The following is a 144,179-nucleotide window of genomic DNA, read 5'->3' as shown; positions in this document are numbered from 1 at the left end:
GGGAGCTTGAACAAGATCACAGAGTTTCAGACCATTAAAATGATAGAGTCTACCTGCCAATGGTACATATGGGGAAACTGAGGCCCATGGAAGGGAAAGGACCTGCCCAATGTCAGGGAGCTATTAAGTGGCAGAGTGAGGACTTGAATCCACATCTCCTGAGTCCATCACAGCAGGGAGAAACAAAAGGCACTAGGAGAGGGGGTTGGGGGTGGGGAAAGTATTGTTCAGTAGCTGTGGGACCTTGAGCAAGTCCCCTGTTCTGCAAAAGGGGGATAATAATAATAATAATAATCTCTGCCCTGTAGTGAGGAAGTGGGTTGTAAATTGCAAAGTCCTGGAGAAACAGGAACTAATATTATTATTACAGACTACTGGCCCCAGCTCGGCATCTGTATCCACGATGCTTGTTCACCTCCCTCCACACTCCCTAAGCCTGGATTTCCACCCCATCCCCTCCTCATGCTAGAATTAACTCCTCCCCAAACCCATCTAATTTTAGCTCTCCTGTTCTCCCCCCCCCCCACCTCCCACACACACACTCCGGAAGGGGGGAGTGTAGGAATTCCGGAACCGCTTTGGAAAGCTGGGAGGAATGTCATAAATCAGGGAATGTTAAAGTTGGGAGGGACTTCAGAGGGAGGCAGCCCATCATAGCTAAGGGAGTGCTATAATGGGGCCTGAGAGTCAGGAAGGCAGAGTTCTGGTCCCCACTCTGCCACTGACTGACTCACCATGAGCAAGTGGATTACCCCTGAGTCTCAGTTTCCACACTTGTCAAATGAGGAGGCTGAACTACCTATTCTCTAAGGTCCCTTCCAGGCCCAAAAGTCTGGTTCTATGGAGAAGCCCTGGCTTAGAAAATAAAGTGCTGCTTGTGTCACTTTTACCCTTCCTGGGACTCCGTTTTCCTATCTGTACAATAGGGGCAGGAATGACTCAATAATCTTTAGTCTATGACACTATGACCTATTCCAACCTTAGGCATCTTGCCCAAAAGCACACAGTAAGTTAAATGCAGAGGCAGAATCTCCAGTCTCCTCAGCAGGGTTCTGAAAATGGGAAACAGGGTTTCTCACTCTTCCTCTCCCCCTAATTTTTGCCCCTGATCTCCTTGCCCCAAAACCTCCTTCATTCCCAACTTCTAAGTTCCTTCCTTCCTTCCTTCCTTCCTTCCTTCCTTCCTTCCTTCCTTCCTTCCTTCCTTCCTTCCTTCCTTCCTTCCTTCCTTCCTTCCTTCCTTCCTTTTGGTGAGGCAATGAGGGTTAAGTGACTTGCCCAGAGTCACACAGCTAGTAAGTGTCAAGTGTCTGAGGTCAGATTTGAACTCAGGTCCTCCTGACTCCAGGGCCGGTGCTCTATCCACTGCACCACCTAGCTTCCCTCTAGGTTACTTTCTGAGTGAAGGAGAGAAGATGAGGGCATTAGGGAAGGACAGATGCATCCAACCCTTGAGAAACCCCTCCAAATCCTTAGTCTAAGGCTTAGATCTCAGGGAACTTCCTTGAAAGGCAAACTAACCAATGGAAACAGCCTGGCAACCTGGGCTCAAATGCTGCCTCTTAAACTAGCTTGGTTTTTGATGGAAAGCAAGTTGCTTTCCCTCTCAAGTTCTCACTTTCCTTCCCTATAGAATAAAGATATTAGAATATATAGATATATGGTCTCTAAGGTCCCTCTTCACTTTTGAATTCTATGCCAGATGTTCCAAGGTCCCTTTCAGCTCTAACATTGCCCCCTAAAATTGAGAGGAGCTACCTATCCTGGGCATCTGGAAAGTGGCTGATCTTCTCTGGTCTTCCATTTCTTTCTTTCTTCCTTCCTTCCTTTCTTTCTTTCTTTCTTTCTTTCTTTCTTTCTTTCCTTTCTTTCTTTCTTCCTTCCTTCCTTCCTTCCTTCCTTCCTTCCTTCCTTCCTTCCTTCCTTCCTTCCTTCCTTCCTTCCTTCCTTCCTTCCTTCCTTCCTTTCTTTCTTTCTTTCTTTCTTTCTTTCTTTCTTTCTTTCTTTCTTTCTTTCTTTCTTTCTTTCTTTTTCAGGACAATGAGGATTAAGTGACTTGCCCAGGGTCACACAGCTAGTAAGTCTCAAGTGTCTGAGGCCAGATTTCAACTCAGGTCCCCCTGACTCCAGGGCTGGTGCTTTATCTACTGCAGCACCTAACTGCCCCCTGGACTTCCATTTCTTTACCTAGAAAGTGGGCTTACTTACACTAGCCCTCTCCGTCCAGCAAATTCCTTGGGTCTGTGCCACTCAGGAAGGGCCAATGAGGTCAGGCAGAGTCCAGAAGCAGAGAATCAACTATTAGAGCTGCCTTTAGAGATGTTACTAGCAGGGGATGGATGGCAGAGGAAAAGAGCAATAACTGCCTCCCCTGTCCTTTCTGAGGCAGGCTATATTGGGGTTGGGGTGTAGTACTTTGGAGGGAGGGAGCCCTAGGCAGGCTATAAAGCCCTGGCTGCTCTGGGGAGGTCTCTGCACTATAAATAAGCATCTGCCCTGTTATCCCTGGAGCTCCTCATGGTTTGTCCTGGCGTAGATCCCTGCTCCACCCTGCTCCCATCCTGTCCTGGGGACCAGTCATTCAAATCCCCATCCTTGGGCACTTCCATTTTCTCCAAAGTGGGTCTGGACCCACCAGGGAAACTATGAGCTGGGATCTGCAGAATTCTAGTCCCTGCTTTATTGCCTAATTCACCCCCTGACCTATGGCAACCCATTCATCTTCTCTGGCAATGTAGTGGAGTAGAAAGAACCTTAGGTTTAGAATCAGAGGACTTGGGTTCAAATCCCAACTCTTGCCCTTACTAGCTATTGGCACTAAATCTTTCTGGGCCTGAGTTTCTTCATTTGACATATGAAGGTATCAATTAGAATATCTCTATGGGAACAGCTAGGTGGCGCAGGGGATAAAGCACCAGCCCTGGCATCAGGAGGACCTGAGTTCAAATCTAGCCTCAGACACTTGATGCATACTAGCAGTGTGACCCTGGGCAAGTCACTTAGCCTTCATTGCCCCACCAAAAAAAAAAAAATCTTTATGGTCCCTATCTATCTCTACAATCCCCTCCACCCCTTTCATTCTCATACCTTGCCCCAATTTAAGTTCATAGAGGTAGGCTTGCCAACAAGAGAAAACAAGACCCAGAGAGGATAAGTAACTACTCTGAGGCCACACAGCCCCGCAGCGGCCTACGCACATAGATATTTTATCTCTTGCCTGCTCTGGTCTAAGCAGCCCTCTCATTGTGAGATCTCCATGGCCCCATTCTCCCTACCCCACCTCCTGATGTCAGTAGGTATACCCCAGAAGCAGCCAAGGACAAGAATCTTGCCAACTTTGCTCCCTCCCTCATCCCCCCTCCCCCACTCCATACCCCTCCTCCCCCAAACACAGGACCCAACCTGCCGGCTGGATGGCCTGCCCAGGGCTCTCTGCTCTGTCCGATATTTTGAGCTTAAGAAAACTTTCCAACGGGGCAGGAGCTCTTAAAGGTTATAAATAGCAGCATCCCGGAGGGGGCGAAGGAAACACGTGGCAAAGGACGCTGTGGGGGGCGGGTCGGAGGCTGCCTGGCCCTACTTCCCTCCCACTATTCTTCCCACCTGGGGTACCCATTTGACTCTGGGGGGATTTTAAAATCAGCCAGGAAATCACACCCCTGCCTGAAAGGAGTCTGGGAAACAGGCCCTCTCCTTGTCCAGCCAACATTTGCAGCAAGATGAAGGGAACTGCTTGGGGAGATGAGAGTCTCTGGACCCCTTAGGCTGCACCAAACAGGATGTGCCCCTGGGCATGGAGATCAGCCTCAGACCTGTCTGGCATCGTGGATTTTGTCTCCTACATCCTCTCTCCTCCCGTCTCATGGATAGTCTTCCCTCCTCCCAGTACCTTCATGTATCCAGCCTGGCTGACCACTGATACAGGATCCCAAAATCAAAACATGCATAACATTGGAACCAAAGAACATAAAAGGTCATAATTGACTGGGGTGGGGTAAGGTGGGGTGAGGAGAGAATGGATTTGGGAACATAAAATATAGAATTTAGAGCAGGCAGGGACTTTAGATAGCATCAATTCCATACCCCCCTTACTTTTTATAGATGGGTAAACTGAGGCCCAGAGAGGGGAAGAGTGACTTTGCCCAAGGTCACACAGACAGTCGGTGGCAAAGCTGGGAGCTGAACCTAAGTCTCCTGACTCCCAATACACTTTCAGCTACATGAGGTGGTCTTCCCCACTCCCTTTCTCTCCAGCCAACTTGACTCTTCTTCTCCTTGTCTCTTGGCACTCTCCATCACTATGAACTGTGTCCTTCATACTAAGGGGATAATGGCTAGATAAGTGAAGGATAGTTTGCCATTGAGAAGGTAGCCCAAGGGATTTCCAAAGTGAAGACTATAAGGAAAGGAGAGAAGACAGCCTTCTCTTCTTTTTTGTTTGTTTGTTTGGTTGGTTGGTTTTTTAGTGAAGCAATTGGGGTTAAGTGACTTGCCCAGGGTCACACAGCTAGCAAGTGTTAAGTGTCTGAGGCTGGATTTGAACTCAGGTACTCCTGACTCCAAGGCCAGTGCTCTATCCACTGCACCACCTAGCTGCCCCAGCCTTCTCTTCTTATAGGCAGGACACCGTAAATCCATTTCTTTTCTTTTCTTTTTTTTTGGTAAGGCAATTGGAGTTAAGTGACTTGCCTAATGTCACACACAACTAGTAAGTGTTAAGTGTCTGAGGCCGGATTTGAACTAAGGTCCTCCTGAATCCAGGGCTGGTGGTCTATCCACTGCCCAACCTAGCTGCCTCTGCCACCTAGCTGCCCCTCCCAAATCCATTTCTACAAGGGACAACACTCTCCTGTCACTCACCTAGGTTCAAAACCTTTGGCTTAGGGGCAGCTAGGGAATGCAGGGGATAAAGCACCAGCCCTGGATTCAGGAGAACCTGAGTTCAAATCCAGTCTCAGACACTTGACACTTACTAGCTGTGTGACCCTAAGCAAGTCACTTAACCCTCATTGCCCCACAAAACAAAAACAAAACCTTCAGCTAATCCTTGACTCTTCCTTACCTCCCATGCCAAGTCTTTTTGGTTCTACCTACTCAACATCTCTCAAACACATCCCCTTCTTTTTACTAACAAGACTACTACCCTAGACCAGACCTGGTTACTTCCAGACTAGACTGTGGCTATAACCTCTTAATTGGTCACTCTGCTTCCAATCTGTCCTTTCCAATTAATTCATCCTTTGCATAGCTGTCAAGATTGCCTTCCCAAGGCACTAGTCTGACCATACCACTACCCTGCTCAAACACTTTCAATGGCTCCCTAGTGTCTAAATTATAGGATAAAAATTCTTCAGCCTGATATTTAAGCCTGTCCATGATCTGGTTCCAACTTACCCTTTCTGACTCATTTTACTTTTCTCTATTTCATGGATTCTGCGTTCTGGCCAAATGGGATCCGTTCTCAGACCCAACATTCCATTTTCTATCTCGGTGCCTCTGTACCAGGCTGGAATGCACTCCCGCCTCACCTCTTAGAAAGGACTTTGAATGCCAGGCAGAGGGTCTGGGTTTTGGAAAGATTAATCTGATAACATGTACAAGAACAAGGAAGTCAGTTCAGGACTATTATAAAGCTAAAGTATCTCAGCCTAACCTGGGGGTGGTGTATGTCTAGGAGGCATCAAGGTGGCCTAGCAGATAGAATGAGGAAGACCTCAGTTCCACTCTACCCCAATCCTTATTACCTGCGTGATCCTGAGCAAGTCACTTAAACCTTTGTCTGTCTCAGTTTCCTCATCTTTAGGATGGGATCATAATAGTGCAACACATCTTCGCAGCATCTGTGAGGACCAAATGGGATGATATATGTAAAGTGCCTTGCAAACCTTTAAAGCACTTTATAAATGCTAGCTATTACTGTTATCTTAGGTTACAGAGCCTCTTCCTTCAAGGAGAGGCGCAAGTGTTGCCTCTTACCAGAAGCTTCTCCTAATCCCTGTACGTGTAAGTGTTCTCTCCCCTCACATTCCCTTGTATTTACTTAGGATTGCAGGATCAGAGACAGAAAGTTAGAAGGGAGCTTAGAGATGGCCAAGTCATGGAATGTTTTTAGGATCATAAGCCTAGATCTAGAAAGGACCTCAGAGTCCAACACACTCATCTTAGAGGTGAGGAAACCGGCCCAGAGAGGCTCAGTGATTTGCCCAGGGACTTTTGTTTAGTTGTTCAGTCATTTTTTCAGTTTTGTCCAACTCTTTGTGACTCCATTTGGGATTTTCTTAGCAGAGATACTGTAGTGGTTTGGCATTTTCTTTTTTCTTTCTTTTTTTTTTTTTTGGCAAGGCAGTTGGGGTTAAGTGACTTTCCCAGGGTCATTCAGCTAGTTAAGTGTTAAGTGTCTGAGGCCGGATTTGAACTCAGGTCTTCCTGACTTCAGGGCTGGTGCTCTATCCACTGTGCCACCTAGCTGCCCCGGCATTTTCTTTTACAGCTCATTTTACACATGAGGAAACTGAGGCCAATAGGGTTAAGTGACTCGCCCAGGGTCACACAGCTTGTAAGTGTCTGAAGACAGATTTTAATTCAGAAAAATGTCTTCCTGCCTCCAGGCCCAGAATTCTGGGCACTATGATACCACCTAGCTGCCCTGCCAAAAGACACACAAGGTAGTAAGGATCAGAGGTGGGATTTGAACCCTTTGACTCCAGAGGAGTCTTGGAAAGTCTTAGAGGAAAATGGATTCTGCAAGGGTTAAGTGGCCAAGACTATAGAGGTCAGATTCAAACCCTTGTCCCCTAGCTGGAAATCAAACCCCCTTTTCACAGTGACATGTTACTTATCTTTGCCTATGGTGTCTCCTCCCAGGGGAAACCTAAGTTATTTGAAACAAAGATTATCATCGTTGTCTTTATCCCTTGGGCCTGTAGAGGCAGCATGGCTGAGAGTCAGCTTCAAAGTCAGAAAGACCCGGGTTCCGATCCTGTTTCTGTCACATACTGATCCTGTGACCCTGGGCAAGTCATTTGACCCCTCAGTGTTCTGGGCAACTCTCTGAAACTACATAGAAGTTGAAAGTAAGGTGCTAAGCTGCAAATTCCCTATTCCAATAAAATCACAGTCCAGTCTCTAGCCCAAAGGCTAGCATAGTGCCCTGCACATAGTAGGTGCAAGACACTGCACCATGAATTGAAATTCATCCAATGCCAGGAGGCAGCTAGGTGGCACAGTGGATGGAGCACTAGCCCTGAAGCTGGGAGGACCTGAATTCAAATCTCACCTCAGACACTTACTAGCTGTGTGATCCTGGGTAAGTCACTCAATCCCAATTGCCTTAAACATCTGAGGCCATCTCCAGTCATTCTGATATATATCTTACCACTGGACCCAGATGGCTCAGGAGGAGAGAGAGAGAGGTTGGTGACTTTGCACAGCCATCCCTCATTTAAATCCAATTCAATGCAAGTCACAACATCTGTCATGGTCCTCTTCAGGAACAAGGGCTAAACAACAATAATCCAATGCCCAGTCCAGCTAGGGCCTGTGCCTCTTTCCTCTGAGGCACTATATCCAACAGGATGTTGATTTAGGGTTTCCAACCTTGATCCTGGGGTGAGCCAGCCCCCCTCCTGCCCAGCCCATTGGGAGCAAAGAATAAAGAAAAGTTATTTCCCTGAATCTTGGCAGTCCCAACAATTTCTTGCAACATCTGGGTTGGTTTTGAATGCTGTCCAGAGTGACCACCCGAGATCCAGGATAGAACACTTCATTTGGGCCTCAGAGTTAGATTATAGGCTTTAGAAGGAGAAAGGACATTAGAAATCATCTGGTCTCATTTGTTCTTTTCAAGGCAAAGGAATTTAATGCAATAACATGGTAAGAAAATCAGCAATAAAGCACTTCCTCCATAAATCTGGGGCACACTTTCCGATAAACATACGTGCCATTATAGCAAAAACTGGGTATTCTTAGGGAACATAAGCAGAAAGGCACACACATATAGAATATATGTAGCTATATCATACGAACCTAAAGGCATAATGTAAGGAGCATATGAACAGGGCATATATACGGATAGGCAACTCATGGCTCTGTTACTGAAGGGCTAAGAGTATCTTCTAGTAATGCCACACAGCTGCGCTTGCTGGGCCTGGCCCTCCCTGGTCTCCACTAGTTGTCTCCCCCATTCCTGAAGAGCAGGGAAAGTCCTGCTCTCTCTGTATCCTCAGGGCAAAGCACAGGGTTTGGCATATAGTAGGTGCTTAATAAATGCTTATCAACTGACTGAGTCTACAGCAAGCTGCTTCATTGGGCACTTCCTTCTCTAGATTCACTGTGTCGACTAGATAAAAGTCTCCACAGGACACTGGACATGAGGCTCTGAAGTTTCCTTCTGCTTCTGTCTTCTGGTTTCAGCTGAAGACTTTGGCTGTAGTGTTATCTCTGTCTGAGGAGAAGAGTAGATTCTGCAGTGCTCTTTTAGTTCAAAAGCCAGAGGTCTTCTCATAACTTTTGTAGAAAAGTAGCCACTCCAAACCTTTCCCCCTCATTTTATAAATGAAGACACTCAGACCCAGAAATAGAGGGAAAGGGACTTGCACAGGGGCACACAACTGGTGAATAGCAGAGCTTTTATTCAAATCCAAGCCCTGTTATTCTCAATACAGTGTTTTTATCTCTGAACTGCTCTGCCTAAGGGTGGGCTTCTGACCTTGGGGGAAGAGAGGACAATATCCAGAGAGTCAAATTATTGCCCTTCCCACTTCCACCTTAACTAGTACAGAGCGCTCTCTCTCTCTCTCTCTCTCTCTCTCTCTCTCTCTCTCTCTCTCTCTCTCTCTCTCTCTAGCCCAAAGGCTAGCATAGTGCCCTGCACATAGTAGGTGCAAAACACTGCACCATGAATTGAAATTCATCCAATGCCAGGAGGCAGCTAGGTGGCACAGTGGATGGAGCACTAGCCCTGAAGCTGGGAGGACCTGAATTCAAATCTCACCTCAGACACTTACTAGCTGTGTGATCCTGGGTAAGTCACTCAATCCCAATTGCCTTAAACATCTGAGGCCATCTCCAGTCATTCTGATATATATCTTACCACTGGACCCAGATGGCTCAGGAGGAGAGAGAGAGGTTGGTGACTTTGCACAGCCATCCCTCTTTTAATTCAATTCAATGCAAGTCACAACATCTGTCATGGTCTCTCTCTCTCTCTCTCTCTCTCTCTCTCTCTCTCTCTCTCTCACACACACACACACACACACACACACACACACACACACACACCCTCCTGTTGGCCTTCAGCTAATCTGAGGGGGGACATAGTCTGTCCCCTCAGAGAGTCTCAGGTCTACAGGAGTCTGGAGAATAGAAAACACACCAACATACCTACACTCAGACCTAGGATGCAGGGCTACGTGAATGTCTTCAGGACCCCTCTTGAGCTGTATAGACTTATTGAGCTGATTGGAGTGTCCAGAGCCCTGCTGGGTTGTAATCAGCAAAGTCTTCCTCAAGGATGTGTGACTTCATCAGAGTTTTGAGGGGAGGGAAGGAGGATGGGAAGGACAAATATGGGAAACTGGGAGTCACTTCAGAGCACAGGAACAAAGAGAGAATCAGAACTGGAATGGAATATGGGACTTAGTTCAGGATGTAGTTATGGCCAAGCAGAAAGAGCCCCAGACTTCAAATCAGGAGACCTAGATTTAAATCCTGACTTGGATACTTCCTCATACAGTGAGGATCACATAACCTCTCTAAGCTTGTTTCCTCCTTTTCTAAGTGGAGATGAATCTGTGGTATCTACTTCCCAGCGTTGTGAATAAGAAAGCATTTTTCAAACATTGAAGCATTATAGAATTTTTTTAAGTACCACAGGCTTTTTACAGTGCTACGCCCATCCCCTTTCCTCCAAGCCCATCTCCAGTGGCCTGGGCACCTCCCTGCCTAACTGCCTGTGGACAGTCAATGTTTTGTAGTGGCTAAACTCTGGTTTCTGGAGTCAGGAAGTCCTGGTTTCAAATCCCACCTCTGACACTTATTAGCTGTGTGACCTTGGGTAGTTAAGACACTTAACTTCTCTGAAACTTAGTTTTCCTCCTAGTAAAATGGCAACAATAAAACCAATAGTATCTACTTCAGGGGAGTGTTGTGAGGCTCAAATGAGACAAGAGAGGTAAACTTTAAAGCTTAGAGTGTTGCAAGTGTTAGCCATTACAGTTATCAAATAGTCCCTTCTGACAAGTAAACCTCGCTTGGCTCAGTTTGCTCTAGCTAGGTCTGGTGCAAAGTCTTGAGTTTTCTAAGATCTGTTGCCACCAAGAGTTGCAGAAAATGGAATTGTGGGCTGGAGGATGGGGAAGAGATATGGATCAGGGTGCACAGGAGCTTGTGTTGTTACCTTCAAAGTCTTTGGAAGGTTGCTAGGACATCTTTCTCCTTCCCCATACTCCTCCATGACCAACACCACCATGCCCACCCCATGATAATAATAATAATAGCAACAGACATAGCTAGTACTTTATACACAACAACCTTGGGTTTCCAAGGCTGATAAAATTCATTCCTTGGTGGCCAACCTTCTGGGGACGATTATCTTTACCTTTAGATAAACTGGTCCTCTGACAGGTGGATGAAAAGTCCACAGTGACCCATACTCAAAGCCTTTCCAAACCTGGCAGATTTTACCAATTTTCAATCTGCAAGCAGATCGCAGGGTTATTTTCACACCATGACATACGGGAATCACAAGGAAAGACATGGCCAAGAGCCCACTCATTCCCCAAAGGTAACACTCATTCCCCAAGGGGACTGCTGAACAAACACTCCCCTTTCTCACCTGGCAGGCCCAAGGGAAGCAGGTACTTTGAGTTGCCCTCCCCAATTTTCTAGCTAATAAAGGGATTAAGAGTTCCTTCCCAGGGGCAGCTAGGTGGCAAAGTGGATAAAGTACCAGCCCTGGATTCAGGAGTACCTGAGTTCAAATCTGGCCTAAGACACATCACATTCACTAGCTGTGTGACCCTGGGCAAGTCACTTAACCCTCATTGCCCCACCAAAAAAAAAAGAGTTCCTTCCCATAGAGAAGGGGAGAGGGGAATTAAGAAGTGCAAAAGACCTTTATTATCTGTCCTATCACTATACTATCCAAACCCCTCAACATGACCATCTGACCTCCCTTGGCCTTGCCATCTTGGGACCACTGGGAACGTCCATCCCACTGACCCTTCTATATATGTTGTCTCCTCCACTTCAAACGTGAACTCTCTGGATTATCTTATTTTTCTACCTATATCCCTTATCACCATGCAAGCATCTAATAAACTTATCATCATGCAAGCATCTAATAAATGGTTTTTTTCTGTTTGTTCATTCATTCATTCATAGAGGACCTGTACTACTTCAGCAATTCATGGAAGTAGCTAAGAAGACTTCTTGGCCCCAAGTGATGTGCCTCCTGGCTACAGGGGTCACATTAGTTTTCCTCTTCCTCCTCTCAGAAGCTTCCCATATAGGAAATGCCTCTAGGGGGCTAGTGTCTAATTCTCAAACTCAAGAAAGTAAGCTATGAAATAACACCAATGCCTGGGAAAACCCACTGTAAGGCTCTCCCCTCTAGGGCCAAGTGAAAACGCATGTCCACCACCGCCATGAGCTTCTGCAGGAACTCTAACAATGTCCCAGATTCTGCCCTAACTTGAGCCGTAAATGTCCATTCTCAGTAAGTTTGGTCTGACCCACAGCTCTAAGGGGAAAAAAGAAGCAGGAAGTCAAAAGGAAGCCAGGAATTGGAAGATCCGAGAACTCCCTTCTCAGGCAGCTTGTACTTGGTATGTGCTCCTTCTGACTATCATCATGAACTAGGGAGAAGCAGGAAACAGGGACAAATCACTTTCTCGCTCCGAGGTGGGGACCAGGGAACTGAGGGGGAAATTCCCTTCCGCACCCCCCAGAAGGAAAGTCTACTCTGTTACCCTTAGGGAAATGTGACTGAACCCCTTATCGCGGATAAAGTATTCCCCGATCCACCCCAAATGGTCTCATCCTCCTCAAATGAGCCCGGAACACTTTGCCTCTGTCTTTCCTTTGACCATCATTCCCTACCTTATATAATGTGAAGTTGTGTGTGTGTGTGTGTGCCCTATTCTCCTCCCCATTGGCCCATATGTTCTCTGGAGGAAGAAAGCTTCTATTGGTTTTTCTTTTCCATTTTTGTATTATTTTGGCAGTCCACAAGGGATCTGACACATGGTGAGGACTTCAGAAACATTTGTTGTATTGAATTTAACTGAAAATTACACTGGTTTGGGGGTCAGGAGAACTGGGCTTAAAACTTAGCCATGCCACTGAGTGACCATGTAGACTGGGGGTTACCTGCCCCTTTCCAGGCATCAGTTTCTTTACCTATAAAATGAGGGGGTTGGACTAAATGACCTTGAAAGTCCTTTCAAGCTCTTTTTTTGTGAGGCAATTGGGGTTAAATGACTTGCCCAGGGTCAAACAGCTAGTAAGTGTTAAGTGTCTGAGGCCGGATTTGAACTCAGGTCCTCCTGAATCCAGGGCCGGTGATCTATCCACTGTGCCACCTAGCTGCCTCCTTTCAAGCTCTTAAAATCTAGGGACCATCTTTGAACTTTAAGCTGAACTGAAGCGAATTGGAGTTGGATTGTTAACAAAGCCAGGCCTCATTCCAAGATGCACCATCCACACCCAGACCCTGCCCCCAGGCTCCCCTCACCCTGGAGCCTGTCTCCTGGGGATACCTTCCTCCTCAAACTCCATGGGGGCAAAGAATGGACTTTGGGACAGACCATCCACTCTCCACTCATGACTGCCCCTGCTGTTGGACTGTGATCTTTGCAATTGCTGCCACCATCCCCTTACCAGATGAATTGGCCCCTGAAACAAGTTACTTCCAGCTGTATTTGACCATAGTCATTTCTGAGTGGCTTTTCAGTCACATCCAACCCTTTGTGACCCCATTTGGGATTTTCTTTTTTTTTCTATTTAGAATTTTATTTTCCAAATTACATGTAAAAACAAATTTTGACACCAATTTTTTTTAAACTTTGTCTTTCAACTTCTCTTCCTACCTCCCTTCCCACCCCCCAGCCCCAAGAACTTAAGGAATTCAATATAAGATACCATTTGGGATTTTCTTGGCCAAGATACTGGAGCAGTTTGTCATTTCCTTCTCCAGCTCATTTTACAGATGAGGAACTGAGGCCAACAGATCTCTAAGGTTAAGTGACTTGCCCAGGATCACACAGCTACTAAGTGTTCAAGGACAGATTTGAACTCAGGAAGATGGATCTTCCTGACTCCAGGCCTGGTGCTCCATACACTGAGCCATCTGACTGCCTTGACTATCATACGACTGCTTTTCTCCCGTATAGCAAGCCTAAGCATCTTTTTCACTGGACCAAAGAATCACAGAATTCAGAGCTAAAAGGGATTTTAGAAATCATCTCCTCTAATGTCTTCATTTTATCAACGAGGAAAATGAGAACCATAGAAGGGAAATGGTATACTTAAGCTAACACTCACAGTAAATAGAAGGACTTGAACTCAGGCGACCTGAAACCAAACCCAGTGGCCCCCGTCACAACACTAGACATAAATGATAATTATCTGAAAACACAGTGTGACAAACCATTACTGAGTTACTGAGTCTATACGCCCTATCGGGATCATGACGATGTCATGGACTAGGGACTGAGTTTGGAATGGAGAGGCCTGGGTTCAGGCCTGGCTCTCCCACTTCCTAACTGCGTGTCTCTGGACCACTTGCATTTCTTCTCTGTACCACAGTTTCTTCATCTGAAAAATGGGGATAAAATCCACATACCACAAAGTTCTATAGAAATAGGTCCTTCCAAGATGAGTTTGAGGATAAGGATGGGGATGAAGATGGGGATAAAGTCTATTTTCAAACCTGTTTTCCCTGCAAATCAATTTTTAAAAACACGAAATCAGCTGCGATTTTTTACTTAGAATCCACAAGCTATAAGGTTATAAATCTGACGCTGCCCCTCCACCTCCTTCCTGGGGCCATGCCTCCCCCTTCCTGTTTCAGGACTATCCAGACTGGGGTCTGTACTTGGTCCTTCCTGTCCCCTCCAACCTAAACCAAAGAGATGTGTGGATGCATTGGGGGGGTGGGAATTAGAGAGAAGGAGACGGCTATCCCTGGGCAAACCAGCATTTCAGGAATCTTTCCCGAGCTTGGGGAGGGGTTTATAGGGGCTGCCCAGATGAATAGGATCCTTCAGCTTGGGAGAGGGCTAGAGCAGCTATAAACAGGAGTAAGTCTGAGCCACATTTTCTCTCTCCCACCTCAGTGGGATCGAGGGACCTGACATACAATTTCCTGGCTCCAGCCCATGTTTGCTCATGTCCCTGCCCTGTCCATCTGTCTGCATGTCTATCAGTCTACTCTCTCAACCCCCACCGCCTTGGTTTATCATGGGGACTCAACCCTCCACCCTTTTGGAGTAAGGCAGACGTGCCAGTGAGTGGTCAGATGCTTTAACAGGGTAGAGTCCTGGATTGGGTTTTGGAGTTGTGGTAGAGAGAAGGAAACATTTCATTCAGCTCCACCAAAATTGCTTAAGGATCTAATATATTTGAGGCCCTTTCAGGACACAGATAAATAAAGAGGACATAGGCTTTGCTTCTAAGTTAAAATGAGATGGACTAGAGGTGTAGAATGACTGATATTTTCAGACTTGTCCAATGTGTCTCAGTGGAAAGAGTTGGGCAAGAAGAGTAGATAGTGATAAAGATGCTCCCCAAAAGAAGAAAGATAAAGAAAAGAATACTAATAAAACATTTCAAATACATAGAGGTGAGGGAAAGAAGTGGAGAAGGAAGGGGACACGAACAGAGCACTTTTGTTACTACCATGTTAAATTTCATATATGTGAAGTAATAACAAAATGCCAGCAGTAACAAAATTGCCCTGTATACACGAGTCCACTGTTTTGTCTACAATCCATTTTTTGTTCTCTTTTATAAATTGAAATTTTAGGGGGCAGCTAGGTGGCACGGTGGATAAAGCACCGGCCCTGGATTCAGGAGGACCTGAGTTCAAATCCAGCCTCAGACACTTGACACTTACTAGCTCTGTGACCCTGGGCAAGTCACTTAACCCTCATTGCTCCACAAAAAATAACTAATTAAATGAATCAATCAATGAATCAACAAATGAATGAATCAATCAATCAATCAATTAATTAAAATGTTTATATTTGTTGATAATTATTAGGCTAAGAATAAAAAAGAAAAGACAATGAAAGACATGTACACATATGGCTATAATACAAGGGAGTGCGAAATGTGTACCAATGGGAGGCATGACTAAAGTAAAGAGAATGAGAAATCCTAGGGTAGAATCACATTCAAGATGGAGACAGTGCTGAAGACTGGACCTTGAAAAAAGAAACTACAGCCGACAGAGAGACTCAGTCTTCTCATCTGTAAAATGAGAATGACAAAAGCTCAAGTTCCCCTCTCATCAGGTTGTTGTGAGGTTCTAACAGGACCCTGTTTAAGGAGTGTTGGTCTGGGGAGCTATTCACCTCAGCACTGTCCTGTTGGATGATCTCAAGTTGAGATGATGATGGTCAATTTTCAATTATTGTTATTGTTGTTCATTCATGTCTAACTCTGTTACCCCATTTGGGGTTTTCTTGGCAGAAATACTGGTTTGCCATTTCTCCAGTTCATTTTATAGATGAGGGACTGAGGCAAACAAGGTCAAGTGTTTTGCCCAGGGTCACACAGCTAGTAAGTGGTGTCTGAGGCCAGATTTACATTCAGGAAGGTGAGTCTTCCTGACTTCAGACTCAGCACTTTATCCACTGCACCACCCAGCTGCCCCAATCTTCCATTCCAAGGCCTGATGGGCACCTCCACAGAGGTATACTCCAGGACCTCTCTGAGAGGATGCAGGGAATCCCTCCTGCCTCAATGACTGAGGACTCTGCTTCACAGTCGCTGAGACTCTCAGTGACTGGGACTGCCTCCAAAGGAATTAGATTTATAGCTGGAAGGGGCCTTAAGGTCAGCCAACTGCCTTCACTACTCAGAGTGTTGAGTGTAGGTCTCTCATGTCACAGGGAGATCAGGGGTCCAACCTAGAAAACTCAACAAATGACCCACGTCCTCTGAATCAGTAGAAATGTGGTTGGTCACACAATTAAATGGCTACAGTGCTGGCAAGTGTGCTCTGTCTAAGGAAAAAAATGTATATGATGTAGAAGCGCATTGAAAGGTCATTTTTATATTTGTATAAAGCCTGATGGCAGAGTGCTAGAATTGCACATCGAGAATGCTTTCAAGGGGGCAGCTAGGTGGCACAGTGGATAAAGCACCAGCCCTGGATTCAGGAGGACCTGAGTTCAAATCTGGACTCAAATACTTGACACTTACTAGCTGTGTGACCCTGAGCAAGTCACTTAACCCTCATTGCCCCACAAAATAAAAAAGCTATAGAGGAAGGATGGAGGGGGCCAGGGTCCACAGAAAGCAAATGTCAAGTTTCTCAACTGTTATCTGAAGGGTTTATTTACCTCCATGGTTTCTTATCCCTTCAAGCTCTGATATTCTGAGTTCCACATTCCTTCCAGTTCTGATGTTCTATGTTCTCGGGTAAGTTTTAGCCCTAATACTCTTTGTTCCGTATTCTAAGGCCCCTCCCAGTTCTGGGATTCTATTTTTTATTATGATTCTCCTTGACTCCCTGAGTCATCATTTGCTCTCTGCCATGCCCCTCTTGTTCCTTCTCCCCTCCAGGATGAACTTTCCTAGAACCCCTCATATTCTGTGTCCAGAATCCAGGGAAGCCACAGCCCCAGCCGGTCCCCGTGCCTGCCAAGCTGTCCTAGCCCTGGGCACAACAGGTCTCTCCTAGTGCCTGGCTCCCCACGGCTTCATGTTCTCTTTCCCTAACTGTAATCTGTTAACTGCTATACATTCACCACCCCCATGCCTGTTCTTACCTTTGAGTTATTGTTTACCATGGCCTAAAGCTATCTAGTCTGTTCTGCAGAAGCCGGAAAAGCATCCCTCAATTATCCATTAGTAATTTGTGGATGGTCTCATTTACCAGTCCTCTGGAAGACATCAACACAATTACATGTTGGTATAACTGTTCAACAAATTTATCAGTGACTCGGAGTAAAAGATAAATATACAGGTTTATCCAATTTGTAGATAACGCAAAGTCTCAGAGGACCAATAACGTATTGGAAAATAAAAGTCAGAATCCAAAATGGTCTGGTCCCAGAGTTGAAGGACCTGGCTAAGATGACCTTATAGTTCCAGGTCTATGATCCCGGTAAACTAAGACAATGAAATCTTTTAGAAATAATTGCAGAATCCTCTCATTTGTTTTTTTTTTCTTTTTGGTGAGGCAATTAGGGTTAAGTGACTTGCCCAGGGTCACACAGCTAGTAAGGGTCAAGTGTCTAGGGCTGGATTTGAACTCAGGAACTCCTGAATCCAGGGTCAGTGCTTTATCCACTGCGCCACCTAGGTGCCCCACCTCTCATTTGTTTTAAAAATTAACTCAGGGTGGAAGGTAGGTGGCGCAGTGAATAAAGCACCAGCCCTGGATTCAGGAAGACCTGAGTTCAAATCCAGGATCAGACACTTGACATTTACTAGCTCTGTTGACCCTGGGCAAGTCACTTAACCCTCATTGCCCCACACCCCCCCCCAAAAAAAAACTTAACTCAACAGTTACAAGAAGGGGATAGACAGGCTAGATAACAGTCCACATAAAAAGGACTAAAGGCTCAAAATAAATCAGGATATAATATGGGAACAAAAAAATCTAGGAGAATCTTAGGCTCCATTGAAAAGCATAGAGTCTGGAAGAAGGAGAGTGATAATCTCACTCCACTCAGACTCTGGTCAGATAATATTTAGGGGTGCCACATTTTAGGAAAGATATTGACAGTTGTTGAAACCAGAATCTTAGCAGCCGAGGCTCCTGCCCTGTAAGTTCTCAAGCTTACCTTCCTTCTTCAGATGGGTAAAGAAGGATTCATATGCTTCCTGCATCTCAACATGACAAACATTCAAACGGTGACAGATGAGGCAATATGGCAGCCCATCCAATGGAGAAGAAGAAGCTAACATGACAATTACTCAGGGAAGGGGAGAAGGCAAGGAGCATGATGTGGAGGGGAGAAAATTAGCTTGAGAAAGGGATCTTCTCCAAGTTCAGTTGAGACTGTGGAGTGGTATACCTGGTGGACTCTTTTTCTACAAAGAAAGAGGGAGGGGGCACCAGCTAGGTGGCACAGTGGATAGAGCACCGGCCCTGGAGTCAGGAGGACCTGAGTTCAAATCCAGTCTCAGACACTTGACACTTACTAGCTGTGTGACCCTGGGCAAGTCACTTAACCCTCATTGCCCAGCAAAAAAAAAAAGAGGGAGGCCTCAAGCCTCACGGGAAGTTCTAAGGTACCAACTGTCTGGGTGACCTTGAGCGAGTCAATTATAACTCTTTGAGTGACCGTTTCACCCTCTGAAAAATGAGAACATTGGATTTGGTGGCCACTGAGTTTCTTTCCAGCTCTATGTATGCCCTGAATCTGCTTCCTTACCATGGAGGAATGGGAATAGAATCAGAGGAAAAGGTAGGTTCCAAGGTACTAGCCCTCCTGTTCACCCACTCTCCTGGCTGTCCCACCTATTGAAGGGCTAAGGTCCATGCTACTTCTCCAACTGCCCTGCCTTCAGGCCAAGGGCACTGGTTAGTTCTGGACCATTGGTCTCACATGCCTCCTGTGACTGAATATCTCCAGGAATCATTACCACTTGCCCTCCCCCAGTCTCTAGGCCTACGGGATTTTTCTGCCTATAAAATTCAGCCCCAAACTAGTCTTAGGCAGGAGAGGACAGAGTGCCCTCCTAACTTTCCCCAATGTCTCTATTTTTTTTTCTATTTTGTTTCTACTCTAAGAAAATAGGTTAATCAATCTTTGCATTCATAATGAGGAAAGAATCAGAAATTACACTGGAGAGGTAAGGTCAGGTCAGGGGTATGATGCTAACTGCTTAACAACCATCTCTCTGGAAAAGAAAAAAAAGTACACATAACACATTTTGTTTTGTTTTGTTTTTGTGGTTTTTTGTTGTTGTTTTTGTTTTTGGCAGGCAATGGGGGTTAATTGACTTGCCCAGGGTCACACAGCTAGTAAGAGTCAAGTGTCTGAGGCCGCTCATAACACATTTTTAAGTTTAATTCACATTATCAACATTTTCTCCATCATTTTCTTTAGTCTAGTCATCGACAAAACATAAGTCAGGCTCTGGTTTGTAGCTTTTTACCACTCTCCAAGATGTAAATGCTCACCTAGATAATTTAACAATTGGCCCTTAGGAGACAGTTTGAGCCCTGGGTCAAGGGATAAAGGGTAGCTCTCAGATTAGAAGAAGAAATCACCTGGTTTCATTTCATTTCATCTCACTGGCAAAAATCATAGGCCGTCAGAGGTGGAAGATCTCTTAGAACACAGAAAATAACATTCAGAAGTGGAAAGGACCTTAGAGATGATCTTGCCCAACCTCCCCATTTAACAGGTGAGGTAACCAAGGCTCAACCAGAAGAACTTTACCCAACATCACCTAGCCCAGGGATCCCAACTTTCAACTGGTTCTGGTTTTGTTTGTTTTTTTTCCCCAGAATTAGTAGCCAAACTAATTCAGTTAGAAGTTGAAGAGCAAGATCTACCACAGATGTCATACAATTCATTTCAACAAGTCTAGCCTGAGTACATCCGATGTGCCTGGTCCTGTGCTGGGTTCTGATGCCGTGAAGACAGGAGGAGGAGGAGGAGTCTCAGTCCCTACCCTGCAGGTAGAGATGAAGAGCCAGACTGGAGAATAGCTCTGTTCTCAACTTCAGCAGGAGCCCTTAGCTGCTATTTCGTCCTCGAAGGAGGATTAGAAAGCTCTGTTGTGGTCCTTGTAGGTAAAGCCTAGGCAATTTTTCTATTATAGCTTGATTAGAAAAGCAAAAACCGGGGCAGCTAGGTGGCAGAGTGGATAAAGCACCGGCCCTGGATTCAGGAGTACCTGAGTTCAAATCCGGCCTCGGACACTTGACACTACTGTGTGACCCCGGGGAAGTCACTTAACCCCCATTGCCCTGCAAAAAAAAGAAAAGCAAAAACCATTCATTGAACTAGAGGGGGAAAATCCCTTTTCAGTCTTTCCCCCTCCCCTCAACTAGAGGTCTGTCTGTTTCTCAAAACCTTGCCTAAAAGGGGCTTCTCAATCCAGAGGAGTCTTTACCCCAAGAGACCCAGCTCTCTAGGAAGCAAAGAAAGGCTAGGCCTAGCCAGCTAGTGTCCTCAGGCTTAATTCTACTTTTTAAAGCTGTTTCCTCCTCACCAAGGCTTGAGTTTCTGCCAAAGGTTGTTCTCTAGTTTAGGATTAGAAAATCTCTGTGGCTCCCTGTTTAATTCCCCTTATAGAATCCTGTGCCTGCAACCCATCTAGGAGTGAACTCTGCCAAATAAACAAAGGGTGATCTAATCCCTTATCATCTTTTGGGGCCCAACATGTTACCTCTGCTGTTCAGATAAATCTAAGCAAGTTCAAAAGCTAAACTGGGGAGTAGGGGTGGGGACAAAGGTTATGGTCTCCTACCTAACCACATTCCTGGTCTCTTACATTTAGATGCACCAGCAAATCCTATTCCGCTTTTGAGATTTCCTTATGTGAGAAAAACAGTGAGCAAAATCAGGGAATCTGGAATGATTGGTGTGAGTGCTGAGATATGGCAGAAAATGGGGTCTGGCTGGGGTGGAAAAGAAGGGGATGGTGCCTCCACCAAGAGTTTTTCTGGGCAATTAAATAATTAAGTATGGGAAATGTCAGACCAGGTGTCTCTTGTCTTGGGAACAGGCAATCATGGGATAATAGGCTCGTAGATTTAGAGATGAAAAGGATTTTAGAGGCCTTCTAGCCCAATCCACTCATTTTACAGAAAAGGAAAAATGAAGCTGAGGAATTATAAGGGACTTGCCCAGAGTCACTCAACTGATAAGCAAGAGACATGGCATTTGAAGCTAGGTCTTCCCAACTCCAAGTCCAGCACTCTCCCCCTTGTCATGATGCCTCAATGAGTGGTCTTGTTTCATGAGAGCTTGATGGAAGGATTCTCAGCTGACCTAGGCCAGGGGTAGTCAAGGTAGGCAGCTCTGCCTAAAGCTCCATAAACTGGAAGGTGTAGAATATATACCATCCCAGAGCTCGACCAAACCCCAGAGGTCATTCAGTTAGGAATACAGTCTACAACATTCCCAACAAGGGGTCACCCAGTCTCCTCTTTTTTTTTTTCAGGGCAATGAGGGTTAAGTGACTTGCTCAGGGTCACACAGCTAGTAAATGCCAAGTGTCTGAGGCTGGATTTGAACTCAGGTCCTCCTGAATCCAAGGCCAGTGCTTTATCCACTGCACCACCTAGCTACCTGTGGGGACCAATTTTTAATTGGGGAGTGCTAGCTAAGCGGCTCGCCACAATATTGGGGCAAGGAAGGAGACCAGCAGCCTCCCTCAAAACAGAACAAGATTGGGGCAGCTAGGTGGCGCAGTGGATAGAGCACCGGCCCTGGAGTCAGGAGTGCCTGAGTTCGGATCCGGCCTTAGACACTTAATACTTGCTGGCTGTGTGACCCTGGGCAAGTCACTTGACCCCGGTTGCCTCACTAAAAAAAAAAAAAAAAACAGAACAAGATTTATTTTAACAAGAACGAACTTAAAAAAAACAACACAAACAGGATCAGTAGGATCAAGGAAAAGGAAATAAAATGGGGAAAGGGAAATTATAATACCTGAAAAAATACCACTGCCCAGGAATCAGCAGAAAATACGCAGCAGAACGCCTGTCACTTTCCAGCTTCCACCTAGAATGCCCAATTCTCCTCCCCCAAACCTAGAAACACCCCACACAGTCCCAGCCAATGGGATGGCCGCTCTGACGGTCACATGACTGCCCTCACTAGGCTTCCAATCATTATAATTTTGCCAGGCCCATGTAGGCATCAGCAAGTGGTGATGATGTGAGGTGCCAGAGCCCTGGCTACGGCTACAACCAGTGGGTGGAGCACCGTGCCGTTTGGAGCCCCAGGCCAGTGCGCGCCGAGGAGTAAAAACCTCAAATAATAATTAATTCTTTACATACTCCATACCCATACCCAGTCTCCTCTTGAGACTCTCCATCCGCCTGGCAAAAATAAGAGTTGGAAGGCCCCTTAGAACACAGAAAATATCTAATCCAATCTCCCCATTTTATAGAGGAAATAACTGAAGCCCATGTAGAAAAAGAGCTTTCAGTTCTTCAGACAGTTTTATTGGTTAGCAAGTTTTTCCCTACATACATTGAATAAAAATTTGCCTTTATCTTTGGGTGCCACAGTTCAAGAAGGTTATTGATAAGATGAAGAGGGTGCACAGGAGAGCAGCTAAGATGGTGGATGGCCGGCCACCATCTATTAGGTCCATGTCCTAGTAGGATGGGTTAAAAGAACCAGGAATAACCAAAAAACGAAAGAAAGGAAGGAAGGAAGGAAGGAAGGAAGGAAGGAAGGAAGGAAGGAAGGAAGGAAGGAAGGAAGGAAGGAAGGAAGGAAGGAAGGAAGGAAGGAAGGAAGGAAGGAAGGAAGGAAGGAAGGAAGGAAGGAAGGAAGGAAGGAAGGAAGGAAGGAAGGAAGGAAGAAAGAAAGAAAGAAAGAAACCAGGAATGGTAAAGAGAAGGCCCAGAGGGGAAACAATAGCTGTCTTCAAGTATTTAAGGGGCTGTCAGGCAGAGAAGTAATTAGGTGTGTTTTGCTTGGCACCAGAGGACAGAATGAGAAGCAATGTGTAAAAGTTGCAAAGGAGCAAATTCAGGCTTCATATTAAAAAAAATCAAACTTTCTAACAACTTTCCTCACAACATTATGAATATTATCTTTATTTTTTAGATGAGGAAATTGAGGTGTAAAAGAGGGAATGTCAGTATCACAGAGTGAGTAAGTATCAGATTTAGAATATGAACTCTGGGCTCTTCAATAAATGCTGAATTCTTTGGCGTTGGCAGCCTATGAAACAAAGAAAAACACAAAATGGCCCTCAGTCCTCTGCCCCTTCCTCTTCTGCAGTAGAGGCCAACTAGCAAGAGAGAGAGAGAGAGAGAGAGAGAGAGAGAGAGAGAGAGAGAGAGAGAGAGAGAGAGAGAGCAGATGATGCCATGACTCTCTATAAACCTTAACTTGATTTTGGTCTTCTAAATGTGGGACCCCCATCTAATAACCAATGATTAGTAGACACACTGCTGGAGAAACTAAATCATAGGGGCAGCTAGGTGGTGTAATGGATAAAGCACTGTCCCTGGATTCAGGAGGACCTGAGTTCAAATCTGGTCTCAGATACTTGACACTTACTAGCTGTATGACCCTGGCAAGTCACAACCCTCACTGCCCTGAAGAAAGAAAAAGAAAAAAAAAAAGAAATTAAATCATGTTAACCTTGACACTCTTGCTATAAACAAATGGGGAAAAAAACTGAGTTATTCAACACTTGACTTACTTTCCAGACAGAGAGAAATGGCAGCCAAATCAACACCTTTACAAATCCATTGATAAAAATCTTGTGAAGATGAGTCATGAATGATAATGAACAGTATCATCTTATAAATGAGGGAAATTGTAGCTAAGTGGAGGGAGGCCTCACAAATACTTGTAGGTAGGGCAAAGAAAGGAGTTGACAGGGTTGGTTTTTAATATTCCCAAAGGAAACAAGAAACATTCCACCGGATATATGATCACCTCATATCCTCATACTCATGATTCAAATTTGCAACAAAAACAAATGGAAATAACCGCAGCTTATGTGCTACAACATTCATTGTGAAGTGGGACAAAGTAAAGAAATTCTATAGTGAGCTTGATAGACTCTCCAAATTGAATCAGTGTATACTCTGCTATTCAATAACTTCAACACAAAAGTGAGAAAAGTTGGGGCATCTAGGTGGTGCAGTAGATAGAACACCAGCCCTGGAGTCAGGAGGACCTGAGTTCAAATCCGGCCTCAGCCACTTGACACCTACTAGCTGTGTGACCCTGGGCAAGTCACTTAACCCCAATTGCCTCACCAAAAAAACAAAAACAAAAGTGAGAAAAGTTGAGGATGGTGAGAAATAAATTGGAAAGCAGTTCAGGAAGGAAAAAGAGGAGGAGGAGCAGAGGCAGCAGCAGCTTCTGGGTTTGGTTAGCATCAAATATCACAATTTCCCCCCCCCCCAAAAGAAACTGATTAAATTTTAACAGGTAGGAAAATACTTCTGATGTGAGCATTATCCTAGAATTAGCAATTTGTGTACAGTCAGACCACTGACTTATAAAAGCAAAGAAATAAGAAAAAGAAGAAAAATGGTATAAAATAAAAACAATGAGATGGGTTAAAAGACCTGGAAATGCTTAGCATGGAGAACTATTTAAACAAGTTAACAAATCATGAAAAAATGAGAAATAGGCAACAAAGATTATAACATACATGTAATATACAATTATAACATTTTATACAGAAATTTGACTAATGTCAATTAATTGCCACAGCAGTAATATCAAAAGAATCCAGGAGGGGAAAACTGAGTCAGCAAAGATTTTATTTTCTTTTCTCTTTTTAATTTCCCTTTATTTTGTTGGTGTGTTTTGGTTTTACGTTACAAATATTTTCAGGTTACTCCTACTTCATGAAGGGTCTATTACAACCAAGTAAAACTAATAATATAGTGACCTCAAGCAAAATACAAACAGCATTTCCCATCTGTAGTATCCTCCATCTCTCTATTTTTTTCTTAATTAACAGATACCTATTTTTTCTCCCTCCCATCCCTTCGCACTGAAAAAAAAATAAACTCATTATAATAAACGTACATAGTTAAGCAAAACAAATTCCCTCAATGGCTACATACAAATATATGTATTTATGTATACTTATATACATATGTATATATATGTTCCCTAAATCTATCACCTCTTTGTAATGGAAAGCATGTTTCATCTTTTGTCCTCTGGAATCATGATCGTTATTGTGTTGATCACAGTCCTTCATTTTTCAAAGTTGTTTATTTTTACAGTGTTCTTATTGCATAAATTGTTCTCCTGGTTCTGCTCATTTTCATTCTTCATTAGTTTATAAAAGTCCTCGGAATTGTTTGTATATTTATCTTAGCATAAACTGTTCTTCTAGTCCTGCTTATTTCGTTCTGCATCAATTCGTACACATCTTTCTGTGTCTTTTTAAAATCATCTATTTTCTCATTTCTTACAGTACAATAGTTCATCCCAGTCATATACATAACTTATAGAGCCATTCCTCAATTGATGAACATCCCATTAGTTTCCAGTTTTTTGCCTCCACAAAAAGATCTGCTAAAAATATTTTTGTACACATAGGACCTTTTCCTATTTCTTTGATCTCTTTTGAGTACAAGTCCAAGAGTAGTGCAGCTGGGTCAAAGGGCATACATACATTGTTTAGTAACATTTTATGTATAATTCCAAAATGTTTATCAGAACAGTTTTACCCATTCATAGCTCCACCAACAGTGTAATGGTGTGCCTATTTTCACCCAGCCCCTCCCATATTTATTAGTTTCCTTTTTGTCATCTTTGCCACTCTGATGGTTGTGAGGTGGAATCTCAGAATTACTTTAATTTGCATTTCTCTAGTTAGTACTGAACTGGAGTATTTTTTTTCATATGACTATAGATTGCCTGGTTTTCTTCTTGTGAGAATTGTCTGTTTATATGCTTAGACCATTTATCTTTTGGGAAATGGCTCTTTTCTGATAAATATGAATCAGTTTTTTACATATTTTGTAAATTAGACCTTTATCAGAGAAACTTGAGGCCAAACAGCTGTTTCCCTTTTAATTTTAGCTTTATTAGATTTGTTTGTGCAAAAACTTTTAAATTTTATTTAATTATCCATTTTGTCTCTTATGATCTTCACATTCCTTGTTTGGTCATGAACTTTTCTCCCATGTTTCTGTAATTTGATATGATGTGACTAAATAAAATATTAATTGAAACAATAACATCAAAAAGCTTGCAGAACATGGTATAAATCTATATAAATCATTAGCACTTCCATATAATACCAATAAAATCTAGCAGAAAGAGCTTGAAATTCCATTTAAAATTACTATAAAATACGTAAAATACTCGTGGAAATCTATCTCCCAAAATATATACAAGAACTTTATAAATACAACTATAAATCACTATTTACATAAACAAAGACAGACCTAAATAATTGGGAAAATATTGATTGTTCGTGGATTAGGCAGAGAAAGATGGCAGCCAAATCCAATTAATCAATAAACATTTATTAAGTGCCTACTAAATGCCAAGCACTTTGCTAAGTACTGGAGATACAAAAAGAGGCAAAAGATAGTTCATAGGGGCAGCTAGGTGGCGCAGTGGATAAAGCACCGGCCCTGGATTCAGGCATACCTGAGTTCAAATCCAGCCTCAGACACTTGACACTTGACACTTACTAGCTGTGTGACCTTGGGCAAGTCACTTAAGCCCCATTGCCCCACAAAAAAAAAAAAAAGAGAGAGAGAGAGAGATTGGGAAAGTCTTCCTGTAGAAGATGGGATTTTAATTGGGATTTAATGGAAGCCAGTAGAGACAGATGAGGAGGGAGAATGTCTAAGTATGGAAGACAGCCAGGGAAAATACCTAGAGCCAAAAGATGGAGTGTCTTGTTTGTAGAACAGCACGGGGGCTAGTGTTCCTGGATCAAAGAGTACAAGGTGGGGAATAAGGTGTAAGAAAATTAGAAGAGAGGGGCACCAGGCTATGAAGGGATTTGAAGGCCAAGAAGAACATTTTGTATTTGATTCTGGAGCCAACAGGGAGCCACTGGAGTTTAGCGAGTAGAGTAGGTAATGTGGTCAGTCCTGTATTTTTTTTTTTTAGTGAGGCAATTGGGGTTAAGTGACTTGCCCAGGGTCACACAGATAGTAAGTGTTAAGTGTCTGAGGCTGGATTTGAACTCAGGTACTCCTGACTCCAGGGCCAGTGCTCTATCCACTGTGCCACCTAGCTGCCCCCAGTCCTGTATTTTAGAAGAATCACCTTAGTGGCTTAGTAGAGGATTAATTGGAGCAGGGAGAGACTTGAGGCAGGCAGACCTACCAAAAGGCTACGGCAATGATTCAGGTGTGAGATGACAGCCTGCACTATACTGGTGGCAATGTCAAAGGAGAGAAGGATACTTATTGGAGAGAGATTGCAAACGGGAAATCCAAAGGTCTTGGCAAACGACTGGAATCCAACACCATTAGAAATTCATTTTTAAAAAAAAAAAGAACTGTGGAGTATAGATGCTGATTGAACCATACTATTTCTTTTGTTTTGGGTGCTGTTGTTTTTTTTTTCTATTTTGAGGTTTTGCATTACTGCCCTGATTTTTTCTCTTATAACAGGATTAATGCAGAAATAGGATTAATGTTATTATGGATATATATATGTGTGTGTATAGATATATATGTATATGTATATAGATATATAGATATAACCTATATCAGATTACCTGCTGTCTAGGGGAGGGGGGAGGGAGGGAAGGGAGGGAGAAAAATCTGAAATTGTAAAGCTTGTATAAACAAAAGTTGAGAACTATCTTTACATGTAACGGAAAAAATAAAATACCTTTTATGTAAAAAAAAAAAAGAAATTCATTTTTTTATCTTAGAAGATTAACAAAAGATTATGAACAGTAACATCTCATAAAGCAGATAGAAACAGTAAAGGGTAAAACCAGTTTAAAGAAAGTATAACAAAAGATCCAGCTAAGCAAAGTCATCCCAAAGACATTTCAGAATAAAAATGGAAGGAGGAACACAACTAAACCAAATAGGGAAAAGAGCTATAAAGATTACTAAGACAAACTTTTTTTCACCATGAAGGAACTAGAACTATGATACTTGTATTCTAACATCACAGTCCTAGATGTGCTTGTAGGAGAGACTGAACTGATTCTAAAGAAAACCAAAATGGGTAAAGCAACCATATTAGATCAAGTTTATAAAAAGGATATGGGGGCAGCTAGGTGGCACAGCGGATAAAGCACTAACCCTGGATTCAAGAGGACCTGAGTTCAAATTCGGCCTCAGACACTTGACACTTCCTAGCTGTGTGACCTTGGGCAAGTCACTTAACCCTCATTGCCCTACCAAAAATAAATAAATCAATAATAAAAATTAAAACAAAAGAATATCCATGCTGGAGGTGACCCAGCTGTGAGGGTATGAAAGAGCTGGTATACAAGGTATCTGAAGGATGGGAAGATACCAAAGGCATGGGGAAAATATGGGACCTTATTAATATTATAAAGGCAACTGAGATGACATCAAGAAAAATATATTTTAAAATGCTCTAAATCACTATTGATTAGAGAGATGAAAATTCAAATAATTCTGAGTTGCTACCTCCCACCTATCAGAATGGCTAATATTACAGAAAAGGAAAGTGATAAATGTTGGAGGGGAAGTGGGAAAAATTGGATCACTAACAGACTGTTGATGGACTTGTGATCTAATCCAGCCATTCTGAAGAGCAATTTGGAACTATGCCCAAAGAGCTATAAAACTGTGACCCAGCAATACCACTACTAGGTCTGTATCCCAAAGAGATCAAAGAAAATGGAAAAGGATCTATATGTACACAAATATTTATAGCTGCTCTTTTTATGGTGGCTAAGAATTGGAAATTGAATGGATGCCCATCAATTGGGAAATGGCTAAACACGTTATGGTATATGATTGTGATAGAATACTATTTTGCTATAAGAAATGAAGAGCAGGATGCTTTCAGAATAACCTAGAAAGACTTAATATGGGGGCAGCTAGATGGCGCAGTGGATAGAGCACCGGCCCTGGAGTCAGGAGTACCTGAATTCAAATCTGGCCTCAGACACTTAAAACATTTACTAGCTGTGTGACCCTAGGCAAGTCACTTAATCCCAATTGCCTCACTAAAAAAAAAAAAAAAAAAAAAAAAAGACTTAATATGAACTGATGCAGAGAAGTGAGGAGAACCAAGTGAACTTGTACATAGTAATAGCAGTATTGTACAATGATCAACTATAAATAACTTAGCTATTCTGATCAATACAATGATCCAAGAAAATTCTAAAGGGCTTGTGATGAAAGATCTAATTCACCTCTAGAGAAAGAACTGGAGTTTGAATGCAGATTGAAGAATAATTTTTTCATTTTTTTTTTCATTTTTGTTTTGCAACACGGCTAATATGGAAATGTTTTGTATGATTTCACATGTATAATTGATGTCACATTTTTTTACAATTTGCAATGGGTAGGGGAGGAGTGGGTGGTAGAGAGAGAATTTAAAACTAAAAAAAACTTTCTAAATGAACATTTTAAATAAATAAATTTTTAAAAATCAGGGGAGAGTGGCAAGGCTTGATAAAAAGTTGGGCCTAAAATTGAACAAGAGGAGGCTAGCTTTCTTCTACAGGAAGCTTTCCCCAATCCCTCTTTTTTGTTGTTGTTGTTTTGGGTGAGGCAATTGGGGTTAAGTGACTTGCCCAGGGTCACACAGCTAGCAAGTGTCAAGTGTCTGAGGCCAGATTTGAACTCAGGTCCTTCTGAATCCAGGGCTGGTGCTCTATCCACTGTGCCACCTGGCTGCCCCCGCCCCAATCCCTCTTAATTCTAGTATCTTCTTTCTGCTGCTTATTTCCTTTTCAACTTTCAACAGCTTGTTTGTAAATTATCTCCCTTATTAGATTGTAAGCTTCTCAAGGGCAGAGACTGTCTCCTGTCTTGGGAGTATTTTTTGTTTTCAGATTTTTTTATCCCAGGGCTTAGTACATTGCCTGGCACACAATAGGAGTTTAATAAATATTTATTAACTAACTGGGAAATTGCAAAGATCCCTTAACGACTCCAAGCTTCCCCCAGAAACAAAATTCCCCACTCTTTAATACTAGCATTCTACTGGTACATGGAAGTGACTCATGAAATAAAGATCCTCCAAAAAACATAAAAATTAATATCACATAAAGGACAATGGAGAGGCTCATTGCTGTCATGAACAGGCTATAGCATATCACCAATAAGGAACACTGAAGAAGAATAGGTGTAAAAAGATGTCATGAAGGAACTGCATGATGGGAAGAGACGACAGGACAGTCATATGGCCAGGACGAGAGATCACAAGTGAATTGCCATCATGTTCCTCCAGCATTCTTTCAATGTTGGGAGAAAGCAAGCAAGCCTATTATGTGTTAGGAGGAAGGAAAGGAAAGGAAAGAAGAAAGGAAGGAAGGAAGGAAGGAAGGAAGGAAGGAAGGAAGGAAGGAAGGAAGGAAGGAAGGAAGGAAGGAAGGAAGGAAGGAAGGAAGGAAGGAAGGAAGGAAGGAAGGAAGGAAGGAGGGAGGGAGGGAGGGAGGGAGGGAGGGAGGGAGGGAGGGAAGGAAGGAAGGAAGGAAGGAAGGAAGGAAGGAAGGAAGGAAGGAAGGAAGGAAGGAAGGAAGGAAGGAAGGAAGGAAGGAAGGAAGGAAGGAAGGAAGGAAGGAAGGGAGGGAGGGAGGGAGGGAGGGAAGGAGGGAGAAAAGGATTCCTCTGGATAATTTTAGGTCATGAGATCCATCCTTTCTATGAACCCTTCAAAAACTTGCTCTTCCCAAATCTAAGGCACTTGTCAGACTATGTCTAACTTTCCTTTTCTTTTCTATTATAAATTCTAAGGTGCAATTCTACATTCCAGTCCCCAAGATCCCCATAATTTCTGTCCCTGAAATCAACTTATCTTAGTTGTTGAGACTCAGATCCCTTATTGCCTCATCAACCTTTTGAAGGGTTGAATTATTATTAATTCAAGTCATGAAATGGTAGCTGCTCTGCTTTTCTCAAACAGACAAATATAGAGGGTGAGAAAGACAGAGCCAGACAAAGAAACAGAGAGAAATAGAGAGAACTGGAGAGTCAGGAACAGGCACACACAAAGAGAGACAAAGAGTGCATGTCCATTAAACCTGAAAGGGATAAGTGAGAAGAAGGCAGAGAAACAAAGATGGAAAGAAAGACAGAAACAACAGAATAGAAAAATTCAGGTAAATTAAGTCTCCCATCACTACCATATCACACTAGGATTACACTAGGTCTAGGATTTGTTTCCTGAACTACTTGGGCACTTCTGTTTTCTGTCCAGATGGTCTATAGTACACTCCAATGACAATATTGTGTCTCTACTCTGGTTCCTGGAATTCTTTTCAAGAATATAACTATAGTTAATGCACTATTGGTGGAGTTCTGAACTGATCCAGCCATTCTGGAGGACAATTTGGAACTATGCCCAAAGGACTATAAAACTGTATATACCCTTTGACCCAGCAATACCACTTGTAGATCTGTATCCCAAAGAGATCAAAGAAAAGGGAAAAGGACCATTTGTAGAAAAATATTTAAAGCATCTCCTGTGGTGAAAAAGAATTGGAAATTGAGAGGATACCTGTCAATTGGAATAAATGAACAAATTATAGTATATGACTGTGATGGAATACTATTGTGATAAACAGGATTATTTCAGAAAAACCTGGGAAGACATATATGAACTGATAAAAAGGGAAATGAGCAAAACCAGAAGAACATTGTACACAGTAACAGCAATATTGTAAAAATGATCAACTCTGAAAGGCTTACTTACTCTGATCAATACAAAGATCCAAGACAATTCCAAAGGAACCATGATGGAAAATGCTATCCACCTCCAGAGAGAGAACTGACAAACTCTGAGTACAGATTGAAGCATAATTATTTCTGGTTTTTTGTGTGTGTTCATGGCTTTTGCAACATGGCTAATATGGAAATATGTTTTACTTGACTTCACATATATAATTGAATTGATATCACATTGCTTGCCTTCTCAAGGGGTGACAAGGGGGTAGGAAGGAGGGAGAGAATTTGGAGCTCAATTTTAAGGGAATATTAAGAAAAATTATATCTTAATTGAGAAATATTTAACAAAATAAAATTTTAAAATTTAATGAAGTCAAAAGTCAAGGATAGATATAGATATATTTGTGGCTAAGTGACATCCTACCTTCACACAGCTAGTAAGTGTTTGAGGCAGGATGTGAACTCAGATCTCTCAAACTCTAACTAACTACTCACTGTACCACTGCATTGCCTTAATCTCTTTTTTTAATTTTAAGAGTTTTTTAGTATTTTCTTTTTCTTATATCATTATAGTTATCCCAAATATCATTTACCCAAGTACTCCTTCCCTCTCCCAGAAAGCCCTCTCATATGGCAAATAGTATTTTTAGAGAGGAACAAAAAAAAAATCAGCACAACTGATCAATACATTGATCAATTTATCACTCTCATGGACCTCCCAGTTCTATGTAGGAGTAGATGTCTTCTTATATCTCTTCATTTAAGTCATGCTTGATCTTTATAATTCTGTTACACTTACCTGGGGAAGGGCAGGGAGGGGGTGTTATTCTTTTAATTTACATTGTTGTACTTATTATACATATATATACTGTTTTCATGCTTCTGCTGACTTCACTCTACATCAGTTCATATCAGTCTTTCCATACTTCTCTATATGGATCACACATCATTTCTTACAGCACAGTAATAATATTCCATTATATTCATGTACCACAATTTGTTTAATCATTCTTTACTTGATAGACATCTACTTTGTTTCCAATTCTTAGCTAAGACAAAAAGTGCTACTATAAAGTATATAGGAACTTTTTATTTCTTGGTGGCTTCCTTGGGATATAAACGCACTAATGGGTTCTCTAGTTCAACGGGCATGGATATTTTACTCACTTTGTGTGCATAATTCCAAATTGCTTTCCAAAAGAGTTGTACCATTTCATAGCTCCACCAGCAATGAATCAGTGTGCCTATCCTTCCACAATCCTCCAACATTGACCATTGCTGTTTTTTTCCATTTTTGTCAATTTACAGGGTGTGAGATAAAACCTCAGGGTTGTTTTGATTTTTATTTCTCATAATAATAGTGATTTGGAGCATTCTTTCATGTGAGTGTAAATACCTTGCACTTCTTTTGAGAATATTTGTTCATATCCTTTGACCATTTGTCTATAGGGGAATGGCTATTAGTCTTACACATATTTATTCATTGAATATACAACGAATAAATATGTATAGTACATATATACATGCACACATGCATGCATGCATACATCCATATATGTGTGCATATGTGTGTATCTTGGATACCAAACCCTTACCAGGGAAATTTGATACAAAGATTTTCCCCCCATTCAATCACTTCCCTTCTTATCCTAGATGCTTTCATGTTGTCTTACAGAATGTTTTTCAGTTTCAAGTAATCAAAGTGATTCTATTTTTTTGAAATTGCTTCTATCTTTTGTTTGGTGAAGAATACAACTCCTACCCATAGCTGTGAGAGGTCTATGATCTGTTTCTCTTCTAATATTTTTATAGTATGATCTTTAATATGACCCTAATCTCTTTGATGATACCCTTTATGTCACTTCAAAGCTACCATTCTTTGTTGGTAGTAAGAGGCAAACTATTTTTGCTCACTGTGTCCCACCATTGCCCTTTGGGAGACTCATAACTTTAACTCTTCAGAGACTGTTGTGTTACAAGACTTGTAGCCATGCAACAGCCCTGGAAGAATATTGATGATTTTTTTTTTTAATGATGCGCCTTTATTTCAGAGAGAGACTTGGGAAGATTAAAAAAGCACTCTTCAGTTTCCCTGATACAAACCAGTCTGTTCTATGCGTCCTATTCAATTCTTGGCCCAATCCATTATCCATCTGCAATATCTGTCCAAAATGTAGGTACTGATGACCTACATCATTCAACTCATTTCAACAAGCATTTATTAAGTGCCTACTATATGCTAGACATTAAAGATAAAGAAGTAAAACCAAAATAGTCCCTGTTTTCGAGGACTCCACATGCTACTGGAGAGAAATAGCATGTACAGATAAAAGTTAACACAAAATATATAAAAAAAGGCAAAGCAGGAGGAAGAACAGCACTCTGGGGGAGGGGGAAGGAAAGGGGAGGGGAAGCAGTCATCCAGAGAAAGCCCCATGTAAGTTATAGCCACTGAGCTGAGTCCTGAAAAAGGCTAGAAATTTCAAGAAGCAGCCGTGAGAAGAGCGACTTATTCCAGATCTGGGGAACAGTCTGAACAAAAGTATAGAAGTAAAATATGTCATTCTATGTGCAGGGAACAGCAAATAGGACTATTTGACTGGAATGTAGAGGAAAAGGGGGGATGTGAAATTTGCCTCCGAAGATAAGGTGGAGCCAGACTATGTCAAAGAAAAGAGTCATAGTCTGTCTGAAAAGTGATAGGAAGCCCCTGGAACTCCTGGAGTAAGGAAGTGGCATAGTCATGAGGAATATCCATTTGACAGCTGGGCGGAAGATGGATAAGAGGGAAAGGTCTTAAGTCAGGGAGAGCCATTGGAAGTAAATAGTAAAGATCCAGATGTGAGGAAGTGAGGGCCTGAACGAGGTTGGTGAAGGTGTCGAAAGACAGAAGGTCATCAACATGGGAGATGTTGTGGAGGTATAATTGGCAAGACAATAACTGACTGGATGTGGGGTGTGAGCGAGAATGAAAAAATGATAATGGCTCTCTTTTTTGAAGCAAGGTGACGGGAAGGGCCATGGTGCCCTCATTAGAAATAGAAAAATTGGGAAAAGGGGTGAGTTTTGGATGGAAGATAATGAGTTACCTCTTAGGTTGTGTGTGAGTTGCTTATGAGACATCTTGACATAATGTCAAGAGGTTTAGAAGATTGTCCTTGTCCTGTGCTGTGAATTTATAGGACTTGTACAAAAGTTGAACAGGGTGGGAGGGCATGAATGGATTGCAAATAGCACCATTGAAGCAAGTACTCACATCAGTATCATAGATGCATTGAAATGCTCAAGAGTCAAAGTACTAGGCTATCAGATCAATAGAATGTTGTGAGAACAGCTTACCCAGATTTTTTAAAATTTTGAGCAAAGTTTCTCATGCTATTCTTATGGGGCAAAGTGGAATTATAAACAATCATATAGTAAATAGGCTCAAAACTTGTTAAATGGACAGACCCAAAGAGTCATTTTTGGCAGTTTGATATCAACTTGGAAGTAAGTTTGTAATGGAATGAGTGTCAATGGCTTAGAAAAGGCATAGGTGATGCACTTAATAATTCACACAATTAATTGTGTTTGTTGTTCTTGTCACTGAGTCATTTCAGTCACATCTAACTCTTTATGACCCCATTTGGAGTTTTCTTGGCAAAGAGACTGGAGTGGTTTGCCATTTCCTTCTCCAGCTCATTTTACAGATGAGGAAACTGAGGCAAACAGGGTTAAGTGACTTTCCCAGAGTCACACAACAAGTTAGTGTCCAAAGCCAGATTTGAATTCAGGAAGATGGGTCTTCCTGACTACAGGCCCTGTACTCTCTACACTGTGCCACCTATCTACCCAATTAATTGTATAATTCATGATATAGAAAACCAGGAGAGATAGCTAATACATTTGATGATAGAATCAGGAAACAAAAAATAAACACTGGGCAGAGTGTAAGAAGATGAAACTTAATAAGGATAAATGTAGGGTCTTTCATTCCGTTAAAAAAGTCCAACCACAGGTATAAGATGGGGAAGTCTTAATTAGCTAGGAGTTTATCTTAAAAACATGAACTGCCAGTGTGATAAGACAGATAAAAATGCTAACAGAACCTACATTGATAGGCAGTGTCCAAAATAGGATCTTAGCTTATATTGACATTCATAGTTTCCAGGGCTAGGAAGTAAGATACCCATCGTACTCTGCTCTGGAACATTATGTTCGATGTGAGTCATAGCATTTTCCAAAGAATGTTGATAAGTTTTGGAGCATCTAGAGCCCTCATCAAGAGAAGGGCAACCAAGATGGTGAAGAACTCAAAGATCATTCCAGATGAGGACTGATTAAAAGAACTAAAGATGAAGAAAGAAAGAAAGAAAGAAAGAAAGAAAGAAAGAAAGAAAGAAAGAAAGAAAGAAAGAAAGAAAGGAAGGAAGGAAGGAAGGAAGGAAGGAAGGAAGGAAGGAAGGAAGGAAGGAAGGAAGGAAGGAAGGAAGGAAGGAAGGAAGGAAGGAAGGAAGGAAGGAAGGAAGGAAGGAAGGAAGGAAGGAAGGAAGGAAGGAAGGAAGGAAGGAAGGAAGGAAGGAAGGAAGGAAGGAAGGAAAGAACCAATGATGTTTCACCTGGAAAAAAAGAAGACTTAGAAGGGCTCTTACAGTTTTATTCAACTTTCTAAAGGTAGTCATGCAGAAAATTGATTAGACACGGCCCCAGAAGTAGAATTGAGAAGCTAATGGTGGAAGTTGCAAAGAGGCAGATTTAGGTTTGGTGGAAGAAAAACAATCCTAACAATCAAAGCTAGCCTAGAGTTGACTAGATTATCTCAATGGCAGTGAAAATCCCATCACAGGTCTTCAAACAGAGGCTGGAAAACCAAGTCAGCTGTGTTATAGAGATCTTTGTTCCAATATAGGTTGGCCTCTCACATACCTTCCAGCTCTGACATTTTGGCGTGCCTCTGTGCCTTTCAATCTTTGCTCTTCCATCTCTTAGATGGATGCCTTGGGTCAGAGTACTTACCCTCCTTTGGCCTCATTTTCCTCATCTGAAAAGCAAAGGATTAAATTAGATGTTATCAACTCTAAATCCCTATGATCCCCACCCCCATATTCAACAAGACACCCTCCCCCCCCCCACAATGAGGCAAGTCAAGGCCTGGCTCAGATTCCCCAAACTTTCTCTTTCTAAGTCCAGGGGAAGCCTACCACCCAGTGCATAATATTTAAGGAGCAGAATCAGTGTCTCCTCTTCATTCCCTTTATAAAAATAATGATCTGCAGACAGTCTCATTCTGGCCTATAGAGGATTTACCTATCTCACCAACCACCAGCATTCCCTTATATTCCCCTTCCCTAATTCTTTTCTGTATCCTTTGATGTGAGGCCATGAGACCTTCACTCATGGCCAGCCTCTACCATAAGTAGAGAAAGGCTCTGTTTGTTCCAAAAATAGTCCCATAATCTGAGTTTCCTAAATTATGGTGCTCAGCACAATATTCTAGATAGCTAGATTCAAGGCTAGAAGGGACTGGCAAGGCATCTAGCCTAACTCATACCAGAACAGGAATCTCACCTACAATATTCCCCCAACAAGCGGTGATCCAGTCCCCAATAGAAGACCTCCAGTGGTATGTTGCTCATTACTTCACAAAGGCATCCCATTCCCCTCTTGGACAGTTCTGATTATTAAAAACTATTTCTCATATAAAACCTAAATCTTTCTCTCTGCAACTCCTACCCAGTACTCATATTCCCACCTTTGGGAACAAGCGGAACAAATCTAATCTCTTGTGTACTTGGCAACCCCTACAAAAACAATAATCACTAGTATTTATACATCATTTGATGCTCACAACAACCATGGGAGGTATTATTATCTCCATTTTACAGATAAGGAAACTGAGACAGAAGTTTAGTGACTTGCACAGGGTCGCACAGCTAGGAAGTATCTGAGACCAGATTTGAATTCAGGTGTTCATGATTCCAAGTTCAGCGCTACATCCACCATGATACCTAGCTGCTTTCAAATAGGTGAAGTCTTCAAATATTTCTAAGTCTTCCCATCTTCAAGTTAAACATCCAAAATTCCTTCAACGGCTCTTCACATGTCATACTCTCCAGGCCCCTCTCCATCCTGACCAACCTAAGTTTAATCTAACTTAACAAATGTTTAATAAGAGTTTACTATGTGCTAGGTGCCTAGAATAGGAGAGGGAAAAGCAGATGATGGGAGTTTGTGGCTGGGGTTTGGCAAATCATAAGCCATGGCAGGACAAGAAGGTAAGAGGTTCAAGGGGTGGAAGATAATATATATGGTTGAACCAGTTAAGTATAGGCTCAAGACTGAGAAAGAAGGAAAGTCCAGCCAGAGCAGGAGTGATGGATTAATAATAGAGAAGGAAAAGATAGAATGACTGGAAGTCGTGCCAAGCACAAAGAAGAGGTTTAGGAGCAACTGAGGCAAAAGGCAAGATGGAAGGGTAGAAGTTTGTGAGCAGGGAGAAGGATCTCAGAGTTCCTTCCATAGAAGTAACATCACCATTAGTGATGGTGAGATCGAGGGTTGAGCATCCCTAGCTGGGGCTGAGGTGGAATGAAGGTAGAGATCATAGGACTGGAGGAAGTTAATGAACTTGGGGGCTAGAGTCTTTGAGGAGACATCAGTTTGCACATTGAAGCCCCATCTTATAAGGACAAAGTTGAATGAACCAAGGCCTTGACTCCTTGAGAAAGAAAAGAAAAGAAAGAGAGCCATGGGTGATGGCAACAAGGCTCTCAATGGACTAATAGAGATGAATGGAGTGAACTTCAAAGGAGAGAAGGATTGCTCGGTGATGGGAGCATTAGGAAAGGGAAGAAGTAGCAGTAAAAAGAAAGGAATATGTTGACTCACCTTCCAGGGTCAGTGTGCTAGGGATTATGAAAAAAAAGGCACACCAGTATTGCCAAGGGTAGACAATGAAAGTGTCTTCTGGACCATCAGAATCCCATGAGTGCAAAAGGATGGGATAGGAAATGTCATAGGAAATTTGTTCATGATAAAATGGAGCTCAAGAGGGTGCAATCAATCAACCAATCAATCAACATTTATTAAGTGCCTACTATATACCAAGAACTATGCTAAGCACTGGGGATACAAAAAGTCCCTGCCTTCAAGGAGTTTACAATCTAATAAGGAAGATCACATATAAACAAAGCAAGCTATATACAGGATGAATAGGAAATAATTATTAAAAGGAAAGTCTCTAGGTGACACAGTGGATAAAGCACTGGCCCTGGATTCAGGAGTACCTGAGTTCAAATCTGGCCTCAGACACTTGACACTTACTAGCTGTGTGGCTTTGGGCAAGTCACTTAACCCTCATTGCCCAGAAAAAAAAAGGAAAATCCCAGGGGTGGCTAGGTGGCCCAGTGGATAGAGCACCATCCCTGGAGTCAAGAGGACCTGAGTTCAAATCTGGCCTCAGACACTTGACACTTACTATCTGTGTGACCCTGGGCAAGTCACTTTTTGCCTCACAAAAAAACAAAAGCAAAAAAGGAAAGCCCCAGAATTAAGAAGGGCTGGGGAAGTCTTCTTGTAGACAGTGGAATTTCCATTGATGCTTAAAGGAAGCAGGGAAGGTCAATAGTCAGAGAGGAGTAAAGAGAACATTTCAAGTCTGGGGGGTAGCTAGAAAAATGCCAGGACATGGAGTGTCTTGGTGGTAGAACATGGAGGAGGCCAGTGTCTAAAGACACTGTTGGGGAGTAAGGTGCAGGAAGACTTGAAGAGTAGGAGAATGGGGGAGAAGGTGAGGTTCAGAGGGGGAGTGCCAAGCTCAATAGGGAGTGGAAGGGGAAGGAAGGTTTTATTTAGGCAGCTGGAGACTAGGAATCACAATGATTAGGGGAGGAAAAGGATGGAATTTGCCAGTTATAGGCCTGGAAATACCAGTTCAACAGACTGTCACATTCAAGGAAACACCAGGGGGAGAGGAAAATCAGTAGAGCATCCTAGTAACCAAATACCCACTGATGGACTTTCCAGGGACCTGACTCGCGTTACCCCCAAAGAAGAGTGTATAACTTGGCTCTTTCTCTTCGGTGGTTCTCAGGTCCTGGTGAGTTCCAGGAGAGCTTCTTGGAGGAGATCCCACCAGGACTAAGCTTCCCCAGGGAGCATTGCAGTTTGTCAATGTCCTTCCTAAAATGTGGCATTCAGAACCAAACACAATATTCTAAATAGGATTTGACTGGGGTACTGGACAGTGGGACCATCACCCCCATCATTCTGTATACTATATTTCTTTTTTCTTTCTTTTTTTTTGCAGGGCAATGGGGGTTAAGTGACTTGCCCAGGGTCACACAGCTAGTATGTGTCAAACGTCTGAAGCCGAATTTGAACTCAGGTTCTCCTGAATCCAGGGCCGGTGCTCTATCCACTGTACCACCTAGCTGTCCCTGTATACTATATTTCTATTAACACATGCTAAGATTAAGTTAGCATTTCTGTCTGCAATGATACACTGCTTACTCATACTGAGCATGCTTACAGCAGAAACCCCAGATCTTTTTTTCAGATAAACTTATCTTGGCACTCCTCCCCCATCCTATACTATCCTATACATCCCAAGTATAGGAATTTACATTTATCCCGTTAAATTGTTATCATTGTTCAAACTTTTCATATCTTTTTGGATCCTGGCTGTGTTGTCCAACGGATTCGTTATCATTCCCAAGTACTTGTCATTTGATAAGCCGGACATCTCTATCTTTATCCCAGTCACTGATAACAATAATGAGCAGAACACAAAATGGGAATATAAAGAATAGGATGGTATCAAGACATCGCTTGTCTTCTCAGTGAGGGGAATGGCGATGGAGGCAGAGAATTTAGAACTCCAAATTTTTTTAAATGAATGTTGCAAATTGTTTTTACGTGGAATTGGGGAAAAGAAAATACTAAACAAATAATTTAAAGATAGCCCAGGTAGGGGGAGAGGGACACACAAGGCAAACAGACAATTACAGAGTGTGAGAAAGGCAGAGCCAGATAGAGAAATACACAAAGACAAATCGAATTGGAGAGCCAGGGGGCAGACACACAAAGGAAGAAGCAGAAAGTCCATGGCTGCTAAACTTGAAAGAGTTAAGAGAAGAAAAAGGCAGAGAGACAGACAGACACAAACACAGAGAGACTCACAGAGACCCAGAGACAGAGACAGAGAGGAACAGAAAGACACAGACACAGAGACAGAGACAGAAGGAACAGACAAAGGAAGAGAGAAAAAAGAGGGAGGAGAGAGAGAGAGAGAAAGAGAGAGAGGAAGGGAGGGAGGGAGAGAGAGAGAGAGAAAGAGAGAGAGGAAGGGAGGGAGGGAGAGAGAGAGAGAGAGAAAGAGAGGGAGAGAGGGAGGGAGAGAGAGGGAGAGAGGGAGGGAAAGAAGGAGAGGGAGAGGGAGAAGGAGAGAGAGAGAGAGAAGGAGAGAGAGGGGGGAGAGAGAAGAAGAGAGGGGGGAGGAGAAGAATGCATTGGGCACTGTGCCAGACTGACCCTTGCCCTGGTGCTACACCATTGGTCAGGGGAGCAAAGTTCCCCAGCAGATATGGTGCTTCACAAAAAGTTAATTAAAATTGTTGTGTGTGTGTGTTAGTGTTTTCTAAAAGCTCTGACTCAGACTTTCTTCTCCTCCATTCCCTCCTGTCCCTCCCTCCCCCTTCTTCCTCCTCCCTACCCATCCCCATCCTCCTCCTGCTCTCCTCCTAGGCAGGACCGGGTGCCTTGGAGGCTGCTGCTTATCGTTAACTCCTGTTGCCCCCCAATCTGGGCACAGCCATCCTGGTGGTAGTCCAGGTGCCAGCCCACTGAGCTGGTGCATCAGCCTGTGGGTGAGTCTGGGGAGTTGGGATCCATTTAAGCCTTGAGGATTGTTGAGAAAGTCCTAGGCGCAGGGCCCCTGGCCAGGCTTTCTGGGGCCAGGGCCCAGTGTCCCAAGGGAGATTATTTCTCCTTCCTTCTGGCATGGATAGAATAAGGCAAAAGGGATGGACAGAGGTCATCCTATGGAAGCATCTTGGTTTATCTGTGAGCACGTGGACCTAGCAGGGTAACTCTCTTTCAAAATCAGTGAGAACACTCTGCTTTATTATATGTTGTGTGAAGACTCTAATGTTGTTGTCGGGGAGGTGGTATGAAATTTGGTGCTTTGGATTCTCTACTCCAGGGATGATTACACTCAATATTGAATGATCTGGGGTCCCCTTTCCCCTCTACTGATGCTGATAATAGGGAATTGACTGCCATGGTTCAGGGAGGGTGGGTCTGACCTTGAACTGGCGATGGGGTAGAAATTATGGGAATTTAGAAAATTGGATAGTGGATAGTGGAGCCCTAGGTTCGAGTTTCGACTCTGCCATTGACTCCCCATGTAACTTACAGCCTCTCTAGACCTCAGTTTCCTTCTCTGTAAAAGGAGAGAGTTGACTAGATCATCTCCACGTCCCTTCTGGCTCTAGCTCATCCCTGCCTCTCTATTCCTTCCTCTCTTTCTAAAGGGAGACTCAGAAAATGGCCCGTGTGTATCATAAGGAAGGCTCCCCTCTGTCCCAGCTGCCCGGACAGAGCTACAGAGATCACTCAAGTGAGGAGGGGGCAGGGGTGTGAGCTTCGAGCCCTCTCCCACCCCCGAGTCCCTGCTCACTCCTCACTCAGCAAATACCATCCTTGCCAGGGATCTGAGGCATGTGACTAGGGTTTAGAGCTCATTCTGTAACCAGGGTCAGTGTTTGGCCTTTGTCCAGGATTAAGGCTCAAGCTGTAACCAGGGTTAGGGTTCGGTCTGCAACTAGAATTAGGGACCGGTCTGTGACCAGGGCCAGCTCTCAGTACACAATCGGTCCCTTCCAGAATGAGGGAATCAAACTTTTCCCCCTCCAGGAAGGGGTGGAGGAGTGGAATCCCGGGAGACAAGGGGATGGGCAGGTGAGCAACTTGGGTCGGTGGGCACACGACGGCGGAGTCCAGTGAGCAAAGCCAGTGGTTTTCCTGTTTGCTACTCACGCTGGGTCCTGGCTCGGGGCAGCCCTGTGTACCTTGGCTGGTGCCTTACACACAGGGCCTGAGGATGGTGGAGCCAGCAAGGAGCCAGAGCCAAACTCTCTCCCTCCACTCCATTCTCCCATGCTGGCTCTAAGCCAGTAGCCCCAGCCTCCCTTGGCCTCCAGTCTCTAATCCCCAAAGCCCTGGCTTTGAGCCCTAGAAGGAGGACAGAAGTGGGGTGGGGAGAGGGGAGTGGGCAATTCACTCTCAGAGGTAGACAGAGAAATTCAATCCCATTCTATTAAAAAATCAATTAAGTTAAAAATGCAGTTCGGTTCCATTCTGTTCAACATAGCGCAGGGACACATGGTTATGTTTATAATGGTTCCCCAAGGACAGATTTTCCAGGATCGTTGGACCCCTTAATGCTCGTAGGCCTCTATCTGTTGAGTTATCCATTTTGCCTCAGTGTACCGTTTCTTTCAGGAGCGCCCTGCTAAAAATCTGTCAGGGCACCTGCACTCTAGTCCTGAGTCTAGCAGCTACTAGCTGTGTGACCTTAAGCAAGTCATTGCCCTAAACCTCAGTTTCCCCATCTGTAAGATGGGGATAATTGCGTCCTTTACAGGGTTGTTGTAAGGAAAGTAGGTTCCTTAGAACCTTATGTGAATTGCAATTATTATTATTATTACCCTCCCTTCCCTTCTCAGAAACTGACCTGCCTTGCATTTCATCCCCTCAGGGGTCTGTACTTGCCTAATTTGCTTAACTAATTCCCGCTAATGGGTCAGTGGGTGCTAACAGGTTAATGTATCACTTTCAAGGTAACATAATTGCATCTTTACCAGGACGTAGGGGGTAGGAGAGAAGAGTCTGCCTCAAGCACAAGCAATAAATAGCTAATGATGGAATTTCAGTACGGAAATGAAAGAGGAAAGGTGGAGAGGTGGGTGTTCCCCCCACCCACCCCCACAGTAGTAGACAGATCCTCACAACAAAAATAGAATTTTAGAACCCACACTAGAACTTTTGAACAGAAAAGGACCTTGGATCATCCCCTCAGCCAGCTCCTTGTTTTACAAGGAAAATAACTGAGACCCAGAAGGGGGAATTCAATTTGTCAAACATTTATTAGGCACTTCTAAAGGTCAAGTCGCTCTATCTGGTGGGGATACAAAGCTGAGACAGAAACAGAAAGGTTACAGTCCCCATCTTCAAGGTGCTGACATTCTATTCTGGAATGCAACTCATACACAGAAAAGGCAAGGTATTTTGGAAAAGGAGCGCCTCCTCACCCCTGAACTGAATCTTGAAGCAAGAGGATTCTGAGAATCAGACAGGGAAGGAGGGCATTCTTTGTCTAATGGGGGAATTGTGAGAAAAAAATACTCAAGGGAAAAATTCACTAGGATCATGGATGGAGAGCTGGAAAGATTTAGAAGCCATTTAGTCTAATCTCTCTTGCAAAGGAGGCCAAAAGAGGCTAAGAAATTTACTTGCCCCATGTCACACAAATAGTAATAGTTAGAATTTGAACCCAGGTCCTAGGAGTCCAAATTCGGCCCTCATTCCACTGTGCCCACAAAATGACTTGACTGAGATTTTCAAACAGGACATATGTGGCTAATTGTATACAGAATCATTGATTATCATAATGGTAACCCACATTTCTACAACCCACTTTCCTTACAATATGTCTGAGAGGGAAGAAATCCAGTACGATCATCCCCGTTTAGTAGAAGAGGAAATCGAGGGAGAAGGGGAATGAATTGCTTGAAGTCCCATAACTGGAAAGGATCCTGTCTCTTTCCACTAACTTGTGCTGACTCAAGCCAGTTAGAGACATGCTGAATTCAGACTCCATTCCTCTAGGGACTTCATCAGCCAGTCTCGAACAGAGTCTTCCCCCCTCTGACCTGTTTTGTCTTTCTTTGGGCCCCCGGGGGGCACAGTGTGTGTGTGATTAGCACAGTACCTGGTACATAGTAGGCACTTAATAAATGCTGACTAACTGACTCACTCTAACCAGAGCCTAACTATGCAATGCAAGTCCTCAACTCTAGAGAGTTATTTGGAGCTGGGACAAGCCTTGGCAGGGACCTCCTTCTCTAGGGTCCCGTTGAATGTCTGGATATATTTGCTTAACCCTCAAGTATTTATATATTCGTAGACAGAAGCCTGCCTGTTTTCAAATCCAGCCAAGGCTTCCAGGTTTTAGGGCTAAGAAACAGACTGACTATAGGTCATATTTTGCTCCACTTGCTGACTCCTCCATTCTCCAAGGTTTCGCCTCCTTACAAAAGAAGGACTAAGGAGGCCCTGTATATTGTCCCTGTCCTCCCCCCGCCCCCAACCCCAATGCATTGTCACTGCAAGAGAATCATAAGACAGTATGCACGTGCTGGATGGAACCTTAGAAGTCATCAGTCCAAACCCTTTACTTTGCAGAAGAGGAGAATGAACACCAGAGAGTGGAAGAAATTAACTGCCTTGGTAGGTAATGAGTTCCCCATCACTGGAGTTCTTCAAATAGAGGCTAGATGAGAATTTGCCAGGAGTGTTATAGAGGGGTACAAGTTGAACCAGATGCTCACTGGCGTTCCTTCCAAATCAAAGATCCTAATAAATGGAGCTCTCTCTGGAGTCCACTCACTTTGACCCTTCCCCAACCCGATTCAGTCTCTCTCTCTCTCTCTCTCTCTCTCTCTCTCTCTCTCTCTCTCTCTCTCTCTCTCTCTCTCACACACACACACACACACACACACACACACAAACACCAGAGTATCCCTATCCCAGGGTCCAAGATACTCAAAGCCCCCAAACCACACTCTAAATCATGGCAGCGACTAGCTTCCTCCCAGGTCACAGGTTGGTATGTTGTGGGGATGCAGTCAGGGCACCAGGATAGAAATAGAGAACCAGGGATAAATAATAAAGAAATCCTAAATTAGATTCATAAATTGGCCATGCCTCGACAAGTCAAGTTATCTCAGGAAGAGAAAACTTGCTTCCTTGCTCCAGCTTGAGCCCCAGCCCTAGTCAGCAACTGGCTCCTAATTCTGGTCACAGAGAGAAACTTAACATCAGTCCCAGGCTGAGCCCTAACCCGGGCCATTGACTGACCCTTGGCCCTGCTAACTGACTGACCCCTAAACTTGATCACTGGCTAAACCCTAGCTCTAGTTGGTCACAGACCTACTTTTAAGCCCTCTAGTCTTACTCATTCTCTTGTCAATAAGAATAATCTACTCCCTATCGTCCTTCCATGTACTCATCTGCTCATTCCCATCTATCCGACTCATTCATTCTTCCAGACACAGCTTAAGACCCATTGCCTGATCTGTCCCCTGACATTCTATCCTGCATACCCTGTCATCCGAACTTCCCAAAGCAAAGCCCTCCTCCAAGAAGCCTTCCTTGACCGCTCCAAGCCACATGATTTTTTTTCTCTAATTATTCTGGGATTTCTCATAATTTCCACAGCAATTATTATCAGTAATATGTCTGAGCTTTTAATTCCTCGCTGTTTCACTGTTCTCTAATTGTTTCATAAAATCATAGACTCTCAGAGTTGGAAGGAAGCTCAAGGGATCAGCAAGATTAACACCTGCTAAAACAGAAATGCTTCTATCTCTTTGACCAATAGCCATCCAGGTTCTGCTGGGAGAATTCCAGAGATGTGAAGGCTCACTACTGCTCCATTTCAGGACAGCTATAATTTTTAGGACATTCGGCTGTCTATCACAATGCCTTGAACGAAGTAGGCACTTAATAAATGTTCTTGAAATTGAACTTTTTTGAGCCAAAATCTACTTCTCAGTCACTTCTACTATTACTCCTCATTCTTACCTTTGGGACCAAGCAGACTAAAGCTCTTCATATAACAAGTGTTCAGATATTTTAGATTTGTGGTCTCCCCCTGCCCTCTCAGTCTTTTTTTCCAAGTTAAAAATTCCCAATTCCTTCAACTGCTTCTCATATGGAATTACTTCCAGGCCCTTTGCCATCGCAGTCACCCTCCTGAGGATTCATTTCAGCCTGTCTCACTCCATCCCACTTCTGTCTTTTGGGTTATCTCTCCTAGCTTTATGTCATCTGCACATTGTAATAAGCTTGCCATACAATACTTCTTAATTGTTGTGGGCATCCCCTCCATCGGCACAGATCACCACCCTTCCTTTACCTCCATAAATGGCCGTGCTTGAAAAAAAGAATTCTCTTTTCTTGGGCAACCTTCTGGGAAGGAATCTGTCTGAATTTAGGTCAGCTGGTCCTTGAATGATAGCTACAAAGACGATCTTTGAGCTAAACTTAAAGCCTTCCCAGCTCGGTAGAACATGACAGAGTTGGAACCTTTCTAATATATCCTTCAAGGACTCAGAGTCACCTCTGCACCATTATTAAACATAGAGGAGGACTCAAGTGAACAATTTTCATCTAAGACATTGACTAAAACACTTAACAAAACAAAACTAACGTCAGCCTTGGAATACACCATAACATACCTCTCTCTTGATCCAAAGAATCAACAGCTTGGGGATACAAATGTTCTACCAGCTATGTAGCTATTTAATTGTACTACAACTTATCCAGCGTTTCCTCACCTTATTCACAAGTAAATCAGAAGAGACTTGGTAAAATGCTTTGTTGAAATCAATATGAATTCTCTGTGAAATTCCCCCAATCTACCACTCTAGTAACTTCATGTAGAAAAAAATTAGTCTGGTATAACTGGCTCTTAGTGAACCTATGCTGGCTTCTAGCAACCACCTTTTTCTTCTCTATGTGTTCAAAATAATGTACTTAATAATTCAGTCTAGAATTTTATTGGGGATCATGGTTAAATCACAGGTCTATAATTTCCAGAGTCTATACTTCCTCATTCCCATTCTTCTCCCGTAAGAAAATCAAAATAACATTTACCTACCTATAATTTTCTGATGCCTCTCCATGGTTTCTCAGGTATTATTGACAACAGTTCCAGAATCACATTTATAAGTTTTTCATCACCATCCATGGTATATGTCTTCTGGGCCTGAGCACTTGGACTCACAGAATTACAGAATTTGAGAGTTAGGAACCCTAGGGGCTACCTTACCCAACTGGTTCCTAAACACAAAGCACTTCTACAACATCACCAACAAATGGTAATCCAGCCTCCATTTAAAAACTTCCAGGACTTCCCTAACTCCCAAAGCAGCCATTTTACTTTTAAAAAGTCCTAATTGGCAAACTCCAGTTTTTCAGTGCCCTTCTTAAAATATGGTGCCAATACTCTAGGTATGATCTAGGATAGGAGTCCCCAATCATTTACTTCTTTATATCAAACCAAACCAAATGATATAGGAATTCATAATAAAAGGGAGCTAATAAACAATATAAGGAAGTAAGAAATTAAATGAGCTATTAAACCCTTTGCAAAATTACAAAATGACTGTCTTACCTACCTGCGTCCCAGGAACGCTAGTTGACTCCCAGTTGGTCCCAGTCTCCCAAACACAGGAAAAGAAGGACATATTATTAATTCATTCAAGAAACTCTCCATAGTGGAAGTCTTAGGAATGACAACTATTCTGCATTGCACCTAAAGGACAGTGTAAAGGTCACTGTTGATTTATTTCAATGCAGCAACTACTATCTAGGGTGACATATGCAAAGAACAAGGAAGTGACCGGTCCAATTGGGAGGGATGATGATAATGTTAGATTATAAAATCATAGAATGCCAATCTAAAGAAACTTTAGATTCTATTTAACTCAATGCCCCCACTTTAAAGACAGTAAAATTGAGACTCACAGAGGGGAAGGGACTTGCCCAAGATCACACAGTTAGCAAAGTGACCCAAGACACAAATCCAGGTCTTCTCACTTCCAGTTCAATGCACGAACGTTCCACTGTACACAACACCACTCAACACATATTTTGCTTCTCTTATCTCTATCAAGGAAAATAATCTTCAGGCTAAAAAAGATCAAATAAAAATGATTAAGAGAGATTTGGCGATCACAGACTCTAAAGTGATATGGACTCTTTCCCCCAATACTTTCATTGTTTTCATTTAAATGACCATCTTTTTATTGGTTAGAATTAAGACCAGAATATCGGGTCCCATCAACACCTCTAAGAGATGAAAACCACTTCTAGCACTTTCTTCAAAACTATTAGCATAGATTAGTATGTTATCTCCACAGTTATATAGTAAGGTCTTTTGAGAGCAAGCATTATATTTATATCTATATTCCTTCTTTTCTAATTGGATTGTGATCATGGCAGTTAAAAAATCTATCAGAGGGGGGCAGCTAGGTGGTGCAGTGGATAAAGCACCGGCCTTGGATTCAGGAGTACCTGAGTTCAAATCTGGCCTCAGACACTTGACTTACTAGCTGTGTGACCCTGGGCAAGTCACTTAACCCCCATTGCCCAGCAAAAAAAAAAAAAATCTATCAGAGCTATGAGAAGAAGAGAATAAGGATCTGAAAATAAAATTTAATTTAAAAAAACTATCAGAGCAGACATTTAGGTAATAGTAGTTCCCCTTCACTATTATATCTTGCCTCTGTGCCATCTTTGTGAATTCTCTATTAGGAAAGTATCATCTATATACTCCATCTGGTTCAGTGATCTGTATTATATGGCCTATCACTATGTCACTTCTGTTTCTCTGTATCTTCTATTTCTATCTCTTTTTATCTTCATCCAAATGACGCCCCACTATGCTTTTCAGGTTCATTGAATTCTACATGTATACACACACACACACACACACACACAGAAATGCTCAATCTTTCAAGTCATAGAACTTAGAGATCATCTGATCCAAATCTTGAATTTTACTGATAGGGAAACTGAGGCGTAGAAGAGCAGTGACTTGCCTAAAGTCACAGAGCTAGTTGGTTAACAGAGCTAAAATTCAAATCTATGTGTTTTGACTTCAATTACAGTGCATTTTGCAAATACGAAGCCTCTTCTCAGTTCTCTATACAGTCTTAGTACTACCTACCTCCTAACAATGGTTTTTAATAATCAGAGCTTGCATAAAGTGGAATGGGATGCAGTGAAATGTAATGTGCTCTCCATCCCTGGAGTACTTCAGTCTATATAACCATTTATTGTAAGTAGAGCTGGGCATGGGTATGGTCATGAGAGCAGATCACCTTCCTGATTAGGGTTATTCCTATCCAATTCAATTCAACAAACATTTATTAACCCCCTTTTGTATATAAGTCCTCCACTAGAATTCTCCTCCTTTCTTCACTACACTGTGAAAGAAACAATTAGCAATGTAGTGTGGTCAAAGGAGCTCTGAATTTGGCCCTCTCTGGGCCTTAGTTTCCTTATCTGTATTCTGAGGCAGTTATGTTGGACAAATTGTAAGGTTGCTTCCAGTTTTAAATTCCATGATTTTATGGTTAATGGTAGATCTAGTTGAGTCTACCCAGCAGGAAAATTTCAAGTAGAAGCCCAAGGATTGGCTCAATATACCTCAGAAAACCAGTAGAGCTAAAAGTAGAGAGGTTCAACAGCACAAAGTTACCCACCAAAGGTTAAAGTTTATTAAGCCACAGTAACTCATGCAAATTGTCTGCTTCTTGAAAGGATTCAAATTTTGTGTTGTGGGAAAAGGACTCACCGGAATGAAGTCACAGATCCTTGGAGTACTGATCTCAACAGCTGTCTTGCCCCCAAACCAGACACCATGACCTCTTTAGCTACTGAAGCTGCACCCTGGGGCACCAATGACCTAATTGATTGGGCCTCAAGTAGCCCATCATACCTAGGCAGACTTCAGCCATTCTTCACTTTACTCCCTGGCCATCTTCCACTGAGCTGTCTTGTTTCCTTTTCCAGTTCTGGAACCATAATATCAAACCAAATTAATATCATGTTTGCTAGTGGAAAATATTTATCAATCTACCCTCCTATGGCCCCATTCACTATCCCTGTAACTTTCAAAACACCCTTCCCTGACCACCGCTTCCTAAATAAATTGTCTTCTCCTACAGAAGGTAAGCTCCCTGAGGGAAACAGTTGTCTTGGGCTTTGTATTTTTATCCCCCGACTTCAGCCCAGTGCTTAGACCTTAGCAAGTGCTTAAGCAATGCTCGTTCATTTCTTTGAGGCCCATTGCACCACCTATGTGCAAGGTACTGGTTCACTTTGTAGACTGTATAATGCATATGTAGATACAACTTCATGATGTGGCTACAGACATGTATCAGAAATAGGAGCCCCTGAATTATCACAGCTTGAGGAGTGTTTAATAGCTTAGCCCTGCTATTAGAGATGCCCAAAAGTTTACTATGGAAGGGCATATCCAGCTGTAAGGAGGTGAGACAGGGCTTCCTGTGTAGATTGGATCATAATAGCAAGTGATGTTTATAAAGTATTTTATGGTTCATCAAGTGCTTTAAATACACAATCTTGTTTGACCCATAAGTCAGCTAGGCAAGGAATGTACTAACACTATTAATATTACAGATAATTAACATTACAGATAAAGAAATGGAGATTTGGGAAGGTTAAAGGACCATACATGGTCACACAATAAATATTAAAAACAGGATTTGAACCATGATCTCTTCTGACTCTGTCTGCAGTCACAATACCATGCTCATAATTGTGAGGTACCTCACCTCAAAATTCATCTATTCTAATTTTACAGATGAACAAACTGAGGCTCAGACAGAAAGTGTCTTGACCAAGGTCATACAAGCAACAAGTAGAAAAGCTAAGGGTGAAATGAGGTCTTCTATTTCCAAATCCAATGCCCTTTAAAATGCACTGTGCTATAGATTGCTATGGGAGGTGAGAGAGGAAAATGGAAACTCTATCATCCCTAGGGATCAGTCTTTGTTGTGCTCCTGATCAGCTATGTCATGATAAAAGGCTGATATTTCTCTCTGTCAAACCCCTCTGTGAAATTCATCCCGTCCATTTCCACTTAAGCAATGGTGGAGCACCCCTCCCCCATTCTCATAACTGAGTCAGTCCCCATTTCCTCCAGTAAGTTTTCATCCCTCTCACTGACCATATATCCTTTACACCGACTCCAGATTCATCCCCTAAGCCTCCATATTCCTCAGAGACCATTTCTGATCCTTCATCCTATATGAAATACAAAGAGCCTCAAGCTAAGAATCAGAAAACCTGAGTTCTAGTTCCAGTTATCTCATTAACTACATATATGACCCTGGGCAAGTCATTTCCTCTCTCTAGGTTTCAATTTCCTAATTCTTTTTTTTTTCAGTTTCCTAATTCTTAAATGAATAGGGAGGCAGGGAGGAGTGGCAGGACATTGCACCAATTCACCTTTAAGCCAGCTATGAAGGTCTCAAATTCTCCCCTCTCCTTTCTTTACCAAGGCTAGAACCTTATCATCCCTGTCTTTACCCAAAAATTCCACAGGAGGACTCCCCTCCTCTGGATCTTTCCTCTTTTTCTACCTACCAGAGGTATCTCACTGAAGGTAAGTGAGGAAAGAAGGTTTTCAAATAATACAGCTGAGTTCCCTGCACTCAAAGACTCAGCTCCCCAGTCTCCTGCCTTTTCAGTGGTCTGTGTCTGAGGACCTAGACTGAAAAAGAAGTGAGGGGAGACAGGGGGACTTTCTCAGATCACACAGCCCCTCTACCCACATAAACTACCCCAGCTGGTCTTGTAGACAAAGGAAAAAAGAAGATATAGGGAGAGAAGAAAGGGAGAGACAGGGGAAAAGAGGAGGGTAGGTAGGAAGAAGAGAGTGAATGAGGGAGAGAAGCAATTAAAAGAAAGCAAGGGGAAGAGAGACAAAGAGGGAGAAAAAAATTTCAGAGGGAGAAAGGGATGCAGAGGGAGCGGACGGGAAAAAAGGAGAGGGAGGGAGAGAAGAGACAGATATAAATAGAAAGGCAGAGAAAAGGAGAGAGAGAGAGAGAGAGAGAGAGAGAGAGAGAGAGAGAGAGAGAGAGAGAGAGAGAGAGAGAGAGAGAGAGAGAGAGAGATCGCATCCAGGGAGAGGGAGGTTTCTGGCTTTACCAGGAAACCTTGCTCTGGCCCTGGAAAGAGGGGCCTTTTCATGAAGGAACTGAAGGCACCTATTCAGACGCTGAGGGGCTGTTGCAATTAGAAGGGGAAAAAATTAACCCAATAGCAATTTCATGGGAAAAAATAATAAAGTGGGTCGTCGGGAGCCCCCACCTTTGGGTGGAACTGGCGAAGGACTAAAGGAGAGATTGATGAAGGGACTGATGGACACACTAAGGACCACAGACGTGCAGCCCCATTCTCTGGGGTCACATTCCTTAGAACGGGGGCGAAATCCCTCCGTTCTGCTTAGCCTTCACCTCCCCAGTCATACTCTCCTCCTCAGGGACCCAAAACCTGAAGTGGGGGGAGTGGGATGGGGGAAAGAGAAGGAAAAAATCAGTCCCCTCTCCCCTGGGCCAATTCCTGGGCCACCAGGGGATATGAATGAACCGGTCCGGCGGGGATGATGAGACAAATACCTGGGACCCCACCAGCATCCAGCACACACAAACTTAGGAAATGACTCTCTGTCTGGGTTGGGAGGTTATTGGGGTGGGGGGGTGGGGCTCGTGGAGTCCCCCTCTCTGCCCTATAACCTGGGACTCCAGGGCTCCTCCCCCAATTCATCCCTCCTCCTCCTCCTTCTCCTTCTCCTCCTCCTCCTCCTCTCTCCCCCCTCCCCTCCCTGTAAACACTGTCAGTGTCGTGTTCCGGGCCGGAGTAGCTGGGTAGCGAAGGAGGGAACCAGAGGCAAAGACATCAAGAAAGGGAGAGAAAAAGAGGAAGAGAGCAAAAACAGACGGGGAAACAGAATTAGGGAGAGAGACAGCCTGGAAAGAGAGGAAGGAGGCCGAGGACTCGGGGAGTGGGGAGGACGAGGTGGGGAGGAGCAGGAGGAGGGCGGGGGCAGGGAGGGGGGTAGGAAGGGGCCCCGGCGCCCGATGAAGTCCCCCCGGGATCGCGGACGGGGCGCTGTCCTCGGGGGGCCGTCGGGGGGTCCCCGACATCCATGGCAAAGCGGGGCCCGAGGCTACTGGCTCAGAGTAAGTGTTAGTGTATGTATTTGTGTGGAGTGTGCATGTAATGAGAGGGTGGAGTGGATGTGCTGGGGGCTCGGAGTTAGGACGGATGGGGAGCCGAGCAGGCCGGGGGTCCTGTACCTTTCCCTTCCTATGACGCCGTCTTGGGGCAGCCTGCTAGTGTAGCAGCCCCAGGGCCCGGAGCCCGCCCTTCTCCCGCTCGGCTTCGGGGCTTTTTTGGAAACTTGCAAATATTTTCGGGGGGTGGGGGTGGGGGCGAGACGAAGAGAAGAGGGAGACAGCCATCAGAGCCAGAGACTGAAAGGGAAAGAGATAGAGAGGTGGAGACAGAGACCGAGAGAAGAGACAGATGGAGAGAGACAGCTACAGAAAGAGAAAGGGAGAGGGGAGGTAAGGAGAGACCCGCGCTGAGAGAGACCCAAAGGGAGGGGAGGGGGACGCCTGGAGGAAGGGAGGGAAAGGCGGAGAAAAAAGATCTGGGGAGACCGAGAGGCAAACAGCCTGAAAGGGAGCCCGAGAGACCGGCAGACCGAGACGGAAGCGGAGAGAGGGGGGGGGAGAGACAGACAGAGACCGAGCTGGACAGGCAGGCAGGCAGGCAGAGCCAGGGGGCTGGGGGAAGGAGGGAAAGCAGATCCTGGGCCCAAAGACTGAAAATGAGGGAATGAGAGGAAAGCCGCCGTGCCGGCGGGCCAGGCCTGGGAGGGGAGGGGAGGGAAGGGAGGGAAAGAGAGAAGGGATGGGAGGCGAAGGGGCCGGGGCTGGGGACGGGAGCTGGCTGCCGCCAGCCTCCGACTACTGTAGGTTGGAGTGTTATTGCAAAGTTAAACAAGACTTTCTCCCCCCATGGCCAGGCGCAGTTTAAGTTGCAGAAAAACGCGTCCCCACAACCCCCATCCTTCCCCTCCCTCCACTGTCTCCTTCGGCGCTTTCCTTCCCCCCTTCCCTAGAAACCTGGAAAAGATAAAATTACCAGATCTAAAAATACACCCGGACTTCGGCGACCACCCCTCACCCAGCCCCGACCACTCCCCCTCTGGGCCCGGACCACTCCCCTTCCCCAGCCTACCCCTCCCTTTTCCCCCCAGTCCAAACCCCTCCTCCTCCCCCACCCCCGCCTGACCACTCCCCTACTCCATCCCATCTCATCCCCTACTACCCCTTTCCCAATCCACTCCTTAATCCCATCCCACCCACCCCCATCTCTCTCTCCTCTCCATTCTCATCCCCACCTCCTTACCACTCCCCATCCCACTCGTACCCCAGCCCCTTTTTCACCCCCTCTACACCCCCACGTGCCGGCTCCCACACCCCCTAGCCTCCACCCCTCCACACACCAGGAGACCGGCACACACACACACACACACACACACACACACACACACACACACACACGCACGCACACAAGCACGCACACACACACCCCAGGCTCCGTAGCCCACATCGCCCCAGGCCCCTCTCCCACGTAGCCCCCCAGGATTCCCCCCCCTTACAGCCTCTGCACCCCCCAAGCCACACCCCCGTCTTTGCTACCCCCACCCCACCCCCTTGAGCGTTGGACAAAACCACCGCTCGAACTTCCCATTAAGGGGAGGGGGGAGTTGGGGGCGGGGCCGGGAGGGGGAGAAGAGCGGCTCTGACATATGGATGTGATTTCCCTGCTCCAAGGCAGATACCCAGCGAGCTAACCGAGCGCACTGCGCTCTTCTCGCTCTCTCCTCTCGCTCTCCGACTCGGTCGCGCTCACCCAGCACATGGAGCCAGCGCCGGGCTCTGGGGCTGCCCAGAGCCTCGGAAGGGAACGTCCGGAGCCTCGGGGCGGTAGCCTCTGCCTCCGCCTCTTTCTTGCAGCCTAGGTCTGGGAACGAATCCCCGGAGAGCCAGAGGAAAGAGGGCAAAGGGAGAGAGGGGGGCGAGGGGGTCGAAGACACCTCCTGCGCCCCCTCGGCTAACCCGCAGGCCTTCCCTTCTCTCCTTGCCATCACCACCACCTCTCCCTCACTTCCCGGCCCGCCTGTCCTGGCCCGGCCCACTCTATCCCCAGCCCCGCTGGACTCGGCCCTAGGGAACGGCGGCGATGGGAGCGCCCCGGATCTCGCACAGCCTCGCCTTGCTCCTCTGCTGCTCCGTGCTCAGCTCCGTCTACGCACTGGTAAGTCCCTCTGTAACTCCCTCGGACCTTCTGACCGTTTTCTCCTTCCATGGGCGGGGTGGGGGGCAGGAAGGGAGCACACTCCTATAGGGAAGGGGTGTCCCGTTTCTCCATGGTCCTGAGATTTGCAGACACCTTCATCCTTATCCAGAGGCAGACTTCGTAGCTGGAGAAGGGAGCCTGAGGTGGGGTACGGAATTCTGGGGTGAAGAGGTCATCTCCTAGGAAAAGGAAAGTCGACGGGTTCCTTCAGGGGAACTTCATGTCTTTGCTTTTAAGACCCGTCTCCCCTGGCAGCTAAATATTTATGGTTCCCAAAAGGTATGGGTTCCTCTCAGAAGTCGTTGATCTGGTTTTGGGGGCTTCCCCAGGCAGTCCTCGGTGATTCCTTGTCTAAGGGGTCCCTCCCCTGGGGTTCTTGGTGGCCTTGCTTTCAAACATTCTCCCTAAGTATCCTTAGTATAAGTGTTTAAGGCTGAACCCCAGGAACTCTTGTGGGGTGTCTATTTCTAAAGGTTGCCGGTAGAGCCCTTGGTCATTCTGTATTTAGGGTTCCCATTCCCAGGAATTCTTGCTAGTTCCATGTCTAAGGGGTCTCTTCCTCCCTAAATGTCTTCGATGGAAGACATCCCCAAAGGAGTTTATGCTCTCTGTGTTTAGAAGTCTCCCTTCTAGCATACCTGGGTAACTGTCTAAATCTACCCAGGAGTTCTTGGCAGCTCTGTATTTAGAGGTGGACCACAGTAATCCTTAGCTATTCTGTGTTTAGTAGTTCCCCCAGGAATCTTTGGCTGCTGTTTAGAAACACCCTCCCTTCCAGAAGTCCCTTGGAGTCTCCTGTGTCTAACGGGTCCTCCCCAGGGTTTCTTGGCATCAATGTATTTAGATCTCTCTAAAGACAGCAGGCAGATCGGTGTCAAAGGCTCTCCCTCCCAGGTGTCCTGTGTTGGAGGTTCCCTTTAACTGGTCCCTGGTCACTTTGTATTTAAGCATCGCCCCCCTCCCAGGTCCTTTGATTGTACTGTACTTACCAGCACTTCTGAGGATCCTTGGTAGCCTTGTTATATGGGGGTTCCTTGAAATCTCCAAGAACTTAGCTTTAGGTTCTCCCACCAAGAACATAATCCCAGCCAGCAAGAGTACGGAATGTTGAGGGTGAGTCTCAGGCTGGGGAGATTCCTTCTCTGTGGCACATTTCAACCCTCCTAGTACTCAGAAGGGCTAGCTAGGGGTGGCATCAGCATGGCCATAAATGACTAAGGAGAGGGTCTCCCTCGGAAGGAGCAAGATCCCATCTCCCTTAAGGATCTATCTCCTGGCTCATGAGAGCAGCTTGCTCTGAATTACTTATTCAAGTAAGTGAGGTGACAAATCTCAAGGGGAGGATTAGTACCTAGTCTATGGGCAGAGAAAATAGTGGGAGAGAGAGAGGTTGAAATAGAAGGAGATAGACATAAAAGAAATAAATGGAGATAGAACTAAACAGATAAAGGGACAAAAAGCTTGGCACAGTGAAAAAAAGAGGGACAAGGAGAGAGTTTGATGAAGAAAAGGAAGGAGAGACGGAGGGGATCACTACAGTGAGAGGGAAGGAGAGAGAGATGAGGGAAAGCTAGGGAAAGGCAGAGGGACAGAGGCAGAGGGGAAAAAAAGGAGAGAATAGAAAGGGAGAGAGAACAAGAGGGAGAGCCCCTTTTAAAAAACTAGATCACAGAAGTGCCTCTAAGTCTCCCCAGAAGAAAGGCTGGGGCAAATTTTGTAAAAAGGACTCCCGGTGAAATAGAGTAGGATCTAGATGAAAAGAAGGGGTTAGACTAGCTGATCTCTAGGTCCCATCCATCTTAAAATCCGATAATCCTATGATCTGGGAGATCCCTTTCCAGTTTAGAGATTCTAAAATTCTATGATCCAATGATCCCAATGCTCAGGCCCCAGGGTGAGATGCCACGAGAACTACATGGCTGGTTTTTCATACCATCCACTTCCCGTTTCATGGGATCACAGATATTATAGGAGCCTAGCTGAACCCCATCATTTCATAGATCAGGAAGCTGAGGTCAAGAGAAGGGAAATGACTGGCTGAAGACCACACAGTAAGCTTCGGGGAAGAGATGTCCTCACCCAACATCTCCTTCATCAAGGGTGCCTAGTGATCCATCTTACCCCTTCTTCATGACTCCACTCCACCCAAGTAATTTTCTTCTCTCCCCATATTCCAGGACATACCCCCACCCCAGTTTTCCCTCCATTCTCCCCACCCCACCCCATTGACAATGTTCTCTGACCCAGCTAATTCCTGATTAGTTAAGCCTTTGCTAATAATAATCATAATTGTAATATGTCATAGACTGTTAGAACTTGGGGATTGGAATCATTGGCGGTGAATGGGGCTTCTGAGACAATTTCCAGTAATAGGAAGATCACTAGATTTAGAGATAACAGACCGGGGTCGGGGTGGGAGGGAGTACCTTGGACGTCAACTCTGCCAATAACTAGTCCCACCATAGGAAACTGACCTCCTTTCTATCAGCCTCAGTTTCTTCATCTGAAAAAGGAGAGTGAACGATAAGATAATCCTTCAGGACTCATCAGTTTGGAGGCTCTATCATTCTGTGATTTCAGTGATAATGACTTCCCCCCCCTCTTTTGTTTCAAAGGATACATATGTAATTTCATATTAAATATGCAATTATGTACGTATCAAAATACTTCTAGCTCTGTGATTTATCTGTAATAGTAGCTTACATTTAAATTGCTCTCCCTTACCCTGCTTGTGAGCCAGAAGCACAGCTGGCCCCCAGAGAGCATCTGGACTCCCGGGACTCCAGGACTGGGGCGTGGTTTTCTAGTGCTCCTTGGGCTGGCTAGAGGAGGTGGAAGTCAGATCCTTCATTGGGAAGGAGAGGGCCCCGGCCCAAGCCTGCCTGTCCCCCTGAAAAACAACCCCAGTGCCTGGTTCGGATAAGAGAGCAGTCGAGCCATCTCTGGGTCCCATTTGGCCCTAAAGTGTGAGGTATACCTACTGGTTTTCTCCTCCATCCAAGAGGCTGACATCTAGAGTATGTTGGATTTTACACCCTCGGAGGGAAGCTAGGTTCATTGGGCTACTGGGAAGAAGAACCCTGTTGAGTCTGTCTGAAGTGAGGTTCCTTAGAGTGTTGGTATATTGGTATGATGGTATATAAGCGTGTGTATGTGTATAAGTGTGTGTATGTGTGTGAATATGGGTAGATACTATATGCCTATGTTTGTATGTATATATGTATATATCTGACAATATATGTGTTTCTATGCCTGAGTATGAATAAATATATGAATATATGGGTCTTCAATTGTTTGTTAGAGAATATGGTGTGTCAAAATTCATGTGTGTGATTATGCATATGCGTGTGTCCAAGTGTGGGCATATATGTTCCTGTGTGTATATGAGACAGAGAGATGGGAGTAGGGGGTGAAGAGAGAATGAAAAGAGAGAGAGAAATTTGGAAGGATCAACATTCAGTGTCTGGAAAAAGTTACAGGACCATGTAGTACGGTGTTTAGGAATAAGTGGGGGGAAAGCCAAATCCTGGGGTCAGTGAGTTTTCGTATGAAGGAGAATTTGTATTGGATGAAAATTATTGGAGAGATCAGTTTTAACTATCCCCAGCTACGTAGGTGGGGGGGGGGGTCTAAGAAACATCAAAGCTAGAGGCTTAGAAGAGTGGGGATCCAAGGAAGATGCATGGTAAATGGGAACTGTACCCTGGGTTTGGAGCTATCAGACCTGGGTTCAAATAAAAATTCTCCCACTTAGTACCTGTGTTACTTCATGCAAGTCACTTAACCTATGGGCCTCAGTTTCCTTATTTGTAAAATGAAGGGGTTTGGGCTAGATTTTCTCTAAGGTCCCTTCCAGTCTAAGGAAGAGATTCCAAGTTCCCTCTGGCCGTAGAGTACTGCTTTAAGGTTCATGTTCTTCAAGAGACCAGCAGTGCTCTTCCTAATCACCAATAATAATAACACATTTATACAATACTCTCCATACATTATCTCATTTGAGGTCAGTACTACATTTATCATCACCATTTTATAAATGAGGAAAAGTGATAAGATTCTTAATGTTAGGGGGCTGAGGGCTTTGTGATGAGACAATAGTAGTTCAGTGTGTGGGTTAGAGTTTCAGTGAGAGAAAGGAAGGCTTAATGAGAGGAACAGGGCTGAAGGATTTGGTTTGGAGAGTCTGTGACAAGGGCTTGAATTTCTGTAAGGGATGGGGGCTCAGTGATGGAATACTCAGAAGAATACTCTGTGTAGGGAATAAGAGTTCCACGGAGGGATAAGGAGCTCAGTGAAGGAAGAGGGGCTCCATCAAGGAAGAATTCAGTGTGAGGATTAGGAGATACTGTCACACTGTTGTTGGTTTTCTGTGCCCAAAGAGATCTCCCTTCCTCCTTCTTTCCCCTACTTCACCAGCTATCACCTCATCCATTTCTGGCCATCTACCAGGGGTCTGAGCCCTGAGTGAGAGGCTGGCCAACTTCCAACTCTCCTCTTGCTGAGCTCAGTCTGTACCGTCCTTCCCATGTCAGGGATCAATCAAGATATTTTCTCTACAATGGACCCATCAGCTTTGTTCAAGTCACAACCACTGATGGATTCTTTAGCCCTCCAGCCAAGACTATGGCTGCTTATCAGCTGGGGCAGAGTGGAGACAGAGGAGATACAAAAACTGGCCACTAGACGCCACTCTGGCTCATCTCCCCTTCCCATCAGTGGCACTTGGCTCTAGCAATGAGGATAGGTCACAGAAGCATTCACACTTTCACTCCTGTTGAAACTCATTCACTCCTTGAGTTGGGTTTGGTTTGGTTTTGGTTGGGTTTATTTTTTGAGATAACTGGTAGGGCTGGGGCACAATCTGCGACTGGGAGTAAGGCTTGGTTTGTGCCTGGGTTAGGACTCATTCTAACTAGGTTAGGGAGACAGGGAAAGTTCAAAAAACAGCTTCTTTCTCTCAGAAAGATGTGACTAGGAGAACAAGCCAGACATTTTGGACACAAAAATAAAAATATGTATTTTTTCAATCCAACCTCCCATGCAGTGTAAAGGAGGTGTTTGCCCACCCAGGGCATATCTTTTCTGAGGCAAGGTACAGAGTAGACAGTTTGGTGGATTCCTGGAGGGAGTGTTCTGTGAGATGACTTTGGGCTCTCAAAGGATGGACAGGACATATTAGCGGAAGAGTAGGAACTTGTGGTAAGGTCGGAAGAAAGATTGAAGGGTCTCATTTTCTTTCCTGGATCAGAGAGAAGCAATATGGATCAGAAGAGTTTTTCCTGTCCTATTTCCCAGGGCAGCCACTCGATGCTTCATTAGTTAATATGGGGCATCATAGTGAGAACAGCATGGATCTAGGAGTCAGGAGACTGGGTTCTAGTCTTAACCCTGCTACTAACTTGCAGTATTACCTCAGACCAGTCATTTTCCCCTTTCTGGGTCTAAGTTTCGTCCACTATAAAATGAAAGAGCTGGACAGGATGATCTGTAAGAACTGAATTTTTGTAGTTCGCCTTTTTAAAAAGAAAAAAAAAGTCCCATTTCTATACAGTTTTAAAATTTGCAAAGTCCTTTCTTCCAACAACCCTGGACAGCAGTCCCAGTGTTGTCATACCATTTTACTTATATATCAGGGAAATTTGGTTTAGGATTAGGTGATTTGCCCAGGGTCACACAACATCTGGGACTCAAACCCAGGTATCCTGATGCCAAGTCCAGGGCTTTATCACCCTCACCAGTAGCATTGACTCAGTCCACAATTCTCCCTACTGTGCCAGAACCAAATTAAAATGTGATTGGGAACTATTTAACAACATAACAAAATACAATAAAACATAGATAACATTACATTTGAAAAGGATGTCAATATGCTGACCACAAGGATATAGGGCTTAGTGCCCCTCCCCACTTCTAGTTGAGTTTGATATCCATGCCCTCCACTAATCTGCCCCTCATACTCCTTCCCAAGCAATTCGGTGCACAAAGGGCATATCTTCACAGTCAGCTGAATAATTTATGTTTTTTTAAAAACTCTGTTTAATCAATACATATTTATTCAGAGAATCTTTATTATATACCCAGCCTTGCACTCAGGTTTGTCTGTGTTTGTTGTCATTGTTGGGGGATGGGGTGGAGGAGACAGGGAAAGGAAAAGCCTGCCCTCGGGGAGCTCCCAGTCTCGATGGAGTGACCAGATTCACACAGATGCTGGTATAACTCACATCCCAGGTCCCTGTGTGTCCAATGATCAAATGAGTGGTATAGAGTATGCTTCATCAGGGCTTCAGGAGCTCACAGGAAAAACAGGTGAGCTGAAAATGACTTGAGGGTGGGAAGGGGTCAGGGAAGGCTTCCTGGAGGAGGTGAGACTAAAGCCGGACCTTAAGGATGAGGAGAAATTGGTGAGGAGGAGAGGAAGAGAGGACATTTCCAGCATGAGTTCTGTATAAGGCAGGAATGACCATAGTGGGTGACTTAAGGAATACAAGAGAGAATTTGTGAGGAAGCAGTCCTGGCTAGAGTGGAGAGTTCATGTAAGGTTTACAGAGAGCTCTCTACTCTGTGAGGTGGATAGTGTAAATATTATCCTCATTTTACAGATGAGGAAACTGAGGTTCAAAGAGACTCAGAACTAACTTGGCCAAGGTCATATACCTGACAAATGGCAGCATTGGAACTTGAATCTAACTCTTTCTCTAAGATTATAATTCTTCCCACTATAACAAAGATAACTCTGCCAATATTACTAATAATAATCTTCTTGGGCAGTTCAACTTTTTACTCTCCCTTAAAGGGATAGCAATAGGTTTTGGTGGTGGACGTTGGTAGAAAAGAAGGTCATCCCTTTAAATATCTTCTCCTCTGGATTAGAGGGATTGATAGGGGACAGAGTTGTAGGGGAGAATGTAATTTCATTAGGAATTTTTTAAAGGAAGCTGTGAGTGAACTTTCAGCACTCATTGTATTTTCCTCCCCTTCCCCTATGTTAAGCATTTTCTCAGGATCATTCTTTGTATTTGTACCCTCAGCAGCTAATACCATGCCTAGAGCATAGTAGGTCCTTAATAAATGTTTGTTGATTGGTTTCCTCTTTAAAAGCAAATCCTGGTCCCATCCAAAAGCCCCCGGGAAGGAACGGTTGAGATTACAGGTAGATGTGGTCCTAAGAGTGTTAGAAGATTTTAATCAAGTTTTCTTGTACAAAATGACAACTATGGTAATGTTTTACATAATCATACACATATAACCATACCTGATTGCTTGCCCCCTCAGGGAGGGGACAATAGAGGGAGAGAAAGAAGGATAAAAATTGGAACGCAAAACTATAAATAAAAAGTCTATTATTAAAAAAAATGTTGGGCGATCCTATCCCATTTTGGGAAAATGAGGGTTCAGGGGCCCCAAACTATGCAATGAACTGTCACATCCCAGCCTCCCCTGCAATATAATAGACTACCTGTTAGGAAAGTTCCCATGAGGGAAGAAAACAACTCCATACCTATCAGCTTCAGTGGGTCAGGATAGGACGTGGGAATGGGGCACCTCTGCTTCCTGCCCCATAGCCTCATAAACTGTTAGAGCAAAAAAAGACATTAGAGATCATCCAGTTTACCTGGGTCTTTTTACAGATGGGGAACTTGGAGCCATGAGAGGTTAAGTGATTTGTCAAGGTAATATAGCTTATCAGTTGAAGCCGACTCCTAGCTTAAAGCTCTCCCCACCAGCAGGATCCTTGGGCTGACAGTGTCTCAGTTGACAACTGCATCTTTCCTAAGGCTGAGGAAAAAGGATCAACTGATATAGGGGGAGAAACACAAGTGTAGTGTATGAGGCAGGGTCTCTCAGATCGACTGGGCTCATCCCCCAGGGGACCTGGCTCCTCCTCATGGCTGTCTGTTGTTCAGAATGAACAGGCAGGGGGCAGCTAGATGGCGAAGTGGTTAAAGCACCGGCCCTGAATTCAGGAGTACCTGAGTTCAAATGCGGCCTCAGACACTTGACACTTACTAGCTGTGTGACCCTGGGCAAGTCACTTAACCCCCATTGCCTGCAAAAAAAAACAAAAACAGAATGAACAGGCAGGAAAGGTACAGGCAGAAAAGGGATTCAAAGAAGTAGGGAAGCTTGGGAGATCTTTGCACCAGATTCTCCACCATCCCACTCCATCCTGTGCCTTGGCCAAAGGGCTCAACTTTCATGCTGAGATATACAAAGACACCTCCACGCTGATAATCTGCAATTGTGTATTTTTGCTGTCTGTCTTTTCAATAACTATCGATCTCCTTACACCCTGAATCTGGCCCGGGCTCCTAGCCCAAGCAAGCAATGTCTCTCTTTACCTCAACATCTACAAAGGCAATAATCATGGCATGCAGCTAATGCTACCCTGGACGTGGCCACTGGTGTCTTGCTTGGGAAATGATATAAGGGAAAGTGGAGCCCACTTTTCACAACATACATCACTATCTTCACCTTCTATACCATCATCACCCCCCTCTCTCTATCACCGTCATCGCCCTGTCATTGTCACTACCCTCTCTACCACCATCATTATCATCCCTTTCCCCTTCACCATAACCACCCTATCGCTATCACCCTCACATTTAACACTATCATATCATCTATTACCCTGTCATCATCACTACTTTCTCACTCAATCACTATCATCATTACCCTAACACCATTGACCATCATCCCCATCTTCTCTATTTGCTTTCACCACTATCACCATCATCATCCCTAACTCCATCACCACCCTCTCTATTACTCTCACTCAGTTAAAGGAGTAAGATTATTCCCAGGGATGGCTAGTCTTTTGATCTTGGATAGCTTTCTATGGGAAGTAGGGTCAGGTGATGAGGACCATTTTGAAGGATGGCTTATTGGGCAAGCAATGAAGGGGATCCAGTCTTAAGCTACTGTGTGAGAGAGAGCAGGAATAAATTACCCAAGGCAGGAGGGGAGAGTGAAGGAAAGGAGTTTGAAGTTCAAGAACTTTGGTTGTGTAGGAGGCACGAAGGAAAGCAGATGGCCTCTATGAAGTTTGGGGGCAGCATCTCCATCTGCCTGATCCCATGTTTTTCTTCTTTCTCCTTCAATAATAATAATAATAACTTTCATTTCCATAAAAATGTGAAGCTTACAAGGAACTTCTCCAGTTCTGTAAGTAGGAAGTGTGTTATCTCCATTTTACAGATAAGAAAACTAAGAGACAGAGAAGTGGCTTCCCAACATTACATAGGATGTAAGTCAGAGTCAAGACTCATACCCAGGATGGTCTCCCAATTCCATTTCCAATGCTCTTTCCGTCAAATTCTGCTGCCTTTGAGAAGTCTTTCCATATGGAAAGGATCTAGGCAGAGAGTGGGGAAAAGAAAGGGAAGGTCAGAGAAGCGGAACTTGTCTCTCTTGGCGTCTGTCACAATTCATCTTAGAGAAAAGGGAGGGGGAAAACCCCACTGAACTTAGTGTCACAGGACTTTGGTTCAAGTCATGGAACCATCTCTTAATAGCCATGTGACCCCGAGCAAGCCATTTCCTCAGATCTAGAGCCAAAAGGGAACTTAGAGGCCATCTAAATCCAGCCCTATCTTTTTTTTTTTCCAAAGAGAGTGTGGACCATGGAGGTCCAACAATTTACCCAAGGTCACAAAGATAACGACAGAGGAGAGATTTGAACCCAGCTTGCTGGCTCTCATTCTATTTCGCCTTGCTGTCTCTCTCTCTCCCTGAGCCTCAATTTCTTCCTCTGCAAAAATGAGGGGTTGGACTAAATTGTCTCTAGTGTCCCTTCCAGCTCCCAATCCCTCCATCCTGTGAAATTCCAATCTGTTTAGAAATAGGCTATCCATCTGTCGGTTGTTTACTGAATGTGCACAGCACTCCCCCTAGGGGCAGATTAGAGAGAGAGAAATAACTCAAAAGCCTTCAGCAAGGGGGATTTAGGATAGATTTAAGAAGAACTGCCCAGTGATGAGGAGTGTGAGGAAAGTCATTGAGTCTTCTTCCTCATCCTCCCCCAGTCCTAGAGGAAAGCAAAGATGACTCTTTTCCCCAGAGGCAAGGAGATTAGGCATGATGACCTCAAGAAATGAATTCCCAGGGTCCAGATCCCCAGAGCGAGGGGTCAAGCAGAAAGTGTGAAGAAGCTGAGAAAAAGGGAGCCCTTTCACTACCTCTGAGGTTTTCTCTGGAGGGTGAGAATTCAGCACCTTCCTGAGAGCCGAGACAGGCACAATATGGAATTTGGCAGTGAGGCTCAAAAGAAGTCAGTCTTCCTTCTCCAAGATCTCAAGGCTTTTCCTACACCCCAACTGCCAACGTTCCCCACTGCTACCATCCTTAACCCACCACCCCATCACTCCTTATCATTGAACACCAACACCACCTACCAGGGCAACCCCACCCATCATCACCACCATCACCTGTTTCCTTCCCTCATTATTATCACCTACCACAGCATCACCTGCATTCATCAATACCAGAGATGCCAGAAGTCACCTGGGTTCAAAACTTCCCTCCAATACTTCCCAAATGTAGGGTCATGAGCTAGCTATTTCTCCTGTCCAAGCCTCAGTTTCCTTTACTGCCAAATAGATGACACCACCAGTGGGTCCTAGTTCACAGCTTTCTTAGGAGGTTCAAATGAACACCAAAGCCATCTAGAAATGTCACTTTTATTATCACCACTGTCCCCTCCCAGCATCCCCCCAGATAGCTTCTATTTCTATAGCACTTAAAGGTTTACAAAGCTGCTCCCTTACAACCATTATGGGAAGTTGTAGCTCAAAGTGAATCGATCAACAATTATTGATTAAGCACTTACTATCCTCTTCTCCCATTTTACCAATGGGCAGCCTCATGCTGAGGGGTTAGTTTATCTAGGTCAAAGCTTCTTAAACTTTGGCTCTTGACCCTGTATAGGGTCATGTAACAGAATACAAGGGTCATGTAACAGAATACAAGGGTCATGAAAGATTTGGCAGTAAATTCTTGATTTATTTTATATGCCTATATACTCAGAGTCGCATCAAAATTTCTCAGGTGAAAAGTTGTCGCAAGTGGGAAAAATTTAAGAAGCCCTGATCTGGGGCAAGATTTGAAACTAGACAAGGGATGTGCTGATGTTTAACAACTGGCTCTCCAGGGGGACTAATGTACACATGATACACTCATATGTTTAGGCTGCATGGTTCATATTTTTCTCTATCATTTTCCTGACTCTAGACAATCAACAAAACAATAAATCAAGCTCTGATTTGTCATGTTTACCAATTTCTTGGGTATAAATGCTCACACTAAACATTTAACAATTGGGCTTTTCTGTGAGTCGGCTCCAGCATACCCAGAACCAAGGACTCCAACACTAGTGAAATAAGAACTCCTCCTGCTCCACCCTGGTTCAATATAAGCCATAGTGGGATCTGGAGTCTGGAAGACCTGAGTTCAAATCCTGGCTCAGGCACTTACCAGCCATGTAACCCAGGGTAAATCTCAGCCTCTGTTTCCTCATCTTTAAAATGAAGATATTAATAGCACCTACCTCCCAGGGTTGTTGCGAGGATCAAATGAGGCTAGGTTAGCTGTTATTACCACTTATTTTTAACCCCCAGCCCCCTGTTAGCTTCTCATCAGGACCATTACTATTGTCATCCCACCCTCACCCTCAGCAGAGGTCCAGGACTCAAGCTCTGAGGGAAGAGGCAATTGAGCAAATGTTTTGTTTATTCTTTCCTCTCTCCAGTGGTTCGGGAGGCCTGGTGCTGGTACTGGCCCTGGGCCCCCTGCTGCAGATTTCTATCTCCCTTGGACAGGCCTCTCCTGAGGCTTTAAATAGCTGGTTCCACTTCTCCCCTTCCCTCCCTCCACCCTCTCTCTTTCCCTCTTCCCTCCTCACCCTCACCTCCTTCAACTCAAGCCCACAGGGCCTCGGGCAGGGAGAGAAGAGAAGTCGGGCAAAGCAGATGAGTCTGCAGAGCAAGTAGCGAGGGAGGGTTGTTTGTTTGTCTTGGGTGGCAGGACCTTCCCACTCCTCAGAAGGGAGACAGAGCTGGAAGGCAGAGCTTGGCCTCTGGCAAGGGGGGAGAGTGTGGTGGGCAGCTTAGGGCTTAGATCATATTGCTGGGAAGGAGAGGTCAGAGTCATTTCCCCTCACCGACACCCACCTCCCTTTCTACAGCCATCATCACACGACTACCCACCCCTGGATCCTCCATGGCCAGAGGTTATCCCTGGGTCTGGAGTCAAGATTCATCTGAGCTTGAAACTTACCTCTGAGACTCATTAGCTGGGTGACCTTAAACAAGTCTCGTTTCCTCCATGGACGTCAGTTTCTTCACTTATAAAATGGGGATAATAACATCTGCGCTACCTACCCTCTAGGGCTATTTTATTGTAAGGATGATGCTTTGCAAATGTGTAAAGGGTGATCCCTTTCTCTGGGCCCCTCCTTTTACAGAAGAAGAAATGGAGCCCAGAAAAGAGAAATTAATTCCCCTGAAACACACAGGTAACGATTTAAATAACCCATATTATTTTAAATGCAGGCTTTAAGGTCTACAAAGCACTTTCCTGAAAACATCCCTGTTATGCACAAGTATCATTATTTCCATTTTATAGAGGAGGAAACATAGGATTAGTAAACCGAGGTGACTTGCCCAGGGTCATGGAGTTAGCAAGCATCAAAGCCAACATCTCTCCTGACTCCATGCCCAGCAACCTCCCCATAGCAGTGCTGGGATTCAAGCCCAGGTCCTACAAATGCAGGACTCTGTTCACCAAGAGGCCTCAGACCCCTAGGACTGTCTTTAAGCCTCCCTTCTTCTCTACTAGTGTCAGCTCTGCCCTGGCAGGAAGGAGGTTTGTGAAGGGGAGTGTGGAGCCAGGCCTGTGGGAGAAGAGGTGAGGGAGCAGGGTGGTGAGGGGAGGGTGTCCCTATCTGTCCTTTCTGAATCTGTCAGCATTTTTTCTGCTTCCCTCCCAAGGAGATAAGACTCTTCCTTCTGGGAAGTGTGAAGGGAAAGCCCAGAAAGAGCCCAATAAGCAGGATTGACCACCAGAAGGATGGACAACAAACCCTCGGCCCTGATCCAGTCTGAAGCCAGAAATAAGCTAGGGGGATGGGGAAGGATGGAGAGATGGAAGGAGGGAGCGACTGTGAGATCAAGGAATGTATAACCTCCCTCTAACCCAGGGGATTCTTAACTTGGAGTCCATGAACTTGATTGTTTTTTTGTTTGTTTTGTTTTGTTTTGTTTTTAGTGAGGCAATTGGGGTTAAGTGATTTGCCCAGGGTCACACAGCTAGTAAGTGTTAAGTGTCTGAGGCCAAATTCGAACTCAGGTACTACTGACTCCAGGGCCGGCTCTCTATCCACTGCGCCACCTAGCTGCCCCTTGATTGTTGTTTTTTTTTTAATATACTTTGCAAACTATATTCCAACATAAATGGTTTCCTTTGTAATCCTATGCATTTTATTTTATGCATCATAAAGCATTATTCTGAGAAGGGGTGCCTAGGTTTCAAAAGACTGCTGAAAGGGGTCACTAATACAAAAGAAATTAAGAACTTCTGGCCTAGGATCCTTCCACCACCTGGGATCACCAGCTATTTAGGAACCTTCATCGATTTGAACTCAGGTCCTCCTGACTCCAGGGCCAGTGCTCTATCCACTGTACCACCCAGCTGCCCCCAGACACTTGTTCTTTCTCCCTGCCTAAGACTTCAATGGGGGTTAAGTGACTTGCCCAGGGTCACACAGATAGTAAGTGTTAAGTGTCTAAGACTGGATTTGAACTCAGGTCCTCCTGAATCCAGGGCCGGTGCTCTATCCACTGTGACACCTAGCTGCCCCCCATCCATTAAATTCTTATCAAGCTCTACTGTGTTCAATCTATCTCTAGAAGTTATTAAGGAAAGAAGGGAGTAGAAGTACATTCTCTGCTCTCAGTGGGTCACTAGTTTGATCAAAGGGAATAGACTTAAAAACAGGAATTAGAGACAACACAAAGTGGGCCATACATACTAAGTGTTAGAGAGTCAGGGTTGAGGAAACTCAGAAGAGCAAGAGATCACTGTGGATGTGTGGTCAAGGAAGATTTCTTGGAGGAGACAAGATGGTCTTTGAAGAACTGGGAAGAACCAGAAGTGGCTGTGAGGCTCTCCAGCAGATGTAGAGGCAGGAAAGACACTGGTCACTGAAGGAACTTTGGGGGTTGTATCTGCTTCTGGCCTAACCCTAATTCCTGATTCTCTTACTATAGTTCAACAGTCCCTTTCTCATTCCAACACCAGTGGACAGGGTCCCCATCCTTGGTGAGTTTCAGATGCATCTGTTGACTGAGTACAAGGAACCAAAAGAGCTATGGTGGGAACTGGAGGGCTAAAGAGTTGGGTCAGTTGTCCAGCTCCTAGGTCTTGTGGGGGTTCTCTCAGACTTTGGTCCCTCTGGCATGTCACTGTTCCTTACAAAGAACAGTGCCTGTGCCTCTGGGTCTAGCCTAAAATGACAGCAGTCATTTCCACAGGTTGAGGTAGCAGAGAATGGGGTGGGGGGGGCGCGGTTCATGACCAAGCAGGCCCTTCCTGCAGCAGTAAGGGATTCTCGGACAGTCTCTCCCACCCCCACTCCCTCACTCTGACCTCAAAAATGTGACTCCAAAAGGAAAGGTGGGTGACATGGAATCCTTTGAACAAGGGGGCAGGCTAGGCTGGGAGCCAAGCGAAGGGGGAAGGGACAACAGCTGGTTGGAGACATCTGGAGCCATCAAGGCTGGGGAATCAGGGAAGCAAACGGCCTGACTCAGGGGGAGAAATAAGGCCAGGAAGACACACACAGAGAACCCTACCACACATGCAAATCCATAAAGATGCACCCAGCACAAACACATGATACACAGAGATTTATTTAGACAACACAGATAAATACACACAACAGAGACAAAACACACCAACATACAAATACGATCAAGATACAGGACTCATCTGTGACCAGGGTTAGGGTTCAGTCTGTACATCCTGACCTCTTTAACAGTAAGGACTAGGAGCAGCTAGATGGCACAGTGGATAAAGCGCCAGCCCTGGACTCAAGAGGACCTGAGTTCAAATCTGACCTCAGACGCTTGACACTTATTAGCTGTGTAACCCTGGGCAAGTCACTTTACCCTCACTGCCCTGCAAAAAGGAAAAACAAAAACAAAAAACAAAACAGTAAGGACTGATTACCATATACTCACAAACCTCCTGTATAAATTCACCCCAAACACACAAGAGCACAAATATAACTTGAGAAGAAACTTATGAGGTCATATAGTCCAATCCCCTGATAAAACAGATGAGGAAACTGAGAACTAGTTGAGGTTAAGTGACTTGTCCAAGATCACACAGGTAGATAGTAAGCATTCAGAGACATAGAGGTACATTTAGGTATAGTCAGATGCTCAGGAATGCAGGATTTGCATTCAAAATAGAAAGAGTGCTATGTATATGATCTAACATGCTCCATAAACATGCATCCTTGGAAGGGATCCCAGAAACTATCCAGTCCAACCTGAACAAGAATCCCTACATGTTGGCCAAATAAACAACACAGAACTAGTTTAGATCTTAATCCCAAATTTCACAATAGAATACAACTGTATAAGTAAGCATCATTATCATATGCTCACAGAGCCCATGAAAAAGACAGGGTGCTCTGGGTACAGATAGTTACACTCTGAGCTAGGGTATGTCTCAGCTCAGAATGCTCAGCCTTGGCCCTGGTCCCAGCTCTCTGGCAGGGTGGCAGAGAAGAAGCTGGAAACCCCCAAAGGTTATTGAGCCTGTCATTTGGTCAACCAGCTTTTTGGTTAATTAATTGGCATGGAAGCCATCAAGTCAGCTAGAATATCCAATTATGGGTTTGTCAGTCAATTCCACAAGCAGTGAGTCATTCAATCATTGGTTGGCCTATCAGTCAGTCATTCTATTCATCAATCAACTTATCAGCTTCTCAAGCGGTCATTCGACTAGCCAGTCACATACATACCCACATACCAGAATTTAGAACTCCCTTCTCTGCTCCAGAAGGATACATACCCTAGATTCTGAGTTAGGAGATCTAGGGAAGAGAGAGCCACTCTCTCACATGTGTTACCACAGAAATGACAGGGAGCAGAACCCAATCCCCAACTCTGCTATTACTTTCCCCCAGGAAATTGGGTTCTAGAGGAGACAGGGGCGAGGTCTCTCCAAGCCAATCTTGAGTATTTTGAATACATAGCAAGGTGCAAACACCCCACCTTGGTCATGATGGTGAAAGAGATAAAGATGGTGACAAGGATTATGATGGGGATGAGGGGTGACAGGGATGAAGATGGAGATACTAATGATAGTGGCACTAGTGATGGTGGAGATAGAGGTGGTAATGATGAGGGTAGGGATGAGGATGGAATGATGGGGATGAAGATGAGGGTCATGGCACTGAAGATGGTGGTAGTGATGGTGACCAGGACAGAGATGACAATGGTGAAAATGGCAATGATGGAATGGAAAAGTACTATGTGCCAACATTGTGCTAAGCCCCAGAGGTACAAATAGAAAGTCTCATATCGAACTCCCATTCTAACTGGGGAAAACAACATGTAAAGAATGATTTGTGTTTATGTTCTGTTCATATGGACCAGGAAGGCCAGATAGCACTTAGATTATAGTGATGGTGGTGGTGGTGGTAGTGGTAATGGTAAATGTAAATATAGCAATGGCAATCATGATCATTGTGATTTTAGGAGAAAATACAGTGAAAACAGACACAAAATACAGTGGCAACGACAACATCTCAACAAACAATATGGTACAAATGGAGACCTTCATGGTGTTTGGATGCCAACTAAAGAAACAATCAGGGGGGCAGCCAGGTGGCGCAATGGATAGAGCACCAGCCCTGGATTCAGGAGGACCTGAGTCCAAATCCAACCTCAGACGCTTGACATTTACTAGCTGTGTGACCCTGGGCAAGTCACTTAACCCTCACTGCCTCTCCAAAAAAGAAAAAGAAAGAAAGAAAAGAAAAGAAACAATCAGAATGGGGTTAAGGAGAGACAGCTTCATAGAGAAGACTAGACAAAAGCCACTCTAGAACTAGCCAGTGAGTCCAGAGATCATGTCCTCTTTCCCTCTCCTTTTCCCATAAACATATTTTCAGTAGATTCGCTGGCCAACCATTTCCCCTCCCTGTGGTCCTCAATGCTCGGCCTTCATCACCTCCCCAGTTCCACATCTCCTGCCTTACCAGCTAGCTGCCTTTTTCTGGCCCTGTCTAAACCCATCTCCTCCCTATCTCTCCAGACCCTTAGTCCCTGTTGGTAGCTTGGGAAGGGGGAATTGAAAAGAAATAAGAGTAGACTCAGTCCCTAGGGGGCTGAGGAATGCTGCGGGTAGATGCGTCACGCCGTGTTGGCTGGGCAAGAGCCAAGGCGAGTGGCGGGGCTCAGGGAGCTTGTGGTTGGGCCCTAAGCCCTCGGGAAAGCCGGGAGGAGAAGGCGGGGAACAGGCATTTGGTTCCAATTGAGGGAAGTCTGGAGCCAAGCCTGCTGTGAGGGAGCCCCCCCACCCAGGCCCTCTCTTCCTCCCACAGAATATGAACACACACACACACACACACACACACACACACACACACAGAGTGATAGACACTAAGGCATATATAGAGATGCATATAGGCAGGCACACACAGACATACTTATGCACTCAGAAACAGAGAAAGATATACATTTAGACTGACCTATGCATTTAGACCCAGAACAGAAAGATAAGTACACACACACACAAGCTCCCCTATACCCAGATGTTTAGGCATCACAACGGACACATAGACACCTGGAAGACACATATAAAATTCACAGATCTGATAACCATATCTGCTTTGGCGCCCTGATAGACGAATGCATACACATACATGCATGCACTCATAGACATTTACTCACAAATACATTCACCTGCACAGGCACACATACATACAAAGACATACAAACATGTTTCAATGCACACAGATATGCAGAGATATACATATACACACATCAAGGACTCGAACACACACACCCACTGCTAACTGAAACCAGGAGAAATCAACTCTCTTCAGAGCCAATTGAATCATCATTGGCCCTGGAAGCCTTTACTGCCAGAGAGATGTGGTCAATTAACTTCTCCCTCCTGCCCCCAACTCCCCCTTCTCTTCCTCAGCCCTCCCTCCCAGCTCCTGTCTCTCACTCCTACATCACTTGTCCTCCCTCCCTCTCAAAGGAACCCTCAGCTGGGTAGCCTTTCTTGACACTAAGTCCCCGTCTCCTCTTGCCTCCCATCAGTCTGCAGCCCGGCAGGAAGCCTTAGAAATCTGAACATACCGTTTCTTCCTCAAACCCAGAGGTGAGAACTCACTCCCAGTACCCTTATGTGGCCCATCTCTGTTCAGGGTTCTACAGCTGTCTGAGAAGAGATGCTATCTGTACCCTGTATAATCGAGGGAGAAAGGAAGAGAGGGAAAGAAGGGAAAAGGGTAGTGAGGGAGTCTCTGCTCCCTTGATCACCTTCTTTATCAAGTCCAGGAATTCTCTGATATACCCCCATTCAAACTAAGACCCACTCAGACCACTTTGGGTCAGACTGTTACTATCTGCCTGGACTACTTCAATGGCCTCACCAGATTTCAGAGCATCGGGGGCAGCTAGGTGGCGTAGTGGATAAAGCACTGGCCCTGGATTCAGGAGGACCTGAGTTCAAATCCAGTCTCAGACACTTGACACTTACTAGCTGTGTGACCTTGGGCAAGTCACTTAACCCTCATTGCCCCACAAAAAAGAAAAGAAAGATTTCAGAGTATCAGACCCAGAAGAAGCCATCAAGATCATCTTATTCATTGCCCTCATTTTAGAGAGAGGAAAGAGAAGGCCATGGTATGGAAGCAATTTGCCCAAAGTCACATAATTAGTGAGGCATAACCAATATTCCTATTCAGATCTTCTGACTTTAACATCAATGTTTCTTTGTTTGTTTGTTTTCCAATACCATGAGCTATTTCTTAGGAGGCGTCTTACCCGAATTCTTTCTCTCTTCCAGTCCATCATTCACGTGCTACCAGACATCTTCTTTATCTATATATCTAGCTGAGCATTTCACTCTGCTCAAAAATCTTCAATGGCTCCCAATTGCCTCCTGAGTAAATTTCGGCCTCCTTTGCCTGGCATTCAAAGTCCTACAGAGGATGGTGCCCTTTACTTTTCAATCCTTCTTTGCAAGAAATAGGTGCTTGGTATAATGTTTGAATTGATGTGAATTGGATTGATTTAAATTAAATTTGCATTCCAAGACTATATAGCTATGATTTTCTTAACACTTCCTTGTGAAAAGGAAGAAGATTGATGGACATTCTTAGAGCACATTGCAAACAAGTTAAAAACTTACAGGGAGCAGCGAGGTGGCACAGTGGATAGAGCACCGGCCCTGGAGTCAGGAGTACCTGGGTTCAAATCTGGCCTCAGACACTTAACACTTACTAGCTGTGTGACCCTGGGCAAGTCACTTAACCCCAATCGCCTCATTAAAAAAAAAAAACTTACAGAAATACTTTTGTAAAAAGCAGTTATCAATTCACCAAGCAATAGTAAATGCTAATAACAGGTGCACACCACGAGATTTGCTGAATGTAACCAGAAGTGGTTTACCTCAGAAAGAAGCCTATAAAATGGCTAAGATCCAAGAGTGGAATCAAAAGGATAACATTCACATGAACTCAGTCAACAGCAGGTTGACATGAAGTGTATAACCAATGGCTGATTCCTGCAAATTTGTTTATGGAAATGGGGGTTTTAGGCTGGTAATTCAGGACCAGGTAATGTCCACCAGAAATTATAGAAGGATTGCTCATAAGGAGCCCAGACTTAATGATCATTGAAGATTATGCAAAGAAATAGCAGAATCTGTGCAACCTCATTGGAGACTAAAAATATTAAGGCCTGCTATGTACCTAGCAAGATGACCTGGTGGGGCAGCTAGATGGTGCAGTGGATAAAGCACCGGCCCTGGATTCAGGCATACCTGAGTCCAAATCCGGCCTCAGAGACTTAACACTTACTAGCCGTGTGACCCTGGGCAAGTCACATAACCCCAATTGCCTCACCAAGGGGAAAAGAAAAAAAGATGACCTGGTGACTGGAATTATAGAATCATAGACTGACTGGGATGACTAATCTCCATTCTAAAAATAAGGATCTCAAATTATCCTGGAGAACTCAACCAATAAACTGTATTGAAATCAGACCATTACCACAGACAATACAGTTGCCTGGACCTAACAAACTTTAAAAATATTTTGATAGATGTCTGCATCCCATATATACATAATCTCCACACGGCATGGAACAAAACGTTTTCGAAATATAGGCAAGGGATAAGAAATCAAAATCTTGTGGAAACAGGATGAGGTACATATCATTCTCATCATACTACCTGCTACTAGAGGTACACTAAGGATGCTTTCAGCGAGCGTGGCTTGATATTGAAAGATTTTTATTCAGTTATAAAAGGCAGTTATTTAACTCACCTGGGCAATAGTTGAATAGAAAGCAATAAGGGCAGGATGGCAGCTCACCCCAGGACTACTTCCATCTGAACTCCATCAAAAAAGATAAGAATCGAGCAGCTAGGTGGTGCAGTGGATAAAGTGCCAGCCCTGGATTCAGGAGGACCTGAGTTCAAATCCGGTTTTAGACACTTAACACTTACTAGCTGTGTGACCCTGGGCAAGTCACTTAACCCCAATTGCCTCACCAAAAAAAAAAAAAAAAGATAAGAATTATTTTGTATGAAGAAGAGGAAGAGGAAGAAGACAATGGCAACATCTCGAATACTTCAGGGATATCCCAGTTTGTCAGTTCTGTTGCCCTTTCTGCCCATCCAGATAGAGAGTTCTCTACACCTTAGTAATAATAATGTTGTTGCTGCTGTTGTTGTTGAGTTATTTCAGTCTTGTCTGACTCTTCGTGACCCCATTTGGGGTTTTCTTTGCAAAGATACTGGAGTGGCTTGCCATTTCCTTCTCCAGTTCATTTTACAGATGAGGAAACTGAGGCAAACAGGGTTAACCAGGGTAACACAGCTGTTAAGTGTCTGAGGTTGAATCTGACATGTCCTTCAGTGAGTTCTGCTCCTAATTCGTTAGAAAGTACTTTAAGATCTAAGTAGAGAGAAGTGTTCTAGAAAAGCCCACAGGAATATGCAAAAGAAGGAAGAGAGAGACCCACAAACCCTTGCAATTAGGAATCATACGATCACAGATTTAGAGTTGGAAGGGACCTATTACCGGCTATGTTGTCCAACCCCCTCATTTTAGAGATGACGAACCTGGAATCTAGAGAGGTAAACTGAGGACGACTCATTAATAATGATCTTTAACTAACCGAAGGGCAGTCCAATGAAAGAAGGATCCATTGGCCCCAGAGAGCAGAATTAGGAAGAAAGGGTGGACGTTGAAAATAAGGCAGGCTGGGGGGAGCTAGGTGGCGCAGTGGATAAAACACCGGCCCTGGATTCAGGAGGACCTGAGTTCAAATCCGACCTCAGACACTTGACACTAGCTGTATGACCCTGGGCAAGTCACTTACCCCCCATTGCCCCGCCAAAAAAAAAAAAAAAAAAAAAAAGGCAGGCTAGTCTTGGTGGGGGAAAACATTGCCTGACAATTGGAACCATCTCAGCTGCCTATCAGGGAAAAATGAGTGGGGCAAGACCTCATTTGAGATTTCTGGGCAGAGGCTGGTGAGTTTTGATCAGGTTGGGGTTAAACCAAATGGTCTTTGAAGCTCCTTTTGATTCTGAAATTCTGTGGTTCTGGGAACGTCCTTTGTTAGCTATCAAGTTCTTGGGAATGTAAGTGGTTTATTAATAATACTGTTCATCATTTAATTCATACGTAACTTGTAGCACTTAAACAGTTCTAGAAATGGAAGCTGCTATTAATTTTGTCATTATTACTGAGCACCCTGGAGATTGTGAGAGTCTGGACTTGACCTTCCTGGTCAGCCGTCTTCCCCCACCTTCTAGCCCTCCTTTTCCCATGCCCCCAGGTCATCTGGAGGCCCAGAGAAAGGAGTTTCCCGGTAGGTGTGAGATTTGGCACCTTGGTGTGGGGAAGCCCTGGGATATTGTAACCAGAGTCCAGAGCTCTGGCAGTGGCCGTTAACCCTTTGGCTCCCAGGATTGTGAGTCAGAAATGAATGAAGGGGAGTTTCCAGAGCTGCAACCCTAACCTAAACACAGCCTTCTCCCAGAGGAGAATTCACCAGGCCTTCCTTCCAATTTTTTGTTTGATGTGGTTCTCTGACTCTCATATGGGGTGAAAAAACACTGTCCCTACTTAGGAGTGGGACACTGACATTCCCCTAAGAAGAAGGGAGGGGAAGGAGAAATTATATTGTTTAATTTGCATGATTATCAGCATGTATTTACATTTGAGATTCTAAACCAGAGAAGATGCCTTGAATGTATCACTATGGCTCATTCCCACAGCCAGGTGGCTGCTGCTGCTTCTTCTTGTACTTCTTCTTGTACTTCTTCTTGTACTTGTTCTTGTACTTCTTGTACTTCTTGTACTTGTTCTTGTTCTTGTTCTTGTTCTTGTTCTTGTTCTTGTTCTTGTTCTTGTTCTTGTTCTTGTTCTCATTCTCGTTCTTCTTCTTCTCCTTCTTCTCCTTCTTCTCCTTCTTCTCCTTCTTCTCCTTCTTCTCCTTCTTCTCCTTCTCCTTCTCCTCCTTCTCCTTCTCCTTCTCCTTCTCCTTCTCCTTCTCCTTCTCCTTCTCCTTCTCCTTCTCCTTCTCCTTCTCCTTCTCCTTCTCCTTCTCCTTCTCCTTCTCCTTCTCCTTCTCTTTCTTCTTCTTCTTCTTCTGATGTGGAAAGACACAAGCAGAGAGGGTGGTATAATGTGAAGGCACCAGAAACACTCCTCACACACTCCCTACCCCTAAAGAACTCCATCACTGGTTTGTCTTACTGTCCAAAATACCACCATCAAATAATCATTCTTAGGCTCATAGAATGTGAAAGCCGTAGACTTCTCTTCAGCTTAATAAATGTTTGTTTCCTATCCACCTACCTGACAAGACCCTTAGAACACAGAATGTTAGAGCTTGGAGCACCTTTAGAATACAGAATGTTAGAGCTGGGAGGAGTCTTAGAACATAGATTGTTGGAGCTGATAAGAAACCATTTAGCCTAACTGGTCTTTAAATGTCCAATATTTAAATTAAATTAAATATATTTACATATCTGACCCAACTGGTCTCTAAATATGCAACCTCTGCCATCTCCTCACCTTAAGATGAATGACTATTACAGCAGTTTACAAAGTATTTTCCTTACCATAACTCTCAGAGGTAGTTGGTGCAATTATTATTCTCTTCATTTTACAAATAAGAAAACTGAGGCTCAGAGAGGAGAAAGGGAGGGTTCCAGGATCATATATCTAAAAAGTGTTAGTCTTCTGATGCCAAGACCAATAAATTATTGGGGGTGGAAAGAATGATAAGTAGGACAAGGAAGATCCAAAGATGGATAAAAACAGCCAAACCTCAGACAATCCCCAATCATTTACTCTTCAGGATAGCCCTAAATTCCCCATGACCCTTTACTGACGACTATATGCATATTAAGGTGGTTCAGTAGATGGAACACAAGGCTTAGAGTCAGGAAGACCTGAGTTCAAATCTAGTCCTCAGACATTTACTAGCCATGTGACCCTGGACAAGTCACTTCACCCTGTTTGTTTCACTTTCCTCATCTTTAAAACGAACTGGAGAAGGAAAGGACAAACCACTCCAGTATCTCTGCCAAGAAAACCCCAAACATGCTCATAAAAATCTGGATGGGACTGAAACAACTGAACAATAGCAACATATGAATAGCACTTTTTCCCTGGTCTCCAGGGCTCTTCTGGAACTACAGTGGCCATCCACAGTTTCTCAGGGAGGGGCCAAGGAAATGGAATGTCCCCAGGCTTCATGAATGGAATGTCCCCTGGGGTCAGGGATTGGATCCCCTTGGGCTGAAAGAGTCTTCCCTGCTCATTGGATGCTTGATGGGGCTGAGCTCCTCCAGGGAATGATGGCAGGGAGAATGTGGGAGGAGACCGGAACCTTGAGGCCAAAGGCAAAATCTGGCAGGAACTTGGGGGTCGTAGGATTTAAGGCTTAAAAAAGGATTTAGAGATCTTCTGGTCCCATGCGCTCATTTTATAAGGAAGGAAGCTAGAGGTCTAGAAAAGGGAAGTTACTTACCCAAGGTCACCCTAGCAGTGATGAGCAAAACTAGGATTCAAGCTCAGGTTCCCTGACTCTAAATCAGTATTCTTTAGACACCTTAGAACACGAAGCTTAGAAAGACTTTAAAATACGGTCTTAGAATAGGGAAGACTGGGTTCTAATCCCAACTCTACAGTGTTTGACCTAAGCTAAATCACCTCGTGGTTTGGACCTCAGTTTCCCTGCATGTAAAAGGAAGAATTGAAGCGAGGTGGTCTTGGAGAATCCTTCCAGCTCTAAAATTCCATCTTCTAAGGACTCATCCAACTCAAGCATCTTGTGTTCTTCATTCTAAGGTTGTGTCTAGCTATAACATCTAGTGAGAATTAGTAAACGGGGGATGGCTTCAGGCAAATCAATTACCCTCCCAAATGCCCAGGTTCCTCACTTGTAAAAATGAGTGAGTTGGACTGGATTGTCTTTATGGCCCCCTCCTCATTCAAAACCTATTATGTTTTCTGTGTCTCACTTTCCTCATTTGTTTTGTTTTTTGGTGGGGCAATGAGGGTAAAGTGACTTGCCCAGGGTCACACAGCTAGTGAGTGTCTGAGGTCGGATTTGAACTCAGGTCCTCCTGAATCCAGGGCTGGTGCTTTATCCACTGTGCCACCTAGCTGCCCCTCCTCATTTGTAATAATAGGATAATACTCTACCTAGAATAAAGCAGCTACATGGTGAAATAGATGGAACACTGGGCCTAGAGTCAGGAAGACTCATCTTTCTGAGTTCAGACACTTAGTAGTTGTGTGACCCTGGGCAAATCACTTTACCCTGTTTGCCTCAGTTTCCTCATCTATAAGATGGAGATGATAATAGCAACTATCTTCCAGGGTTGTTGGGAGAATCAAATGAGGTATTTGTAAGGTGCTATTATTATTTAGCATTATGGGACTGTTGCAGGGGTAGATAAAATGATTGATTTTTAAATAATTGAATAAAAGTATTATTAGGATGCAGTACCAGAAGAGCTGAAAGCATCCTTGGGATCACCCCAGCAGAAGACAGGACCATGTACATGGATAGCATCTACCTCATCCCTGTTCCTCATGGGTCTTGATGGCTTTCTCTAGGTCTCTGTATTTTGAGAACTGTTCATTTCGCATAGTTCGGAGGCTACTCTTTTTCAGTATAGCAGCATCTATTAAAAGAAGTGAGCTTGGGGGCAGCTAGATGGCGCAGTGGTTAAAGCACCGGCCTTGGATTCAGGAGTACCTGAGTTCAAATCCGGCCTCAGACACTTAACACTTACTAGCTGTGTGACCCTGGGCAAGTCACTTAACCCCCATTGCCCCGCAAAAAAAAAAAAAAAAAAGAAGCGAGCTCTGAATTTCTGTGGGTCAGTATCATGTTTGGGAGGCACAGGAGAGATCATGTTGTCTGCGATAATGCTTCAGTTTCCATAGCTTTTTGTGGAATTCCAAGACTACTTTGGGCTTGGCATTTGTAGTAGAGTTGTATTAGTTCAGGGACGCTAGGAAGTAGATTCCCCTGGTGAGTTATATAAATTAGGGTTAGGGATCGCTAGGTAGCTGGTAGGCACTGCACTTTTGAAACCAGCCATGTTAGGTTCAACGGCTTCTACTATTTCCTTGAAAACAAGTTTGCATCAATAAATAAGTCAAGGTTCCTTAACAACAAGCTTTCTGGGGCAGCTAGGTGGTGCAGTGGATACAGCACGCACCCTGGAGTCAGGAGGACCTGAGTTCAAATCCGGCCTCAGACACTTAATAGTTAATATCTGTGTGACCTTGGGCAAGTCACTTAACCCCAATTGCCCCACACAAAAAAAAAGAAAGAAAGAGCTTTCTGTAGTTTCTGGTGGCAACGACCTGACCTCATATCGCTCCCATGAACCCTCAGTTTCTATAAACGAATCTGTTAGACTCAGCCACTTATTCTGTTGATGTTATTGTTGTTGTTTAAGGTTTCCTCCTGATCTAAATAATTTAATCCTATGAGGATTAAAAAACAAACTTTATAGATTAGGGCAAAGAAAGGGAACTGGCTTCTGCACCCACAAGCCTTAGAAACAAGAGGGAAATCGCAAAATGCAGAGAGTCGAGGGTCTATAGCTGCTGAATGTCACTTACGATATAAGCCAAGATTGCTTTGTGGGTCAATTTTCCTGAAATGTTTTTCTTTTTTCTTTTCGTTTTTTCCAGGAAGAGTTTAATAGCATAGTGGGGTGGAGGGACAGTGGATATCAGGAAGTGATTGTGGCATTTTTTAAAGGTATCAATTAAGGTTTTTTGTTTTGTTTGTTTAAGGTAGAAAGACCAGTCACTGGAACCTACTGAGGTTCAAGACAGTACAGCCAGGTCCAAGTCCTAATAATAATCACTAACATTTAGATAACACTTTAAGGTTGGCAAAGTACTTTATATATGTTATCTCATTTGATCCTCACGATTACCCAGAGAGATGCGTTATCCCCCCAAAATGGGGAAGCTGGGACTGATGTAGTGACTTGCCCAAGGTCCCACAGCTAGTAAGGGTCTGAGGCGAGATTTCAAACTCAAGCCTTCCTGACTTCAAATCCAACACTATCCATTGTACCACCTTGATGCCTCTTGGGGAATTGGGCAGGAGGAATTTGAAGTATATCCAGAAAAGAGTCCTCCAGGATTTATTGGCAGTAATAGACCAAAGGAACCTTTCCCTCTCTTTCTCCCCCCACCAACTTCCCATTTAAGAGGCAGCAGGAATATCATGAGGTAGTGGGGAAATGCCAGCATTGGAGTCAGAAGACCAAGATGCCAGCTGTGTATGACCTTGAACAAGTCATAGAATCGTTGGACATTAAAAGAATTTAGGGAGCAGCTAGGTGGCACAGTGGATAGAGCACTGGCCTTGGATTCAGAAGGACTTGAGTTCAAATCTGGCCTCAGACACTTGACACGTACTAGCTGTGTGACCCTGGGCAAGTCACTTAACCCTCATTGCCCTGAAGAAAAAAATTAATTTAGACGTTGTCTAGTTCAAATGATCATTTTATGGGCTGGGTCACTTCTTTTTCTAAGCCTCAATTTCCCCGATAAAATGGGGAAACTTTGTGCAAGCCCCCTTACTCAGTTGTAAATCTTACTCTCCTTCTCATTTTACAGACAAGGAAACTCGGGCCCTGAGGGGTAATGGGGATGGCCAAGTTCAAAGAGTGAAGTGTCAAAGCTAGGACCTGAACCCTGGTTAGGACTCCCAGCCCAAGATGAATTCCATTATAACAAGTGTTCCATACCATAGAGGCTGTAAATTCCCAGTGGGAACTGTCTGCTGGAGACAGGGAGGGAGGGAGGGAGGGAGCAGAGCCTAGGAGTCACACCTTGATCTTAAAAAGGGAAGCCATCACTGGAACACCTGTTCCTTCTCCACTCGGAAGTCCCACCTGCAATCTAACCTACCCACCCATCTTCCTCCTTCCTTGCTGTAGGTAGATGCCGATGATGTCATAACCAAGGAGGAGCAGATCATCCTTCTGCGCAATGCCCAGGCCCAGTGCGAGCAGCGCGTGAAGGAGGTCCTCAGGGTCTCTGGTGAGTGAGGAGTTTCCCAGCATGCAGCAGGACAAGGGACTTCATTTGCATATACCTCACTTTGAGGATAGGTTTTGCCTTGTGTTCCTCACTTCTGAGGCTGCCGGACGGGAAGGAGGAGAAAGAAAGCAAAATCTGAGACACTGAGAAGCCCCTTCCCAGATCGGGCTTTCTCTCTTCAGTCCCCATCCAGACATCTGGGATGGGACGGTAGCTGAAATCCTGTTCAGAGCATCTGCCCCTCAGTCCTCTATGGTGTGTGTGTTGTGTGACTGCATGCTTGGCTATAGACGCAGAAGTTGGCATTTGCTTTTGTGTATAGCACGTGTGTATTGTGTCTGGATGTACGTATGTCTGTGTGTGTGCACTCGTGTGCTTATCTGTGAATGGGTTGTGTGTGGATGTGGTTGTTTGGGTGGTTAGATGTGAATATAACCTCCCAGGAGAGAGAGGAATAAGAGGGGAGACCAGGAATTGTGGCCAATGTGGGGAGAGGGGAGAAGGGCCTCTGCGTGTATGTGCCTGCATCATGTTCGGGAGTATATGAGGTGTCCCCAAGTAGGCCATGCCAAGGGCGTGTCCAAGGACTCAAATTCTCGATGCTCACTCCTCCTCACAAAATGTTACTCACTAACAGAGCGTCAATTCCCCCAAGACACCACTGCAATGATTGATGGAGGTGGCGGAGAATATTATTTTTCCCATTGTTACAGATGGGAAAAGTGAGTCACAGGAATGCTAAGTACTTTGTCCATAGTTGCACATCTCATGGGTGTGAGAGTAGGAACCCACAAGTCCAGGGGTCTTTCTACTATACTGTTACTGGGACCCCTTCCTGCAGTCAATTAAGCCCATCCCTGAACCCTGAATCATAGAATCTTAAAAGAGTCTAGAATCAGGGGCAGCTAGGTGGCGCAGTGGATAGAGCACTGGCCCTGGAGTCAGTAGCACCTGAGTTCAAATCCAGCCTCAGACACTTAACACTTACTAGCGGTGTGACCCTGGGCAAGTCGCTTAACCCCAATTGCCTCACTAAAAAAAAAAGAGAGAGAGAGAGAGAGAGAGTCTAGAATCTTGGAATAACAGAATCACAAAATCTCTGAATTGGAAGGAATCTTAAAGATTTAGGCCAAGCCAGTGTAGGAATCACCTTTATAGCTTCCCTGACAGAGGGATCATTCAGCTTTTACTTGGACCCTTCCCCTGACCTGGAACTTACCACCTCCTGAAGCAGCTCCTCGGTACACTCCTGTCACATTGTTAGGCAGCTGGTGTGTGTGCTAGGCCAAGATCGGCCTCCCTGTAATTTCTACCTACTCAGCCCTAGTTTTGTCCTCTAAGAAGCCTAATAAGACTGTCTTACTGTCTTCACACTCAGCAAACTTCAGAGATTTGGAAGACTCCTCCTTCATTAACTTTAGTACAACCATGTCCTGGGAGCATAACTGGGCTCGGTTCAAGCCAGTAACTTCCCGAGGATAGGGTCCTTGAGGGGCAGGGGCCTAATCTTCCCCTTCTGGCCAGAGGCTCTGCTGGAGAAAGGACTTTGTCTCTCCCCTCAGACTGAGGGCCCCTGGAGGGTCTGCTCCCCTCACACCCTCCGGTCCATTTAATTCCTCCTCCCCTCCCTTTCTCTGCTCCCTAAGGGCCCCAGACTACAATTCCAGGAAACAGTGATTGGGGCTAATTAGGGACCATTAAAACCACCAGTTCTTGTCTCTCTAATATTATTAGGGGTGGCCAGGCCACCAAACAGAAAGACAGACACAACTATTTCCTCCCTTCCGTTTCCAGCCCCCCAGGGACTGGTTGAGGTGGGGGTGGGGGTGATAGAAGGTGATGGGAGCAGTGAGGAAATCCGTAGTGCCCAATATGGGGAGAGGGGAGAGAGGCCAATGTCCCTATTACCTGAAGGTGAGGGACTTCCACAGCAAGAGTCCACTTTTCATTATCAGGAGGGCATGTGGGTCACTGAGACTCTAGGGTTTTCTTTTCTGAGTCTGAGATGAAGCTCATGTCTCGGTGCTGGGCTAAGCTCCAGCAGCCATAAGTTGCTCCCCTACCTACCTCTCCTCCCTCCTCTCTCACCCCCCACCTCCACTAAGTATCCTATAGGGATGGGAGGGAAGAGTTGTGAGAGAAGGGGAGGGGGTCTCTAAGAAAGAGGTCCAACTCCCAGAAGGGGAGAGACCCGATGGCTAAGGAGGGCCTGCCAGCTTCTCTCCTGGTTGGAGAAGACTTCTTCACATCAGTACTCTGTTTTTGACAGAGGTCAGCACTCTGCCTGGGGCCGGAGTCAGGCTGCGTCTGTGATCAGGGCAAGGGCTTAGGCTGGGAGAGGGGATGGGGTCTTGACTTGCCCCTCTGCCACTTGTCAGCAGTAGCCCCTCGACTGAACACACAAACCCTCAGCAATGTGTATCCCTACATGCCCAAGCCTACCCCGGGCCATCCCTTCTGGCCCCTTCCTCTCTCTCTGTCCATGTGTGTCTCTCTTTGCGTCTCTATTCCCCACTATTTGTTTTTGTCTCTCTCTAGCTGTTTCTGTCTCTTTCTTACCTCACACGCTCCTCCCCCCATTTTCCTCCTACCCCACCCACTCCAGTTTCCTCGGCTCTTCTACAAATACAGTTTCCATCCAAGGACCCTCCCCCTCTCATTCCTGCCCTAGCCAGCCTGCCCACTGCCAGACTTTTCACCCATCTCCTTCCCTCCCTGAATGTCCTCCGCAACTTGCTTTTGTCCCTCCCCCAACAGAAACTACTCAGGGATTCCCTGAAACACCCTCCCCCCCCTTTAATGTGTTCCCCACCTGGCCCAAGGCAGAAAGGAAGGAGGGACAATAATAGCAGCTTAAAAATACTACAAACCCGTCTAGACAGTCTCCCTGTGTGCCTGCCCCCCCCATTTCCCTCCCTCCCCTGTCTCTTTCCCTCTCTCTCTCTCTTTCCCCCTCCCTCCTCCTCTCTCACTGTGTCCCTCTCAGTTTCTCTCCCCCTCCCTCCCCTTCCCCATCTCTTCCCTTCTTCCTTCTCTCCTCCTCTCCTGCTCTCTCTCTCTCTCTCTCTCTCTCTCTCTCTCTCTCTCTCTCTCTCTCTCGCTCTCTCTCTCCCTCCCTCCCTCCCTCCCCCTCCCCTTTGTGGCCAGGCCCCAGCCAATCCAACAGCATCCCTGCCACCCCAATGGTTTCCAGATATTGGAGGCCCAGCAAGAGGAACCAGACTTGACACTGCAGTGAGAGGGATCTGAGTAAGATGTAAAGAAGTCCTCTCCAACCAGGAGAGAAGCTGGGAATCTTGCCTACGGAGGGGTGGGGAAAGAGAACCTCAGGCACCCCCACATACAGACCCCTCCAGCCACCACACCCTGAGAGCAATTTCTTGATCTGACAACCACCTAAGAGCAATGCTTAGCTGAGACGGGAGCTGGGGTCTGCCCGAGACCTGAACACCTCCACTCTTCAGTGACGTGCCCAGAGCCCGGCCCTGGGGTCCCCTTTGCCCTTCTTTTGGATCTCATGTCTACTCGAACTCCCTCCATCCTAGAGGGCAGGCACAACCTCTCACTTCATTTTCTCCTTAACGTTGCCCTGCCTCCCTTTCCTTTCACTACTTAGCTCTTTCCTTGACACAGGATTTTGGTTGACCTCATCATTGCCTCGGCTTACTTTTGCTTCTCACTCTACCCTACCTCCTTGCAACCAATCAGAAGACTTTCTACAGCCATAATGCTTAGTGACGCCACACACACACACCCCACCCCTGGGAGAGCATCAGTCAGGAAGCAGCCCCACACTCCACGGCGTCTGACACTTCTCCACGGTGCCACGGAGTCATCTTATTCCTACGTCAATCAGATGGGAGTTTGGGAGGAGGGGAGGGGTCCGGTTCAGAGTAATCACCCCCTCTTTTCTCTACCAGAACTTGCAGAATCAGCCAAAGACTGGATGTCAAGGCCGGGAAAGACAAAGAAGGAGAAACCTGCAGAAAAACTTTATTCCCAGGCAGAGGAGACTGGGGAAGTTGCTGACGGGAGCCGGCTCCAGGGTAGGTAGCACCCCAACAGGGCACTGTCTCCCTCAGGCAGGGGGCAGGGAGGCCTCCGGAAGGCTTCACCCTGGGGTGCCCAGGTCCCGATTCTTCCAGTTCTGCCACCTTGCCTCTTTAGTGACCTCTCTGGGCATCTAATTGTAACCTCATCCATGACGGGAGGAAGCAAAGACATAAAACAATTGGAGGCAATCGGGGGTAGTGGAGAGAGAGCGGGACTGAGTCAAAACACCTGGATTTTAGTATTAATTCAGCCACTGTGACTTTGGGAAAGTTACTTCCATCCTTTGTACCTTCATTTCCTGCTTGTTAAAATAAGGGGTCGGGACTGTATATATGGTCTTTTAAGGTCCTTTCACAGATCTAAAATCCCAAGATGGATAACTCAGTATTTTCCTGGGTTTGCTTAAATAGGTAAATAGACATGTGCAAAGTAAAGGAGGCCTAAGGCATTGGTGGAAGCAATCAGCTCCCGTGGGATGAGAAGGGATTGGAATGGGGACTCCCAGAAGTCTGTAGGGAAGACTTCCTGGAGGAGATGATACTTCACCTTGAATACGAAGATTAGAGAGGAGTTGAGGAAGTAGAGAGGGCAAAGGATTTGAAAGCTGCACAGCTCTGGAGATTGTTAGATGAAAGGGACCTTGGAACTCATTGATTCCAACCCCCTCCTTTTATAGGACAGGGAAACTGAGGCCCAAAGATGGAAAATAACTTGTTCAAGGTCACAGAGTGTCAGAGCCAGGATTCAGTCTAAGTAACCTGGCAGGGCAGGGGACACGGATCCAGCCCCCTGACATTTTTGGGGGGAAGGGAAATAGCTTATAGACCAGGTAAACAGATTCATTTGGATAGATAGAAACATAGATATTCAGTGGAAGCATTGATTTTAAATACATTTCAAGGGTCTGGGCATTTGGAAGTAGGGAAGGGAAGAGAGAGCCAGCCTTCAGAAGCTGGAAGAGGCCACTCCCCATGGGATTAATCCTGAAAGTCCCTCCGACAGAGGTAGAGGAGCAGGGTCGGAGCCTACAAGGACAAGCTGGGGAAATGTTATGGGTTAGAAAAGAGAAAAGGCACAGAAGGGGACATACTTCCAGGGGGAGGAGAATGGGAAAGGGCTGAGGAAGCCCTGCTCCCAGCCAAGGCAGCTCCCTCCCTCCTAGCCACAATCCAAAGAAAACAGGCCAGGAGAAGGGGGAGATCATAGCCAGGAACCCTAAAAAAATGCAGATCTGGAATTAAAGAAAGAGTGGAGAAAGCAGGAGATGTAGGAGAAAAAGGCAGCGAGGACAGAGGGAAAGAGGCGGATATAAAGAGGAGGAGAGAGAGAGGGTAAGGAAAAGAGAGGTATAAGAGGGGAAAGAGAAAATGAGAAAAAATAGGTGAGAGAGCAAGAGATGGAGGAGAGAGAGAAAAGGAGGGAAGGAAGGAAGGAAAGGAAGAAGGAAGGAAGAACATGGAAGAGAGAAAGAAGAAAAAAGGAAGGAAGGACGAAAAAGAAAGAAAGAAAGAAAGAAAGAAAGAAAGAAAGAAAGAAAGAAAGAAAGAAAGAAAGAAAGAAAGAAAGAAAGAAATGAAAGAAATGAAAGAAAGAGAAAGAAAGAAAGAAAGAAAGAAAGAAAGAAAGAAAGAAAGAAAGAAAGAAAGAAAGAAAGAAAAAGGAAAGGAGAGTGAAAAGGGGGGAAGGTAAGGAGAAAAGCAAAGAGCAAGACAGACAGGTGAGGGAGAGATGACACAAAGAGAAAGCAGAACTCAAGACCATTTGGTGCCCAATGGCCTATTGGAGCTAGATTCCATCTTCGGCCACATCTGTGGAACAGTGGTTACCTGGGGTGGCTTCCCATCCCCCTGGCCCCCTCCCCAGGCCACAGGATCTCTCACATACACCCCGCAGCAGACCAAGGTTTGGGGGGGGTATCAAGGAGACAAGGGGTTATTGTGGGGTGAGGTATTTGGGAAGCAGCAGTTGGGGGGAGCCTTGGGAAGGGATGTTGCCAAGAGGATGAACCAGGCCTGGGACAGAGTTCCTTTTCATGGGGGCCGGCTGTGAAGGCCTCTTTCCAGGTTAGGGGGAGGGGTGGGGAACAATCCAGTGGTTAGTATCCTGTGGTGTGAAGGCAAGGGGAAAGTTAGGAAAGGCTAGGAGAGGGGTCAGAGGCATTTCCTGGGATGAGAGGACTCCCCCCGCCAAAAAAAAAGAAGCAAAGCAAGCAAGATGATGGGGTCATGAGCCACCCGAGGTCACATAGCAGTTTTGTAACCTGATCAGCCTTGACTATAGGTAGGGAGGCAATTATCTACTCTGGATGGTGGGAAGTTCTCCAGGGAGGCCTCTGGCCGAAAAGAATCTTCCCCCATCAGCCTGGCCTAATGCCTGAGTGTCCACCATTAGCATCCCCCTCTCTAGGGTCCCCTATGAAAAAAAATTAGCAATGTATTATTACAAGTGCTGCATACTTTCCCATCCAACTTCCTTCATTAACAATTGATAGAGGGGGCAGCTAGGTGGTGCAGTGGATAAAGCACCAGCCCTGGATTCAGGAGGACCTGAGTTCAAATCTGGCCTCAGACACTTGACACTTACTAGCTGTGTGACCCTGGGCAAGTCACTTAATCTTCATTGCCTCCCCCAAAAAAACTAATTGATAGAAACTGGGGAAACAGAGTACCAGAGAGGGTAAAGGACTTACCCAAGGCTACACAACAAATAGCAGAGCCTATACTGGAATCTAAGACTTCTGATTCCCAGGCCAGGTCACTGGCTTCCAGATGATCTAGAACAAGGAGACTTTGACTGAAGTTGTGGCTTTGCTACTTACTAGCAGTGGGACCCTGAGCATGTTACTTTCTCAGGGTATCAATTTCATCATTTGTAAAATGGAAATTATAATATTTGCCCTGCCTACCTTAATGAGTAGTCATGAAAGAATCACTTTATAAGTCCTTAACCTGCTATTAGAAATAGGAGTCGAGGGGGCAGCTAGGTGGCGAAGTGGATAAAGCACTGGCCCTGGTTTCAGGAAGACCTGATTTCAAATCTGGTCTCAGATGATTGACACTTACTAGCTGTGTGACCCTGGGCAAATCACTTAACACCCCCCTCCCCGTTGCCCCACAAAAAACCAAACCATCAAACAAGAAATAGGAGTCGTTATTCTAGCTACATCAAGCCTCACTGGCTTGATGCAGTCCTCAGCCATCAACATAAGTGCGAGTTAATTTCTAGGATGGGCTTGTTTTCCACAGTAGCTCACTGAGAGATAGGCTGGCAAGGGATGAAAGAGTTGTCAAGACAAGGTAGGTAGAAGAGGAAGGCTTGGGTTTGAGGGGCTATCACTGGGGACCCCAGACAACTGAAGAAGAATTAAGGTGAGAGAGGAGAGAAGAAAGAACAGGAGAGGAAGCAGGTGAGAGGGAAGAGGACAGAGAAAAATGCCGTGAAAAGAGAGGAGAGAATCAGGTGGACTCAGAAAGAATAAAAGTCTGGGGGCAGCTCGGTGGTGCAGTCGATAAAGCACCAGCCCTGGATTCAGGAGGACCTGAGTTCAAATCTGGGCTCAGACACTTGACACATACCAGCTGTGTGACCTTGGGCAAGTCACTTAACCCTCATTGCCCCGCCAAAAAAAAAAAAGAAAGAAAGAATAAAAGTCAAAGAGAAGAGGCAGAAGAGAGGGAAGAGAAGGGAAGAAAGAGCTTAAGGGGAGGAAAGGGGAGAAGAGGATTTATATTGGGGAAAAGAGCCCTGGGCTACGAGTCACGAGACTTGGATACTAGTCCCAACTCTACAAAAAACTAGCTGTGTGACCTTGCAAGTCACTCCATCCATATCTCTGCGAACCTCTGTAAAATGAGAGGGTTGAAATTCATAACCCCTGAGGCTCCTTTCTATTCTACCATTCTGGTTTCCAAGGTCCCTTTTAGCTCCAGCATTCTGGGTTCTAGGTTTTAATAATATCCCTTACAATCCTATGCTCTTAGGAGACATGGTGAAGAGAGCACTGGACTTGAATTCAGGAAGACCTGAGTTCAAACCCAACTTGTGTGACTCTTGAACAAGCTACTCTCTGTACCTCAGTTTCTTCATCTATAAAATGGAGACAATAAAAGCATCTAACCCCCCAGAGTTGTCGTGAGGACAAGATGAGATCTCTGCAAATCGCTTTGCAAGTCTTAAAGCCCCAGCTCTTCTTGTTCTAAGGTCTTTTCTGGCTCTGACAATCTACACACTGTGTTTTAAGGTCCCTTGCTGTTCTCACACAGTCTAGGTTTGTTCTAAGGTCCCTTTCAGCTGTGGCATTTGATGGTCTGAGATCCATCGCAACTGCAATATTCTATGTCCTTAGGTCCCTCCCAGCTCTGACACTCAGATTCTGAGTCAAGCCATGGCTGGGGGTTGGGAAGGGGGGGAGGGCAGGGATGAAGAACAAACTACCCCATGTGGCTTTGGGCCAAGCATGCAAACAAGCCCTCTTCCCCACCGAAGCTCCCCTGGACATTGGTCACATGGATCTCCAACAATATCTATCCTCCCCCAGATGACTTCTGCCTGCCTGAGTGGGACAACATTCTGTGCTGGCCTGCGGGAGTGCCGGGCAAGGTGGTGGCAGTGCCCTGCCCCGACTACATCTACGACTTCAACCACAAAGGTACCCCCACCTCCCACCTCAGCCCAGCTAGCGGCTTTCACCTCAGCTGGAAGCAGGGTGAAGAGCGCTAGGGGTGAGAGCCAGCCCTGTTTGCAGGTGCAGAGCTACCTTTCCTGGAACCTGCTTTCTTCCCTGCCTTCTCTCTCTTACTTCCCTGTCATTTTTCTTTCTCCCTTCTCTCTGCTCTTCTCTTTCTTCTCTCCTCCTTCCCCTCACTCTGTTCTTTCCCTTTCTCTCCTATCATCTCTGTTCTCTCTTCCCTCCCTCCTTTTTCTCCTCAATGCTCTCTCCTTTGTCCTCTCTTTCTTCTTCCTCCTCACTTCCCCCTTCTTTCCTCATCTCGTCCTTCTTTCCTTTCTTCTCTTTCTTTCTCCCCTTCCTTTCATCTCTCCCTTCTGTCTTCTTTCCTCATAAATAAATCAACCTTCTGGGGCAGCTAAGTGGCGCAGTGGATAGAGCACCGGCCCTGCATTCAGGAGGACCTGAGTTCAAATTCAGCCTCAGACACTTGACAGTTACTAGCTGTGTGACCCTGGGCAAGTCACTTAACCCCAACTGCCCCGCAAAAATAAATAAATAAATAAATAAATAAATAAATAAATAAATAAATAAATAAATAGTCATCCTTCTCTCCTTTCTTCTACTGCTTCTCTCCTCTCCCCTTTCCTTCCCTTTCAACTCTCTCTTCCTTTCTCTTCCCTCACTTCTGCCTCTTCTCTTTGATTTTTATTCTTTCTGAGTCCACCTGATTCTCTCCTCTCTCTCTTCATGGCATTTTCCCCTGTGTCCTCTTCCCTCTTATCAGCTGCCTCTCCTGTTCATTTTCCTCTCTCCTCTCTCACCTTAATTCTCCTTCAATCCTTCCTTGTTGTCCTTCCCACTACTCCCCAGATTACCTGTCCCCATAACTGAGTCATTTTCTGGAATCCCTTGGAGTTACTGGGCTGGACACACTCTGCCCTCTTTCATGCCTCACCAAGGAGGGGAGAGTGGGGAAGTGAGGAGGCAGTGCCAGTATGGGAAGGCTTTCTGGTAGAAGAATATTCCCCAGGAATCGGGAGGAATGGTCCCAGCTTCCTGCTGGCCCAACCCCTCACCCACAGGGCCTCCTGCTCCTTCTCCCTTCCTTGGCCAGGCCGAGCCTATCGGCGTTGTGACAGCAATGGCAGCTGGGAGCTGGTTCCTGGGAACAACCGGACATGGGCGAATTACAGCGAGTGTGTCAAGTTTCTGACCAACGAGACTCGGGAACGGGTACGTGTTTATGTCTTCATGCCCTGCCCTAAACTCTGACCCAAGACTTGGGCACCTTCCCTCCATGCCCAGTGAGGAACTTAGCTCTGAATCTGGAGAATTCCCCAGCCCCTCACTGACCCTTCCCCCTTGTTTTCTCCAGGGTTCTGACAACCGTGTCGTGTTCCTCTGTCCCTCACCAACTATGAATTAAGCTACCCAAAGATCACTTAAGATCCAGAGTCAAGGATGTACAGCTCAGTCCCTGAGGTCTCCCCTCACAGAATAGAAAGAAGTAGCCCCTGACTTCAGGGAGCCTCTGGTCTGAAGGAAAGACTCAGGCCCTTCCCTGACATACTACTGTCCTCAAGGAACTTACAGTCTAGAACTTGTGCATATTAAACACATAAGATAATGTATGAACAACTGGGAGATTTGGTGGTTCTAACTGTAAAAATGACAGGAATTTGGAGGAGAGAGCTCAATGAAGGTCAGAATAATTGGAGAAGGGGCAGCTAGGTGGCGCAGTGGATAGAGCACTGGCCCTGGATTCAGGAGTACCTGAGTTCAAATCTGGCCTCAGACACTTAATACTTACTAGCTGTGTGATCCTGGGCAAGTCACTTAACCCCAATTGCCTCACTAAAAAAAAAAATAATAATAATTGGAGAATGTCAGAGCTGGAGGGGCCCTTGGAACATGTCAGGGTAAGAAGGAACCATATTGAACAGCAGGGCTGGCAGGGACCCTATGGGGCAGGGAGGGGGAGGAGGAGGAGGAAGAGAAGGAGGGATCGAAAGTACACAGTTTGACCTATGTATGAGGCAAGTAGAGAGCAGCAGCTGAGGTGAAGTAAAGGGAAGGAGAGGAAGAGAGAGAAGGTTGGATGGAAGTTTGGGAGCCAGATTGTGGAGTGCCTCAAATGCTAGACTAATGGATGGGGTATTTGTCCTTTAATGGGCATCTGTTGAAGGTTCTTGAGCAAGTCATGAGCTTTAAAAAGTAGGGGACAGTCGGGTGAGATGCTATTTAGAGGCTTGTTGTTCTCCAAGAGGACTGGGACATCGAAGTGATGTCATGGTTTGCAGTGAATTGGATTTAATTGAGAGAGGGCTGTGCAAAGTCACCAGCCTCACTCTCTCCTCCAGAGCCATCTGGGGCCAAGAGGCTTAAGGTATCCTAGACACCTAGTTCTAATGCTGTCCATCTCTCCCCGTCCACCCCCACCAAGGATCCCTCTCAAACCTATTTCCAGCCCTACCTACAAAGGATCAGAGTATGTGGTAAATGGGGACCGCTGGGAACATTGTACATTGCCTAGAAAATCAAGAGGCTGCTCTGTCCCCCTATTTCTTTATCCCAGCAGAGTAAAGAACAGGTTGAAGTGAGATGGCGTAGAGATTGTGGGGAAGGGAAGGGTCAGCTCTATCCCTCTGTGCCACACATCTACTCATGGGGGGCTAGGGGGGGCATCTTCTCCTAAGGCCCCCGGGAGATAGTTCTCAGAGCTCCAATTTCCTGGGCCAATGTTTCTGTCCTGTCTTCTGGGCTCGGCACTGCCCCCTAGGACCCCCAAAAGACCATGAGCTGGTCCTAAGGTCCTGTCTTATTCCTCCCCTTTTCCTTCCCTGAGGTGACGAGTGGATGTCTCAAGTATTTCTCCGTTTTTCATAACTAGCACAGCCGCAAATGGGTTGGGGCAGGGGCGGGGGGGAGGGGGGGGGAGTTGAGGGGACGGTGCTAGGGAAAAGGGCCAGGTCCCTCCTATTCAAACTCTTCCAGAAAGGGTGAATTCACCACCATCCTCATCATTTACCTGCCTGCCTAGCCATATATACACTCTCTAAACATTAAGGCCTAACACTATTCTAGGCACTGAGAAAGACAAAAACTTTAGGGAACATACAATCCAGTAAGGAGATAAGGCACAAACATGGGCACAATACATAGTATTCCCTAATAACCGTCTGGATGTTCTTCCTAGTGTCTAACCTCAATTCCTCCAGCCCCAGCCAGAGTCCTGCTTCCTCTTGGGAAGGGGAAAGATAAGTCCAGGCTCCTTCACATCCAGGGTAGCCCTGAGGCTCAACCCTTTGTCCTTTTCTTTTTCTTCTTCCTTCTCTGTCTCTCTGTCCTGAATAATAACTCGCATTTCCTTTGGCACTTTCAGCTTTCTAAAGTACCTTCCTCAAAGCAATCCTTGTGAGATAAGGAGTAAAGGTGTCTGACTCACAGCTGGGACGGGAACCCAGCATAAGTGCCAGGCGTCGGGAGGAGGACCTGCCCTAGGGGACTTCCAAGGTGCTAACTAGCCAATATAATCCACACCTGTACTCGTGGGACAGGGCTAGGGGCCGGATGCTCCAACCCCTCGCTCTGACACCCCTCCATACCCCAGTCTGCAGAGCCCCATTGCCTGCCAAGGAACACACAGCGGGGATTTTCATGTCCCTTGTGGAGAGGCTAGGGAAAAGTGACTGCAATGAAGTAGGAAGAGAAGAGCGGGATGCGGGGCCTCCCCGGCCTGCTTTGGGGACCAGAACAACAGATTCATTCCTCTCCTCCCAGTCTGTGGCTGGGCTTCAGCCCCCCTCTTCTCCCCCTGACGGGAAGGCCCTGGTGGCCAGGCAAGCAGGCGGGGCTGGGCCTCTTGCCTCTGATTTATTTCCGAGGGCTTGGGGCAGGGCAAGAGGCCAAGAACAACAGCTTGGTTTTCCCTCCGCTCAGCATTCGGGCTGCGTCGTCCTTAATGAGCATCGCACAGCTACCAGCCGCTGGCGGGGCCCTCGCCTGCCCCACCTCCCCAGCTCTTCCCGGCCCCTCCCCTCCCCCTCTCCATCCCTAACTTCCCCCTCTCAAACTCAATGTCTCTTGAGCTCTGTCAGTCTCCCTATCTTGGCCTGATGTCTCTATCTCCCTCTGTGTGTCTCTCCCTTTTACTTGCTTTCTCTATCTCTGTTTCTTTGGGTATATTTCCTTGTCTCTGCCTCTCCTCATCTCTCTTTGACTCTCCATCCATCTTCCGTCTCTGTTGTCCTCTGCCTCCCCTGTCCCAATCTTTACATCTTAGAATCTACCTCAAGCCAATTCAGCAAACACTGATCACATGGCTTTGCTGTGACTGGTGCTGGAGATACAAAAGATGAACTTGACACAGATCCTGCTCCAAGGGGAGTAGGGGGAAAGGATAATTACACGAAAAACCCTGCTAGGAGGGAAGCTGAGATAAGTGAAAATGAAAGGTCCCGGCAAAGCCCCCCGGCCCCGGGGAAATGTGAGGACAGACCACCTCCAGAAAGTTGGGGGGGGGTGCGCGGGATGGACAGGAGGCTTCGGGGGACTTGTGTCAAGGAAGGTTTCATGAAAGAGAAGGCATCTGAGAGGAAAGAAGGGAGGGATTTCAATAGAAGAAGACGGGAGGGGGCGGGGTGGTGCATTACATTCCCAGCATGGGAGCAAATCTCAGCAAAGGCTTGGAGAGGAGAGAGAGCCATCTCTGTCCGTCTGTCTGCCTGCCCCCCCCCTCACCACCACCTACCTCTCCCTCTCCAGATTTCCCCTTCAGAGGGGGTCCAGGTCTTCCCCATGCCCAGATCAAAGGCACTAAGCCAAAAAACTCTACCTATACACAGCCTCTGCTGAGCTGGGTCACCCCGTCTGCCCTTTCTGTCTTCTGGTTTACAAGACTCCATCTTCCCTGATGAAATTTCCCCCAGTGCCCCAGTACTACCTGGCCAGACTCCCATTCCTTCTTTCCCAGCCCCTGATGTTGGCACCGGCCTCGCCGGTGGTGAGATTTCCAGGAAGGCCTGCTTAGCTACCACTGGGCAGGGAGGTGGGGAGAGCCCTGGCTCTCATGTGGTCCAGAACCTGAGATGAAGACGAAGGCTCGGGATCGCTGCCCGGTGACATCAGTCACCTCCTCCTCCTCCTCAGCTTTAGCATCAGGCCGGCCTCTGAGGGAGCAACTGAACACAGCGAGGCTAGGGAATAGGGATAACCCCCCAAGCTCTGGTTCTTGGAGATACTGGGGAAGCGCTGGGGGTCACCAGTCGGAAAGGGCAATCGAGAGGACTGACTTTGAGGAGACCCTTGTCTGAGAGGAACACAAGAAATAAGCATAAAACAAAAGCCCTGCTCAAAATTCTCTTCCTCCATGAAGTCTCCTGATTAATCCCTCCTGCCTCTCATCTCCCCAAACCATTTGGCATGCAGCCTACACCCTTATCTTCTTCCTGCTATCTTCTTCCTCCTTCCTTCTTTATATTTGTGTTTATATATATATATATGGCCATATAAATATATATATATGTCAGAATGTATACATGCATGTATATACACATATTCATATGTATATAAATATATGTTATAAAGATACTCTTACATGCCTGCAATCCCTGTGTCTGTTCCCCTACCTCTTCTCCAAAACAGGAACCTCCCTGAGAACAGGATTTATGCCTCCTCCTCCTTGAAGTTTCCCTGAGGATAAGATCCTTATCTCTTTCCTTCCTTAATGCTGGTCCTGATGTACTAGCACCATTTCCCTATAGCGACCCTAAATATGTCTGGCAGAGGCCCTGGTTATTCTTTTCCTACTGATTCTTTTTCTGTTTGCCCTTCAGGAAGTCTTCGATCGCCTTGGAATGATCTACACTGTGGGCTACTCCATCTCTCTGGGCTCCCTCACCGTGGCTGTGCTGATCCTGGGTTACTTCAGGTAAGGAACTGAAGCCTTAGCTACTGAGATCTAAGAGATCCCCATTTCCCACTCCCTAGATGCCTGGAACCCAACTGGATTGAAGTGAGATAATGTGGAGGTTATGGGGAAGGGAAGGGTCAGTGCTATCCCTTTGCATCAGAGAAAGGAAGTGGGGGAGGCAGGAGCCCAGAGTAGAGAATGTTATGCTGTGTGGCCTGAGAGCATGATAGTGGAAGATGTCTAGAAATATATATGGTGCCCATTAAGAAATTAAGAAATCACAATCCCATACCCATCACTGCTCAGCAAGTTGTAGACAAATCATCATGTGTAGATTCTGGGGGAAGCATTCAGGGGACACTCTCCAGAGCCTCCCTTATCTCCTAAGCGGACTTGCCCTGTAGAATTTTAGGCCCTGGAATTCTAACTGCCCTTTCTCTGATCCCTGAAAACTGCACTCCAAAAATGTAAGGTTCCCATCAAAGTAAGCCTGGTTTTCCCCTCATCTACTAAGACTTTCAGATGAAGATGTCACTGCCTCCTGAGTGTCCCATAATTTCTTTTTTTGGCAACAAGTTTCTCCTTGTTGGTCAGAATCAGACCTGGAATTGCAGTTGGTTCTCTCTACCTTCTTTTTGGAAAAAAAAAAAGTGGGGGAGGGATTTATCAGTAAGGCGATGCTGTGTACATATAGCACACATGCAATTCAATTCAGTCCCTCCTAGCTCTGGCATTTTCTGATCCTAAGATCCCATAAGAAGCTCAATTTGAGGCATTTGGGGATGAAAGGACCAGTGGGACACCACAAGGAGAAGAAAATTCCGAAAAGGGCAAGAATGTAAAACTCAACTGAATTCTGATTCATTCCCATTGTTTTCTCTGCTCAGGGAGGGAATGTGGTTTGTACATTTAGACCCATGAATTTATCTACATGATGGATGTTAAGATGCTTTGTTACTAAAGTGCTTTATAAATTCCAGTTGTTACTATTATTGTCACTGTTATTAATAGAATTACTTCAATACCACAGTATTTCCAAAGATCTGGGGTTTCATCAGGAGAGCCATTTTGGCTGCCAACCCAGTGTGGTGTGGCGAAAAGAAAGCTGGATTGAGAAACCGAGGACCTTGGTTTGAATCTCAGTTCTGTCCTTCCCTGGATGACCTTGAGCAAGTCATTCAAACTTCCTAGACCTCAATTTCTTCATCTATAAAGTGAGGGAGTTTCGTTGGATCATAGAGTTAGTCCTAGAAGTGACCTCAGAGGAAATCTAATCCAGCCTCCTCCTCATCTCATAAATGAAGAAACTGAGTCACAGAGAAATTAACACGCAGCTAGTAATCCAAGGTGGCAGTTGAACCTGGGTCTCCCTGTCTCCAGATGAACTGAGGTCTCTTCCAAAGCTAATAATCCCATGAATCCATAATCTACCTCCCAATCAATCAGTACACATTTATTAAGTTCCTGGTATGTGCCAGGGACTGTGCTAAGTGCCAAAAAGAGGCAAAAGGCAGTCTCTGGGGGCAGCTAGATGGCGCAGTGGATAGAGCACCAGCCCTGGAGTCAGGAGGACCTGAGTTCAAATCCAGTCTCAGACACTTACTTACTAGCTGTGTGACCCTGGGCAAGTCACTTAACCCCAACTGCCTCACTGAAAAAACAAAAACAAAACAAAAAAGACAGTCTCTGCCCTCAAGGAGCAGACATGCAATCTAACAAGGGAGATGACATTCAAATAAATATATACAGAGTGAGCTATATACAAGATAAAAAGGAAATACTTAGCAAAGGGGAAACACTGGAATTAAGAGGGATTGAGTAAGGCTTCCAGCAAGAGATGGGATACTACTTGTGACTTAGGAAACCAGGGAGGTGGGTAGTCAGAGTGGAGGAGGGAGAGTATTCCAAGCCTGGGAAACAGCCAAAGAAAATGCCCAGAACTGAAAGACAGAAGGTCTTGTTTGTGGAACAGCCAGGAGGCCAGTGTCACTGGATCAAAGCATACGTCTCATTAGACACATCTCATTAGACAATTATTCATTTCCTGTGGCCAAAATAAATCTCTCCCTCTGGTGATTACCCTTCCCAAACTTAGCTAAGCTCGTCCTCAGATGACAGACTCACCCTCCATCCACAGGCCTGTCCTTGAAGCCTTTCCAAACTGGTAGGAATTACCCATGCTTGTGCTCTGCTGGCTCAGCCTTCAATAACTGAGGACTCAATGTCAACTTCATCAACTTGATGTGAACAACTTCAACAATCCTGGACTTGATTTGGCATAAGGGCAGGGACTTAGGTGGAGGTTTACCGGAAGGCAAGTAGCATAGAATATGTAGTCTCCTCTTCATTATCCATGCAATGCACAGCTGATCCAGAAGCAGTGATTTTTTTTTTTTAATTTTGGCATGCTAGCCATCACTTTCCCCAGTAGATTAATCTTTCTTCCTATCTGGTTGGCTTGACCTAAGAGCCAAGGAAATGCTTCCTTAGAAAGGCACTTAACCAGGAGTCAAAGTCAACCAATCAACAAGCCTTTATTACTGTGTGCCAGGCACTGGGCATGATGCAAAGACAAGTGAAATTGTTCCTGCCTTCAAGGATCTTGCATTGTTATCTATAAAAAAAAAAGAAGAGAGAGAGAGAGAGAGAGAGAGAGAGAGAGAGAGAGAGAGAGAGAGAGAGAGAGCATTGTTATCTAGGAGATAATGTGCACATTAAATAAGGAAATACAAAATCAGCCTTAAAAAAGAACGAGTATTTATTTATTAAGACACTGTGCTAAGTGTTTTACATATATTGTCTCCCTTGATTCTCCCAATAGCCCTATGAGAGAGGTTCTGTTGTTATCCCATTTTGCAGGTGAGGAAACAGAGATTCTGAGTGGCTAATTGACTTTGCCCAGGCTCACACAGCTAAAAAGTGTCTTGAGGCAGGGTTCAAACCTAGATCTTCCTGATTCGCAGTCCAGTGCTCTATCTACTACACCACGCTGCCTTTGCCAGCCTTGGCTTATTCTGCTCTTTAATCTTGAACACTCCTGACACCAGTCCTGTAAGTGCCTCCCTTTTTTATTCCTCCTCAGCTGCCTATCCTTCCTCCCTTCTTCTGAACTTGTCTTTTTAAAATCTGAGTTGGTCAGTGCGAGATAAGTGGTTCATTGGATAGAAGGCTGGACCCAAAGCCAAGAAGACCTGAATTTACATCCTGTCTTAGATACTTCCTAACTGTGTGACCCTCAAGCAAGTCAACCTTTAACCTCTCCCAACCTCAGTTCCCTCATCTGTAAAATAGAGTTACTAGTAGTACTTACCTCATAGGGTTGTTGTGAGGATCAAAAATGAGGTAAGATATGTCGAGCCCTTTGTAAACTCTAAAACATTGTTTAAATGCTAGATATTAATGAGTGCTCTGTGTATCCATGTCATTCTCTTTTATCTGCTCCCCCATTTCTTTCCTTCTTTATAAGGATTATTTGTGTGTATCCTCAGAAGTTGATTTTTTAGCATTCCTAATCCCTCCAGCTAGTTCTCCCAGAAGAATGTCATTCCATTAAATACTACCTATCTTCTCTCCAAATATTTTCAAAACCTAGGGTTATATGTCAGACTTGCCACTAACTTCTAAAATGGAGTCACCATTCCCCCACCTCTTCAGATTTCCTTCACTTTTACTTCAGCAGCTTCTCCTTTGTTAGTCAGAATTAGGTCGAGAATAGTGATTCCTCTTCTTAGTTCCTCCACTTTTGGAAGGATAAAATTAATACTAAAGTATTCATTCATTGTTTTCCTTTTAGGATAGAGAGGGGGGGAAAGGAGAGAGAGACAGAGAGACAGAAACAGAGACAGAGAGAGAGAGAAGGGAGAGAGGGAGAGAGGAGAGAGAAGGGAGAGAGAGGAGAGAGAGACAGAGACAGAGACAGAGAGATTGTTCCAGCAATGTCTGAGCAGTTGAACTCTATCATCACTACTATGTCATCTCTCTGTACCAGGCTTTTGAACTGCTTCCTGAATATATCATCTGTTTCCTCCTTCTGACCATGTGTTCTGTAGTATAATATCACAAAAATATCACTTCTATTCCTCTTTCCATTAATCCTCATAGAAGTACTTTTACATTCTACCATGCTACTCCTCTCTTGTCCCTGGATTTCTTCATGAATAAATCATACTCCACAGCCCTTCTCTACTGTTCCCCTTATCCTGTTCCTTTTGCCTAAATTACACTTTTGAGAGCTGTATTCCAGGCATGAACTCCATCCCACCAAGTCTCATTTGCACCTGTGAAGTCCAATTTGCCTCTTTCTTTTACAGTCTCTAATTCACTTTGTCTGTTACAGGGACAATTTTATGTTTTCTTGTATTTGTATTCCCAGTGCTTAGTATGGTGCCTGTCACATACTTGATGCATTTGGGTATCAACATCTGAAGCCATGGGTTTTATTGTTGGCTTCTTTCTTGGGTTTTGTCCTTTGTGAATTATTGGATGTCCCCACTACTCTTCTTCTTTCTATGACATAGCTACTCTGTATTATTTCTTAGTTGATGGATATACATTTTCCCATCCCCCTTCCTTTCTAGTTGCAAAACTCTGGGGAAATATATATTTTACTAATTTTTATTAAGTGTCAAACATCCCTGGCCAAGAGCCAATTATTCCCATATTTTAAGATGTGGTCCAAAAATCCAAATCCCATTTTCAGAAATTATCTTCTTAACCAGTTGTCCATATTCCCAATCTACCTTTCTCTTCTGAAACCCTGCCTTCAGCCAACCATGTCTTGGAACACAGTTAGCAATCAATAAATACTTGTTGATTATTGACCAACAGTAGTAATGCAAACACCATCTGTGTTCTTAATATCATCCATTTCTTTCTTAGGACTTCACAATCCTCCACACTTTCTTCTAGGTTCCTTCTGACAGAATCATTTGTCCCCACATAAAGCAGCAGAAACACGTAGCAGCCATTGGGTCTGACAAATCTTTTTTTTTTTTTTTTAGTGAGGCAATTGGGGTTAAGTGACTTGTCCAAGGTCACACAGCTAGTAAGTGTTAAGCGTCTGAGGCCCGATTTGAACTCAGGTACTCCTGATTCCAGGGCCGGTGCTCTATCCACTGCACCACCTGGCTGCCCCGGGTCTGACAAATCTTGAGCGTCTCTCCATTTTGTTCTGGGGACCTGCCCTAGGAAGACAGCAGTCCTTGTTTGCTTGTGTCAGCTCAACCAAGAACTGCTTTGATAGCTTTGACTGGAGAGTCATCAACCATGCCTGCTCATCTGTCCTTCTCATCTCTAATCTAACTGGATGGTCTCTCTGCTGATCACTTCCATGGACCTATAGTGTAGCATCACTCCTTGAAGTCATTCTCAGACAGACTTACTCCTTCCTCTCCAGGAAGATAATGGTTCCTTAGCTCCAAGTGTTCAGTGGTCCTTCTTTACTGTTTTCTTTGGGTAACATTCTTCCACCCTTCAACCTCTTGACATAGCTCAGAATTCCCTTTTGCCTCTTAAGAGCCATTTTCTTAATTTTCTTAATATCTAAGCCCTCATCTTTTTTCTTTCTTTCTTTCTTTCTTTCTTTCTTTCTTTTTTAGTGAGGCAATTGGGGTTAAGTGACCTGCCCAGGGTCACACAGCTAGTAAGTGTTAAGTGTCTGAGGCCAGATTTGAACTCAGGTCCTCCTGACTCCAGGGCCGGTGCTCTATCCACTGTGCCACCTAGCTGCCCCTTCTTTCTTTTTTCTTTCTTTCTTTCTTTCTTCCTTTCTTTTTTTAAGCCCTCATCTTTTTTCAAGGAGGTCTTCCTCCTCCCTGATAACCTGGAGAATCAGGCAAAGTGCAAAGAACCCTGGATTTGGAGTCAGAGGACATGACTTTGATTCCCTGTTCTGCCACTTACTCTCTGTTTGGATGTGTGCTGATCACTTAAGCTCTATGGGCCTCTGTTTCCCCATATATAAAATGAGATTAGACTAGGAAACCTCTCGAGTCCCTTCTATTTCTAAAGCTCTGTTCCTCTGGCCCTCCATACTTTTTCCTACCTCTTCTAGGAGGGCAACCAACCTTCACGTTGAGGCCAAAAAGCAACTAATTGGCCTTCCTGAACCTCAGCTGTAAACTGGGGACAATGATCTTTCTACTACCAATGTCACAGAATTGGTGATGAGGAAAGATGATGTAAATATTGAATCTCCTGGGGGCACCTAGATGGCACAGTGGATTCAAGCACCAGCCCTGGATTCAGGAGGACCTGAGTTCAAATCCAGCCTCAGACACTTGACACTTACTAGCTGTGTGACCCTGGGCAAGTCACTTAACCCCCATTGCCTGCAAAAAACAAACAAATATTGAATCTCCAGTCACATGGGAGCTACTGTCATCATTGTTATTGTTACAGAAATGGTTCACTCTCCTCTGAGCTCATCAAAGACAAAGATCTAGGGACCTGGAGCATGAGGATGGGGCAGAGCAGGAAAGGGGTCATTCTTGCAGTGACGTGTAGATCGCTGTGAGCATCTGCTAACCCGATGCCCTGTTCCTTGTGCCCCGTCCAGGAGACTCCATTGCACCCGAAACTACATTCACATGCACCTCTTCGTGTCCTTCATGCTCCGGGCCGTGAGCATCTTCATCAAGGACGCCGTGCTCTACTCGGGGGTCTCCCCAGATGAGATCGAGCGCATCACGGAGGAGGAGCTGAGGGCCTTCACGGAGCCTCCCCCTGCTGATAAGGCGGGTTTTGTGAGTGTCCCAGACCCTAGCCTATGTCCCATCCCTTACTGCCCAGCCCCCAGATCCTCATCCACTGCCCCTCCCTTTGGACATTCCCTCTCTTCATTTCCCACTTCCAGTGTCCTTCCCCATTACCGGTCCCTTGCCCCTTTTAGGGAACAATATCCCCAGCAGTGGAGGCAACTCTCTGTTTCTCCTTGGCCCACAGACGAGTGCATCCCAGATGGCTTCTCAGAGGCCCAAGCACCAGCCTCACCCCCAACATAAAAACGCATGAAAGTGCAAAGAACTTTATACACCAGCCTGAACATAACCAGACATAAGCAAGTGGCTCAATCTTCTAGGGGTGGAAGTGGGATATGGATGAGCACCACATGCTTCCCCCCATTTTGGACTGTCCATGGAGTACTAACTCCAGGCTAACAGAATATTTCTCCACCTGGGGCATGAATTAAGAAAGGGTAACCCTGGGAGAATCCCCAATGCCACCTAACTCCCTGTCCATTGTCTCCTCTCAATCCAGGTGGGCTGCAGAGTGGCGGTGACCGTCTTCCTTTACTTCCTGACCACCAACTACTACTGGATCCTGGTGGAAGGCCTGTACCTTCATAGCCTCATCTTCATGGCTTTTTTCTCTGAGAAAAAATATCTCTGGGGTTTCACATTATTCGGCTGGGGTACGTCCATTGGGATGCTGGAGGCCCGCCTTCCCATCTATCCCATCCTGCTATTGCCAGTGACCTAAAACAGCTATCTGTGTGCATATATGCCTGTGTGTGGATGTAGATGTGAGTGTGTGTGTGTGTGTGTGATGGAAGGTATGTGTATATTTTTGTTTTGGGGTGTGTGTGTGAGAGAACACATGTATACACTCATATGTACCTGTTTGTGAGCAGACATACACTTTGTAGATCCATGGAGTGATGTATACATTGTCTCTACCTGGGTCTGGACATGTGTCTATGCATGTATATGTTTATATGGTTGTATCATGAGAACTCCTTGTACATGCATGTATTACATTCTCTCTGCCCTGTGTGCCCGACCTGTAGCTGCCTCATAATTCTGTTCCTACACCAGGAAATTCCCCTTACACACACATGCACACTCTGTCCAGCCTCCACATACAACAGGAGCCTCAGGCAATCATCCACATAGACCTAGCACCAGTTGGTTATTCCCAGTCAGAAGTGACACTTATGGGAATGAAATTACATCATTGATAGAAAATGAGTGTGGGATTAGGGCCCAAGACCTGGTCATTGCCACAGAATGGACTAAGGCTCAGGGAGAGGCCATGGACATGGCATGGACTGATGCACTGAGATTGGAGTCAGGCCCGGCTCTGCTCCTTGCTCTCTGTGTGACCTTAGGCAAATCCTTTCTGCTCTGAACCATTTCCTTGTCTGTAAAATGATGGGGTTGGACTCCTGAGTCTCTTCTAGCTCTGATCATCAATGATTCTATGTCAGTGGTCAACTCCACAGTTTAATCTGTGACTAGGATCAGAATTCAGCCTGTGGAGCAGCTAGGTGGCCCAGTGGATAAAAGCACTAGCCCTAGATTCAAGAGGACCTGAGTTCAAATCTGACTTCAGACAAACACTTACTAGCTATGTGACCCTGGGCAAGTCACTTAACCCTCATTGCCCCACAAAAATAGATAAATGATTCAATCTGTAACCAGAAAATAGGGGTCAGCAGAGGATGACCAGAGATACCTATTTAGCCCTGGCTTGGGCCCACCATTGCCTCTTGTCCTATCTCTGACAGAAGATATTCCCAGAATTTGGGATATCAATCCTCCTCTCCTCCTCTCCCTATCCATCCATCTGACAGCCTGTGATCAAGACCACTGGCATTCCCAGAGGAGTCCCAGCAGCCCCCATCTCTGTAGGAATACACAGACTTTATGGGCACCTCGCTTTGTCCACCACACCCTGGACCAGCTCATTCTGAACAGGAAGCTCCAGCAATGGCAGGCATGTAGGGAGGTTAAAAAAAAAAACTGCATGGCAGAGGAGAAAGAGAATCCTAAATTGGAAAGTACAAGAGCTGGGTTCAAATCTCATCTCTGTTACACATCAGGCACATTGCTTCCTCTGGAGCTTGATTTCCCCACCTGTGAGATTTAGACTACTCTGTCTCCAAGGCCCTTTCCAACTCTAAAAATCCCCTTATTCTGTTATCTCGTGAGGTGACTGAGCCAAGGATGCTCTCCCTCTCTCCTCCCTCCCCACCATTACTACTCTTAATGGTTGGATCCTTATGGTAGGGTGGTGACTTTGCCGGAATGTTTCTACTTCCTCCACTCCCCACCCCCACTTTCACTCCATTCAGGGAGATGAATGGTCACACCTACATCTCAGGAATCTTGCCTATTGGGGAAAGCCTAGTCCTCGCCCATCATAGAACACGTGATTTTCCGACCTGTGACTGTGGCCAGCCCAGTTGGGTATATCCATTGACCACACTGGGGAGCTAACAGTGGTATCCTTAAAGTTCAGACCAGGGAGTTTCCTTAGACCCAGTGGGCCACAGGGATCCAGAAAAGCTTCTTGAGGTGAAGTCTGATGGGAGGCCATCAGTAGTTGTTTGGGGAGGGTGCTGACTGTGGTGCATAGGATTGGCTGGGCCAAGCTAGGCCAGGGTGTGGGCCATGAGCCCACAGGGGCTAGCCCTGAGGGGGGACACACCTGACTTTATAGAACCTGCATTGTACACACTGTGTGTTTTCACTACTATGCACAGCGCATACAATGTGGATACTATAAGAGTCACTGACAGCATCGGTGCCCACCCAGGGAACCCTTTCTGTGCCCACAGGGGAGTAATTGTGTGTGCGTCCATATGGATATGTATGGATGCATATAAGGCTCTGAATCTATGTGTGTATGCATGTGTCTGTATCTCTACATGCATTTGTCACCATGAGAGTGGCTGGGTGTGCATGTGTGTGGCTCTGTGTGCATGTGTCGTGGAGGCTCATGCATGCCCATGTAGAGTGTCTGTGTGCATGGGTGTGTGGCTGTGTTCATAGCACACGCTTTTTTATATCCGTACCTGCACTTATGTTTGTATGTATGTACTGGTGTGAGTTTATCTGTGAATTTTCAAGTAGCTATGTTCCCCAATGAGATGATTATGAAATGATGGTGGAGATCTGTCTGGAGGCTATCAGGGAAATGAATGTTCCTATAGGGTTGGAGAACAGAAGTGCTTCTAGGAAAGAAGGTAGCACTGGGGCAGGCTGTGTGGGTCCATAGGTGAGCCATGAGATCCAACTCTCATTTTATAAAGGAGGAAACTAAGGCCCAGAAGAGGAAATACCTTGCCCATGGATGTACAGATAGTATATAGGGCTGATTACCTGTCCATAGCTCTTTCCATCAGGCCAATTTAGGGCTAAATTAGGCTTTTTTTCCTACTTATATGAACCTGACAGGGGTGACCTCTGGGCCAACCAACTGGGCTGCTAGTGCTGAAGGCAGGGTAAGGGAGACAGTTTAATAATGTGGTGCTTTGTGCTGAGATGATGGTTTTTAGAAAAACTGAAGGGTTCAGAAGTGGGGAAGAGAATGAAGAGTCTGGGAGAAAGAGAGACCCAAAGATAAGGGGAACTGAGCAGAGAGCCACACTCCTGAATCACAGGAGAGGCAAGTACAAGGAAACAGCTGAGTGGGTCATCAAAAAGAGATCCTCAGGGGCAGCTAGGTGGTGCAGTGGATAGAACACCAGCCCTGGAGTCAGGAGGACCTGAGTTCAAATCCAGCCTCAGACACTTAACACTTACTAGCTGTGTGACCCTGTGCAAGTCGCTTAACCCCAATTGCCTCACACACACACAAAAAAAGAGATCCTCTTGAGCTTCGGTCAGAGGGATACAGGTTCTATCTGAAGCAAAGGGGTGACACTGGAAGGCCAGACCAAAAAGGCACCTCCCTACCTCTTGAGGGCCCAAGGAAGCTAAGATCAGGAAAGAGAGCATAACATGGGCCTGCGGGTGAAGGAGGGTATGCTAGCAAGGACGGTGACTCCCAAAGGTCACAGTCAGTAATTTGAAGAGGAACTAAAACAAGGGAATCCTGGAAGACACAGATGAGTATGTGCCCATGTACACTATCAGACACATGTGGGGGTGAAGAGGAAAGGGGGAGGGAAAAGCACAGGAGAAATGAAAGCAAAGGAGAGGGGAAGGGGCCAGATAGTGGAGAGATTCCCAATCTCCGATGGAATCCAGCAAGCTTTTACTAAGCACCTATCCTGCGCAAGGTGGTCCTCAGGCTACAGAGAGAAAATAGCTGCCGCCCCCAAGGGGCTTACAGTCGAATGCAAGGCGGCATCATAGGAGAAGATACACAGAGTCATGATTATGTGAGGGGGGAGAGAACCCTGACATGGGGAAATCAGAAAAGACAGCCCAGGAGAGATGGCACATAAGGAAGCCAGAGCTTCTGGGAGGTGGCAGTAAGGTGGGAGGGCATTCCAGGAAGGGGGCAAAGTCAGCGCAAAGACACAATGGCTGGAGAAAAAATACCAAGTGTTAGTTTAAGGAGGTTGGACTTTCTCTGATTAGTCATCAAAATGGTCTTGATCCTGGAGACCACAGCTCCTAGAACCCTACATTTTGAGAGTGGAGAGCAGCCACAAGCCACAGAGTTCATACCTTTGGGGATCCCCACCCTAGTGGCCAGATGTCCTCAGCCTAACACTAGGCCTTCACTGCCTCCCCTTCCAACGCTACCTCCCTCCCTCCCCTCACCACCCTCTGTTTTTCTCCCCCACTCTCCTCACGTTTCCTGCCTCCCCCATCTCATCGGCACCATCTTGGACTAGCTGCCGCGTTCCCTTCCGACTCTAAAGTTCGGTGATTCCTTTCCCTCTCTGTTCCCTTCTTCTGCCCGTCCCTCTCCCTGATCTGGCCCTCTCTCACATCTCTTCTGCCTCTCCTCAGATCTCAGTGTCAGCATCTCTCCTCTACCATTTGTGTTCCCCCCATCATCATCTTCCCTCTCTGATGATCTCTCGTTCCTCCTCCCATCCCTCTTCCCTCTCTAGATATTCTTGTGCCTCCCATCTATATTCAGAGAGGTAAATCAAGGCTCAGAGGCCAGGGAAAGGGAAAGAGGGAGGGAGGGGAGGGGGATTACCATGGGCTGACTCACTGTTGAAGGGTGGGAGGGTAGGAGAGCTGGGGCCTCATGCCTCCTCTCCTCTCCTCTTTCTCTTCTTTCCCATCTCTCTTCTCCATTTCTTTTGCATCTCTCACCTCTTCTCCTGTGTCTCCTCACCTCCTCCTCTATATCTCTCCTCTCCCTTCTTTCCTCTTCTCTGTATTTCTCCTCTACTCTCCTCCCCAGGCCTCCCTGCCGTGTTTGTTGCTGTGTGGGTGACCGTGAGGGCCACACTGGCCAACACCGAGTAAGTCTGGGGCCTCCTTTGGGGCCTTCTGGGCCCTGGAGTTTTGGGGGGAGCCTCCGAGAAAGGTTGTCATAGGCTGTCCAAGGCCCATGCATGGCCTATGACACCAGCATCAGAAAGCACAATTATGTCCCTTATGAAGGACACTTCAGGGGGGTGGTTTAATAGGGTGGGGATGTTCCATGGACAACAAATTAGGTACTTTGCACATGCTGCTTTAAGCATGAGAGCCTAGAAGCTGGTTCAAGGAAGAGCTGAGTCCAGGGTTGGGGGCTGCCCATCAGGAATGCCACTGGGAGCTGATCACGATGAACCTGTGTCTTTCCAGGTGCTGGGACCTGAGTTCGGGGAATAAGAAATGGATCATACAGGTGCCCATCCTGGCAGCTATTGTGGTGAGCAGGGGTCTGGGGGATGGGGAGGGAGGTCTAAGGAGGACATGTGGCCCCTGCCTTCAAGGAGTCCCAGTCCATGTGGGAAATGCGCTCCCAGCCGTCCAAGGCCATTGAAACCATTGTACAAGTTGGATCCGATAGGGTCTGGGGTGCCTTCTAACTCTGGTATTCTGTGATTGTATGAAGCACACCTGCCTTCCCTTAGGGTATTTCCATTTTAGATGAGGAGACCAAACTCACACTCAAGAAAAAATCATTACAATTCTAGTTCATTTGTATCTAGGGCCAAGTGGGGACCATAAAGGGTAGGTCTTGTGGGAGCTCTGAAGAGGAAGAGATCCCAGTGGGCTGGGGAGATCATGAAAGACTCTAGAGGAGCTGAGACTTGAGAGGACCCTTGAAGGCTAATAAGAGTTGGACAGATTTAGCCTTAGACAGGAGAGAGGCAAAGAATGGGCCTTTGGGGGGGGGGCTGATAACGAGGAGTCCAGAGGCCTATCTAGAGTAAAGGATTCAAGAGAGGAAGTTGGAGCCTGAGGGGACTGAGGGTGTGCTGGAGCCAGCCAGTTGTTAAATTTTCAGTGTGAACATTTATTCACACCTTAGAAATAAGCAAATTACAAATCAGGGCTTGATTTATTGCTTTGTTGACTGTGCTGACTTAATAAAGTGATGAAGAAGACGTTAACGTTGCAGATTAAACTTAGAAGTATGGCCTGCGGATTCTTTTTGAGAATTATTAAACATTTACCAGCACACCTCTGATGGAAAGCCTCAAATGCTAGACTGAGACCTGTCTGGTGTTGGGATGGAGGGAGGTTCAAAGAGGACCTCTGAAGAAGTCAGAATCACGGGAGGATGAGAGCTATGATGCAGGGTCCTAAAGATCATCTGGTGTACTCCATCTGCTTGAGAAAGAAAATCACAACAGTGATAGCCCTTGTTTATAAATTGCTTTAAAGTTTGGGGGGGGGCGGGGCAGCAGCTAGGCGCAGTGGATAGATCACCGGCCCTGGAGTCAGGAGGACCTGAGTTCAAATCCAACCTCAGCCGCTTGACACTTACTAGCTGTGTGACTAAACCCCAATTGCCTCACCAAAATAATAATAATAATAATAAAGTTTCCAGGGAATTTTTTTTGGTTTTTTGGATTTTTTTGCAGGGCAATGGGGATTAAGTGGCTTGCCCAGGGTCACACAGCTAGTAAGTGTCAAGTGCCTGAGGCTGGATTTGAACTCAGGTCCTCCTGAATCCAGGGCCAGTGCTTTATCCACTGTGCCACCTAGCTGCCCTCCCCACCCCCAGGGAAATTTACATACATTATCTCATGTAAGAGCATCCTGGTGGGATGTGCTGAACATGCTACATAGACAAGGCCACTGAGTCCAAGAGATTCAGTTAAAAAGTCATTGCAACATCGCACCTGAGCAGCCTCATGCCAACCAGGCATCTAGGTCTATCTATCCAACTATGGGCATCTAGGTGACAAAGTGAATAGAGCTTTGGACCTGGAGTCAGGAAGACCTGAGTTCAAATTTGGTCTCAGATATTTACTAGCTGTGTGAACCTGGGCAAGTCACTTAACCCTGTTTGTCTCAGTTTCCTCATTTGTAAAATGAGCTGGAGAAGGAAATGACATCACTTCAGTACCTTTGCCAAGAAAACCCCAAATGGGGTCGAAAAGAGTCAAACACAACTGAAAATGATTAAACATTAACTGGTAGATGGCCCCTCTTCAGACATTTTCCCTGAGAATAAGCAGCAGGCTATAGAGAAAGCAGAGGGTATAGAGAAAACTGGTTCAGCGGAAAAAACAGAGGAGTTGGAGTCCAAGAATCCATGTTGAAGGTCCTTCTTTCTTACTAACCAACCAAATGATCTTGGGCAATTCAGTTTCCTCATCTGTCAAATGAAGGTAAGGGACTAGATTATAGCTAAGGTCTCTTCCACATCTAATTCCTCTGGTCCTCTGGAAGGTGACCACAGTGTGGTATAATGGATAGAGTACTGAATTTGGAGTCAGGAAGACTCGCCTCTGGTATTTAATTAGCTATGTAATTAGGCAGCGTCCACATTTAACCTCTCTGAGCAATGAATCAATGAATCAATCAACAAGTACTTATCAAGGTTATAGCCTTCGCTCTGTGTATTCCTACGCCAACTAAATCACGGGTCTTTAACATATAGGAATATTCTGGAACAGTTTCATGGGAGTTTGACGGTTTGGACCCAGAAAGAGACAAAGCTTGGGAGGTGGGAAAAGTAGGAGGAAGGGCAGGAGCTGATGCTCTTCCCCAGGAGTTCCACGTGTCCCACAGCATCACAGAATGTCAGATTTGGAAGGGAATATAGGGATTTTGTCCAAACTACCCATTTTATAGGTAAAGGAATGGAAACCCAAAGAAGTTAGGTGATTTCCCCAAGGTCACACAGCTCTTAAGTGTCAGACCTGGAATTTGAACTCAGGTCTTCTTACTCCCAAGACCAGCATTCTTTCTATTATACTACATTGCAATCAGACGGGGAAAGGGTCCACAGGACTGTCCTGTCATCCTTACCCCTCATTCTCCTTTCCCGGCTGCAGAGAATTCTGAATCTCATTCCTTATCCCTCAGTTACAAAATTCTGTTTTTCTCTCTCTCCCCAGGTGAACTTTATTCTTTTTATCAATATAATCAGAGTGCTGGCTACTAAACTTCGGGAGACCAATGCAGGGAGATGTGACACAAGGCAACAGTACAGGTGAGCCTCCCCCTTTGCCCCGCATTCCATCTCCCCATTCAATGGCCCTAATCGGGACCCTCTTCCAGCTCCCAGTCCTTCATCCACTAAATCACGAACTTCTGGGAGGACGATGCACTTGAACTGTGTCTTGAAAGACAAGCAAGGGGGCAACTAAGTGCGCAGTGGATAGAGCTCCAGCTCTGGATTCAGGAGGACCTGAGTTCAAATCTGGCCTCAGACACTTGACACTTACTAGCTGTGTGACCCTGGGCAAGTCACTTAACCCTCATTGCCCCACCAAAAAAAAAAAAGAAAAAGAAAGAAAGAAAGAGAGAGGGAAAGAAAGAAAGAAAGAAAGAAAGAAAGAAAGAAAGAAAGAAAGAAAGAAAGAAAGAAAGAAAGAAAGAAAAGAAAGAAAGAAAGAAAAAAGAAAGAAAGAAAGAAAAGGAAGAAAAGGAAGAAAAGAAGAAGGAAGGAAAGGAAGGAAGGAAGGAAGGAAGGAAAGGAAGAAAGAAAGAAAGAAAGAAAGAAAGAAAGAAAGAAAGAAAGAAAGAAAGAAAGAAAGAAAGAAAGAAAGAAAGAAAGAAAGAAAGAAAGAAAGAAAGAAAGAAAGAAAGACAGACAAGCAAGGTTTCGGATGGAGAGGGAGGAAGGGTTGGCCTTGACCTTCCCCCTCTGCCTCCTCTTGCAGAAAGCTGCTGAAGTCCACACTAGTGCTCATGCCGCTATTTGGGGTGCACTACATCGTCTTCATGGCCACGCCATACACAGAAGTATCAGGGATTCTTTGGCAAATCCAAATGCACTATGAAATGCTCTTCAATTCATTCCAGGTAGGTGTGGTCATCAGGCCCTCAGGCACTACAGCTAGCTGGCCTATTGGGAGGTAGGAGCAGGCTAGTAAATGTTTAACATTAGTCTCTTTGGAGAATTTAATCTACAGCCTTAAACAGTTTCTCCATCACTTTCTTAATTCTGGGCAACTAAACTAAACCACAATCTATAGCATTTGCCGATCTCCTAGAAGTAAATACTCTCAACAAACATTTAGCAAAGGGTTCTAGCACATCCCGCCATACACATTCAAGCACAACTTTCACTTTACCATTCTTGTTTCCATAACTCCTCCTCCTCTTATGTAGCTCATCAGGCAGGACTTGGGGTCCACTACAGGCTGAACTGGGAGTGAGGGGAATCTGGGAGCAACAGGCTGCTCACAACCTCCACATCTCCCATGCCACCCCCCTAGCTCTATAGTTTGGGGCTATATATAGTTTTTAGCTATGTAGGTTTGGGTAGAGTGGATACAGAGGCATAAACAGGAGTAACTAGCCTTTTCTGTTATCTGTAGAAAAGGGGATCTGAAGGGAAAGCTGATAGACCTAAAACTCTAAGTGTTCCACACCTAGCCCAGCTTAGCTGCAGCCTTCCCCAGTAGATCACAGAATCACAACTGCGGGTGGGGGGCAGGGGGAGTGAGTGGTGGAAATGTGTGTTAGAATCACATTCTCAGCCACAAAACACTCAATAATTCATTACCTACTTCCTCTGTGCAAGGCACAGATACAAAAACAAAAAATTCAAATGAAACTGCCCTCAAGGAGTTTATATTCCAATTGGGGGATCATCACCTTGTGTAGAGGTTAGCACGGGAGCTGAGGCTTAAGGAGGCTAGGGATTCTAAGAGAGGAAGTGAGGAGGGAGAACATCGCAGGCATTGGGGAGACTGGGGAGGCAGCCATTGCATATACACAAAGGGAGAATGTGGGGGAAACTCGGGATGCCCAAACCCTCCAAGGGAAATGCTCTCCATCTTGGAAACATAGACTGGGATCAGACTGTGAAAGTTTTCAACGCCAAGAGGATGAGGATTTTGTATTTTATCCTTGAAGCAATAAAGAGCCACTGAAGTCTTATTTGAGCAGGGAAGTGGGTAAGAGGATCAGATCTGTGCTTTGGGGAGATGATTTTATGTGGAGGATGGATTGGAGAGGGGAGCAGAGCGGGGAAATCAATTGGTCCAGGTGAAGACCTGAACATGGGTGAGTGTAAAGGGGGGGGGGGTGGGAAACAGACATGGGAGATGTTGTGGAAATCAAATCAACAAGACTTGGGTAAATGATTGGATGTGGTGGGTAAAGGAGACTAGAGTTGAGAACAACTCCAAAGTTACAAACCCGGGTGACTGGAAGGGTGGTAGTGCCCCTGACAGTGACACAGTCTGAAACCTACCTATCTAGGTAGGAAACTGGACCAGTGCTGGAGGTGCTGCCCTCATGGGAAACACACATCCTCATACCCACGAATAAAGTTGGGACAGGTCAACAAGCATTTATTAAACACCTACTATATGCTATGCCCTCTGTTAAGTCCAGGGGATACAAAGAAAGGCAAAAACCAGTTCCTGCTCTCAAAGGAGCTCACTGTCTAATGGGGGAAACCACATGAAAGCAACTATGTGCAAACAAGATCTATTCAGGATTAACTGAAGGCAATCACAGAGGGAAGGCACTAGAATTAAGGGGGTTGGGAAAGGCTTCTTGCAAAAGGTCATTTTTTTAGCTGGGATTTGAAGGAAGGCGGAGAAGCCAGGAGGTCAGAAAGGAAGAGAGAGAGAGAGAGCATTCCAGGCATTGAGACAGTTGGTAAAATGCCCAGAGACAGCAGATGGAGTATCTGGTGCCAGGAACAGCAAAGGGGGCTAGTGTCACCGGATTGCAGGGTACATCAGCGGGAATAAGGTAGAAGACTGGAAAGGAAGAAAGGACAAGTTTACAAAGGGCTTTGAACACTAATTAGAGGATTTTATGTTGATCCCAGAGATACTAAGGAGCCATCAGAGTTTACTGAGTGGGGAGGGGGGGGGGTGACATGGTCAGACCTACACTTTATGACAATCACTTTGACAGAGGAGGAGAGGATGGATTGGAACGGGAAGAGACTTGAGGCAGGGAGACCAACTAAAAGGCTATTGCAAGGATGGCGTTTCCCCAGGGTACTTAGTCCTGCACAACACCACCCCCCAAGAAAAAAAAAGAAACTGACAACCCTTCTATTCTGCAACAGCAAGACGGAGTCTTTCATAAGTACCAGGAGCCCATCAAAGATCCTGGAGCCACATAAACTAGTTGTTGTCAACTGTGAAGTTTTCAATCATTTTTATAATGACTTGCACCCATAAAAGCATCCATCCAACCAGCCCCACTCCCACCCCCCACCTCCAGCTTCTCAATCTTAACTATTTCACAGATAATGAAATTACACGCAATTCCCCCCTAGTGGTCAAGACCTGCAATTTCATCTTCAGAGGGGGAAAGAGGGCAGTAGTCAGAGAATCAATCTAACACGATGTGACAAATGCAATTTGTGAATTCTCTTCTAAAATGTCGGTAATTACATGTGTCCTGCCCTACTGTTGGAGAAAGGGAGAGAATTTCCTGATGCTCACTCAGTATCCTGAGATCCCAACTCAGAGTGAAAAGGGAAGGGGTTGCTGAAATCTTCCTTCTCTGGAGAACTTTTAAAAAGAGGGTGGACTTTTTACTCCCTCCCTTCCCCAAGCTGTAGTTAAACTTGGGAAGGATGTTCTGGACAGATCAACAGAGAAGTCTTCCTAGAAGTGGAAGGCTTTGGGGGGATGGGTCAGAGGGGAGGTGGATCAGGCAGGGGAGACCCTGAGAAAACTAATCAAGGCATCCTTAACGCTCCCCCCACCCCGTCTTGTCTATCTCTTTCTCCAGGGATTTTTCGTTGCCATAATATACTGTTTCTGCAATGGAGAGGTGAGTGTGAACCCCATGCCATCCCTGCAATGTGCCCTCTGCTTGACCAGTAAAAATAAAGATGAAATGAGATTATGGAACCTGTCCCTTGCCCTCAGGAAATTTAGAGACTGGGGGGGGTGCAATATGTGCACCAAATATGACACGAGGAAGGACGGTAAGGAAGGGGAAAAGAAACAAGCATTTGTTCATCACCTACCATGTGAAACTGTGCTAAGTCCTTTACAAATATCTCATTTCATCCTCCCAAAGATCTTGAGGGTAGGTGCTATTATTATCCTACTTTACAGTTGAGGAAACTTAGGCAGTCAGAGATTAAGTGACTTACCCAGGGTCATACAGCTATTAAATGACTAAGGTCAGATTTGAACTCAGGTCTGCCTGATTCCAGTTCTAGCCCTATATCCACTGAGCCACCTAGCTGCAAAGCAGAGGTCCAGACAAGGCACCCAATTTTCAGCTTTAGAGAGTGACTTAAAGGATGTGATCTCCTTTGACCCTCACCATTAGGCTGTGGAATAGGAAGTATTGGTGTTATTAACGCTATGAGAAGTTAAGTCTTTTACCCATGGTCACCCAGCTAGTGAATGCCTGAGGCAGGATTCACCACTCAGACCCCTGCTGACCCCGCTCCCAACTAGCCTCTCTTTATACACTGAGAATGGAGGGTCACTAAGGCTGATCCTCCTGTCTCTCATCCTTCCCCACAAGGTACAAGCAGAGATCAAGAAGTCATGGAGCCGATGGACCCTGGCCTTGGACTTCAAGCGGAAGGCCCGGAGTGGCAGCAGCACCTACAGCTATGGCCCCATGGTGTCACACACAAGTGTCACCAATGTGGGACCCCGAGGGGGGCTGGCCTTGTCCCTCAGCCCTCGACTAGCTCCTGGGACTGGAGCCAGTGCCAATGGCCACCACCATTGCCTGGCTATGTGAAGCATGGCTCCATTTCTGAGAACTCATTGCCTTCATCTGGCCCAGAGCCTGGCACCAAGGATGACGGGTATCTCAATGGCTCTGGAATCTATGAGCCAATGGTTGGGGAACAACCCCCTCCACTCTTGGAGGAGGAGAGGGAAACAGTCATGTGACCTATACTCCCCTACCTATCCAGGGGGCAGAGACACTGGGCTTGAGCCTGAACTCTGAGGCCTGCCCCCACCCTTGTACTCAGGCCAGGTCCCACCCCAGGAGCCCTGGGGACCCCACATTCCCAGTGCAAGCCAAACCAGAGGTCCCTCTGACTGAGCCTGGGATCATGGAGATGCTCCCAGGCCTGGTCAGTACACAGGTTCAAGGGACCATGGCGGCCTTCTCAGGACCAGATAACGGAGCTGGGGTCACCCAGGGGATGGACAGACACTCCGTTGAGGGGAGGGAAGCTGTGGAGGTCAGGGAGGAAAAAATACCAAGAAGGAAAAAAAGAGAAAAAAAGGAAAAGAAAGGAAAAGAAAAAATATTGAGTGGCTATGTGTTTGTTTTGAGCTAAGTGATTGGGGGAAAGGGGCATCTTGTGGATGGGTCCTCCTGTCACCCAAGCCAGAACATACTAGTGAAAGAAAGGTATTCTGGGAGGACTGGAAGAAATCCTGACCCTGGGGACAGAAGCTGAAGATAGAGGTCTAGTCTCCAAAAATATCAACCTTCAGGTCCTTCATCAGATCTGGGAAACCTTGGGGGAGAAGATCTGAGCTTCTTCCAGAGGGAAGTTCACAATAATTGCCAATCCACAAGAAACATTGATTCCCAGACAGGATCCAACATGTCCTCACTTTTGCATCTTTCATGAGCTCAGGATGGCAGAACCCATTATATGTTGATTGGATTCGATTTGACAAAAGTATATTAAATGCCTACCACATGCAGAGGCACTGGGGATACAGAAATTTTAAAAGTACACATTTCTAGAGCATTTTAATATTCACAGAGCTTTTCCCTCATAAGTACCCCACCCAGCAATGTGCGGTTTTCTTAGCTTCATTTTACAGATAAGGAAATTAAGGTTCCAATTGGCTGACTTAGCCAACATCACACAGAAAATATGTGTAAGAGGTTTGAGTCCATCATTTTCCTAACTCCAAGCCTCATGCACATTCTACACCTTGCCACTTCTGTTCTCAAGCTGAGAAAGACAGTACAAAGAAAAAGAGATAGCACTATAAGTACACAAAAGGGGTCCGGGGCAACATCCTGTGACAAAAAAGTAATGAATGGGAGATTACTTCCATCTGGGGAGTCACCAGAGATATCTTCATGGGAGAAGTGACACTTGAACTAGACCAGGAAGGAGGGTACTTCAGCAGGTCTAGATGCCAGGGCAAGGTGGGAAGGGGAGAGTTCATTCCAGGTATGGAGAAATCACATAAGCAAAGATGTGAAGATGGGACAGGGCAGGAAGAGAACAGCAGGTGAAGAGAGTCTTGTTTGCCTAGAAGTCATATGGGACATAAGAATGAAAAGATAATGTAAAATCAGCTTCTACAGGTCTGGAAGTGCCAGATAAACAGCTTACATTTTGTTCAGTAGGCAAGGCAGATCCATTCAAGTTACATGATCTTAGAGGTGCAGTAGAAAGAATATTCAGTGTATACAAAGTGTGTGTGTGTGTGTGTGTGTGTGTGTGTGTGTGTGTGTGTGTAACACAGTATATACAAAGTGATTTGGAGAGGGGAGAAACTAGTGTAATAGGGACAATTACAATAATCTAGGCAAGAAAAGATGATAGTCTGGGTTGGCAAATGGAGGACAGGGGCTGGAACCATATCATGCCTGAGCCATATCATGTCTATTTCAGTCCTCACCCCAACCACTGATTAAGCTCTGATAACATAGTCTTTGTACCCTGGACAGCTCCTTGGGGTAGCCCAGCCAAAGTTATGATAGAGACATCATCAAAGAGGCTTGGAAGAGATAAGAATAATGATGGTGATGATGTTGGTAGTAGCAGCAGCAGGAGCAGAAGTAGCAATAGCAGCTAGCATTTATATAGTACCTACTATGTACCAGACATTATGCTGAGTGCTTTACAAATATCTTACTTGATCTTCACAACAATCTTTCAAGGTAGGTGCTGTTATTATCTCCATTTTATAGCTGAGGAATATGAGGCAAGTAGAAATTAAGTGACTTGCCCAGGGTCACACAACTACAAAGTGTCTGAGGCTGGATTTGAACTGGGGTCTTCCTGACTCCAGCTCCATCATTCTATCCACTGCACCAAATAACACAAAAATGGATGAAGAACTCTGCTCTAAAAAGTTAGTGACTTGCCTAATGTCAGATGGAGAGTCTGAATGGAACTTCCAGACCTAGAACCCAAATCTCCTGACCCCAGTCAAATTCACCAAACATTTATTAAATACTTTGTTAGGCACTGGAGATAGAAGAGTGAAAAATGTTGTGGAGACGATATCTGTAAAGCTTTTAGTTCAGTGCCTGGCACACAGTAGGCACTTAAATGCTTGTTCCCTTCCTTTTCCCCACTGCCCTCGAGTAAATTATCATTTCAAGAGGGAACTATGGCTGCTCCACAAATGAGTGGGCCAAGGTAGTGTGTGACAGGAGCCAAGGATAGAACGAGCCAATGTGTTCTAAGACCATTTGAGGAGGAGAGAGAGGAGTTTCATTGGGGTTGAGGGAAGACGGAAATAAAGGAAAGCTTCAGGAAGGAAGCAGCACCTGAGCTGGGCGTTGGAGAGAGAGAAACATATTAACAAGCAGGAAAGAAGAGTGTGCTACCATATATAGTGTCTGCATACTCAGAAGCAGGAGAGGGGAGGATGAACTCGGCAATGCTTAGTTGTCCAGTTTGGCCAGAGCATGGAATGCCTATGGGGTGGGGTGAGAGGGGAGAAGAGGAAGAAATAAGGTTGGAAAGGTCTTAGGTAGGGGCAGCTCGGTGGCATAGTAGATAAAGTACTGGCCTTGAATTCAGGAGTACCTGAGTTCAAATCCAGCCTCAGACACTTGACAGTTACTAGCTGTGTGACCCTGGGCAAGTCACTTAACCCTCATTGCCCCTCCAAAAAACAAACAAACAAACAACAACAAAAAACAAAGAAGGGCATTTCTGGAGGTCACAATAGCTAATAGGTAGCACAGTGGATAGTGATCCAGGCCTGGAGTTAGAAAGCCCTGAATTCAAATCCAGCCTCAGACACTTACTAGATATGTGACCCTGAGCAAGTATATGTTTGCCTCAGTTTCCTCATATGTAAAACGGGGGTAATAATGGCACCTACTTCACAGGCTTCTTGTGAGGATCAAATGAAATAATAATTGTAAAGGGCTTAGCACAGTACCTGGCATATAGTAAGCACTATATTCATGTTTGTTGTTGTTATCATCATTGTTACCAGAGATAGGACTAGAAGCCAGATGCCAGGATGTCAAGTTTTGCACCCTTTCCTCCAAACTTTGCTTCTTCTCAATCAATGCCAGGACGGATATGTTCAGAGGGGAAGGGATGACACCCTCCAGTCTGATAAAATGTTACCTGTGTCTTCACACACATCACTGATGGGATGAAGCCTTTTATGTCTCCATTCAGAGTTCAAAGAACCTCCACAGCACAGGTTTACTTACAGAACCAGCTCTTATAGTCATCACAGTTCCCTTCTAATCTGCCCTGATTTCTACCTCCATTCAAGCCAGAACTATTGCTCTTATCTCCCTTGATCACTGAGGAAACAGGGCCTTCCTCCCCTCTGGGGCCAAATTTCTCTGTCCCAGGCCAGAACTGCTCTCTCTTCAACCACATGAATGTCCAGCTCAGTGGCATCCCTGGAATCTGCCCACAGAATTCTTTGAATTAAACTCCTTTCCTGGGCATTGAGGCACTTGGATTCTCCATTGACCTTTAGAGGTAGCCTTTGTAACTCTTTCTGAATCTGTAGGTCCTCTTAAAGCATAATCATGTCAATTTAGATGGCTAGGTGACACAGTAGATAGAGCATTGGACCTAGGGTTAAGGAAGATTTGAATTCAAATCCAGCATCAGACACTATCTAGTTGGGTGACTTTGGACTAGTCACTTAACTCCTGCCTGCCTCAGTTTCTTCAACTATAAAACAGAGATAATAACAGCACCAACCTTGAGTGAGGATCAAATAGTATAATATTTGTAAAGCACTAAACACAGTGCCTGGCACATAGGAGGTGTTATATAAATGTTTATTCCCTCCCCCAGTTCAACCACCAGTAATTAGAGGCCTTCTCTGTTGTGGGTTCTGGAGAAGATGCAAACGCAAAAGGAAAAACAGTCCTTGCTTTCACGGAGTTTCATTCCACTTAGATTTAGATAAGTAAGCAAATGCAGTGTAATCTGAGAAGACAGAGAGAAATCAAGTGACAGAGACAGACAGAGACACAGAGAGAAAGAGAGAGGGTGAAGGGAGAGAAGGATGAGGGAGGGGAGGGAGAGAGACAGAGAGATAGGGACAGAGAGACAGGAGAGGAGAGAGGGGAGAGGAGACACAGAGAGAGAGAGACAAAGACAGAGAGAGAGACAAAGACAGAGAGAGACAGAGAGAGAGAGAGAGAGAGAGAGAGAGAGAGAGAGAGAGAGAGAGAGGAGAGAGGAGAGACAGAGAGCAACAGAGACAGACAGACGGACAGAGCATGATAACTGGAAATATCAAGACGAGGTCCTCTTAGGAGGTGGCATGTGAGGTGTGCCTGGAAAGAAGCTAGGGCTCCTAAGAGGCAAAGGTGAAGAAGGAAGTGAATTCCAGGCATAGGGGACAGTTTGTGCAAGGAGTCACACATGGAGGCCACACAGAGATGGAATGCCACATTCAAGGAACAGCGAATCGTCCAGAACCTTAGAGTGGAGGGAAGGGAGCAATGGAATTGGAAAAGATCTCAGCAGTTCCATTGCTGACATTTATTATATGACCCTGGTTGAGTTGGTTCTCCTTTATGAGCCTCAGTTTCCTCCTCTGTAAAATGGAGATAACAATTCTTACAGTTGTAAGAAAAGTGTTTTGTAAATCTTAAAGCAGCTAGATATATAAACTTGTCTAATTTCACACCCCATGAAGAAAATCATCTCCAATAAGGGGTCACCCAGTCTCTGCCTGAACACTTCTAGTGACAAAGAGCTCACTAGCTCCCAGGTTGGCCTTTTCCAATACAAGACAACTCTCAGTGGGACTGGATGTTGACCAGTAAAATGTGAAGAGGTAGAGGAAAGGGCATGACCTTCCAAGAACAGAGACAATGGTAAATGAACCTGGCTGGGGTGGGAATGTCAGGGTTAGGGAGAAGTCATACGCCTCCCACTTCTAAAAAGAGCAACAATACTTATTAGTTGCAACTGGATCCGATGATGGCTGAAATCCAAGGAAGAATTAAGAACACGTTGGGTTTTTTGGATTACAATCCCCGCAGTATGACAAGTATAAAAGCCAGCAGTCCTGAAGGAGACAGGGAGGAGGTCCTGGCCTCATAGCACATGGTCAACAATGAGCTCTCTCGTCATTGAGTTCATAGGAGTTAGAGCTGGTGGGGTCCTTGAAGATCACCCAGTCCAATCTCTTTGTCTTATGTTTGAGGCCAAGAGAAGGGAAGCTCCTTGTCCAAGGTCACTCAGGTAGAAGCGAACCCTCCGACTCCGACTCCAGTGTTCCTTCCTCCGTGGCTTGATGCTGCCTCAGATGGTCACCTTTAGAGATTCAGAGAATATGATCTTGAAAGGAGGGACCACACGTTGATCACAGGAGTTAAGCTCCCCAGGTCAGTTCAGAATGGAAGGCATCACCAGGAGCTGGTGGACAATCAGGAAGAGAAGGCCCCTAGAGAGACAGTTAAGGGGACAAAAGCAAAAGTAGTGCTGCAACCAGGGTCTCCCTAAGGGCAAGGAAGGCTCGCTCCACTTTCTTACCTTGTCTCTTCCAGAGTCTGCTAAACAAGAGTTGTTAATGATATCTGAGAGTGTGTGTGTGTGTGTGTGTGTGTGTGTGTGTTGGGAGAGGAGAGTCCAGGGAAACCCTTGTGTTTTGGAAGACACAACTATTTCTCTTTGGTGAGTTTGTGATCTTCCTCCTGGGAGGGAGGGGTATAGACAAAATGGTCAACTATTCCCTGATCACCCACCAGAGCCTAGGAGGAACATGTTCCAGCGTGGACCCCCCAAAACCCCAATCTTGAAGGGGCTCTGTGGGCCACTGTAAGCCCTGGCTTCCTTCCTTCCACCTCCCAATTATTGGTATATAATTCTTTGCTTAATGCTAATCATGTACCCTTACCCCAGGCACTGGGACTGGGAAAAGACAGGGGTTTGCTTTCTGACTCACTCCCCAGTCTCCTAACACTGTTCTTCAGGACATTCAGGGAACTGTGACCATAGAAATCATTGCACATCAAAGGCTACCACTGAATGGAATATCCCTGTGGGAGATTCAGTATCCTTCCCCCAGCACCTCACCCGCCATGCAGCACTTCTCACCCATGTGCTTCCACACCAAGACCACATGACTCTTTAGAAAGCCAGAGCACAATGCCATCTGTCCATTTTTCCCTCAAAGGCTTGATCCAAGATGCCCATCATGGAAAGAGGCCAGTGCCAGGAGGTGGGAATACAGAATAATAAAGATGATCATGATAGCGATAACAATAAAGCATCGGCAATGCTTTAAGGTTCATTTACTAAGGAATTTCTTCTCAACACCCTGCCAGGATTCTTTATAGCTCAGGCTGTACAAGGACTGTTAACACCATTTTACTGACGTCCCCAGATTCCTAACCGAGGCAGGCTCAGGGAGTGGTGCTATGGAAGCAACTTTGAATTCAGAATCAGAAGATTTCGTTTCAAATCCTAGCTTTACTTGGTGTGTGTGATGGTTATAATAATGATGGTAATGATAACAGTGGTAATGATGAAGATGATGAAGTTAGTGAGATGGAGATGATAGAGTTGGTGATGATGGAAATGGAGAGATGGAGATGATGGAGTTGGTTATGATAGAGTTGGTGATAATAGAGATGATGGTGGTAGTGATGGTTATGTATGCTTATGATAGCAATGCTGCTGTTGGCCATAATCGAATGTTACGATGCTTAATTGGGGTGATGATAATGACTGCTACAAAGACTCCTATCCCCCTCCACTCCTTTGGTCCTTGGCTCCCTGGGGCTGGGGATAAGGACAGGCAGGATCATCTTCCCCAATCATACCTCCCAGTGCTCCTGTACCTTCCATCTGTGGTCTCTCAATTCCAGATGCTGCCTGGCCTCCCCGGTCCTTACTTCCCCCAACTCAGTCCTGCCTATCCCCTTTAGGAAGGTAAACAGGGAGCTCTGGCTATAACCCCAGTTGCTACAGCAGAGCAGATGAATCAAAAGGCTCTTTTTCTCAGGCCCCATGCATGAATGCAGTGGGTAAATGGGGAACACCAGGATCACCGCAGGAGCATCAGAAAGCAGAATTAGATAAACCTACGCTGGTTCTATAAACAAACACTGTCCCTCCCAAACTTGAACTTGCCTCCCCGGCCAGCTCGTCCCTCTAGGTGCCCATATATAAGGAATTCTCAGCAACCACTAGCCATAAGTCTGTGGGGATAGGGGAGAGGTGGCTCAGGTAGGAGCCAAGAAGTCCCCAAGGGAAACTTTTAATTAGCAGGAAGTTCTCATTAATGAGGCCACCACATCCCTATATGGCTGTGGGCTGGCGCCTGCCCTTGGCACTGACAGTGGGTGCTCTATACCCACTCTCACAAGGTGTGTATGGAGGGGGTTGGGAGAGAAGGAAAAGTCCTAGGTTTGGGAAAGAAGAGGACTCCACCTCTATTAAAAGCTATCATGTTTCAGGGGAAGGGGGAAGCAATTACACTTGTCACACAAACACACACACACACACACACACACACCACCCAAGCCCTGCAAACTAGGTATGGTTGTAATTGAGAAGGAAACACTGTGAGAACAGATCCCTCATCCATAGGTCTAAGACACCTTAGGACCTGTGGAACCCCTTCCCAGTCTTCAACACAATAACTTCATACTTCTTACCTGTCCACAAACACACACACATACACACACACCCCTAATCTTGCCCCTCTGTTTAATGTGACCCAATTCTGCCTCCTCCCAGAGCCCTTGCATGGACTGTATAACACCCCCCCCCATCCTCTCTCTTATCTCAGTCTATTACCAACTTTTACCCCACCCCAGGACCAAGTGACTATTGGAGCAAGAATCTCTGAGCTAGGGGATGGTTGTAGTTGTTTAGTAATTTTTTCAGTCATGTCCAACTCTTCATGACCCTATTTGGGGTTTTCCTGGCACAGGTACTGAAGTGGTTTGCCATTTCCTTCTCTAGCTCATTTTACAAATGAGGAAACTGAGGCAAACAGGGTGACTTGCTATGGATCACACAGCTTATAAGTGATTTGAACTCAGGTCTTCCTGACTCCAGGTGCAGTGCTCTATACACTATAGTGCCACCTAAGCTGTCAGCTAGAATTGTGAGGGGACTGGAAACCAGGTCATATAAGAATTGGTTGAAGGAAGTGGTGATATCTGGCCCCTCCAAGAGAAGGCATAAAGAACACATAGCCCCATCTCTGATATCATGTTTAGATCTGGGCACTACAACTGAAGAAGTACAAAGACAGGCTAGAGTGAGTTCAGAGGAGGCTAACCAGTGTTAGAAGAATAGAAATCATGCCATAAAGAAATCAATTGAAGGAAAGAGAGATCCTTAGCCTGCAAAAGTCTTAAAGGGGGATGTTAGGGACATGATAGATGTCTTCAAGTCCTTTATAGGTTGCCATGTTAGACTTGTTCAACTTGGCCCTAGTGGATAGATCTAGGAGTAACAATCGAAATTGCAAAGAGCCATATTAAGTTGAATGTAAGGGAAAATTTCCTAACAACCAGAGCTTTCTGAGTAGAGTGGACTGCCATATAAAGAGTGAATTTTCCAGCATTGGAAGTCTTCAAGAAGAGACTGGCTATTGTAGGGGATATTATTGCTCAGTTTGGACCAGATAACTTCTGAGGTTCCTTCTACCTCTGAGATTGCATCATGTTATGAATATTTGAATGACTTCCATGTGGAAAAAGTATTAGAGGGAATTTATTCAATGTTTTATTCTACATAATTTATTCTATGTAGAATTTTAAAATACAGAGGAGAAAATTAGGACCCATGGGGAGAAATAAAAAGGGAGGCATATTTTAACTAAGTTTAAGTACCGCCTGTGGTTCAACCATGTCAAGACCCTCCATAATTGGCACTTAAATAGTGAGAGATTTTCAATGATAAATCATGTGTCTGGCTCTCTTTGGCCCCATTCAGTTAGAAAAGAGAGACCTTCTGAAGTTAACTAACTCATGTCTAGGTATTTGGTTGTTCACTGTGCTAACAGGACCAGGTAAGGAATAGCAATAAACTAGTAAAACATTTAATCATGAGAGAAGTGAATAGAAAAAATAACAAAAATGATGGCCACATTCCTGAAGGACAGTTTTATCCCTTTAACCCACACCCTTTCCCTAGAGTAGTTTGGGACTCCAGTTCCTCCAAGACTCACAGTTCCAATCTAGAAGGCATGGGCAATATCCAAGAGCAGCCTGAATATGCCCCTGGACAGGACCCAGGGGTGAAGACATCTGTTAAGAGCCAAGTCTGTGTGTCTTGGATTTCCTGCTCCCCTGCTGCCATCACCACAGGCATAGGTCTACAATCCATAATTCTCTGCCTGGCTCTCAGTCACTACTCTCTGCTCAATGTGGTTATGAATCCAGCAGAGCCCTCCTTTACTGCACCAAAACCAATTACTGTGTTATAGGCACATGGCCTTATGGGAAAGAGTCTTTGTTCTCTTCCAATTATCATTCGTTTTCTTGGCCCAGGCATCCTGGGAAATGTAGTCTTTTCTTGTCTTAACTGTGTTCTCTTAAAAAGTAGTGAGTTTCCCTTTATTAGAATTATTCAAGGGGGCAGCTAGGTGGTACAGTGGATAGAGCACCCACCCTGGAGTCAGGAGGACCTGAGTTCAAATCCAGCCTCAGACACTTGACGCCTACTAGCTGTGTGACCCTAGGCAAGTCACTTAACTCCAATTGCCTCACCACCACCCCCAAAAAAGCCTAGAATTATTCAAGCAGCAAATGGATGGCTTCTCAAAGGTTTTTTTACAGGGCATTTTTGCATAAAATGTGCTGTTGGGAAGGTTGATCTCTGAGCTTCCTCCCAGCTGGAGCTTGTCTGTGTTGCAGACAATAAATAGATTGGGAATTGGTAGTTCTGGGTTCCAATCCTAGCTCTGACACTGAATTCAGAGTCACTTGTACTCTTTTAATGTTGGTAAAATGAGGGTATTAGACTAGATTGGCTCCGAATCCACAATCTTACGATTCTACTATTCTAAATTCCTCTCATTTCAACTGCAGTGGATGGCTTTGGCATCTTTGATGTCTTATCAAGCTTTAGGTGCTCCATTGCACTTGCTTCGGCCACCTTTATGGCTGTTGGAACAAATTGTTCTAATCTACCCATTCCACGGATAGAAGCCTTGCCACTCCACCCCACTTAAATGCAACTTATGTGCAAGTCAAGACATCACCCATTCATGATGTCACTGGTTTTCTTGGAAAACAAAGAATGGATAACAATAACAACAACAACAACAACAACAACAACAACAACGCTTCAACTGGCTCACCAGTGACCCTCAGAGAGACAAAAGAATGAAACATGACAGTCCCAAAGATTATATGTCGTTGGGGGAAATAATGGTAGAGGTCAAGGAATTTGGAGAAATGGAAGAAAAAGGAAGTAAGCCATGTTGTGAAGGGCTTCAAAAGCCAAACACAATGTTGATGTAAGGACAAACTTAACAACCAGAGTTGTCCGAGAACAGAATGAACTTCCTCAAGCTGAGGATGGATGTCTTCTTGTTAGGTATTGTAGACCATATTCCTGCTCAGATTGGCGTAGACCCAGATAATTGTCAAAGCCAGCTCTGAGATTCTGTGATTCCATAATCATCTCCCCACCCAATTTGTTAGTTTCCCATAGACAGGGACTATGTGTTTTCTCCTTCTTCTTTTTCCTTTCCCATCCCCAAGTTCTTAGCCTGGTCTGGGAGGCACTCAAAGAATTCTGTTTGTTTAGCTGACTGATGAATTGCAAATAAGTAAAGTTTATACAGGGGCCTGGAGGTCTAAGGGAGGAACTAGAGGTAACATGGTGTAATGGAAAGAGACATGGACCGGAGGTCAGGAGAACTGGGTTTTAGTCCCAAATATACCACCAACTGTGTAAATGAGAAAGTAATTTAACCACTCTGGGCTTCAGTTCCTCCAGCTATAACAGGAAGGGGTTAGAATAGCTGGGTTCTGAGATCTCTTCCAGCTCTGACATGTATAATTCTATGGTACACAACAGACACAGGTGAGGTCCCTTTGGGGAGCCTTCCTGGTGGAGACAATTTGAAGGGAGAAAAGAGGATCACCTACACCATGGTTCCTCAACTTTTTTCTAATATGGAACTGCTCTTCCCAGAGATTCATGCCGAAGCTCTGAGTTGAAACGGACCTCAGAAGCCATCAAGGCTAACCTGTACCTGAATAAATATCCCTTCTATATCTGCAACAGGTCCTCATTCAGAGTTTACACGAAGACCTCTAATGTGGGGGATCCATTGCCACTCAAAGCAGCCTGTTCCATTTTGGGACAGTGCAAATTGTTGGGAAGTTTTTCTTTATGCTCACCCAAAATCCAGCTCTCCATAATTTCCACCAGTTGCCTTAGGCCCTTCTGGGACCAAACAGAGACAAATATAACCTCTCTTCCATGTGACAGCCCTTCAGATGCTTGAAGGTGATTACCGTGCCTCTATTCCCCTAAGCCTTCCCTCCTTTAGGTTAAACATCTTTAGTTCCTTCAACTGATCCAAGAGATATAACTAGTGATTTTGGTGTCCAGAACAGGCAACATGAAAGGTATCATGAAATCAACTTTTTAAGGTAAATTCTGTTGAGGAGAGTGACAGCAGGATGTAAGGTCACGTGGAGGAATCAACCATAAGACATCATCCTGTTTTGGGGAGACAGAGCTCCTGGAACATACTGAGACTTCTTCTGGAGTCTGCTCCCATGGGAGGGGCTGGGGGGGTCTGGGTAAAGAAGGGGCTCACCTGGAATGTAGCCACCAATGGGAGAAAGAATGCCACCTGGTAAATTTCTATTTTTTCTCCTGGAATGACTATAGGATTTTTGCCCCTGGAATCCTACCAATCCTTTCTCTGAACCCTCTGAAATATGTATGCTTGCCCAAAATCTCATGTGGGGATTGGACTCTGCTTAGCTTTCTTCCTTTACCTTACCACAAATTCTGAGAATAGAGTGGTTCCCTTCCATCGAGGTTCCCATTCAGCAACCTTTTCTCTTTCTCATTCAGGTCCAAAACAGCAGTCATTCTCATGACTTCCCCAATTTTTGAAGGATGAAATTATCATAAAGGCAAGCCAAGAAATTATTAGCAGCTATGTTTTTGGCAGCAAAAGAACTCAAACAGATGTTGGGATAATTGAAGTTCCCCCACTGCTATTCTATTCTGCCTCTACGTCCATCCAATTCAACGACTTATTAGCTGCCTCTTGTATGTGTGAAGCATTGTACTAGGTACTACAGCTACAAACTCAAAAATGAAGAAAAAAAATTCCCCTGCCCTCAAGGAACTTATATTCTAATGGGAGAGAGAAATACAACACATACACAGATAAGTATAGTGCAAAGACAGCCGTGAAGACAGAGCACACTGACAGATGAAGGAGCAAAGCTTTGAAGGAAGGGAAGGAATCTCAAAGTGAGGTGCGATGAGTAAGCATAGCTGAGGCATGGCCAATTGTTCCCACAAAAATACAAAGGTAGTAGATGAAATTTCAAGTCTGGGGAAACAAAGACAGTAAGCAGTCCATTTTAGCTGAAATGTAGAGAGTATTACGGAGAGTATGATATGATGCAGGCAAGGTAAATTGGAAGTAGAGCATGACTGGCTTTGGACACCAAACTGAAGAGTTGTATTTTATCCTAGAGGCAATAAGGAAAAGGATTTTGGAAAGAGGGGTGACATAGTCACACTTGTCTTGGGAAAATTATTTTGGCAACCATGGAAAATATGGATCAGAGAAGAAAAACACTAGGAATCCAGGTGAGAGATGATAAGGGCCTTAAGTAGGATGAGAGCCATGGGGATGTATGTAAATAAGGGGACAGAAGCAAGGAATGTCATGAAACTATAATGAGCAAGGGTTTGGTAAGTTTTTGAACTGGGAGAGGCTCTAAGAGAAAGGGAAGACTCTCATGGAGGCCTCCAAGGTTGTGAATGTTAGTTACCTGGAGAATAATGACAGTGTCCTTGACAAAAACCAAGAAGTTCAGAGAAAAGAGTATGCTTCAGGAGAAAGATGACGAGTTCTACTTTAGATATATTGAGTTTGAGATGCCAATAATATATCCTGGTGGATATGTCTAGTAGCTAGCAATGCAAGAATTGAAAAATAAAGAAAGGTTTTGCATTTGAGAGTCATCTGAATAGAGATGATAACTGAATTTATAGGAACTGGTGAGATCAACAAAGGAGAGATCTCAGAATGAGCCAAGGACCCAGGATAGAGGAATACTCACATTTAGGGGGCTGGAGGATGAAAGGTGAAGCAGCAAAGGAGATTTAAATGAAGCAGAGAAGAGGAATGAAACCAGAAAAGAACAAAGAATAGGCTTAGGAGGAGTCAGACAGATGGAGAAATGCAAGGGGTGATATAGTATGAGTGATGAATTAGATCCTAAGGTATGTTGTTGTTTGTCCTTCATTTTCCAAGAGAACCAATAACATCACAAGATGATGTCTTGACTTGTGTGTGAATTGGATATAAGTGAGGCAGTCACACAAAGTCATCGGCCTTACTCTCTCTTCCTTAGTTATCAAAGTCCAGTGGCAAGACAACAGTCAAAATGACAGGCAATGGCCTAGGATGCAGTGGATGACCTTGGTGACTGATGTCTGACCAAGTTCTAAGCTTCCCACGGTGCCTGCTTCAGTCGCCTTCATGGGCATTGGAACAAATTGTCCTCTTCCATCCATTCCTCCATGTGCTTAGGGTAGACATCCCCCTAACTCACTGACAGGGTTGAAGCCTGTCAGTTACCCTCAACTTGGTTTAGCCCATTTGTCAAGATGGTTTTACCCATGTATAGCCACTGTGTATGCTAGAGCTTCTTAGAGCCACAGGTGAAGGTTGGTTAAATCTGGTGGACACCAAAGGTGGATGAGCAGCCCTGAAAAAACCTCAGCAAGTTTTCACACCAGAGGCATTAGTCCTTCCCATACACCCCATATGCCCCATACATCCCATACAGCCCATACCCCAAGGTATGACTACCTCTATAGGTGACCTCAATGGACAAAGATGATTCTAAGATTGTGATCTTTTCCCAAATTCCTCATCTATTTCCTCCTTCTTGCCAGGCAGGCTAAACATTATTTTCCTTTGTCCCTCTGTTAACCATGACCCAAATGCTTTACCTCATGCTTCCCCATTCTTGATCCTAAATTTATTCACAAGTATATTTGCTAATATGTAGTGGTTTTCCTCACCTTTTCCTCCATCCTTCAATCTATTCCATTCCTTACGAGTAAGGTATACCCTTCTGGAACTGTATTCTTGTCAATGGGTTACATCCCACCAAGCCTCACTGGTCATGAAGTCAAATGTACCTCCTTCCCATAGAATATATAGATCACCCTGTTTGTTATCTATACCTCTCCTCTCCTCTCTTCCTCTCTCCTATTCTCTGTCTGTCTCTCTTTGTCTGTCTCTGCCTCTGTCTTTGTCTGTCTCTGTCTCTTTGTCTCTCTCTCTCTGTCTCTGTCTCTCTGTCTCTCTCTTTCTATCTCTGTCTCTGTCTTCCCCCTCTCTCTTGTACATCTCACACTCCCTGGTACTGTAACTAGGTGTATGTGTGTGGGTTGGCACTTTTACTTCCCATTACATCATAACCTCCCCAAGAGTAGGATAGATATCATGCAGAACCAAGCTTTTTTTTTTAATCCCTTACCCTAAGCATGAGGCCTGACACATGCTAGAAACTTAATATTTGCTGAGTTTTGCTGAATTCTTTTGTAAAGAGAGGGGTAGCATAGCATAATGGACAGAGAACTGGTTTCAGCCAAGACGGGTTCAAGTCCTGCCCTAGACAAGTCACTTAACCTCTTGCTGTTCTAGGCAACTCTCTAAGAATGTAGATTTCCAAAATGGTGCTGACCTGCATTTGTGAAAGGAGTATCCTCATCTGGGAATTCCCTGCATCGGTGAGATCCCAGGTCTAGTCTCTATCCTCTATTGAAATCACAACTGACCTTGGCCTCTTGGGGCTGAGCCACAAGATGGACCATGGGTCATCCTGCCTCAGCACAGCCATTCACCCACACCTTGTTCAACCCTCCTGGGAACAGACTCCAAGAAGGTGCCCACACCATCTGGAAACACTCAGCTTCGGGAAGCAACCCTGACAGCACACCTGGCAACAGTCCTTCTGACTTTCCCTTCTCCCTTCACCAGCCAGGACCTAAGGTCACCCAAATCAATTTTTTTCAAAACTCCAGACATTTAAAAACCTGCCCCCTCGAGGTGCAGAGAGCACCAAGCTTTTATGACAAACTATATCCTCATTCTGTCCCTGCCCCTGCCTGGTCACCAGCAACACTACCACAACACCCTTCCTCTGGAAAGAATGAGGTGTCCGTGTCCCTGCTCAGACAGGGAGCCCATGGAAGACAGGCATGTATCTCCCCATAAACCATGAGCTCCCCAGGGGCAGGAACCATTTGTCAACCATAGGACCAGGAGAAGACAGGGTGTGTGCCTCCTTTTCAGACACTCAGAGGCTGCTATTGTCTCTTTGCCTCTGCATCCCGAGATCTTTCCAGATAGCGGAGGGCTCCCGGCAAGGTCAGGCTAGCCCCACCTCTCCCCCCCAACTTCAAGCTCCATTCGTCCCCTGCCTGGGCCATTTTCATCCAGGTGGACGGGGAAGAGGATATGCAAACTTGGAAGAACTTTACAAGAGCCCTGGCTGGGGAAGGCAGAAGCTGGACAGAGGTCAAGAGCTGTTTGCCTTGAGCAGGGGCCGGAGCCAGGCAGTCAATGGAGCGAGACCATTCCGGGGCGGGAGAGGGAGGCCAGAGGCACAGGGCGCAAGACCTGCTCCCCTAGCCAAGCCGCAGGGAACATGTAAACAGACAGGCAGAGGAGCAGATCTGAGCATTAAGCCTCCTTTGCTTTGCCTTTTCTCGAAATCACAGAAGCACAGAATCTCGAGCTCTCAGGTTGCTAGAAGTGACCTCGGAGCCCATCTAGTGCAACCTTCAGTGTGAGCACTAGTCCTTTTCTAAGATATCCCTGACATATGGTGAGCCAGCCTCTACGTGACCTCCTCCAGGGACAAGGATCCACCCCTGAACACCCAAGGGAGCCCAATTCCTTTAGGATGGCTCTGATGGTTAGGAAAGATTTCTCCGTACCACTGCATTGAGCCCAAGGCCTTCCCACAATTTCCACCCATTGTTCCTAGTTCTGCACTCTGGGGCCAAGCAAAACAAGTTCTAGTCCCTCTTCCAAATACTTGAAGACTGTCGTCATGTTCCACCCTCTGCCCCACCCAAGTCAAATAATTCTAGAGCTGAGGGAGACCTCAGAAACCATTTAGTCCAATCTCCCCATTTTACAGAAGAGAAAACTGAGGCCTGGGCTGGTTAAATGATGTGCCTAAGGTCACATAAGGAATAAGCATCTGAAGCAAGATCCCTGGCTCCAGAGCCAGTGATTATTCTACTATTACTACTCTGCCTTCAACAAGTCTTCTATTCTTCAGACTAAAAACATTCCCAGTTCCTCCAACAAATCATATGGATTGTTCTCCAGTCCCCTCTCCATCTTGATGGCTCTATTGTACTTTATCTACTTCCTTGATAAAATAGAGTGCCTAGAACTGAATATTCTAGACATGGCCTGACTAGAGGTATATTAATAGCATTGCATTCCTCTTTTAACTCAGCATAAGATTGCACTAGCTTTGGGAGCTACAATGGCACACTATTGATCCACGGCAATCTTTCAGTCCAATAAAACCCCTAGATCTTTTCTATACAGATTGTCACATCCCTACATCTCCCCCATCTTGTAATTCATGCAGCTGTTTTGTTTTTTTTTTAAACCCAAGCACAGGACTTCACATTTATCCCTACTGAACTTCATCACATTAGGTTCAGCCCATCGTTTCAGCCTGCTTCAGTCTTTTGGAATTCTGCTTTTGTTGTCCAAAGTCTTAACTATCCTTCCCAGCTTCCTGTTATCCACATATTGGACCAGTAACATTTTCTGTGCTTTCGTCCAAGTCATTGATAAAACCGTTGAACAGCAGAGGGCAGAACAGGTCCCTGAACCTTCTTCCACTGGGTCCCGCCCCTTAACAGAGTTTGCTGGTAGCATGGGATCTTATTGAGTATTTTCCCCTTAAGAGCTTTCTTCCCCTGTGTTTCTCTGGCAGGGCTCACAAGTAAGTGAAGAAAGACTGAGTTCTGGAAGAGGCAATGGCATCAATACAACAAGGCTGATAGATCTAATGGAGGAATCAGGATTTATGGTGGTCCTCAAATAACCACTTAAGGATTTGCTGAGTACCTTCTAAAAACAGCTCCGCTCTCTAATAGGGCATTAGGATTTACATAGCACCTACTTCACAATGACCCTAAGGTAGGGGGTGAAAGGATCATACCCATTTTATGGAGAAGGAAACTGAAGACTAGAGAGATGAGACTTATCCAAGGTTGAATAATTAGTGAAGGTCAAAGTCCCAGTTTGATTCTAAAGTGAGGCTCTTTCTGCTATGCCACACTGACTCTCTGATGCTGGGATTGTGGGGGTTACAAAGATGTACATGGAAGGATACCTACCTTTAACAATTCACCAAGCTTGATGGGTAATGGAAATAAGACATATATAAATAAAATCCTTATTAAAGAATGCTACATTACAAGCTATAACTAAAGGCTGGATTGTGTGAACTGGAGGAAGGGAAGGGAAGGGACAGGTAAGTGGTACAGTAGATCAAGAAACAGGCTTAGTTAGGAAGACCCAAGTTCAAATCCAATCTCACACACTAGTTCTGTGACCCTGGGCACACCTATGTAGACAACACCTGTGTGACCTGTGTTAAACCCTGTTTGCCTCAATTTCCTCATCTATAAAATGAGCTGGAGAAGGAAATGGCAAATGATTCCAGTATCTTTGCCAAGAAAAACCCCAAATGGGGTCACAAAGAGTCAGACACAACTGAAAAACAACAACAATGGCAAACAATGACGCTCTATCTACTGTGCCACCTAGCTGCCCATATCTTTGCCAAGAAAACCCCAAATGGGATCAGGAAGAGTTGGACACAACTGAAATGACTAAACAACAAATGTGTGGGCTGGAGAAGACAAGAATAGGGAAACTTAACTGTTGGTTGGAGTAGTTTCAAAGTCTTTGGAACACTGCTTCTCTCCAATCCCTTCAGCTTCCTTTTGTTGTGTTGTCGTCCCCAATTAGATCGACAGTTCCTTGAGGAAAGGGATTGCCTTTGTTTTTATTTGTATGTGTATCCCCTGCCTGGAAAATAGTAGATGCTTAATAAAAGTTGACTGATTGACTGGAATCATCCGGGAAAACTTCCTGGACAAAATTGGACATGAAATAGAAAGAAGAATAAGTAGAGTTTGGTTTGGAGTCCAGTTGTTAATTAGCTGTGTGGTTGTGAACAAGGTGATTCTTCTCTCTGAGTCTCAGTTTAATCATAGTAAAATGGGGATGATATGACCTGGTTGACCAACCTTCCGGAGCTGTTATGAGCAGAAAATTCCACTGTAAACTTTAAAGGATGTGAGGTAGATATCCGTGGTAGGAATCATAGTTATAGGACACAGTTCCTGTCCACACAGAGCTTAGAGAAAGAAAGCTTATAGGCAAGTTGTTGTTCATCCCTCATTTTCAGATAGGACCAATTACATCATGGGGTAATGACTTGTGGGACAAGACAGGTCAATGTTAGATAAAGTAAATATCCACAGAAGGCAATACATCATCAATGTCAAGAGAATGAGAGCTCAAAGGCAAAAGATCACCCTCTCCTGGGGTGAGGGTGGGGTGGAATCAGAGAGGGCTTCCTAGAGGGGGTGGCATTTGAACCAAGCCTTGAGGGATGGAGCAGAGAGGCAGAGGAGAAGAGGAGAGCATTCCAAATTGAGAGAACTGTATGAGCAAAAGGATGTACTGAGGCCAGGAAGAACAGGGTGAGTCAGCTGGTTTGGCTGCAATGTGCGGTAGATATTGGGAAGTGTTGGGAGATGAGCCTGGAAAGGACGGCCAGGGCCAGATTGTGGAGGGCCTTGAATGCTGGCATAAAGAATTTGGACTCCTTGGGGCTCTCATACCTTCTCCAGTGCTGACTCACTGTGTGAGTATTGCCAATTCCTTTGGCTTTCCTGAGTCTCAGTTGTCCAATTTAGGAGGGAAGAGAGGAGGGGGAGAGGGGGTAAAGCAGACAGTGGAAAGAAACCCTTTGAATTTGGATTCAGAGGCCTCAACCCAACATACACTTATTAAACACCATATGTATAGCAGACAAACAATATACACTTATTAAAGCTGGGTGTAGAGCCCTGTGCTGGGCTTGGAGGAGATAACCCAGTTCTGAGAAGATGTGATTCCAGAGCTAACTCATCTGATCCTCCAATAAACTTGAGAGGTAGATAGGACAAGAGTTTCATTTGCATTTACAGATGAGGAAACTGAGGCACAGAGGTAAGGTGACTTGCCCAGTGTTACACAGCTATTATGGGTCAGAGATGGGACATGAACAGCACTCATATCCAAGTCCTGGTCGTTATATCATAGCTGCTCTCAGCATTTTCCTCCAGGCTAAGACAAGGACCTCTCTTTCCCCCAGTGATGGAGGTTCAACCTATTCCAGCAAATGACCTGGGTAATTGAAGCTAAAATGATATTTTAGGTCTCCACTCTGCCTAAGTTTGCAGTCATTTGTCAAAAGAGAGGGAGAAATAAATGCCTCCTGAAAGGAATCAGTGAAGTCTCCAAAGCCAGAATATACCTAAAAATATCACCCTCTTCCAACACCCCGAAGTGGGAAGAGAAGCCTCTCTCAGGTGGTAGCCTTGGTGCAGGGGATTCCCCACCCTGATCCACTCCCCTCTTCAGCTAAAGCTGAAAGAAAATGTGAACTGTTTTTAATTACTTACCCGCCAGGGCTTTTTTTTGTTTGGTTTTGGTTTTGGTTTTGGTTTTGTTTGGTGTTTTTTTTGTTGTTTTGTTTTTTTGTTTTGGGTTTTGGGTTTTTTTTTGCAGCCAAGAGACAATAAGTGAGTTAGTCCCCTGGAAGGTTTAATATGAAGATACTTGTTCACATAGGCCCCCCTCTCAGCCTTTGACCTGAGGCTGCCTCTGGGAGAACTGGCGATTGAGCCAAGAAAGGGAAGGCTGGAGGAGGTGACTAGTGAGACCAAGTTCTGACCCAATGTGAACCCCCTAGAAAAGAGATCATAGATTTGGAATTAGAAGACACCTTAGAGCTCATCTAGTTCAACTCCCACCCCTTTATACAGATGAGGAAACTGAGGTCAGAGACATAAAATGACTTGCCCAACATCCTGCAAGGTAGGATTCCTAGAAATGTCAGAGATAGGATTCCTAGAAATTTTAGGAAGAATGTCCGGGAAGGCAGGTGACAATATTGCCGGAGTGGCCCTCGGGGACAGAGACTTTGGGGATGAGACTCTGAGAAGGGGAAAGAGTGGACACAGCATCTATCCTCAGGGAGCCCCGGGTCTCAGGAAAAGTCCCTGAGTGCCCAGGGTACAGATGTGGGCCCCACTCAGGGGATTTCCCGGAACCATTCCCAAGAAGCATTTCTCTACTCAAAAGGATGCAGGGGTGAGAGGCAGGTAGGTGGCACAGCGTATAAAGCACTGACACTGGATTCAGGAGGACCTGAGTTCAAGTCCCGCCTCAGACACTTGACACTTCCTAGCTGTGTGACCCCGAGCAAGTCACTTAACCCTCATTGCCTCACTAAAAACAAAAAAAAAAACAAAACAAAACAAAAGGATGCAAGGATTATCTCTTCCATCTCTCTCTCCAGGCAAGCTGATTCTAAACTCTTCCTCATTACCTCCAGAAGTCTTTGCACATCTCTGATTCTATCTCTCTGCTTCTGTTTCTGTCTCTCTGTATTTCCCCATTTTCATTTCTGCCTCTAACTTCTCTCCCTCCCCATTTCTTTTTTCCTGTCTCCCTCCCTCAACAGGTATAAACAAGTGTGACTACAAAGTGACTGACCCCAGTTTGAACAAGTTGTGGTATATGATGGTGATGGAATACTACTGTACTGTAAGAAATGATGAACTGGATGGTTTCAGAAAAAACCTGGGAAGACCTTTATGAACTGATACAAAATTACATGAGCAGAACTAGGAGAACATTGTACACAATAACAGCAATACTATAAGGATGATCAACTGTGAAAAACTTAACTACTCTGATCAAGACAATGATCTAAGACAATTCCAAAAGACCATGACGAAAAATATTATCCGCCTCCAGAGAGAGAACTTTGAATGCAAACTGAAGCACATTATTTTTTACTTCCTCTATTTTTCTTTTTTTGTCTGTTTTCTTTCATAACAGGGCTAATATGGAAATATGTTTTGTATAACTTCACACGTATAATCAATATCAAATTGCTTGCTTTCTCAAGGAGGGAGGAGGGGTAGAAGGAGGGAGAGAATTTAGAATTCAAAATGTTTAAAAATAAATGTGGGGGCAGCTAGGTGGCGCAGTGGATGAAGCACCGGCCCTGGATTCAGGAGTACCTGAGTTCAAATCCAGCCTCAGACACTTAACACTTACTAGCTGTGTGACCCTGGGCAAGTCACTTAACCCCAATTGCCTCACTTAAAAAAAAATAAATAAATAAATGTGTAGGAGGCAGCTAGGTGGCGCAGTGGATAAAGCACTGGCCCTGGATTCAGGAGGACCTGAGTTCAAATCTGGACTCAGACACTTAACACTTACTAGCTGTGTGACCCTGGGCAAGCCATTTAACCTCAATTGCCTCACTATTAAATAATTAATTAATTAATTAATTAATTAATTTGGCTGGGAAAGAGCACTGAATTTGGAAGTGGAGACATGGGTTTAAACTACAGTTTTAACAAGTACTATCCTGTGGCAAGCTGGTTAATCTCCCTTAGCCTTAGTTGTCTCATCTATAAAGTGGGTTTAATAATACCTTAGTAACAAACTATGGGGTCTTTCCTTTCTAACTCTTATAATCTTCCGTGATTCAGAACTGAAAAGAGTATTAGATGTCATCTAGTCCAACCTCCTAATTTGGTAAATAAAGAAATTGAGGCCCAGGTAGATCAATTGATTTGCTCAAGACCATAATCATAGCAATCAATAAACATTTGTCAATGTGCCAGACCCTGGGCTAAGCGATTGGGAGTGCAAAGAAAAAAATAGAGAGAGTCACTGCCGTCTCAGAGCTTACATTCTGAAGGGAGAGACGACATATACATAAATCAAAAAAGAAGCCAATCTGAGATTGGAACCCAGGTCTTCAGACACTGTGATCAATTTTCTTTTGCATCAGAGAAAACAGTGTTGCCTATTTGCTTTTCCTTGAGTAGAACACCAACTTTTCTAAATGTCCCTTTTCCTTAGCCCAAGGCACAGATCTTCATGACCTGCCTGGCCCCTAGCTTGCTCTGCTCCTTGGTCTCAGACATCTGCTATACTCAAGCCTCTTTTGCCATTGCCACTCTTGATGATAACCAGGATTTACTCCATTCTTCCCTCTCTCCTTTCAGACATCTCACTGCCCTTCTATGACATCTCCATCATCCTCCTCATCCCCATCCCCATCCCCACCTAGAGACAGGGTTAGAAGGAAAAGTATAAGTACAACTTTCCCCTGAAATGTTTTGCAACCAGATGAGGGATTTATCCCTCCCAAAGGCTTACTCTCATAAAGCCAATTCAAGTCAATTCAACCAACAAGCATCACGGCGCAATAGGAAGCCCTGGATTTGGAGACAGAAGACTTGAGCATGAATCTTGACTCTCCAACTATTTACCACCTTCTGTGACCCTGGGTAAGAGGCTTTCAAAGCCTCAGTTTCCTCCTCTATAAAAGGAACAAGTTAGAAAATCTCTAAAGTCACTTCCAACTATAAATTCCATAATCCTCTGATCCCATCATGTGCCAAGAGTATGGGGAACTTTCTGAAAAGAGTTGGAGGAGATTCAGTGTTTAGATTAGACACAGCATCTGTCCTCAGGGAACTCAGTCTAGTGGAGTGGGAAGAGGACAGAAAGAAAACACAGATAACCATTCTTTGATGGATCCATAATATGATCAACATTGGTTCTTCCTCCAGCTGCATAGATAGACCACGACTTATCCTATATTCAGATGTAATCTTCTTTAGAATATTATTTACAAAAATCTCCTTGTTTTGCCCCATCTTCTAGGAGTACACCATACTCATAAAGATTTTGTGGAAATAAGAGAGTAAACACATGAGTTGGGAGTTCCCAATATCCTCTCAATCATCTTCTGGGAATATAGTAAATATCCATGATTTTTTCAATCATTCAGTACCTTCCCCTCTTTCAGAAATCTTGAAGATCAGTCCTTCAGCATTCCCCATATGTCATATTCAGGACTATGATGTTAGAGTCCAAATATGGTGACTCCATTGTCCTTGGGGAAAATAGATTGTTGTGCAAATCACAGGCTCAGTGTTAGAAGAAACCTCAGAGTCCTTCCAGCCCAACCCATACCTGAACATGACCCTCCCTTTACTTGGAGGGCTCCAAGGAGGAGGTGCCCCATCACTTCCCAAGGCAACCCATTCCACTTTTGGATAGCTCTAATTATTAGAAAGGTTTCCTTAAATTGAGCTTACACGTGACTCCACTTATCACTGTTTCAAATTCTTCGCCTCTGGGGCCAACCATCACAACTCAAATCTGGCTCCCACATGATAACTGTGGCTCAAATATTTGCAAATAACTGGTCACCCTGCCCCTAAGTCTTCTCTTCTCCAGGCTAAACACCTCCCATTCTTCTGATCATCCCTGATTTCCATCCTCCAGATACCAACTTCAATTTGATAATATCCTGCCTAAAATGTGGCACCTAGAACTGAACACAATATTCTAGATGTGGCCTGACCAGGGCAGAGTACAAGACAGCATGGCCCTCATCTCCCTTGTCCTGGACACTATGCCTTTCTTTATGCAGCTTAAGATTGAATTGGCTTTCTTGGCAGCCACACCTCATTGATGATAGCATGGTTTGGTAAAAAAAATGCTAGACTTGAAGTCAGCAAGACTTGGGTTCAAAGTCTTCTAATTCTTACTACCTGTGTAACTATATAACATCTAGAAGCAACTTAAACTCTTAAAACACCTGTTTTCTCATTTATAAAATAGAGATATTAATCCCTTTAGTACACCTTATGGTGTTCCTATGGTAATTTACTTATCTCTGTACCTACTATTCCTTACCACCACCACCAATAGAATGTAAGTTTTCTGAGGGCAGGAATGCCTTGCTTGCCTCTGTCTCCCTTCCATACCTAGTATAATGCCTGGTACACTGATAAAAACTTGTTGAATGAATCAATGAATGAAAAATTAAGATAACCTATTTAAAGTCCTTTGTAAACTTTAAAGCCCTATGTAGATGTCAGTTTTTATTATTATTAAATCATAACAAACTTGTAGATTGTTTTCATTTTTTATCTATTATCTTCTTTCCATTTTCCTCCTTAAATGCCCTAGGAATGATCTGACTTAATTGGGTCTCTTGACAAGTTTTCTGTAAATTTGTTTTTTCCCTCCACTTCTCACTGTTTTATGAGACAATATTGCTCATATTTTTCCACCATCCTTCTCCATGACATTTTACAAGTGAGTTTATATTCTAAGCTGGTGTTACCCTTGGCTACCATTTCTCTCCGCTTGGCAGGAAGATTGAGTGTTTGCTGACTGAGGTGACTTCTAGACTCTTTTGGTCTCCTTGTTGTGGCAATTCTTTACATCAGTAAAACTTTTACAGAAAATGGTAAAAGTTCCCATCAATGTCTGTTCCTTTATCCATCGACATTTGAGGGGTGGGGCATTGACACCTTGTTTAAGTAGGCATGGTTGGAGAGGTTTGTTTTTCCCCCTTTTAAATTGTATGCTAGATTTTCTTCTTTTTGTTTTATTGACCTTTATTCTAACAAGTCAATAAATCATCTGTCCAGGGACAGCTATCATTTCATTTCTGATAAGATATAGTCAATTCCAATTTTTATCATATCCTTTAGTGTTCACCATTTCCAGCACCTTCTAACTCTCAGTGAAGGAAGTACTCATGATACATAGGTTTGAAGTTTATGCATAGTCTACAAGACTTTGGATTGTTTGGTTTCTTGATACCAAACCATATTTTCCAACGTTATTTTGCTATCTGTTCCTATACTCACCTTACATCCAAGTCTTCAAATACTAAAATATATATGCTGTTTTATTTCATTAATTTATTTTATATGTACTGTTCACAGAATATCTCCA

General features: G+C 45.0%; 1 protein-coding gene across 1 annotated transcript; it reads left to right on the top strand.

Annotated features, from left to right (window-relative positions):
• Positions 1–53,632: 53,632 nt before the first annotated feature.
• On the top strand, positions 53,633–119,353 carry PTH1R (parathyroid hormone 1 receptor). Its single transcript, XM_043978560.1, is given in 16 exon segments — positions 53,633–53,754; positions 55,796–55,903; positions 83,693–83,795; positions 87,716–87,841; positions 92,386–92,496; positions 93,632–93,750; positions 98,352–98,446; positions 104,985–105,171; positions 105,686–105,839; positions 110,522–110,582; positions 110,911–110,977; positions 113,625–113,719; positions 114,393–114,534; positions 117,442–117,483; positions 118,195–118,396; positions 118,399–119,353. Coding segments are annotated over 15 exon segments (1,755 nt in total). The 5' UTR covers positions 53,633–53,754; positions 55,796–55,828; the 3' UTR covers positions 118,575–119,353.
• Positions 119,354–144,179: the final 24,826 nt, after the last annotated feature.

The sequence above is a fragment of the Dromiciops gliroides genome, chromosome 1 (assembly GCF_019393635.1).
Source record: "Dromiciops gliroides isolate mDroGli1 chromosome 1, mDroGli1.pri, whole genome shotgun sequence".
In the NCBI taxonomy this organism is placed as follows: domain Eukaryota; kingdom Metazoa; phylum Chordata; class Mammalia; order Microbiotheria; family Microbiotheriidae; genus Dromiciops; species Dromiciops gliroides.
Note: the sequence above shows the minus strand (reverse complement) of the source record. Positions and strands in the feature narration are given on the sequence as shown.